The sequence below is a fragment of the Dendrobates tinctorius genome, unplaced genomic scaffold (assembly GCF_039654945.1).
Source record: "Dendrobates tinctorius isolate UK_male_01 unplaced genomic scaffold, ASM3965494v1 ptg000028l, whole genome shotgun sequence".
NCBI classification, from domain to species: Eukaryota; Metazoa; Chordata; class Amphibia; order Anura; family Dendrobatidae; genus Dendrobates; species Dendrobates tinctorius.
The window spans coordinates 49,350,111-49,494,289 of record NW_027361696.1 but is presented as its reverse complement, the minus strand read 5'-3'; the positions used below and the strand labels follow the sequence as shown (position 1 = coordinate 49,494,289).

General features: G+C 44.6%; 2 protein-coding genes across 4 annotated transcripts; one reads left to right on the top strand and one right to left on the bottom strand.

Moving 5' to 3' along the window:
* Positions 1–28,030: 28,030 nt before the first annotated feature.
* PHLDB3 (pleckstrin homology like domain family B member 3) lies at positions 28,031–105,258 on the top strand. 3 transcript variants are annotated; one of them, XM_073570649.1, is made up of 17 exons: positions 28,031–28,165; positions 30,920–30,985; positions 51,280–51,530; positions 58,822–58,953; positions 64,577–64,714; positions 64,967–65,095; positions 67,304–67,459; positions 67,576–67,686; positions 89,042–89,125; positions 89,464–89,511; positions 94,120–94,210; positions 94,645–94,834; positions 94,912–94,990; positions 99,790–99,918; positions 100,047–100,230; positions 100,334–100,419; positions 103,231–105,258. In XM_073570649.1, exons 2-17 carry the CDS (start codon positions 30,940–30,942, stop codon positions 103,363–103,365), a joined length of 1,989 nt encoding a protein of 662 aa, XP_073426750.1. In that variant the 5' UTR covers positions 28,031–28,165; positions 30,920–30,939; the 3' UTR covers positions 103,366–105,258. The 3 variants fall into 3 exon arrangements, with proteins under 3 accessions (XP_073426750.1, XP_073426752.1, XP_073426751.1); XM_073570651.1 differs by lacking the exon at positions 30,920–30,985 and having other exon boundaries at positions 28,032–28,165; XM_073570650.1 differs by lacking the exon at positions 89,464–89,511 and having other exon boundaries at positions 28,032–28,165.
* A 3,252-nt stretch (positions 105,259–108,510) lies between these two features.
* Positions 108,511–123,417, bottom strand: LYPD3 (LY6/PLAUR domain containing 3). The gene is made up of 5 exons (XM_073570653.1): positions 123,226–123,417; positions 116,597–116,734; positions 112,798–112,968; positions 109,441–109,587; positions 108,511–109,066 (listed from the first exon to the last, which is right to left on the bottom strand). The coding sequence occupies exons 1-5, from the start codon at positions 123,302–123,304 to the stop codon at positions 108,663–108,665; spliced, it is 939 nt and encodes a 312-aa protein (XP_073426754.1). The 5' UTR covers positions 123,305–123,417; the 3' UTR covers positions 108,511–108,662.
* Between the last annotated feature and the right edge of the window lie 20,762 nt (positions 123,418–144,179).

Sequence of the window (144,179 nt, the reverse complement as noted above, 5' to 3'; positions counted from 1 at the left end):
TACAGGGGCTCTGACACAAGCTGGCTCTGTTCTGCTGGCACTGTCACTGGCCACCACTATTACAGGGGCTCTGACACAAGCTGGCTCTGTTCTGCTGGCACTGTCACTGGCCACCACTATTATAGCGGCTCTGACACAGGCTGGCTCTGTTCTGCTGGCACTGTCACTGGCCACCACTACTATAGCGGCTCTGACACAGGCTGGCTCTGTTCTGCTGGCACTGTCACTGGCCACCACTATTACAGGGGCTCTGACACAAGCTGGCTCTGTTCTGCTGGCACTGTCACTGGCCACCACTATTATAGCGGCTCTGACACAGGCTAGCTCTGCTCTGCTGGCACTGTCACTGGCCACCACTATTATAGCGGCTCTGACACAGGCTGGCTCTGTTCTGCTGGCACTGTCACTGGCCACCACTATTATAGCGGCTCTGACACAGGCTGGCTCTGTTATGCTGGCACTGTCACTGGCCACCACTATTACAGGGGCTGTGACACAGGCTAGCTGTGTTCTTCTAGCACTGTCACTGGCCACCACTATTACAGGGGCTCTGACACAGGCTGGCTCTGTTCTGCTGGCACTGTCACTGGCCTCCACTATTATAGCGGCTCTGACACAGGCTGGCTCTGTTCTGCTGGCACTGTTACTGCCATAACTATTATAGGGGGCACTGACAGGCTAGCTCTGTTCTGCTGGCACTGTCACTGGCCACCACTATTACAGGGGCTCTGACACAGGCTGGCTGTGTTCTGCTGGCACTGTTACTGCCATAACTATTATAGGGGCTCTGACACAGGCTGGCTCTGTTCTGCTGGCACTGTTGTGGCACCCCTGAGGCTCAGTCGCCACAGAGGTACTGCACCTTCTCCTAAGGTGTAGCGCCCCACCATCCGGGTAAGGTGGGAGCTCCTTTCCACACTCCAACACTCGCACCCCACATAACAGGGTAGTTCTGCACAACCACATTGCGGCTCCTTGCTCAGAGGGTAGCAGAGAACATTTGGTGGTTCCCTGCTTGGAACACTGGACATGTTGGGAGGTGGGTGGAGTTAAGATACATAAAAGTGTGGGAAAGTGTAGGATGACAGGTTCAGTCTGACAGAAGGTCAGTCGGGTAGGAAGTCACTCAGACAGGAGTGAGGATCCCTGGAAGAAGGGATGAAGGAAGGAGTGCTGCAGCTGCCTCAGTGATCTGAGCCAGCTGGCACGGGAAAGGAAAGAAGGAGAAAGATGTAGAACTGAAACCTAAGCTTCCATAAGAAAGAAAGACAAGTACTGAACGAAGGAGTAGAGAGAACAGAGAGGATGTGGGTTAGAAGAGGAACCCTGCCTATAGGTTCTTAGCGCAAGGCCGAGGCCAGGTCCCCGAGGTTGTATGGACACTTTTGGTTCTGCAGCAGACACCGGTGGAGCAGTGGGCTGTAAATGCACTACTCCCATCTAAGACTTGGGGAACAATAGCAATTGGATAGAGAGCCGGGACTCAGGAGAAGGGAGTTCCCGAAGCAGGCTACAGCTGTCTGCCGTACAAGTAGAATTCTTGGGTACATCAGTCAGGAGGAACTCCAGTGTAACTCAGTACTAGGAGATCTTCACACTTTAAGGCGCTATAGAGGAGTCGTTCAGAATGGTACATGTTGGCGGAGTGTTGGAGGGGATAATCCTAACTTGCCCGGAGGTTGATTGAGTCTCTGACCCGGAGGACACGGCCTGGAGGCAGGCACCTGTGTGTGTGTACAACGGACTGTGAGTAAAGCTTTGGAACTACAAGCCCCGGTGTCCTCCATTCATTTGTGCGCTAACACATTCAGCACCGCTACAGATTGGGTACCATTCTCCACACCGCCTGCACCTCTCCTCTTCCATTGCATCCACGCTGCCCTGGGGCTACAGCTTCACCTGTGGGGAGCTACACCATCTAGGCTGCAACACACCACCAGCCCCAGAGGATCTGCATGCAGCGTCGGCCTAACATCCTACTTGCCAAACACCACAGGTGGCGTCACGAACTATTCCACCATTTACATTCCCCCTGTGATTTGGGCGCCCAGGGCCACGGACCGGGTCACCGCTGCTGTGACACATCCCCCTGACACCGGCCCGGTACCGAGTACCCCGCTGCCCTGGGTGTGAGGGGCGACCCACAATCAACATTGCCAAGACACTTCATCGTGATCATCGCACAATCAAGAAGTATGTAGCTGATTCCCAGCACACACGTGTGCGTGCTGATAAGGAAAAATTGAGGACTCTTTCCAACAGGCAATTGCGTCAGGTTAACAGAGCAGCTGCAAAAATGCCTTGTCATAGCAGCAGACAAGTTTTTGAAGCTGCTGGTGCCTCAAACGCCCCCCCGAACAACAAGATGCAGAGTCCTTCAGAGGTTTGCAGCTGTGCGTAAGCCATCCTGTCGACCACCTCTATCCACTGCACACAAGCAGAAACGGCTCCAGTGGGCCAAACGATACATGAAGACTGACTTCCAAACTGTTTTGTTCACCGATGAGTGCCGTGCAACGCTCGATGGTCCAGATGGATGGAGTGGAGGATGGCTGGTTGATGGACACCCCATGAAAACGCGGCTAAGGCGCCAACAAGGAGGAGGTGGAGAAATGTTGTGGGCTGGAATCAGGGGAGAGAGATTGTCGGCCCCTTTAGGATCCCTGAAGGGGTAAAGATGAACTCCATAATCTATGTGGAGTTTCTAAAACAGCACTTCCTGCCATGGTTCAAGAGGAAGAACCGTGCTTTCCGCAGCAAGATTATTTTCATGCATGATAATGCACCGTCTCATGCTGCAAATAACACATCTGCATCTCTGGCTGCTATGGGCATAAAAGAGGACAAACTTATGGTGTGGCCACCATCTTCCCCTGCCCTCAACCCCATTGAGAACCTCTGGAGCATCATCAAAAGGAATGTCTATGATGGCGGGAGGCAGTTTACATCTAAGCAACAGCTGTGGGAGGGTATTCTGTCCACATGCAAAACAATTGAAGCACAAACCATCCAAAAACTGACAAATTCAATGGACGAGAGAGTTCAGAAGCTTCTTTCGAACAAGGGGTCCTTGTGCAAATGTAACATCACCTAGAATAAAGTTTTGACTTGAAAAACTGCTTGATTTCATTTTGTAATAAGCTGATAATGCTTATAATTTCACAATTGACCATTTTTTTGTTAAAAATAAAAAGGTTGAAAACTCTGCTGTGCATAATAATTTGGAACATGCATTTTGAGTGTTTCTTATTTTTAAAAATATACTGTTTTCATAGGCAGTTTGTTCAAAAACATTGCAATTATACTAGAATATTAGATGACTGCAATTCATAAAGGTATTTAGAGAAAATATGAGGAAATATTTTTTGCATAATAATTTGGAACACAGTGTATATATATATATATATATACACTCACTGGCCACTTTATTAGGTACACCTGTCCAACTGTGTGTTAAGACTTAATTTCTAATCAGCCAATCACATGGCGGCAACTCAGTGCATTTAGGCATGTAGACATGGTCAAGACAATCTCTTGCAGTTCAAACCGAGCATCAGTATGGGGAAGAAAGGTGATTTGAGTGCCTTTGAACGTGGCATGATTGTTGGTGCCAGAAGGGCTGGTCTGAGAATTTCAGAAACTGCTGATCTACTGGGATTTTCACGCACAACCATCTCTAGGGTTTACAGAGAATGGTCCGAAAAAGAAAAAAAATCCAGTGAGCGGCAGTTCTGTGGCCGGAAATGCCATGTTGATGCCAGAGGTCAGAGGAGAATGGGCAGACTGGTTCGAGCTGATAGAAAGGCAACAGTGACTCAAATTGCCACCCGTTACAACCAAGGTAGGCAGAAGAGCATCTCTGAACGCACAGTGCGTCGAACTTTGAGGCAGATGGGCTACAGCAGCAGAAGACCACACTGGGTACCACTCCTCTCAGCTAAGAACAGGAAACTGAGGCTACAATTTGCACAAGCTCATCGAAATTGGACAGTAGAAGATTGGAAAAACGTTGCCTGGTCTGATGAGTCTCGATTTCTGCTGCGACATTCGGATGGTAGGGTCAGAATTTGGCGTAAACAACATGAAAGCATGGATCCATCCTGCCTTGTATCAACGGTTCAGGCTGGTGGTGGTGGTGTCATGGTGTGGGGAATTTTTTCTGGGCACTCTTTGGGCCCCTTGGTACCAATTGAGCATCGTTGCAACGCCACAGCCTACCTGAGTATTGTTGCTGACCATGTCCATCCCTTTATGACCACAATGTACCCAACATCTGATGGCTACTTTCAGCAGGATAATGCGCCATGTCATAAAGCTCGAATCATCTCAGATTGGTTTCTTGAACATGACAATGAGTTTACTGTACTCAAATGGCCTCCTCAGTCACCAGATCTCAATCCAATAGAGCATCTTTGGGATGTGGTGGAACGGGAGATTCGCATCAGGGATGTGCAGCCGTCAAATCTGCGCCAACTGTGTGATGCCATCATGTCAATATGGTCCAAAATCTCTGAGGAATGCTTCCAGCACCTTGTTGAATCTCTGCCACGAAGAATGGAGGCAGTTCTGAAGGCAAAAGGGGGTCCAACCCCTTACTAGCATGGTGTACCTAATAAAGTGGCCAGTGAGTGTATATATATATATATATATATCCTTCATCCTGGTATATATATATATATATATATAGATGTCCTCCATCCTGGTATATATGTCCCTTATTATGGGCCCCATACTGATATCTATATATCCCGCATCCAGGTAAATAAGTCCCCAATCCCGATATATATACATATGCCCCATACTGGAATATAAAGTATATCCCTCATCCTTGTTTATGTCCCTCATCCTGGGTGCCATCCTGATATATATACCCCCTATCCTGGTATATATGTCTCTTATCCTGGACCCCATCCTGATATATATGCCCCCATCCTGGATATATTAAAATTTAGGAAAAAATCACGGCACTTACTGGAACAGGTGTCCAATACCGGCGATGTATAATGTAGAAACTTGACACTGAAAATAGGGCTGAATAGTATAAAATCTTTAATTGCATGGCAGCCAAACAGAAAGAGTAATACAACGTAGATGTTTCATATGACCTTCATCAGTATACTCCGACTGCACAGGTAAAAAGAAGAAAAGGCGTGAGAGAGAGGACTCCGTGTCCAGTAGAAAAAAAGTCTGTGATAGCGTCACTGAACGCGGTGTCTATAAGAACAATGGTACAGTTGTGGCCAAAAGTATTGACACCCCTGCAATTCTGTCAGATAATACTCAGTTTCTTCCTGAAAATGATTGCAAACACGAATTCTTTGGTATTATTATCTTCATTTAATTTGTCTTAAACGAAAAAACACAAAAAGAATTGTCCTAAAGCCGAATTGGATATAATTCCACACCAAACATAAAAAAGAGGGTGGACAAAAGTATTGGCACTGTTCGAAAAATCATGTGATGCTTCTCTAATTTGTGTAATTAACAGCACCTGTAACTTATCTGTGGCACCTAACAGGTGTTGGCAATAACTAAATCACACTTACAGCCAGTTGACATGGATTAAAGTTGACTCAACCTCTGTCCTGTGTCCTTGTGTGTACCACATTGAGCATGGAGAAAAGAAAGAAGACCAAAGAACTATCTGAGGACTTGAGAAACCAAATTGTGAGGAAGCATGAGCAATCTCAAGGCTACAAGTCCATCTCCAAAGACCTGAATGTTCCTGTGTCTACCGTGCGCAGTGTCATCAAGAAGTTTAAAGCCCATGCAACTGTGGCTAACCTCCCTAGATGTGGACGGAAAAGAAAAATTGACAAGAGATTTCAATGCAAGATTGTGCGGATGTTGGATAAAGAACCTCGACTAACATCCAAACAAGTTCAAGCTGCCCTGCAGTCCGAGGGTACAGCTGTGTCAACCCGTACTATCCGTCGGCGTCTGAATGAAAAGGGACTGTATGGTAGGAGACCCAGGAAGACCCCACTTCTTACCCCGAGACATAAAAAAGCCAGGCTGGAGTTTGCCAAAACTTACCTGAAAAAGCCTAAAACGTTTTGGAAGAATGTTCTCTGGTAAGATGAGACAAAAGTAGAGCTTTTTGGGCAAAGGCATCAACATAGAGTTTACAGGAGAAAAAAAGAGGCATTCAAAGAAAAGAACACGGTCCCTACAGTCAAACATGGCGGAGGTTCCCTGATGTTTTGGGGTTGCTTTGCTGCCTCTGCCACTGGACTGCTTGACCGTGTGCATGGCATTATGAAGTCTGAAGACTACCAACAAATTTTGCAGCATAATGTAGGGCCCAGTGGGAGAAAGCTGGGTCTCCCTCAGAGGTCATGGGTCTTCCAGCAGGAAAATGACCCAAAACACACTTCAAAAAGCACTAGAAAATGGTTTGAGAGAAAGCACTGGACACTTCTAAGGTGGCCAGCAATGAGTCCAGACCTGAATCCCATAGAACACCTGCGGAGATATCTAAAAATGGCAATTTGGAGAAGGCTCCCTTCAAATATCAGGGACCTGGAGTAGTTTGCCAAAGAAGAATGGTCTAAAATTCCAGCCGAGCATTGTAAGAAACTCATTGATGGTTACCGGAAGCGGTTGGTCGCAGTTATTTTGACTAAAGGTTGTGCAACCAAGTATTAGGCTGAGGTTGCCAATACTTTTGTCTGGCCCATTTTTGGAGTTTTGTGTTAAATGATCAATGTTTTGCTTCTTTCTCTTTTGTGTTTTTTCATTTAAGACAAATTAAATGAAGATAATAATACCAAAGAATTTGTGTTTGCAATCATTTTCAGGAAGAGACTGAGTATTATCTGACAGAATTGCAGGGGTGTCAATACTTTCAGCCACAACTGTATATATGTTCCCAATTCTACCGCGGATCTTTAATGTATAGGAGAAAAATAAATCATTATACTCACCTCCCATCCTCTCCCCCGCCACGCGGCGTTTTCTTCTAGAGCCAGCAGCTGACTTCAGTGTGCTAGCCGACGTCAGCTGCTAGACTCTGATTGGCTGGTAGCGTCTATTGCAGCGCATGGACTTGACGTGTCTCTGCGCCGCAATACACTTCAGCTGACTATTCGGGGACTCGCAGTAGAAGTTTGTGCTTGCGTCAGAAAATATTCAGTATTGAGAGTCCTCAGTGGTTGATACCTTTTAATGGCCAACTGAAAAGATGGTAACACATTGCAAGCTTTCGAGACTACTCAGGTCTCTTCATCAGGCATTGACTAATACAAAATCTGAAGAATCACATATTTATGCACAACACAGCACAGAAAAAATGCAATAGATAAGACAAGTGACGTGAAGCAGAACTATCATTATGGGAGAGGGATAAACATAAATATTGGAACAGTTCATAGATAAGGAGTCTGGATGTTTTATTGTCCTCTGATTGCGGTCTGGTTCTGTGTTGTGATGCCCCACAAGGTCTTAGGAGCAAATTCCTTAATTGATGTAAAAATACATAAATCCATGGGACACATTCATTCCAGCACTGAGAGTGTCAAAGGACGTCATGAATTTGTACTCACAGACTCTTCTCTGTCTCTGAAATATGAAGTAAGTTACCTTTCAATACCAGGTCTAAGGGGTAAGTGACATGCCAGCTCTGGCTTGTCAAGGTAAGGAGACTTATTCTCCGTGCAATGCTCTTCTGGGAAAATAATATGCAAATTGCCTCTTCAGAGAGGAAGAGGACTTGAACTCTATAGCGCCACCTGTTGATAGTAGCGATCCTACAAGTCACAACTCTTTAACAAGTCTTGTAATATGACTTAGATAAAAGCCAAATCAGAATCTCAATTTGCAGACGTGTTTTGGGCTATTGGCCCTCGTCAGCGCAAAGTATGAGAACTGACTTGGCTAGGTGAGAGGCTCTGGACTGAGGTTTAAGGGGTAAGGTTTCTCCTTGTGGAGAATGACATACCAGCTATGGCTTGTCAAGGTAAGGAGGCTTATTCACCGTTCAATGCTCCTCTGGGAAAATAATATGCAAATTGCCTCTTCAGAGAGGAAGAGGATGTTGATTGCGACTTGTAGGATCGCTACTACCAACAGGTGGCGTTATAGAGTTCAAGTCCTCTTCCTCTCTGAAGAGGCAATTTGCATATTTCTTTCAATACCAGTAATTTCATGTCGATGGTGCTGTGATCAGGCATACAAAAATGTTTTGCCACAGGTAGATCCATTCTTTTTTCTCTTATTGTGTGACGATGAGCATTCATCCTTGTTCTCAGTTTTTGCCCTGTCTCCCCCACATACAGACCCCCAGTTGGACATTTATTACAAATAATTAAGTAGATCACATGATAACACAGGCCCCACTCTCATACATAAGAAAAAAGGACACAGGACACGAGTTCTAAGTTTGGCATAAAATGGCTGTGGCGTTTATTTTGAGTTACTCGACAACCAATTTTATTTCATCATAACCATTAAAAACCATTAAATATCTCCATCACTGAATAAAATTATTACTCTCATGACCCAATCCTCCCTAAAACAGGGAGATTATCTCACAAATAAACGACACGACAATACAGTGAAATACTTTTAACAGGGCGGGAGGGAGGGATCTTGAAATCTTCTTGAGGTAAACTGAGGTAACTGTCTCACACAGCTGATTATATAACAAGTTCTTCCTGCTCATACTCTGTCAGCCAATCAAAACAGGTTCAAAAAAAGAGCGGGAAGCCAAATCTGCCTGACAACAGGGAACCTGCTCATGAAATATCACAGCTTACTGAAACATTGTCTTTGTAAACCAGAGCTTAACAAACCAACTGAACACCATCAAATTAATAGTTATGGGAGCCGCGTTATCATGCGACCCCCCTTGTATTCACTAAGGGGAGGGCGTTCATGATAACACAGGCCCCACTCTCATACATAAGAAAAAAGGACACAGGACACCGAGTTCTACGTTTGGCATAAAATGGCTGTGGCGTTTATTTTGAGTTACTCAACAGCCAATTTTATTTCATCATAACCATTAAATATCTCCATCACTGAATAAAATTATTACTCTCATGACCCAATCCTCCCAAAAACAGGGAGATTATCCACACCCCATGCATATTAATGCATGGCCTCCCCCAAAACGCCACAGCCATTTTTCGATGATGTCCTGGAAATCCAAGTTAAATATATCCAGGCAAACATCTGAAAGGTGCACAAGGTCCCTTCTGTACATACCGGGGATCTTTTCTTCCAAGTCGACGTGTCTGTAAGAAAATCCATCAATCAAAACCATAAACCTCTGCATACTCCTGTTAACCCTTTTTCTTATGTTTTCAAAAACAACATATTGTATTCTGCCCATAACAATCTAGGGACAATTTCTGAAAATACAAAAAATGATTTTAAAAAATTCCATTTTTAATAAACTCAAATCTTTCCTCATGAAGGCTAATAAATCGAGAGGGTTAACTTTACTTAAATCGTTACCCCCTAAATGCAAAATTATTAAATCAGGATACGGATGACTCTTTGACAGCTGTTGCATAAATCCAACCAAATTCTTCATTAACATTCCTCTTCTGTGAAACCAAAAAATGTGGAGGGAAGAAGTATTAAATGAGAGATTCTCTGTATAGCACCGCATCGTCGCCCTTTTTTCGGCCCAATAAATATACAAGTGTCCGATGATCCACACAATTAGCGGAACTACAAAATGAATAAGATGTTAGCATTCACATAAATTTGGCCGAACATACAATTTGAACCTTTTCGATTCCCAACTTCCAATTTTCATTATATTATTGTCTTGAAAACACAACCTAGCCGCTTCTGTTGCTGCTCCAATACGAAAAGAGTGCAACGTGATTTTAACATTTTTTAAACCCAATTGGACCAGACATTTTTTTAAAATAAAATTAAATTGAAAAACAGTCACCGATGTACTATTGCGGTGAATGAAAAATGGACCTTCTAAACTTGGTCTCATGCTAAGCCATCTCTTCACATTCGAGACTGGACAAATGACTGAATCCGAGATTGCAGATAAACTAACTGAAGCTCCTCTTCCTAACTGATCCGTTTTTGACCTTTTTATAAATAAAACGACAGAGGATTCAAATACCTTTACATCCTCCATTAACAGGCCAGAAGGTGAATTTTTTGACTGAGAAACTATTTCCCCGACACGAAGAGCTGCAAAAAATGCTAATGTAAATGTTGCTGAAAACAAACAACTTTCGTCAAAATTGTCGCAAACCGATGGGAGAGACACGCAAATGTCTTTTAGCAAGCAAAATGATATGGGACGATGATCATCCTGTTTAAAATTAGCCCTTCTGAATCCTTTTAAAAATTGTTTCATTAAAAAATTGTCATTCAACGGTTTCTCGCCCAAAGTTTTAAGGAAAAATGAAACACCAGGAATGTGTTTTGCTAACGCTGAATAAAGCAGGAGTCACACATAGCGACTTACCAGCGATCCCGACAACGATATCAACGTGTCAGGATCGCTGGTAAGTCGCTATGTGATCGCTGGTGAGCTGTCACACAGACAGCTTCACCAGCGATTAGCACAGCGACGCCGAGCGCGCGGCGTCGCTGTGTTAGCGCTTGATGCCATGGATCCATGTCAAAAAAAAGAATTAAAATAAAAATTATTATTATTCTCACCTTCCAACGTCCCACGCAGCATTCCCGCCTCTCCACGCTCCAGTCCCAGTAATCCTTTGCGAGAATTACCGTGATGATGTCCGTTCTCGCGGGATCACAAAGTCTTGTGGTCATTCTTGCAAAGGATTACTGGGACCGGAGCGTGGAGAGAGGTGGGAATGCTGTGCGGGACGTCGGAAGGTGAGAATAAAACAATATTTTTTATTTTTTTAAATTATTTTACAGCTGATCGCTGGTCTCCCACCTGTCACACACAGCGATGCGTGCTGGCCAGCGGGAGATCAGCGACGAAAAAAAATGTCCAGAGGTTTCTTGCAGCGATCAACGATTCCGGCAGGGGGGGGCGGTCGCTGATTGTTGACACACACAGAGATCTCGCTGGTGAGATCGCTGTTGTGTCACAAAACTTGTGACTCAGCAGCGATCTCGCTAGCGAGATTGCCATGTGTGACGGGACCTTAAGACAGACTATTAAAAACCAAATGCTCCACAAATTTCAGTGCTGTTTCTTCTTTAAGGTACTGTCACACTTAGCGATGTACCAGCAATCCCGACCAGTGATATGACGTGGTCAGGATCGCTGGTACATCGCTAAGTGGTCGCTAGTGAGCTCCCACACAGGCAGATCTTACCAGCGACATCGCTGGGGACGGGGGTCGCTACTTACCTGTCACACAAGGCGATCCTGCGTCCTCCCGCCCGGCTCCACGCTCGTCACTCATCTCTCCACAGGAAGCGGCCGACGAGAAACAGTCCTGGACGTTTTTGCGCTATCAGCGATAACCAGCGGGGGAGCGGGTCGTAGGTAAGTATCAGACAGCGATGTTGCTAGCAATATCGCTATAACTTCACAAGTTATAACGATATTGCTAGCGATATCGCTTAGTGTGACAGTACCTTTAGCTTCGTTATATGAGTAACCGTTTGCTGTACAAAATCTTATCCATACATTCCAAGTGCCCGAATACTCAAGCCAAATTTTTCAGCCAAGGACTTTCCAATAAAATATTGAATTAGACCTGTACTATGTCCCATATATTCTCTGGGCAAATCGTTCCTTCTTTGTCGGCTCCGGGAACATGCTCTAAAAACTTTGACCACTGGCGGTGACAAATAAGTTTAGCACAATCATTAATTAACTAATTTGAAAATGACGCTTTTAACCAGATATTACAGTCCATACAGGCAAGAACTAACGGCCTAAGAATCTGGTTAGCCCAACTGTTTTTATCCGAAAATGTATTTAACATAAAAACCAAACCCTGGTTGTTAGAATGAAATAATATACGCTTATTGCAAAGGCTAGGTCCCCACAAAAGAATGGCTACATATATGGCGAATAGGTCTAAAATTGCTCCCTTCTTAATAATATTACTGTAAAGGGGGTTTTACACATAACGATATCGCTAGCGATATCGCTATAACGTCACCGATTTTGTGACGTTATAGCGATATCGCTATGTGTGATACTTACCTCCGACCTGCTCCACCACTGTCCATCGCTGATCGCGCGAGAACGTCCGGCTCCATTTCTCGTCGGGCGCTTCCTGCTTGCGCCGACAAGTGACGCGTGGAGGCGGGCAGGAGGACGTCAGGATCGCTGTGTGTGAAAGGTGAGTATCGTGCGCTGCGTCGCTGCTGCATCACTGTGAGGTCTGCCTGTGTGACAGCTCACTAGCGATCATTTAGCGATGCACCAGCGATCCTGACCGGGTCGTATCGCTGATCGGATCGCTGGTGCATCTCTAAATGTAAAGGGGCCTTAAGACCAAGAACTAGGCCATCTGTTTGCTGACCAGTGCGATTTAAAAGATAAACCAAAACCTTCTGATTCGTCCGTAAAAGAATACAAATCCAAATCTTCTGCAAATACAAACGGGGTCTGCCACATTGTCTTGCCATTAAATTTAGATAGGAATGACAACCAAGTTTTTAAATCCTCCTTAAGCTCACTACCTAATCTCAGGTGTGAATTGGGCGCAAGGTTACCTGCTGTGGCATCGTATAGCCTTCTCGAAAACCCTACCCATGGGTATGATTTTTAAGGCAAAGTTCAAGGAACCTAATAACGACTGCAAATTTTTCAATAAAACTTTTTCCTGCGACAAAAACAGATTAATCATATAGCAAATTTTGTCAATCTTTTCAGCAGGGAGAGAGCATGTCAGATTCAGAATATCCAAAAATTCCAAAGAAGTACAAGGAGACACGGTTTTATCTTCTGCAATAGGTATTCCAAAATGCTCACAAACTTTAACAAACTTATCCATCAAAGCAAAACAAACGTCAGAATCTCTGGGACCAATAAACAAGAAATCATCAAGATAATGCACTACTCTGCCGCCTTTTGATTTGGACTCCACTACCCATTGAAGAAAAGTTGAAAACGTCTCAAAATAATAACAAGATAATGAAAACCCCATAGGGAGACATTTATAAAAAAAAAAAAAAAAATTATCTTTAAAACAAAAACCAAGGGAATTAAAACCTCTCGGATCAGCTGGTAACAACCTGAACGCAGCTTTTATGTCAGATTTTGCTAGCAATGACTTGTGGCCAAAACTTTGCAGAAACTCCACTGCAACATCAAACGAAGTGTACTTCAATGAACAAATTTCCGTATCCACTTCATTGTTTAGGGAACTTCCTATGGGATACGATAAGTGATGAATCAATCTAAACTAACCCACCTCTTTTTTTTTTTTTTTTTTTTTTAGGAACTAAACCCAAGGGAGAGACCCTGAAATTATCAAATGGAGGAGAATCAAATGGGCCATCTACTCTACCTGCTTCAATCTCTTAATATTTTTTCCTTGACTATCATTGGATATTCTAACACTGATCACAAATTGTTCCATTGTATACAACCAGTACCTGAAAATGTTGGAAACCATTTTTTTGAGCATGTAACTACTCTCCGTGTCTGGGTACACTTCTAACCATGGGACCATATTTTGTAACTTCACTGGAGTCAGCGTTCTTTGAAAGTGCATCTTTATTGGGTCCTTGTTGACCATTTTGTGACTGACGTTTGAAGCATCTAAACATTGCATGTGTACCCCCGCAAAACGAGCACTCATGGCGAAAACGACAGTTTGCAGCCCACTTACAGCTTGATTCGTTGAATGCAAAACACACCCCTTTTTTTACTAGGTGTAGCCATATTCTGCTTATTTGATGGGAACTTCTGGGGCAACATCAAAGTTAGCCATAATCCCAGGTCTTTTTTTACCCCATGATAGGTTAGGGTGCATGGCTAATTTTTGACGAAATGCTTCGTCATATTGTAACCATGACATGCCCCCAAAGTTCCGATATGCATCCAAAATTGAATCTAAATGCTGAAACAGCCTCGAACATAACGAAGGGTGTTTTTCACCCAGTACAGCAGCATAGATAGCAAATGCTTGAAGCCAATTATTAAATAACCTCTGAATAACCACCCGTTTCTTTTCTTCCGGTTCATCTTTTCTTTCATATCTATGATATTGTTCATTAATTGACGGTAAAAGGGAGAAAATATCAATGTATTCCCCGTGTCAAATGTGTTCTTTTACTGACATTTTAATATGGAAACCAAGTGGGGACATCTCACATGACAAAGATTCTTTTAACAGGACTTCTAGCAGCCCTGTTTTTACAACTACTCTGATGCTGGCTGCATCCTCATGAGGGCGTAACACTGGGGCTGTTCCTGCAGACATACACTTAACACTTCTTTAACCAAACACTTTCAAATTAGCATACAATGGGGTAGATAAAGGGACATTAAAAATCTCGCCCCTCTGATCCTGTGTGTTGACCTGGTCCAAGGAAGCTTCGGCACTCAAGCCTGTCACGGCAGGCGAATGCTGCTGAGGAGATGATTCCTGGCATACTTTGGTATCCATTGCCATTGAGACTGCTCTCCATGATAAAGCAGCAGCCACAGCCTCACTGTCTTCATTTGCACAGACTGCTGCGGAACGCTGCCTGGCTTGTACTGGGGTTCCCTGGGCCGCTGCAGCACTTTTACGGCTGCCGCGGCTAGATGTCTACGGTAAGTTCAAATTCACCGCTGTTTCCCCGGGTGCTCCTCCCCGTCGCCTCACTGACATGCCGGCGTCTGTGTCTGATGACGTGGACCAGCTTCGCTGGAGTTCTTGCGTTGCCTCATAAGTAACTGCTGAAGTAGTGAATCCATCTCCATCCTGCTTATCTTGAAATCTTCTTGAGGTAAACTGAGGTAACTGTCTCACACAGCTGATTATATAACAAGTTCTTCCTGCTCATACTCTGTCAGCCAATCAAAACAGGTTAAAAAAAAAAGAGCGGGAAGCCAAATCTGCCTGACAACAGGGAACCTGCTCATGAAATATCACAGCTTACTGAAATATTAACTCTTTGTAAACCAGAGCTTAACAAACTAACTGAACACCATCAAATTAATAGTTATGGGAGCCGCGTTATCATGCGACCCCCCCTTGTATTCACTAAGGGGAGTGCGTTCATTAGATGTGATGCAGCTGAAAGTACCTGGGATCTTGTAGTCCTGATGTGAGTTGGGGATCTTTATCTTGTCCGTGGTCATTATAAATGGACAGGTTTTACATTTTTTCTGGATGCAAGGAAAGGTTCCTGCAGCTGTTGGATTACAGGGAGCTTCTGACAATGATGCTTCTTAGATTTGGGGGCTGCCTAAACTACAGTAGTGGGCGGTCTGGAAATATGGATTGTAATCGAGCATCTTTTTGTAGTAAAGGTTGTAATTTCCGTGCAGCTCCCCTTAGCACTTCCAGATTTGGGTTGTAGGTGACTACTAGAGGCACCCGGTTATTTTCTTCTTTAGCTTTGTAATGTAGCAGGTGATTCCTTGACATTCTGGTGGCTCTTGTAATTTGGTTTTGAATTGTTCTTGGATGGTAGCCCTGATTCAAAAAGGTCTTTTTGAGGCGACCAAGGTGTTCATTTTTATCCATGGGATTGGAGCATATATGATTGTATCTGATGGCTTGGCTGTAGATAATAGAGTTCTTTATGTGTTTTGGATGGAAACTGTCCCATTTATGGTATGTTGGACGGTCGATTGGCTTCTGATACAGGGATGTCTCTATTTTATTGTTCTTTAGCTTAATGATGGTGTCCAGAAAGTTAATCTCAGTGCTGGAGTAGTTGAGTGTTAAGTTGATGGTGGGATGAAATTGATTAAACTGTTCGTGGAACGTCTTTAGCTGTTGCTCAGACTCAGTCCAGATGATTAAAATATCATCAATGTAGTGGTAGTAGGCAAGAGGCCTGATGGGACATGAGGACAAAAAGTTGCTTTCAAGCTTGGCCATGAAAGATTTGCATATTGTGGAGCCATTTTACTTCCCATAGCTGTGCCAGTCTCCTGCAGATATATCTTGTTGTCTAATTCAAAGTAATTGTGGGTGAGGATGAATTTTACAAGTTTCACCACAACATCAGCATCAGTCCCTGTGTTTTCCATGAAGAGTTTGCAGGCATTTAATCCATCCTGGTGTGCTTGCGTCGGGAAACCCCTTTGCATCTGCGATCATTATGCCCCTACTGACCTGCTACTAGTGCTGCTCATTCAGCTGTGTGAACAGTTTATAGGGATTTCAATCAATTCACTGACAGTAAGCAGAGATCCGGCCAACAGTCATTTTTGGAGGGATGTGATGCTAACACAATACGGAGGACAGCTTTCAATGGAGAATTTCTATTAAGATGTAGTTAAAGGGTTTAGGGGAAAATATAATTTTTATGGCCGGACACCCAATACATAGTAAACCAGACCTTACAGTATGTATAATAATGTCATTACACCGTCTGGGAAAAAAAAGTATTTAGTCAGCCACCGATTGCGCAAGTTCTCCCACTTAAAAAGATGAGAGGCCTGTTATGATTGGGTCACCGAGGAGAAGGCCAAGCTAAGCCACAGAAAACCAGAAAGGTTGGTAACTAAGCGGATTGCAGACCCCTGATCCTATCCACACAACTAGCAGTAGCTGTGGAGCGTGCCTACGATGATCCTAGATGCCTCGGCACAGCCAGAGAGCTAACTAAGCCTAAAGCAAGAAAGGGGAAATCTAAACTGACCCAGAGCAGACCCCAAAGGAATAGATAGCCCCCAAACATATAATGTCGGTGAGACAAGATGAAAACACAACGCAGGTAGGAAAATAGACTGAGCAAACGATGAGGCCCACACTGACTAGACAGGACAGGAAAGGAAAGACACTGTCTGCAATCACGCAAAAAACCCTGCAAAAAAGTCCAACACGTCTGATGCAAAAAATACTGAAGTTGCACGACTTCGCCCACTATATCAGCACTCTGGTATATTCTGAAAGCAGAGCAAAAAGAGGCCAATCTAATAAGGGACAAAAACAAACTGGCACAAGTAGCAACATATGGATGGTGATTCAGCACAGCCTCAGCTGGAGCTGGCTGACCCACATAAAACTGAAACAGACAAAACCAGATCAAATGTAAACAGAATAGCAAATGAACACTTAGCTGAACATGCAGGGATTGAGCTGGAAACTAAGACCTCAGGAGGCAGGAAGAAAATCACCAGCAGGGATAGAGGGAGTCGGCTGTCTTAAATCCCAGTCTGAAACCCCAGATCTCCAATCTTCGTCCTCATTATCAGGTGGTAAGCCTCTGTTAATTAGATCAGCTCCATTACCTCCAGTAACCACCAGAGGGAGCCCAGAAAGAGAACTCGCAACCCCTCTGTCAATTTGACCAGCTCCACTACCTTCAGTAGTAACCAGAGGTAGGCCAGAAAGCGAATTCACAACAGAGGCCTGTAATTGACATCATAGGTAGACCACAACTATGACAGTCAAAATGAGAAAAGAAATCCAGAAAATCACCTTGTCTGATTTGGAAAGATTTATTTTTGAAATTATGGTGGAAAATAAGTATTTGGTCAACTAAAAACATGCAAAATTTCTGGCTCTCACAGACCTGTAACTTCTTCTTTAAGAGGCTCCTGTGTCCTCCACTCATTACATGTAGTAATGGCACCTGTTTTATCTTGTTGTTAGTATAAAAGACATCTGTCCACAACCTCAAACAGTCACACTCCAAACTCCACTATGGTGAAGACCAAAGAGCTGTCGAAAGACACCAGAAACAAAATTGTAGCCCTGCACCAGGCTGGGAAGACTGAACCTGCAATAGGAAAGTAGCTTGATGTGATGAAATCAATTGTGGTAGCAATAAGAAAATGGAAGACATACAAGACTACTCATAATCTCCCTCGATCTGGGGCTCCATGCAAGATCTCACTCCGTGGGGTCAAAATGATCACAAGAACGGTGAGTAAAAATCCCAGAACTACACGAGGGGACCTAGTGAATGACCTGCATAGAGCTGGGACCACCATGACAAAGGCTACCATTAGTAACACACTACGCTGCCAGGGACTCAGATCCTGCAGTGCCAGACGAGTCCCCCTGCTTAAGCCAGTACATGTCTAGGCCCGTCTGAAGTTTGCTAGAGAGCATTTATATTATCCAGAAGAGTATTGGGAGAATGTCTTATGGTCTGATCAAACCAAAGTAGAACTGTTTGGTAGAAACAAAACATCGTGTTAGGAGGAGACAGAATGCTGAGTTGCATCTAAGGAACACCATACCTACTGTGAAGCATGGGGGTGGCAACATCATGCTTTGGGGCTGTTTCTCTGCAAAGGGACCAGGACGACTGATCCGTGTACATGAAAACATGAATGGGGCCATGTATCGTGAGATTTTGAGTGCAAATCTCCTTCCATCAGCAAGGGCATTGAAGATGAAACATGGATGGGTCTTTCAGCATGATAATGATCCATTCCCAAGCACACCGCCAGGGCAACGAAGGAGTGGCTTCGTAAGAAGCATATGAAGGTCCTCCATAGAAAATCTTTGGAGGGATTTGAAAGTCCATGTTGCCCAGCGACAGGCCCAAAACATCACTGCTCTAGAGGAGATTTGCATGGAGGAATGGACCAACATACCACCAACAGTGTGTCCCAACCTTGTGAAGACTTATAGAAACGATTGACCTCTTCCATTGCCAACAAAGGATATATAACAAAATATTGAGATGAACTTTTGTTAATGACCAAATACTTATTTTCCACCATACTTTGCAAAATAAACCTTGCCAAACCAGACAAGGTGATTTACTGGATTTGTCTTCTCATTTTGACTCTCATAGTTTGTCACAGACGTGGTTTGTGGAACCACTGTGCCATGGACTGCGGAGAGCCTGGAGGGATGTGACTAAGCGATCACCTGACTGTTCACTAGAGCCTCTGATGGTGAGGATAGAGTTGGCTCCCGATGTACGCCAGGTGCCACTCCATGACAGACCAACAGTCGCGCAGAAGCTTGACCCAGAAGGACAGACTGGATGGAGCTGCAGGCAGGGTCTGCAACAGAGTGCAGCAGGCAGGATTTGCATTTAGAGTGCAGCAGGCAGGATTTGCATTTAGAGTGCAGCAGGCAGGATTTGCATCAGAGTGCAGCAGGCAGGATTTGCATCAGAGTGCAGCAGGCAGGATTTGCATCAGAGTGCAGCAGGCAGGATTTGCATCAGAGTGCAGCAGGCAGGATTTGCATCAGAGTGCAGCAGGCAGGATTTGCATCAGAGTGCAGCAGGCAGGATTTGCATCAGAGTGCAGCAGGCACTGGTATGCAACCTTATACAAATTAGACTGCAAAACAGGAAGGTTGCTCAGGCACCTCCCCAGTGGAGAGGCAGCAATATATGCATAATGTTCCACATCTATTGGCTGGGGAGGAAATAGCAAGTGCACACGCTGGCCCTTTATGAGGGTGGGAGTGCACGCATGTGTGCCCTAAGAACATGGCCAGAGAACTGGCTGGAAGCATGCAGCGCATGGGGAAGAGAAGAACTGACCGCAGCATGGGTGAGTGGAGAGACATGCTGGAGACCCTGCCTGTAAGAGCAGGACTTCGGCGTGATGCTAACATAGTTGTGGTTATAAGGTCAAGTACAGGCCTCTCTCATCTTTTTAAGTGGGAGAACTTGCACAACTGGTGGCTGACTAAATACTTTTTTCCTCACTGTATATGATTTAATTTCCATCTTCTCACTGTCACATGTCTGTGGCATGCAGGCAGTCCCATCAGTGAGGTCAGTGCTTATTAGCCTGGGTGAGTGCTGGTACTGCCCTCTTACACAACACATCCTACAGCATGTGCCCGGCCACTGCCCAACAGATGAGATAATCTATGAGCCTGTGCCCGAATCAAGGAGGAAGTTATTATCAACTAGTGTACAATAAAGAAGGTCCTGCATTTTATTATACCCTTATATTATACAATGGATGAGGGCAGTATTATAGTAGTTATATTCTTATACATAAGGGGCGGTGTTATAGTAGTTATATCCCTGTACATATGAGGCAGTATTATACAGTAGTAGTTATATTCTTGCACTTAAGGAGCAATATTATAGTAGTTATATTCCTATATATAAGGGGCAGTATTATAGTAGTTATATCCTTGTATGTAGGGTGCAGTATTATAGTAGTTATATCCTTGTATCTAGGGGGCAGTATTATAGTAGTTATATTCTTGTACATGGGGGTATTATATTATTTATATTGTTCTACAATGGAGCAGTATTATAGTAGAAAAAAAACAACAAAGATCAGCTCACCTCCTCTCCAGTCCTACCGCGCAGATCATGCAGTGCTGCATGTAGTATGAAGGTGAAGCAGAAGTCCAGCGTGGGTGATATCCATAAGAAATAACTTTTATTCCATTTTCATTAAAAGCACATAAGTCCAAAATCCATTTTTATATCCAGAGACACAAAAACGGGTAATTCTTACCAGTGACAGTTACAGGTTTAAAGTCCTTTTAAAATCATACATGTTTCAACGATCGTGCCGCCTTAATCATTGTGATGATATTAGTTATATTCTTGTACATATTAGCAGTATTATACTAGCTATTTTCTTGTATATAGGAGAAGTATTATAGCAGTTATATTCTTGTACATAGGGGGCAGTATTATAGTAGTTATATTCTTGTACACAGGGGCAGTATTATAGTAGCTATATTCTTGTACATAGTGGCAGTGTTAGGGTATGTGTGGATCGCCCTCCCCAGGGCTGGTGGGGTACTCGGAGCCGGGCCCGTTGGTTTCAATGGGAGTTGTCACAGTGGCAGTGAGTTGAAGACACCAGGGCATGTAGTTCTCAAGCTTTACTCACAGTCTGTTGTGCGTACAGGTGCCCGCATCCGTGCCGTGTCCTCCGGGTCAGGAGCTCAGCCAACTTCCAGGCAAATGAAGTACTCCTTTCCAACACTCCGCCAACATATGCCTTTTCTGAACGTCTCCCTTCTTGCGCCTATAGTGAAGTACTCACAGTACTGAGTTACACTGGAGTTCCTCCTGTCTGATGTTCTTATGAACTCTACTTGTACGGCAGACAGCTGTAGCCTGCTTCGGGGACTCCGTACTACCTAGTCTCGTCTCGTTCATGTTGCTGTTGTGCCCCCAAGTCTGGTGTGGGAATAAAGTGGTGACAACTTCTATTCCTCCGGTGTCTACTGCAGGACCATTAGTATCCATACAACCTCGGGGACCAGACCCCGACCTTGCACGGTGAACTTGGGAAGGGTTCTGATCTAACCCTAATCCTTAGTCCTCCTCTCCTTACGTTCCGTACTAATCCTTCTTTATTATGGAGAGAGTCAGGCTTTCCATCAATGTCCCTTTCCTGTGCCAGCGGACCTAGGTCACTGAGGTCGGCTGCAGCACTTCCTTCATTCATCCCACTCAGGGGATCTTCACTCTTCCACTGACACTGTCAGACTGACCACTTCCTAAACTCTTCCCCCTCATTTGGTGCCAACTAAACTCCACCCGCCTCACAGCACGCTTCGTGTTCCAAGCAGGGAGCCACCAAAGGGTGCTTTGCTACACTACTGTGTTGTGTGGGATGCAGGTGTTGAAGCGTGGTCAGGTGTCTCCACCTTACCTGGATGGTGGGGTGCCACACCTCAGGAGGAGGTGCAGTACCTCTGTGGCGACTGAACCCTCAGGGGCGCCACATGTGGACACGGTGTGGATTCTGCTGCAGATCCGCAGTGGATTTGGCCCTGCGGATCTGCAGCAGAACTGCAAGTGATGTACAGTACCATTTAAGGCTATGTAAAACAAAAAGCGCAGTGCATATGCTGCGGATTTTTCCGAGCAGATTTGCTGCGGATTTAAAACTGGAGCATGTCACTTCTTTTGTGCATATCCGCAGCAGTTTTACACCTGCTCCATAAGGCTTTGTGCACACGTAGATTTTGGTCCTGCGGATTTTTCCGCACAGATTTGGAAAAATCCGCAGGTAAATTCTCAGGTCAAAAGTCCTGCGGTTTAGCCCTGAGGTTTCACACCTCTACAATGGAGAAGGTGTGAAACCGCAGCGGAATCCGCACAAAGAATTGACATCGTGCGGATCTGAACCCGCAGCAAATCCGCAGCATGTGCACAGCGTTTTCCAGTTTACAATTGAAAACAATGGTACTGTACAACGCACGTAAATCTGCTGCGGACCCGCAGGGCCTGAAACGCTGCGGATCCACAGTAGAATTCGCACCGTGTGCACATAGCCTTATAGAAATCCGCAGGTGTAAAACTGCAGGGGAAATCCGCAAAAAAACTGCAGAAAACCTGCAGGTAAAACGGAGGTCATTTTACCTGCGGATTTAGCAAAATCTGCGTGGAAAATTCTACAACAGAATCTGCAATGTTTGCACATACCCTTATTTATATTATTCCATAATGAGTCTGAACACTTTCCTTATATATTTTGAATGTCAGTTTTATAGATACACACCCTCAGACAATGGCATGTTAAACATCTGGCTCTCTGATGTTATCTGCTATCAGCTGGTGTGCAGCACCTGAACAGGTAAATAAATAGATGATCCCATGACTTTGTTATGAAGAGACATAACAAGGATATCTGGAGTTCTCCTGGGGGATAGATGACTGCTAGAGATGTGTGATAGTGGCGTTCTTCATTTTCCCTATGAATAATACATGCACACTGACTTACCCAACATGACCAGGTCCAGCAATAGTATTCTATGGCAGCTGTATCACTGCTGATGGACAAGTTGTTCCATAAGTCGTAGAGTCCAGTTGTAGATCGAGGCTGACTGTCCAGCATTCCCAAGGCATCTGCGGGGTCATATGGCCAAAAAATAGGTGATTAAGTACCTTGCATTGGTCAGGCAGTGCACTGATGGGAGGCATACAGCTGCTCATTAGTTACTGACACTTTGACCATGGTCCTGTCTCGTCGGACAATACAGGAAATGTTGACTATACTGGCGGAGCACTTTAAAAAAGTTTCGCTGACATATGCTGCACCCATATCGCTCATGTAGAGCTAAAGTAAAGGTGCTATGGTTATACAGTATATGTTGCATGGAAGCAAAAAATTGGGGATCCCTTTAAATAAGAAGGAATTGCATTATTAGCAGTGGCCAAATGCAGAATTCTGGCCTAGACATTGATGTTCATACTGTGTCATGAGCAGCAGGGGGCGCCGTTTAATCCGTGTGCTTCCATTATGGGTGTACGTGCAGATGCCGCTCATCTGTGCTGCTATTTTTATGTTTGCTGGGAAAGATAAGAGCGGAGCAATACACGGGCGATAACACGGACGCGGGGCATGTTGGTGGAGATCAGTAGTCTGGGTGCTGGCATATGCGGCTGCGTAGATTTGCTGCATGTGCTGATTTATCCAGGGCTTATTATGAAGCTTTTGACATTTATAGAGCTGATGGATGCAGGTGCTACCTCTGGGATCTACAGCAGAATTCTTGTTCTGCGGTTCGTGGTGGTCTTTGCACTTTCCGTAACCACAGGCTTGGGTGACACGTATATGTTTCTCTCCTCACGTCATGTCACCCCCAAATTTATATCAGTCTCACAGCAAGGTCCCTATAAAGAGATGATCGGCAGGGGTGCAGAGAGTCGGCTCTTTGCACCCCTGCCGATCAGCTGCTTAAATGGGCAGCGACACATGCATGAGTTCGATGTTTCACTGTGGCTCGGACTTGCAAGTGCCGTCCTAGTGATGGTCCCATTTGCTTCAGTGCTGCTATAATATGTGTCAGCAGTATGAAAAGCATGGAGCATGTAGTTTATAGCCTGAAACCTTTAGGAGGTGGCAGCATTTTTGTGAGGTCCCGTTTTAATGACTGATTGGCAGTGTCAGACCCACATTCCACTACTCAGTATTTGGTCAGTATTTTACATCAGTATTTGTAAGCCAAAATCAGGAGTGGGTGAAAAAGGCAGAAGTGGTGACGTGTTTCTATAAGGGTGTGTGCAACGTTGCGGATTCTGCTGCGAAATTTTCTGCGCGTATTTTGCAAAATCCGCAGGTCAAAATACCTGCAGTTTATCTGTGGATTAGCCTCCGGTTTTACCCTGCGGTTTGACACCTGTACAATGGAGCAGGTGCGAAACCGCTGCGGATTCCGCACAAAGGCTATGTGCCACGTAGTTTTTAGGTTGTGCGGATTTTGTTGAAAAATCCGCAGGACAAAAGTCCTGGGGTTTATCTGCGGATTAGCCTGCGGTTTTGCCCTGCGGTTTCACACCTCATAATGGATAAGGTGTGAAACCACAGTGGAAACCGCACAAAGAATTGACATGTTGCGGATTTTAACCCGCAGCAAATCCGCAGCATGTGCACAGCCGTTTTTTTTTCCATAGGAAATAAAGGTACTGTACAACGCAGCAGAATCTGCTGCGGACCCGTAGGGCCAAATCCGCTGCGGATCCGCAGCAGAATCCGCAGCGTGTGCACATACCCGAAGTGACATGCTGCGGATTTGAAACCGCAGCAAATCTGCGCGGAAAAATCCGCAGCATGTGCACTGCGGTTTTTGTTTTCCATTGAAAATAAAGGTACTGTACACCGCAGCAAAAACTGCTGCAGATCTGCAGGGCCAAATCCGCTGCAGATCCGCAGCAGAATCCGCAACGTGTGCACACACCCTTATACTTTTCCTCTGAATGTTCCATTGTAACTATTGTAAAATACTGGCCAAATACTGAACGTGTGAACATGGCCTTACCGATATGATGGTGATGATGGCCTGTCCTAAAGCCTTTTTACACTCAGCTGAATGAGTGTTCCTAAAATCAGTTTATTACTGGGGTTCCTAATAATCCTGAGAACAGGCTCCAAAGTCCTAGGCCTTGGGACTGGCAAGTACAACTATGATCAGTCCCGAGGACAATGTTGGTTGACCATTGCTCAGTCCAAACAGGGCACCCTTTCACAAGATCGGAGGGAGTCCTAGTAGTGATACCTGTGGATAGGTGATATTTTGCTAAGATGAGACAAAAATTCCCAAACATAAAGGTGATATCTCAAGGTGTGCTGAGGCTTTGACCTCTTGGATCCCAAATGTTCATGAGACTGGAGATATGGAACCCTGAGATTAAAGGTCCCGTTACATTTAGCGATGCACCAGCGATCCCGACAACGATAAGACCCGGTCAGGATCACTGGTGCATCGCTAAATGGTCGCTAGTGAGCTGCCAAACAGGCAGATCTCACCAGTGATGCAGCAGCGGTCGGCGGTCGTTACTTACCTGTCAGACAGCAGCTCTGGGGACGACTTCCTCCCGCGTCCATGGAGTCGCTCGTCGGTGCCAGCAGGAAGCAGACGACGAGAAATGGACCAGGACGATCTTGCGCGATCAGCGATATCCAGTGGGGAGGCGGGTTGGAGGTAAGTGTCACATGTAGCGAGATCGCTGGCGATATCGCTGTTGCGTCACAAAATCGGTGACGCTTTACCGATATCGCTAGCGACCTCGCTATGTGTGAAGGGACCTTTAGTCTCTGGACTCGATCTTTGCCCCATTTATTGTCTATGGGACTGCATGCAAAAAATGAGCTCTGAATACAGTAGAGTAGCGTCTTAAGGCCCCGTCTCACATAGCGAGATCTCGTTTTGTGTAACACGCAGCAGCGACTGACCCCATTTTTTAATCGTTGGCGCCCCGCTGGCCAGCAAGCATCGCTGTGTTTGACACCGATGAGCGACCTCGTTGGCGACGCAGAACTCAGGGACGCAGGTGGGAATCACCGGAAAAGTTGCTGTGTGACAAAATACCAACGACCGCTGAGATCGTTATATGGATCGCTGGATCGTTGCTGCGTCACTTAAGAGATCTGCCTGTTTGGCAGCTTACTAGCGACCATTTAGCGACGCACTAGCGATCCTTACCAGGTCGTATCGTTGTTGGGATCACTGGTGCGTCGCTAAGTGAAACGGGACCCTAAGGCTGAGTTCACACGTCGAGTTTTTTTCATGTTTTCGCGGTGGTTTTAAACACGCGATTTTGCCGCGAAAATGCGAAAAATAAGCATCCCATGCAATCCTATGGGATTCCGAAATGCTGTGCTAATGCTGTGTTTTTTTCCGCGCCGGAATTGCTTTGCGGTAAAAAATGCAGCATGTTCATTAATTTAGCGGAATCCCGGCGATCCCGCACCATAGGATTGCATTTTTCCGCTTACTTCCCGCATGTGGCTGTGCACACCATGCGAAAAGTAGGCAGAACATTTGCGGATGGTACCCATGATCCGGAAGAGGGGAGACTCTCCTCGGGGCTGTGGGTACCATATCTCTGTAAAAAATAGAATTAAAATAAAAAATATTGTTATTCTCACCTTCCGGCGTCCCACGCAGCCTTCCTGCCTCTCTCCACGCTCCGGTCCCAGTAATCCTTTGCGAGAATGACCGCAATGATGTCGAGATCTCTCGGGAGCGCGACATCTCGCGGTCATTCGCGCAAAGGATTCCTGGGACCGGGAGCGTGGAGAGAGGCAGGAAGGCTGCGTGGGACGCCGGAAGGTGAGAATAACAATATTTTTTATTATTTTTTACATTTTATCTTTTACTACTGAGGCCGCACAGGCAGCCTCAGTAGTAAAACGTGGGTCACACTCGTCAAACACTATGTTTGACGAGTGTGACCAACCTGTCAATCAGTTCTCCAAGCGATGTTACAGATCGCTTGGAAAACGCTAGCATTCTGCAAGCTAATTACGCTTGCAAATCTCTAGTTTTTCCGCAGGAAAATCGCATTTTAAATTACCGCGATTTTCCCGCGGAAAAACTAGTGATTTGCAAGCAAGAATGGATTTCCGGAATTCTCGCGGTAACTTCCGCGAGAGTTCCGCTACGTGTGCACATAGCCTTACTGTCGGGATCACTGGGGTCCCAGCGGTCAGATCACCAGTGATCCGAAGGTTATTGTCTATCCCATATATATAGGAAATAACTTTTTTTTAGAGGCTGGATAGCCCCTTTAACTCTATGCCCATGCTGCAGATTTGAGGCTCTGTATATATAACACCTAAAGATTTAGGACAAATAAAATAAAGGAATAAAAAAATACTTGAAAATAAATAAATAAGAGCCTTAGGATAAATAAGTAAATGAATAAATAACTAAATAAAAGATTTAGGATAAATAAGTGTAATACATTTAGTATAAATAAATTAAATGTATTAATTAAATAAATTAAATGTATAAAAAAATGTAGGATAAATAAAATGAATAAACAAATAAATGAATTAAATAAATGAAATATTTAGGATAAATAAAATGAATAAACAAATAAATGAAATAAATAAATGTTTTAGGATAAAATAAATAAATGAAATAAATAACAGTTTTAGGACAAAATAAACAAGTGAAATAAAGAAATAAAAGCTTTAGGAAAAAATAAATGAAATGCATAGATAAGTTAATAAATGAAATAAATAAAAGTTTTAGGACACATAAACTAAATAAATAAACACAATTAATAAAAAAGAGATTTAGGATAAATAAGCAAATAAATGAAATAAATATAACATTAAATATATAAACAAATACATATAAAAAAAAGATTTAGTATATCGGATGGAAAATGGAAATATTCACATCCGGGGCGGAATGTGGCCAATGGCTGCACAATTATATAACGCTATAAGGGACAGAATTCTAAGTCGGATCCAGTTGCTTTCAAAATAAAGCAACAGGATCATTGCTATATCTAACCGGTCCCCCCCCCCCCCCCTAAAAAAAAAAATCCCATATACATCCTCACAGTCCTGGCAGAAACTAATTGTAACAAAAAATAAAAGAGGAGGCCATACTGTAAATCCTCTCCTATACAAAAAGCTTTGCTTTGTAAGAGATAAGGGGATTGTGAGAGAAGAAGTGAGAGGAGGAGGAGGAGGAGGTGAGAGCAGGGGGGTAACAGAGGAGGAGGAGGAGGTGAGAGCAGGGGGGTAACAGAGGAGGAGGAGGAGAAAGGATTAGGCCAATGAGAGGTGTGTCACACAGAGCTGGAGCCCAGTGGTGTGAATCATTAGCTGTGTCACAGTGTGTGTGCCAGTGCTGCACACAGGCAATGCTGGGGATCTGTCCTGCCTGTTGTTCTGGTGACCCTTGGACACTTTGCCTTTGGATCTCGCAGGAGTAAGGTAAGTCTTGTAGGCGCACATGAAGTTTAGGAAATTCACAAGATCTGGAGTTTCAAACAGTTTATCCTGAGGGGTATCACAGTGGGGGTCCAACCTGTGGCTCTCCAGCTGTTGTGAAACTACAAACTACAGCGCTCATTGGGGCCCATTATATGGACATTGGCCGCCATACGACCAGCAGCGATCGCCCTTATATCAGAATAGTTATGATGATGACTGTTCACCTTTAGTCCCGGAGTACGGAGGTGCAGCAGTAGGGACAGGGACAGATTTTTTTCATGTACGTGTTCTGTCCGCGTTTATCGTAGTCTATGGGGTTGTTCATACATCTCTGTTTTCGGTGCAAAAACAATTGTCTGCTAAATTGGACCCAGAACATAAAAATCATTTTGTTTTCTTGCGTATGCAAAAAAATAATCTGGACGTGACGATGATATGGTTGTTTGCGACCAATGATAATGTGTCCCTCAAAATCGTTCATGTTTCTCAGATGCGAAGGTTTTTCTGATGTAGCATTATAATGTACATATATACATTACAGCTTTCCCAGACTCCTGAATGTGGGACTGGTAAAGTTATAATAACGCCTTTTTCAAGGATAGGGACTAGTTAAATAGGGTGTAGGGAAAATGGGGGGAATAAGGTGCAGAAATGGGGCAGAAAGCAATGAAGACAGCCTCACTTTTTTCATAATTCCAGCTCTCATGATACTGCCATATAGTGCCAAAATAAAACTACTATTAGAAACTCGCATAATATCCCACATACTGCCAATATAATACTGCCATTAACAGCCCAAATAATAGCACTATTTAGTGCCAAGATAATACTGCTATCAGCAACCCACAAAATACCGTCACACAGTGGCATGATAATACTGCTATGAATAACACATACAATTAACATCCCATATAATACCACCTTTTATAGCCAGGATAATACTGTTATCATCAACTAACATAATACCACCGTTTAGTGCCTAGATCATAAGGCTATTAATAATGCACGTAATACCACCATATAGTGCCAAGATAAGGCTATTAATAATGCACGTAATACCACCATATAGTGCCAAGATAAGGCTATTAATAATGCACGTAATACCACCACATAGTGCCAAGATAAGGCTATTAATAATGCACGTAATACCACCATATAGTGCCAAGGTAAGGCTATTAACAATGCACATAATTCCGCCATATAGTGTCAAGATAAGGCTATTAACAATGCACATAATGCCACCATATATTGCCTAGATACTAAGGCTATTAACCAGTGCACATAATACCACCATATAGTGCCAAGATAATACTACTCATTTATTATTAACCCACATAATGCCACTATTTAGAGTCAAGATAATACTTCTATTTGCAACCCCCTTAAAAAATACCATCACACAGTGCTAAGATAATACTACTAGGCACATCCCACATAATACTGCCAGGATAATATTGACATTATCGACTTGACCATATAGTGCCTAGATAATAAGACTATTAACAACACACATAATACCACCACATAGTGCCAAGATAATGCTACTTTATTAACAAACAAACCACATAATACCATCATATACCGCTAGGAGAATACAGCTATTATCAGCTCACAAAATACCACCATATAGTGCTAAGATATAACTACATATTATTAATGCCTTTATTAAGTGCCAAGATAATACTGCTATAAGCAACCCACATAGTACTGTCATTGAGTGCCAAGTTAATACTATGAACAACCCACGCATCCCACATAATACCAATAAACTTCCATGATAATAATGCTGTTAACAACGCACATAATACCACCACATAGTGCCAAGACAATAATACTATTAACAACCCAAAAAATACCGCCAAATAATGGGAAATAAATCTGCTAAGAAGCCACATAATACCCCCACATTGTTCCAAATAGTATTTATTTTCCATTACTTCTAGACTGTCCACTGTGCTTGTAATCCCGCCATATCCTTCCCGCATCATGCTACAATTTGCTTCCCAAATATTACCTCCATTCATTGCTAAATACAAGCGCAACTGGAATTCTGATTTTCACGGTGGCCCTGTGCTGTTCCCCACTTTAAAACCGGCCCTTAAAGGGTTCCCCATAGTCAGTACTTCCTCTGCCATTGTTCTCGGTGATGTGTTTAGATGCATCCTCCATATGTTTACTGGTAAATTTGCGCCCCCATAGGGAGGGGGTCGGCCATGTTGACTTTAATCAAGATGCAGCCTGAATAAGGGCATTCATCACGACACACAAGGCACAGTGAACACGGCGACTGCTGGCTCTGCCTGCGTAATGGGCCCCGACTGAAATGTACCTTTGATCCGATGGTCCTGCGAATCTGGCATTCATTAGCCCGGGGACTGGGTTTCACTCAACGGGTCTAGGAAAGGAAATGAGACAACATGGCGGTGACTGGTAGAAATATAAAGCAGAACTCCGACCCCCTCTCCTCTCTTTATGGGGCCTCAGCGCATCTTTACTGCTCTAAGAGTGCGGGTTTAGTTGCTTGATTCATCTTTGCATGCAAAGAAATAAAGAAGCGGCGATGCAGTGTAAAGCATGGTGGACCAAAAAGCGCCCTCGGGCTCCAGTAGGATAAAGGGTTAAGGTCCCGTTACATTTAGCGATGCATCAGCGATCCCAACAACTCTAGCAATGTAAAATGTCTTCTGGGTCTTATTGTTTGGGGTTTTGTCGTCCCATTGTATAATGTTACGTCTAATTGTTGTTGTCTTGCAGTATGTGGAGGATAAGGACATATGGCGTCTCTTTTGAGACCGCAACATAAAAGACATCAGGTCACAGGTAAAGTGAGGCTTCACAGCTGTGCGCCTTGTCTGGAGGTGTCGGTGGTGTGAACAAGTGCTGTTCTGCCCTATCTCATTACTTGCACTTTCTCCATGACCCTTCCTCTCGTGGGTGAATATTTTTAAAACCCCAAATCAGCTTAAAATAACAAAAAAATCTTTATATGGCCCCAAATCTTTATTAAAAAATATCCTCCCGTTTCGAGTATACAGCTCTTATGCTCAACTATGTATCTCCATGGTGGCAGACTACAAATAGAATTTGTTTTCTTCCTTCCATCTATCTCTATATCAGCAGCTTTCCCAAAAAAAGGATATAACAACATTGTATTTGATAGGGAAAGACGACTTACTAGGTCTCATTTCTCAAAACTGCCTTAGTTTTCCATAGAAACCAATCAGAGATCAACTTTCATTTTTACCGAGCAGTTTGAGAAATGAAAGCTGAGCTCTGATTGGTTGCTAGGGGCAGGTAAGACAGACTTGATACCAGACTTCAAATGCGTCTGTGAATAATAATAATAATAATAAATCTTATTTCTTTAGCGCCGACATATTCCGCAGCACTTTACATTTTAGAGGGGACTTGTACAGACAATAGACATTACAGCATAACAATAATCACATAGATTATAACAAATACCAAGAGGAATGAGGGCCCTGCTCGCAAGCTTACAATCAATGAGGAAAGAGGTAGACACGAAAGGTGGGTGGTAACAGTTGCCCTGATTGTATGGACCAGCCATAATGTTAAGTGTGTAACAGTACAGACACAGAGGGCTAATAGATGCATAAAGCATGTGGGAACATGATGCAAGGAACCTGGTTATGGTAAAACTTTTGACTGTGCCACACAGGGATAGATTAGGTTAATATGTTGAGGCGATAGGCCAGTCTGAATAAATGCGTTTTCAGGGCACGCTTAAAATTGTGGGGATTGGGGACTAATCGTATTGACCTGGGAAGTGCATTCCAAAGAAATGGCGCAGCACATGTAAAGTCTTGGAGACTGGAGTGGGAGGTTCTGATTATTGTGGATGCTAACCTCAGATCATCAGCAGAACGGAGGGCGCGGGTAGGGTGGTATACTGAAACAAGGGAGGAGATGTAGGGTGGTGCTGAGCCATGGAGGGCTTTGTGGGTGAGGGTAATAAGTTTATACTGAATTCTGGAGTGGATGGGTAGCCAGTGTAATGACTGGCACAAGGTAGAGGCATCGGTGTAACGATTGGCAAGGAATATGATCCTGGCAGCAGCATTCAAGACAGTTTGGAGAGTGGAGAGATTGGTAAGAGGGAGACCGATTAGAAGAGAGTTGCAATAGTCGAGACGAGAATGAATAAGAGAAACAGTAAGAGTTTTTGCAGAGTCAAAAGTAAGAAAAGGTCGAATTCTAGAAATGTTTTTGAGGTGCAGATGACAAGAGCGAGCCAGAGATCGAATGTGGGGGGCAAAGGAAAGCTCGGAATCAAGTATGACCCCAAGACAGCAGGAATGTTGCTGGGGAGTAATAGTGGAACCACACACAGAAATAGCAATGTCGGGTATAGGTACATTAGTAGCGGGAGTAAACACAAGGAGTTCAGTCTTTGACAGGTTCAGTTTCAGATATAGTGAGGACATGATGTGAGACACAGCGTTTAGACAATCGCTGGTGTTTTCTAGAAAGGCTGGCGTGATGTCAGGAGAAGAAGCGTTTAATTGGGTGTCATCAGCATAGAGATGGTACTGGAAACCAAATCTACTGATTGTTTGACCAATAGGGGCAGTGTACAAAGAGAAGAGGAGGGGGCCTAGGACTGATCCTTGAGGAACCCCAACAGTAAGGCCTCTTTCACACTTCCGTTTTTTACAATCAGTCACAATCCGCCAGGTTTTGAAAAAAACGGATCCTCAATTTTCTTTTGAGGATCCTTTTTTTCCCCATTGACTTGCATTAATGGCGGATTGTGACGGATTGCTGTCCGTTGCATCCGGTTTTTTTGAGGATCCGCCAAAAGTTGCTGTCCGTCACCATCCTCAAAGATTTCAAAACGGAGCTTGCAACGTTTTTTTCGCTGGCGGATCCTCCAGACACTGATTTAACCCGAATTTCTTTCTGGGTGCCGGACAAAACAAGAAAAAAAAAAATATATTCTCCCTCTCTCTCTCTCTCTCTCTCTCTCTCTCTCTCTCTTTTTTCAGGATCCGTCTAAAAACGGATCCTGTGACATCCGTTCACATCAGTTGACAACGGATCCGCTTAAATGCCTTTTTGGTGGATTATAACTGATGCAAAAAAACTGAAGTGTGAAAGAGGCCTAAGGGGAAGATGAGAGGAGGAGGAGCCAGCAAAAGATACAGTAAAGGAGCGGTCAGAGAGATAGGAGGAGAACCAGGAGAGAACGGTGTCCTTGAGGCCAATGTAACGGAGCATAGTGAGGAGGAGATGATGATCCACAGTGTCGAATGCTGCAGGGAGATCCAAGAGAATTAGCATGGAGTAATGACCAATTGAATAAAACTGTCCAATCACAGCTCAGCTTTCATTTTTTTTCTGAGCAGTTTAAATAATGAAAACTGAGCTCTCTTTGGTTGCTACAGGCAAATAAGACAAACCTGATACAAGACTTCAGACATGTATGTGCGAAAAACTGTCCAATCAGAGCTCAGTTTTCATTACTTAAACCGCTCAGGAAACATTAAAGTTGAGCTCTGACTGGACAGTTTTTCAATCTGACACAACTGAAGTCTGGTATCAGGTTTGTCTTAGCTGCCCCTAACAACCAATCAGAGCTAAGCTTTCATTTCTTAATTTATCATGGAAAAATTAAAGCTGAGCTTTGGATGGACAGTTTTATTCACAGACTCATTTGATGTTTGGTATAAAGTTTGTCTTTCTTGCCCCTAGCAACCAATCAGAGCTCAGCTTTCATTTCTCAAACTGCTCTGTAAAAATGAAAGTTGATCTCTGATTGGTTTCTATGGGAAACTAAGACAGTTTTCAGAAATGAGGCCTAGTAAGTTGTGGTTTAAGAAATTAAAGCTGGGCTCTTATTGGTTGCTAGGGGCAGGTAAGACAAACTTTATACCATAGCAGATTAAGAAATTAAAACTAAGCTCTGATTGGGCAGTTTTTGAAGCTTGTTTTACCTGCCCCTTGCAACCAATCTTGTTACTAGACTTCATACTGTATGAGAGTAAAAACTGCCCAATCAGAGCTCAGCTTTTATTTCTTAAACCACTTTGAAAACAATCTCTGATTGGTTGCTATGGACAGCAAAGAAAGTTTTGAAAATTGAGGCCTAGTTTATATGAAGATATATTAAGCCAATGAATGTAACTATGCCGCCATCTTGAAAGTCACCATATTAAATAAGCCACTTGTGCTCCTGTACATTGAGGCAGTCAGGCGTTTTTCCAGGTTTCTTCCGCCGGTTACTGGCTGGCAGCTCCAGTGTCTTGTGTTATTGTCTTGCTGGGCTGTTTCCCCTCTTTTTTTTTTTAATCCTCGCAGTAAATCACAATGGAGGCTTTGAGCTCAGGCCACATGAATGGCCAAGTGTGAAATTGTGTGAAAAAAACAAAATAACGGGGTCTCAGCACCGCGCTGTTACCAGGACGTTAAACATTCCCATAAAAGTCACTTTTTTGTGCACTTGATGTTTTTTTTTTGCTAATCTTTTTATGTTGAACCATCTGGACTATCGTGTGAGGGGAGACGGATGGGAGCACCGTACCGGCCCACCGCTAAGCCCCCCCGGACTCACAATCTGCTTCGTTTTGCGTCACAAGTAAAGTTTGTCATTTTGGGTGGTGACATATGGCACAATGGCGGCCATTACACCTGGGGGGGGGCGCATAATTGTAAACAAGTCCGATACTTTTCTATACTTGTCACATCATAGGGTCAGCGTGGTCACGCAAAGTCCCCTGAGATTTGCATCAACCTTTCGCTCTAGCTCATACAGGGGTCTCTTGTGCTGTACCCCTCCTTCCCCTTCACTTCCACATCCATATGCACTAGTAGAGAATAATATATGGACAGGGCACTCCTTGCCTTGGTAACCGACCATCTCCTGCTGCAATGGCTGGTAAACTAGATGTCGAGTTGTACACCATAGAGTTAAAAATCCTCTCCGATCTTGAGAGCGGAAAGGATTTTTAATAAGAGTTCATGTTGCTTGTTTTCATTCTTCTTTATGAGCACTTGGTAATTTTAACCATATAATGAGCGGACCCGTGGAATTTTGGGTTCTGGTGCCCTACCTGAGATTAATTCAAAAGTTTGCTTCATGTACCAGAAATTTACCTGAACTTGAACCAGAACCCAAACCCCATTGAAAATAATGAGGACCCGAACTTTGGTGCTGGAAAATATCTCTCCGTCTTGCACTCTCTCTTTCGCTCTTGCTCTCACTTTCTCACGCTCTCTTGCTCTCTCGTTCTCTTGCTTTCTCGCTCTCGCTTACTTTCCTTCTCTCTTCTCTCTCTCTCTTTGGCTCTCTCTTGCTCTCTCTCTCTTAGTCTCACTCTTTCTCCCTCTCACTGTCTGTCTTGTTCTCTTTTGCTTTCTTGCTCTACTTTCTCATGCTCTCACTCTCTTATGCTTTTACTCTCTCTCTGTCTCTCTCGCTTTCTCGCTCTCTTGCTCTCACTCTCTCTCTTGCTTTCACTCTCTCTTGCTTGCTCTCATTCTCTCTTGCTCATGCTGTCTCTCGCTTTCTTGCTCTCTCTCATTTTCACACTCTATTGCTGTCACTCTCACGGGAGAAGTTCATGTTCGGCATTTACCCCCCATACAATAAGTGTCCAGTAAAAACCCCAAACTTTTAAGTTCCGGTCGGCTCATCTCTACATATAAGAACTTGAGACCACCCTTTTAAAGAAGACCAATCACTTTCCATAGATTTGTAGGCTCTGATTCATCAAGACCTATCTTAATGGAGCTATTGCTGGACTAAGAGGCATCACATTTTTTTAGAGATCATCCAACACAAGAAATGTCTGCCAATCAGGGACCAGACCCAGTTACGTTGTAATTTACTTTTTGGCATAAATCATGATGAATTGTTCAGCCATGCCCTCTCCCACCTAAGCTCTTCCCACTATTAAAAAAGCAAAGGGCAGGCGTAAAACGACAAAAGTTGTTATTACGAGTAAAAAAAATGCTGTGCCAAAAAACTCTCAAAAACTGCTTGATGAATTGAGGCCACATTTTTTTTTCTTTCGTTCCTGCGCCTCTGCTTTCCTGACCCCATCTTCGCTGTGTATAAATTTGACCTTTTTATCCTTTTTTTGTCCTATTCATCAATTGCCATTTTTTAAAAAGTTCCCAAATTTTTTTGTGCAAATCTCCTCCCATATCCCCCCCTAGGAATTTAATGTACATGCAAATTTTGCAACATTTTTTTTAGTAGAACTTTTTGCTCTAAATGAAAAATGGTCCCCAAAAGACTAAAAAAAGTTTTTATTTAAATAATAATAATATAATCATAAAAATATTTTTTATTTTGTGCAAACTTTATAAAACCAGTGTGCCATTTTGAAGAATTTGGGTAAAACTTCTGCAAATACCAAAAGACAAAAAAAGAAAAGGACTTCAAAAAACCCTCGAAATATAAATGATGACTGTAGCCCTTCATTTTCTGTATGCAAAGATAAAGTAAGGCAGGGAAATCAGGCGCGGCTCTTTCATTCCCTCCTATTCAAATCATTGTCAGGAATCGTCTCCCTCCCTGCATTTGTCATACAGATACGTGCTGAACCTGTTCCGAAACGCGTCGTCTCATGATCTAAAAATGTCTCCTCCTTTTCTTGGCACATGAACAGTTATCACGGAAGTGCAGACTGGTGGTTAAACTGTCACTTAAGAGGAGATGAGCCCCGCAGGCCATCACCAACACCACCCTGTGGATGAAAACATCTGTAATTTGCTGAAAATGTTCTTCTCTTTTATGTTTTTTGGGGATGGGCGGGCAGTGGTGGCAATTTCCTTCACCTTCAGGCCCACTTTATGTAACAGAACGGCGGTGTTTTGCATCATACATGGATAAATTATAGGGAAGGCAAAACAGGCAGCTGCCTAGGGGCCTCCAACACGTTGGGGCACCGATGCTTATCATTCCAGATTTTTCGGTTATCTTTGCAGGAAGAAGTAGGATTTTCTGATGCCGTCTTATACAATAGGATCTGGAACCATATAAACAGAAGCCATGGCACTGTTTTGGATGATAGCCCGTAGAATGTCTCTTTAAGCCACGCCATGGCACTGTTTTGGGTGACAGACCCCATATGTTAGTTTTGGGAGTAGAGTTGAAAAATTAAAGGAGAACTCTAGCCCCCCCTAAAAAAACAAAAACCTTCCATATTTTTTTTGCATCATTTTTTTTAAACCTAATAAAGGAAAATGTAATCTGTTAAACGTGCACAAACACACCCATGGGCGACTCCTATCACCTACCCCGCCAGGCTATAGGGACGGCCATCCCGGCTATCAATCATGTCAGCCACATGCCGTAAATGGAACATTCAGTGCAGGATTTTCCGCATATTTTACATCTGAGTACTACTACACCCAATATTTTTATTGATTGTGGCAGAAGGAAAATAAACGTATGCCTGCGTGTCAGTATGCACTGTGGTTCTGGTATTCTGTTCATGCACCAGGCAGCTCAGGATGAACAATGATATATCTCCCTTTTTACTATACACTCGGGATTGTGAGAGGACAAGAGAAATGTAAACATCTCCAGAAGCTCCACAGCAAGAGTTGTTCTTGTAAATTGGACAACAAGATTAGGAACTAAAAATGAGATAAGCTGCGGAATCAGGAAGTTCCAGATAAACAGGGCGGGAGGAGGGTGATACCGGCTATAGTGTAGATCTCCATGTTATAACGAACAGTTCTACAACTTTCTAATATAACTTCCCATTTTGCAAATTTTTCAAGATCTCTGCTTGCTTTCGGTGAATGGAACCAATGTTATTTATATTTAGAGGCTAAAAATAAGCTACACAGGCAGCGCTGAAACAAATCTGTCACGTCTAGATGAGCCTAAGTGGTGGACTAGTCTCCAGACTGATACTTTGTAGCAAATAGAGGATTTAAAGGGGTTTTTCACATCTTCGTAAAATGGGTATTGTTAGTTAGAACTGGTAATTACTAGGAATTTTGCAATTTACTGCTTGTTAAAATTTTTATCTGTTCTTGAGATATTAAAACTTTTCTTTCGACTACAGCTCGTTGCCTTAGAGATCCACCGCCGTTGCTAGGCAGAAGAGCGTGCACGATGCTTACAAGCTCTTCTCAGTTGAGCTTGTAAGGGCTGTTTTGAAGCTGGCCAGGATCCCTGAAGTGATTGACAACCTACTAATCCCAGTCAGCTTCAGTGCAATGCTGACAAACTAAAAACTTGTCGATTTCCTAGGCAACGAGCTGTAAACTAAAAAAGAAAAGTGTTAATATCTCAAGAACGGCAGAAAATTTTAAAAAGCAGTAAATTACAAATTTGCTTGAATTTACGAGCTCTAGCCGACTAAAGCCATATATGAAAATGGGAATAACCCCTTTAAGCAGCTAGTGCCTATAGCTCAGAGTGTCCAGACTGGACGCAATTGTTCTTATGCGGAAGACTTGCAGCTGATGATGGAAGTACATGTAGGTGGGAGGCAGGAGGCTGCTGGTAGTACATGAGTGAACAGATCTGGATGTAAACACTGTTTGCTGTGTGTGTGTTTGGCATCACAATGCCTTCCTGACTGCGTCCTGTGGTATGCGGTTCATGGTGACTCCGCGCTCTGTTTTTGATACATGGCAATTAGTTATTTCCATATGAATGAAGAATATTGCATGATTTCACCCCATGACATCATCAGCCCAGTATTGGTCAGGTCATCAGGGCTACTAGAAATATAGCTTGAACTATAACAGTCATTCCGATACATTCCTGAAATACTCTGTGCTGCTCCTTACACAATTTGAGTCTGTAATCTCTCACTTGTGTGTTTACACCTCAAGATGCTTCTATTCTCATATGACTGGACAGATCAGGGCTGTCAATAACATTTCCATGTTCACCTTCTTAAATACTCTGTGCTGCTGTGGACCCTCCTTTTTAGGCTATATATAGCAAGTCACCTCGTATGATAGCACGCTTGGCTCCCATCTTGGTTCTGATACATGCAGTCCTGTCCTTACAGATCACAACCTCCGATAAGATCAGCACTCTCCTCTCCTGAAATACTCTGTGCTGCTTAAGTCCCTTCTCTGAGTCCCTTCTATATGTTCCTTCTAACTCTCAGTCTACATCTACCACTTTCCACTAGTCACCATTCACCTCATTTCATCATAACACTTGCCTTTGTCACAAGATTAGCACCCCCTCTTCCTGAAATACTCTGCGCTCCTGGAGAGCATGTTCCATTCACTATACAGTATAACTTCTCGATTTACCAGAACTTCCTCCCCAGTGCTCATTATAACATCAACAGAGATGAATGGACAGATCACTGCTGTCAGTGAGATCACCACTGAAATACTCTGTGCTGCAGGTGCTTCCGCCTTTGCCTTCTAGCTCACATTTTTCGCTTGGTTGTCTCCATACAGACCCTTTTTCAGTAACAAGAAAGAGTGTAGGGAAAATAAAACGCCAACTCTTCAAGGTCAGTACCCGTATCTCCTGAAATACTCTGTACTGCTGGAAATGATGCATAGACAGGAAAAGTGAATGTAGGTGCAGTGTATCAGTATGTATGTCCCTAGGGAAGGTGATGCCTGGTTGGTTCCGTGTGCGGTGGCATTTATCACCTGTGTACTGTACACACTGCTGAATGCCAGGCTGTCATGTCACCTTGTTGCTACCCTTTCTTGGACGGCGTCCATGCATAATATTTGCACAAGCCTGCAATATTTGGGCAGCAGGAGGGGGGGATTGTAGTGTCAGTGTACTGCCTCATACAAAGAATCTAGATGGACAGGGTGCGTAGAGCAGGAGACAGGTTTCGCCATGAACTGCCAGGTCAGTGATACCCATCTGCTTTCCATGATGTCGGGGAGAGGAGGTCTGGACTGCTGGGTATTGCCCATGAATACTGCAACCAGATACTAGAGGGCTGGTCTGACCTTTGTGGATCTGGGTATTGCCCATGAATACTGCAACCAGATACTAGAGGGCTGGTCTGACCTTTGTGGATCTGGGTATTGCCCATGAATACTGCAACCAGATACTAGAGGGCTGGTCTGACCTTTGTGGATCTGGGTATTGCCCATGAATACTGCAACCAGATTCTAGAGGGCTGGTTCGACCATTGGGGGATCTGGGTAATGCTCATGAATACTGCAACCAGATACTAGAGGGCTGGTCTGACCTTTGTGGATCTGGGTATTGCCCATGAATACTGCAACCAGATACTAGAGGGCTGGTCTGACCATTGTGGATCTGGGTATTGCCCATGAATACTGCAACCAGATACTAGAGGGCTGGTTCGACCATTGGGGGATCTGGGTAATGCTCATGAATACTGCAACCAGATACCAGAGGGCTGGTCTGACCATTGTGGATCTGGGTATTGCCCATGAATACTGCAACCAGATACTAGAGGGCTGGTTCGACCCTTGGGGGATCTGGGTAATGCTCATGAATACTGCAACCAGATACCAGAGGGCTGGTCTGACCATTGTGGATCTGGGTATTGCCCATGAATACTGCAACCAGATACTAGAGGGCCGGTTTGACCATTGGGGGATCTGGGTAATGCTCATGAATACTGCAACCAGATACCAGAGGGCTGGTCTGACCATTGTGGATCTGGGTATTTCCCATGAATACTGCAACCAGATACTAGAGGGCTGGTCTGACCATTGTGGATCTGGGTATTGCCCATGAATACTGCAACCAAATACTAGAGGGCTGGTTCGACCATTGGGGGATCTGGGTAGTGCCCATGGAACCAGATACCAGAGGGCTGGTCTGACCATTGGGAGATCTGGGTAATGCCCATGAATACTGCAACCAGATACCAGAGGGCTGGTCTGATCATTGGGAGATCTGGGTAATGCCCATGACCAAGGCTGCCTCCAGATTTTTGTAACATTTTCTTATTCCTTCCCCTATAGAGACTTTAACTTAAGAGTGTTCTAAAATTACTGATCTCATAAAGGTAAACACTCATGACTTTGATGAGCATTGTCAACACCACATTTCAAACCTCTTTAAATGCTGCTGCCACAATTCACAGCAGCGTCTAAAGGGAATAAACTGCTGGGATCAGAGCCAGTTCTGATCTTAGCAGTTAGACTCGGTTCCGGCTGTATGTCAGAGTTGGAACCCAGGCTGTATGGAGCAGGTTCAGCTCCTGAGCCCACTCCATTCCTTCAGCATGTGGTGGACCCTAGCTCTTATTCTGGTGCTGGTCCTGACCATGACAACTAGGGGGGTCTTGGACATGAGAACCTCATACAGGTACAGCAGGAAAAATATTACTCCTATGTACATGTGACAACAGTCCTGATTATGCCAGGACAATGCTATCCCCCAAAAAAGAAGAGATGGGGCACATGCAAACTCTGCCTCAGAGTGGCTGTTTTGGGATCAGAGCTGAAATTACAAGTTTTGAGGCTTTTGAAAGAAGGCATGGTGATTGGTAAGAGGTTCATGTCCTAGCCGGTAGCGGCCGTTAGGTCATACATGCCAGTATATGGAGGCTTCCTGACTGACCCCTTAAGCTAAATTGTGAGCTAGGGGACAAGCACAGATCTCTGGTAGTTATACCTTGCCATCACCAGGAGTGGAAGATGAACCCATTGATCATTCTCTCTGTAAAAGCAAAGTCCAGTATGGCCACCATCAGGAAAATATGGTTGCTTTCTCCCAGAAACAGCACCACCACCGTCCACAGGTTGTGTCTAGTATTGAAATGAAACTGGTTGGCTGCAATTCCACTTGCAACCTGTCGATAGGGGTGGCACAGTTTTTGGAAGAAACCCTTTATCTTAGCACAGTATTTCTGCCATTCTGGAATCCATGATTGTCTATCCGATCTGGGACTAGGATAGCTAAAAAAACAGAAACGGGTGCAGCCCACAATGACGCATGGCACTGATGGGCTTGGCATGAAGTAATATATTTAATTTGATGTTAGGTGCTGTTCCCATACATGCCAAACCTGTAATATGTTGAGAGGACAAAATTTGTGTCACCCGAGGGTGGCATGGCTGACGCCCCAAATAATATACATGTAATAATAATAAGGCTTGGCACCAGCAGTATAAATAATATATGGTCATACTAGTCAGTAGCCATTATTTTCATTCCTTGCTGGGTTACCACATGTTTGCGGTGCCCATACCATGGTATTAATATATCTTGAATATATGTGGCTCACTTCTAATACAACACTTATGTAATTGGTGCATCCACTAATATGAGTGTGCTGTTCCTATTGGCATTTTTGGAGTTAACACCAGTGGCGTGATGCGGTAGCTAAGAGCACACAGTGCAAACAGGTAAAGCAAATATGCAGCATCAATGTCAAGGACACCAACAGGGATGTCCACTCTACTGTCAGCTGCGCAGGATACATTGTGAGTGAACCATATATGCATATGAGTGGAAATGAAAATGACAAGGGGTCCCGGGGCACACTCTGCAATTAGTAAATAAATAGATCTAAAAAGAGACAAAAATTATAGGATGAGAGAAACTTAATTACAGGATACTGTGCTTTATATGAGGAAGAGTCAAAGAAGACATGCAGGATAAAAGATGAATATTTTAAAATATTTATCAATCTCATTATCATTTGTCCTTCAATCTATTAATCTCTTCTGCACTTGAAATATATATTGCTTCATGTTATCTTTATAGGTTTAAAGATAAACTTTAATGGGGTGACACAAACCACCATGGCAGTCCCTTCTGAACTATTTAGCTATGTATCTCACATTTACGGTATTTATCAATCTATCTATTCATGCCTATCTCCGTATATTTTAGTTGCATTTCCCTTTAATGAAGATATTCGTAGTCATCTGTTTGGAATTCTGTCATATAATGACTGTGTGGGAATCCTGTAAAGTTTACATATAATTAAATAATATCTATTTTGAAAACGAGGTGGAAAATATTTCCTGTTTTTGAGAAACTAATGTTATCATATAAACAAACTGCGTGAATGTATTCTACGTAATGCAGAAGCCAATGCTTTTTATACTTGTAGCCAAAGCAGTGCATATACAAATGTTGCAAACCTAGGATTGGTGTAAGTTAGATGATATTCTTTTGTTTTCATAGGACTGCAGGAAATTCAAGTTCTGTATACTAGAGTGAAGCTCCAATAGAAATTTTAATTAATGTTTATTTCAATTTTTGTTTCTCGGAGGAAACTAAGATATGGGTTGCTGTGTGATAGAGGCCTCATACAGGTGAACTGGTGTTCATTAGTTATTTTCATTCACTTCAGAACTGTTTCTATGTTGCACATTATGACTGAATCATATGAATGAGAAAAAAAATGACAGGGGGTCCCAGAGCACACTCTGCAATTAGCAGATAAATGGATCTAAAAATAGAAAAAAATTATAGCATAACAGAAATTTAATTGCAGGATATCGTGCTTTATGTGAAGGAGAATAAAAAGGACACATGATAAAAGGATGAATATTGTAAAATATCTATTAATCTCATTATCTATCTATCTATCATCTCTTCGTGCATCTATTTATTTATTTTTCACATGAAATATTTATTGAATCATGTTATTGTTTATGGGTTTAAAGAAAAATTTTAATGGGGTGACATACAACCCCATGGCAATTCCCTTTTAATTAACTGTCTATCAATTGATCTATCCATATGTGTCTCAGTATATTTTTGATGAATTACTCTTTAATGAAGATAACTGTAGTCATCTGCTTGGAATTCTCTCGTAATCAATGTGCGGGAATCCTGTGTCATTTACATGTAATTAGACATTATCTATCAGGAAAAGAAGGGGGGAAATAATTCCTGTTTTTACCAAATTCATGTTATCATAGAATACATCCGAGCAGTATATTTATATGTAATGCAGCAGCTAGAGAAGCCGACATCTTTTATACATGTAGCCAAAGTGGTGTATGTACAGATGTTGCAGAGCTAGGTTTTGGTTAGTTAGATTATAGCCTGTTGTATACACAGGACGACAGGAAACCCAAGGTTTTTTTTATATTAGGCCATGTTCACACATTCTTGCTTCATTCACTGCAGAACTCTTACTTTGTTAGGCCGGTTTCACACTTGCGTTCCTTTGAGCTGAGCACGGCCAATTCTAAGCTCCGCCCCCTGCCGTGCCTCCTCCGGTCAGCTCCGAGCGCACGTTGCATTTTGGTGCGCTCGGCACACCGTCAAAAGGACGCATGCGCCGGCAAACGCATACCTGCGCACGGCCTGCGTACCCAATGGTAAAGATAGGGTACGCAGGTGTCATGCGCCCATAGGCGGAGCTGACCGGAGGAGGCACGGCAGGGGGCGGAGCTTAGCGGCTGCTGTGCGCAGCTCAAAGGAACGCAAGTGTGAAACGGCCTTAGTTAGACAAAACAATCATTGGTGACTACTAGACAGCTCCATATACAGGTGCTTCTCACAAAATTTGAATATCATCAAAAAGTTAATTTATTTTAGTTCTTCAATACAAAAAGTGAAACTCATATTATATAGGGTCATTACAAACAGAGTGATCTATTTCAAGTGTTTATTTGTTTATTTCTGTTAATGTTGATGCTTATGGCTTACAGCCATTGAAAACCCAAATGTTATTATCTCAGTAAATTAGAATACTGTATAAAACCAGCTTGAAAAATGATTGCTAAATCCAAAATGTTCAGTTAATGCACTCAATACTTGGTCGGGGCTCCTTTTGCATCAATTACTGCATCAATGCGGTGTGACATTGCGGCGATCAGCCTTTGGCACTGCTGAGGGGTTATGGGAGCCCAGGTTGCTTTGATAGCCGCCTTCAGCTTGTCTGCATTGTTGGGTCTGGTGTCTTTCATATTCCTCTTTACAATACCCCATGGATTCTATATGGGGATAAGGTCAGGCGAGTTTGCTGGCCAATAAAGCACAGTGATGCTGTTGTTTGTAAACCAGGTATTGGTAGTTTTGGCAGTTTGGATAGGTGCCAAATCCTGCTCTAGAATGAAAGTTCCATTTCCAAAATGCTTGTCTGCAGAGGGAAGCATGAAGTGCTCTAATATTTCCTGGTAGACGGCTGCGCTGAATTTGGTCTTCATAAAACACAGTGGACCTACACCAGCAGATGACATGGCTCCCAAACCATCAGTGATTGTGGACACCTCACACTAGACCTCAAGCAGCTTGGATTGTCTGCCTCTCCACTCTTCCTCCAGACTCTGAGACCTTGACTTCCAAATGAAATGCAAAATTTACTTTCATCTGAAAACAACACCTTGGACCACTGAGCAACAGTTCGTTTTCTCCTTGGCCCAGGTAAGACGCTTCTGGCGTTGGCTTTTGGTCATCAGTGGCTTGACACAAGGAATGCGACACTTGTCCTGGATAGTCTGTGTGTGGTGGCTCTTGAAGCAATGACTCCAGCAGCAGTCCACTCCTTGTGAATCTCCCCCCAAATTTTTGAATGGCCTTTTCTTAACAATCTTTTCAAGGCTGCGGTTATCGTGTGTACCTTTTTATACCACACTTTTTTCCCCTTTCACTCAACTTTTCCATTAATATGCTTGGATACAGCACTCTGTGAACAGCCAGCTTCTTTAGCAATGACATTTTGTGGCTTACCCTCCTTGTGGATTGTGTCAGTGACTGCCTCCTGCACATCTGTCAAGTCAGCAGTCTTCCCCATGATTGTGGAGTTACTGAAACAGACTAAGGGACCTTTTTAAATGCTTAGGAAGCCTTTGCAGGTGTGTTTTGTTAATTATTCTAATTTTCTGAGATAATGACGTTTGGGTTTTCATTGGCTGTAAGCCATAATCATCAACATTAACAGAAATAAACACTTGAAATAGATCACTCTGTTTGTAATGACTCTATATAATATGAGTTTCACTTTTTCTATTGAAAAACGGAAATAAATTAACTTTTCGATGATATTCTAATTTTGTGAGAAGCAGCTGTATCAGTTTCCAGGATTCCTGTGTCAGTGACTTTCAGTGAAGGGTTATATTACGGCTAACTGAGGTATTGAGTAGACTGCAATCATCAAGATACACCAACAATGAAGTCCTAAAGCGTTAAATGATAAATTCAGCACTGCTACATCTGTATGTGAGCACAAATGCATACGTGTCTCAGCTTGTATAGAATTAAATAATAGCATTGTTTGACCTGGAAAATTAATACTTGTTACACCCAACAAGGGAGCTAACCACGACTTCCACTCCCAAACTGGAGCACAGGAGAAGTTTATTACAATTCATCTCGTGACCGTTTGTAGGACCCGTATTGCGAGTTCTGCCATCTTGTCTATCATTGCAGACATCAACACCAACCTAGTGGTGGTCACTATCTCACCTTTTGCAGAAGTGTCTGTGCTAAATTTTTGATACTCAGAAATACAATGCAGGCTAGGCACCAAGGATGGATTGTTGGCAGCCATAATAGTAGTCCTCTGATTTGAAAGGAAGAAATTAACTTAAACGTGACTGATTATGTGAAGCCTAATGACAAACTCAGAACTACTACATCGTTATTGCGTGCAAGTGGAAAACAGACAAAATGCACAGGAAAACAGAAGTAAGATGCACTACCTTCAAGCGCAGGGGTGAACCTAGCCCCATCTCCATTCCTTTCTTAGATTAATACAGTAGTACTAAGGCACTAAATCCCCATCTCAATGAAGGTGGTGCTTCATTAAGCTCTTATTAACTGCTAACAAAGAGAGGTGTTTCCGGAGAGATCCACGGATCAGACATAATGTTTTCTTAATGCATCATTAGGAGCCTATTCAAGGACTTACCGATTCATTGCTCTGGAGAAATTAGACAGAGGGGTGAATAGTAGGAAGACTCTGTACTGTGTAATATAGGAAACTTCTTCTGGTTCAAATTGAAAGCTTGTAATATTTATTTTTCATATTGTGTTATCATTATGAGGTTTAAGAAAACTTTATTAGAGTGATACAAAACCCCTTGGCCGTCCCTTCTGAACTGTAAAGTAAAACCTAGTAGGCTTTGCTCACAAAATTTGTTACCCAGGCGATGCTCTTATCTTTCCTTGTTTTATCTATCTATCTATCTACCGTTGTGGCCAAAAGTATTGACACCCCTGCAATTCTGTCAGATAATACTCAGTGTCTTCCTGAAAATGATTGCAAACACAAATTCTTTGTTATTATTATCTTCATTTAATTTGTCTTAAATGAAAAAACACAAAAAGAATTGTCCTAAAGCCAAATTGGATATAATTCCACACCAAACATAAAAAAGAGGGTGGACAAAAGTATTGGCACTGTTCGAAAAATCATGTGATGCTTCTCTAATTTGTGTAATTAACAGCACCTGTAACTTACCTGTGGCACCTAACAGGTGTTGGCAATAACTAAATCACACTTGCAGCCAGTTGACATGGATTAAAGTTGACTCAGCCTCTGTCCTGTGTCCTTGTGTGTACCACATTGAGCATGGAGAAAAGAAAGAAGACCAAAGAACTGTCTGAGGACTTGAGAAACCAAATTGTGAGGAAGCATGAGCAATCTCAAGGCTACAAGTCCATCTCCAAAGACCTGAATGTTCCTGTGTCTACCGTGCGCAGTGTCATCAAGAAGTTTAAAGCCCATGGCACTGTGGCTAACCTCCCTAGATGTGGACGGAAAAGAAAAATTGACAAGAGATTTCAACGCAAGATTGTGCGGATGTTGGATAAAGAACCTCAACTAACATCCAAACAAGTTCAAGCTGCCCTGCAGTCCGAGGGTACAACAGTGGCAAGCCGTACTATCCGTCGGCGCCTGAGTCAAAAGGGACTGTATGGTAGGAGACCCAGGAAGACCCCACTTCTTACCCCGAGACATAAAAAAGCCAGGCTGGAGTTTGCCAAAACTTACCTGAAAAAGCCTAAAATGTTTTGGAAGAATGTTCTCTGGTTAGATGAGACAAAAGTAGAGGTTTTTGGGCAAAGGCATCAACATAGAGTTTACAGGAGAAAAAAAGAGGCATTCAAAGAAAAGAACACGGTCCCTACAGTCAAACGTGGCGGAGGTTCCCTGATGTTTTGGGGTTGCTTTGCTGCCTCTGGCACTGGACTGCTTGACTGTGTGTATGACATTATGAAGTCTGAAGACTACCAACAAATTTTGCAGCATAATGTAGGGCCCAGTGTGAGAAAGCTGGGTCTCCCTCAGAGGTCATGGGTCTTCCAGCAGGACAATGACCCAAAACACACTTCAAAAAGCACTAGAAAATGGTTTGAGAGAAAGCACTGGAGACTTCTAAGGTGTCCAGCAATGAGTCCTGTGGAGAGATCTAAAAATGGCAGTTTGGAGAAGGCACCCTTCAAATATCAAGGACCTGGAACAGTTTGACAAAGAAGAATGGTCTAAAATTCCAGCAGAGCATTGTAAGAAACTCATTGATGGTTACCGGAAGCGGTTGGTCGCAGTTATTTTGGCTAAAGGTTGTGCAACCAAGTATTAGGCTGAGGGTGCCAATACTTTTGTCTGGCCCATTTTTGGAGTTTTGTGTGAAATGATCAATGTTTTGCTTTTTGCTTCATTCTCTTTTGTGTTTTTTCATTTAAGACAAATTAAATGAAGATAATAATACCAAAGAATTTGTGTTTGCAATAATTTTCAGGATGAAACTGAGTATTATCTGACAGAATTGCAGGGGTGTCAATACTTTTGGTCACAACTGTATCTAGAAAATCAGAAAAAACAGGCAACAGTTTTTCACTTTAATTTTTGGAGTGCTGCCTGTTTTTTTCTGATTTTTTTTATTTTGGAGGTTTGGATATCACCTTAACAGGTTTTATTGCATCCGGCTTCTTTTGGTAGTGCTGCGAAATTTTAATTAATTATCTATCTATCTATCGATCTATCTATCCTGAGCTTGAAATATTTATTGTTTCAAAATAATATCAATATAGGTTTAAAGAAAAACATTGATTGAGGAGCCCCAAATCCCCATGGCGGTCCCTCGCACTTTCTTTAAGTATTAATGTACAGTATAGTTGAATTAGGGTCAGATTGTCCCATATATCTTTTATTAGAGTAGCGTAGCACTAATGATGGCACCTGCTAGTTTTGCTGTGATAGTGAGCTCACTATATAGCTTGCAGCAAATAAAGACAAAATGGTACTGTAAGGATTTGGCAGAGTTGATTTTCACCTGTTGGACTGTTACTCCAATGGTGTCTTGCTGCTGATTATCTTCTTGTGTTCCATTGAAATATCATGCCTGGTTGACAATGGACTTGCGACCTGAGCCTCGTTGTTACACAGTCAATATGTTTTTACAGTATTCTAAAATCTTTTTCCAGGCTCTAGGGCTCTTTACTCTCCAATCCTTTTGTCACTACTAGAAGGGGATGTAGCAGATAATTGTGGTTTCTATATAGCTCCTGTTCTGCAGCTGTTGCCCCACTTAGCGCAATGAGGTGCCAAGCGCGATGCCGTATATTGGTACTAAATATTTTATGTGCAGGCCTCAGCTAGAGGACCATTATGTCACTTATCACAAAACTGCGCCCCCCCTACTAGTTAAATATGACCCCGTTTTGTTTTAAGAAGAGATAATATTGGAAACCTGTATATAGTTCGTTCTCATTCTTTCTTTATTTCTTTCTTTCTCTCTTTCCACTCATACACTTATATGGACTTTTTAATGGAAAGTCCTGATTTTCCCAGCAGAATTTCCAGATATTTATGGTCACTGACAGCATTTAGGGAGTTTCCATGCTGATCCTCGTCATCGTCAGCCCAGCATTTACACCCACAGTTTAAGGCAGTGAAAGTCTGCAGATAATACATCTGCTGTCAAAGCACAAATGATGCCAAAAACGGACATAGTCTTAAAGTAATGGCTTCTCTTGGCTCTATGGCACAACATATCCTCTGTGACTTTGTTGCCTCAGGTTTGCAGCATTTTGAGAATGAAATGTCCAAGAAGTCTCTCGGAGACGAAGCTTAGCCCTTGTGGTGAGAAGCTGCAGTTTTACTAAAAAGTCAATAAACAGTGCGGTATATCATGAGAAAAGTACACTGAGGGAGAACATGGGAACTCACCCATAAATGGGGTAAGGGTGCGAAAGTACTTATGCCCTCACTTACCAAGGGATCATTTCCCATTTCTAGGGAGAATGTTAAAACTGCATTGTCACTGATAGGCAATGAAAGTACGGCAGACCTTCATGCGAGAACCTCATTTCAAACATCACACAATATTCCCTAGTAAATACTTGTTTTTGGAAGTGTGCACTCTGATTCTTGGCTTGCAGGGCATTGGAGCATGGATGCTACCCCGTTCTTCTGAGGCATAGCTTGAAATTTTTTTGCGCCAGTGCAAAATCTATAACAGTTCCCTAACTCTCATATCATTTATAGTCCCCTCATATTGGGTGAAGGTACCTTCTTGGCCCTATCAGGCTCTCAAGTCTTGGGGTGACTTGAAACTCTAGGTGCTCTTAAATTGGGTGTTTAGGATCTGGGATACCTTGAGAGGGTCATTCAGCTTTGAGACTTGGCAACTTACCCTTCTGGACTAGGTACTCGCTTTTACATTGCATTAATTTAAAGATGTACTGCACTTTGGGAACCATTTTTTATAGGAGGTACCTTCAGATTGTCTGGGGCCTCCAAAGGTCAACTGGATTGAGCCTTCCAGCAAGTCTGTAGGAGAAGTGAAGTATGACTTGGTGCTATACCTAATCATTGACCTTCTGCTTTGGGTGAAAACAGGGCCTCTTGTGCCCCCACTATTTCCGCCATATTAAATTAAATTATTGTCCAATGGTTGCCACATTTTTAGAACCTCGTACAGGCCTATTATCTAAGGGTGGTGGGGAACCGCACTGAATTTGCACTCACAGCTTGATTTTACGTCATTGCTGCCCATGGTAAGATAATGGATGTCATTTATATATTGGGTCTGACATTTCTGTTTGAAAATCTGCAAAGTAACTAATTTTTTGCAACTTGAAAGTTATGATGGTAGTGAATGAGGCATTGTTATATAGTCAATTATGATTGGGAACTTGGAGGGGCCTGAAGATGCGATCCGTAGCTTCCTTAGTTATATAGTCTGGAAGTTCTAAGGCCCACATCTTGAGTTTCCATCTGACACTTGTCTTCTCTTCACAGGGCTCACATCTTGGTTCCTCATGGTTGTTGGATGTCCTGGAACGCTGTTGGGGCAGCCTGAGCTACAAATCTGCCTGAAGTCAGGGAATCGGAAAACTAAGTCCATGTCTCCCGAAAGGAATGAAGAATGTGTATGGGAACCCCCTGTGGAGGAACTGGAAGGAGACTCTGTGTCCTCGGAGGAAGGAAGGGTGACGGACAGTACCACGGATGAAGAGGAGACCAGCAGTACGGAAAGTGCACACACTCAGGTGAGCACTGGGAATGGATAGTCTTTTTAGGACAGTTTTGGCTATTGCCACCTGGAGTAATAGTCACCGTTGCCAAAAATAGGCGGTGCAAAAATGTCCTTCTAAGGACACTTTCAAGAATTAAGATGTGATATCCCTTTAACAAAGGATGATGAAGGCATAGCACAATATTATAGGTTTTTCCTATGGGCCTGAGACAGGATGTTGCCCATAAGTTTGTGAATGACATCCCATAATACAGCAATGGACATACCAGAGTGTTATATGTACAGCTGATGTAGAAGGCAGCGATTTTAGATTTCCTCCAGGACAAGGGTAAGTTGATCTAATGCTGTAAATCTCTCTCTCTCTTTATATACAGGGGTTGGACAAAATAATGGAAACACCTGGAAACATCAACAAAAGTTAGTTTAATATGTTGTAGATCCACCTTTTGCGGCGATTACAGCCTCAATTCTCCGAGGTATGGATTCATACAAGGTGTGAATTGTTTCCAAAGGAATTGTAGCCCATTCTTCAGTTAAAATACCCTCCAGTTCTTTGAGCGACGATGGCGGCGGAAATGAACGTCTAACTTGAATCTCTAAAATCGACCATAAATGCTCAATAATGTTGAGGTCTGGGGATTGTGGGGGCCAGATAAGATGCTCAACTTCATTACAATGTTCCTCGTGCCATGCTTTAACGATTCTAGCTGTATGAGTTGGTGCATTATCATCCTGAAAGATGGTGTTCCCCTCCGGGAACAGTGCTTGAACCATAGGATGCACTTGGTCGCCCAAAATGTCTAATCGCGGCTGTTAATTCTTCCATGAAGGGATATCATTGGCCCGGCGGATCTCCACGAAATAGCACCCAAGATCATCACAGAACCTCCGCCATGTTTTACGGTTGGGAGAAGGCAGTCTGGATGGAATGCTTCTTTTGGCTGTCTCCAAACGTGCACTCGGTGGGAAATAGGGTAAACGATGATTCGTCTGAGAATATCACGTTTCCACTGCTCGAGGGACCAATTCTGGAGGTTTCTACACCACTCTAAACGCGTGGAAACATTTGTCATTGAGAGTAGCGGTTTTCGAATTGCAGCTCTTCCGTGGAATCCAGATTTGTGCAGCTCCTGATGAACATTTTTTGTGGAAACTGGGTTCTGTCGGTGTTCATTGAGCTCATCATTGATTTTCGGAGCCGTGGTCTTGCGATCCTCTCTCACAATTTGCTTTAGAGTCCGATGGTCTCTCTCAGTCAACTTTGACTTTCGGCCGGACCTGTGCTTTTCTGCGGACGTTTTTCCTTCTCTGTCAAACACAGTCATTACTTTGGAGACAGTACCTCTTGACACGCCAAGCATTCGGGTCACTTTCTGTTACACTAGCGCTTGCCATACGAGCACAAACAATTTGGCCTCTTTGAAAATCTGAGAGGTCTGCCATTGGTATCAGGTTCTCATCAATGTTCTTACAATTCTGCAAAACAAACAGTTCATTTACATACACATATCACATAACACAAATAATCAACTACAAAACGATACCATATGTCACGGTTTGCATGTTTATAACATGTTCGAAGATTATGATGCCAAAATGTTAGGTGTTTCCATTATTTTGTCCAACCCCTGTATATTGCATACCATAGACAGGTAATGGTATGTAATTATCATTGTAATAGCACAGGAAGCTGAGATATGAGATGCTGTTTGTAGGGACCATAAAGATGTGAAAGATCCATCCTATTGACTTTTATAGCATGTGGAAGTGTACAGGTGTGAACGGGAAGGCAGGAAAAACAGCAGTGATCAATGTCTAGGGAAACATCAAACAGCTCCCAATATCTCAGCTCCCCCGGACTTCATAAAGAGTGCAGAATCTTCGTGTAACACTAGCACTTGGCAAGAAGAGAAGGCAATAAAACCGCTCCCAGTGCTACAAACTGGGAACATAATTACAGGTGTTACCGAAAACCATCAATCAAATCAGCGTCATCCCCTAGACATCAGCTTCCACGGGGTGGTCACCCTGCTTTCTCAGGAACCTGAACGGCAACTGCCCGGATTACGAGTCAAGTTTTAAGCAAACGAGTCCCTTGTTACCCTCTGGTTATTACTGACGCTAGAGTAGCTTCAGAGGCATCTAAGAGGTGATCAGAGGTATCTCCTATCCCTTTTGTTAGAGGCAGGTGCTGGCTGTATAATACAGCATGTACATGTTCAAAACTAGGTAGAGTAGCCCCCTCAGATGCTGAGGTCCGTAGTATGTGTCCAAGTTTCCTCTATTTCAGGCTTATAGGACCCCCCTACAACTTAGATAAATGTCAGCTAGATTAATTTTTTTACCTTGACCGCCATTCCTAATATTCATGCACACCCAGTTATTTCGAGCGTACATAGATTCTTCATGAGGAGAATGGAGTAAACTGCTGCCAAATTCTTGGGAGAATAAAAGATCAGATGTTAAAATTTAACATTGGGAGAAGTCAGGGGTTCCACTTACACTTTCTCCCTTTACCCTGGAGAATCCTGCAAGGTAGTTGAATGCACCTACCGTACCGTAGAAAATATTTATATAGGACACACACACACACATATATATATATATATATATATATATATATATAGGTCACCCTCACACCCAGGGCAGCGAGGTACTCACAGCAGCAGTGACCCGGTCCGTGGCCCTGGGCGCCCAATATCCATGGCGGTGATGTTAATGGTGTTAAAGTTTATTTCAATAGTTTGTGACGCCACCCGTGGTGTTTGGCAAGGGAGATGGTAAGCCAACGCTGCATACAGATCCGCTGGGATTGATGGTGTGGTGCAGCAAAGATGGTATAGCTCCCCACAGGTGGAGCTGTAGTCCCAGGGCAGTGTAGGTGCAATGGATGAGGAGAGGCGCAGAATGGTAGAGATGCTGGTACCCAGATGTGGCGGTGCTGAAGGTGTTAACGGCGAATGAATGGAGGACACCAGGGCTTGCAGTTTCAAAGCTTTACTCACAGTTCGTGGTACCCACTGGTGCCTGCCTCCGTGTCGTGTCCTCCGGGGTAGAGACTCAATCAACCTCCCGGGCAAGTCAGGGTTCTCCTCTCCAACACTCCGCCAACATGTGCCTTTCCTGAACGACTCCTCTATTGCGCCTTTTAGTGTTAAGAACTCCAGTACCGTAGTTCTCTGGAATTCCTCCTGTCAGATGTTCCTAGAACCTTACTTGTATGACAGACAGCTGTAGCCTCTATCGGGGACTCCCTCTCAGAAGTCCTGGCTCTCTATCCAGTTGCTGTTGTGTCCCAAGTCTTTGATGGAAGTAGTGCATTTACAGCCAACTACTCCACCGGTGTCTGCTGCAGAACCATAAGTGTCCATACAACCTCGGGGACCGGGCCCCGGCCTTGCGCTGAGAACCTATAGGCAGGGTACTCTCTCAACCCACATCTCCTCTCTGTTCTCCGACTCCTTCGTTCCGCGCTGTTCCTTCTCTCTCTTATGGAAGCTGAGGTTGCAGGTCTACGTCCTTCTCTTTCTCTTTTCTTTCCCGTGCCAGCTGGCTCAAATCACTGAGGCAGCTGCAGCACTCTCTTTCTAAACTGAACTCAAAACTGAACTTCAGAACTGAACTTCTCTGGGACTCACCCCAGACTGACCTTCTGTCAGACTGACCTACTATTCTCTACTTTCCCCTTCTTTTATACTAACTCCACCCACCTCCCAGCACATCTCGTGTTACGAAGCAGGGTTCCACGAAGGGTGCTCAGCTACCCCCAGCCTGAAGCTGCTAGGCGGACCTACTGAACTATCCTGTGTGTGGGATGCAGGTGTTGGAGTGTGGAAAGGAGTTCCCAATTTACCTAGGCTGGTGGGGCACTACACCTTAGGAGAAGAAGGTGCAGTACCTCTGTGGCGACTGAGCCTCAGGGGCGCCACATATATAATATTGGCGATGGTTCTTTAGAATTTTAGGGCCTCCATCTTCTGGTTTCCTGTAATGGAGATGGTGAGAAAAGTGCACTTGGCTTTCTGCCCAGATCCCCTTTTCTGTCTCGAACACGGAGGGGGGAGGGAGGTGACGAGGACAACTTGCCATATCCTAGCATTGCGTGAGTCACGGGCCGAGGTGACAACGTACAGTCCCCAGCCGCAGGTGACAGCAGGCAGAACGCCAGGCACGGGCCGACCGCAATACACACGATGTACCAAAGTCCTGCACATTACATTACATGTGATCAGAATGTCCTTAACCGCGTATTTATTTCATTTTTTTTTCTTACGCACACATTTTTGTATATATGTTACGATAACATTTTTTTTTTCCTATCCATTTTTCTTGCAGATAGCTTTTTATAGCTAATATTTTTTTACACCCATGATTTTGTTTAAGGAACAATAAGAATTTGTAATTTTTTATTTCTGTAACTAGAAAATTTTTTTTTTTTTTTTTTTTTAAATCTTAATATGCCTCTTTCATCAAAAAGATGGAGAAAAGAACAGCCTGACTTTGTTGTCCACGGCAACCAATCATAGTCCAGCTTTTATTTTGTAAATAGCTCTGGGAAAATTAAAGGTGAGCTGTGATTGGTTGTTATGGATGACAAAGACAGGTTGTTCGTTTAGTCTTTTTTTTTTTTTTTTTTTAAATAAATATGCCCCATTATTTCTAGTCTAGGTCAGGTCAGGAGACATATTTTAGGGGCAAGTACTCCATCGTATAAGTACTGTGTGCATATATACTGTGTGTATGTATGTGTGTATATATATATATATATATATATATATATATATATATATTGGGAGTAGTGGAAGTGACCGCTAGTTTGTCGGCCTCCTATTCTACCCATTAGTCTTCTCATATCACTTGGTGTTCATGAATAAAACACATCTGTAAATGTCTCAGTAATGGCCTCCATGTTTTATGGCAGCCATTTTGTACAATTTACCATCAATTGAGCAGCTGTTGCCAAAAATTCTAGTCGTTATGTAATTGCCATTAGCAAATAACTCTGCTGTCTGACCCAGGGGTCACATCAGGTTTACATGCACTATATATATATAATGGGGGCTTTTTGCTAAGAGAGTAATTATTCCCACAAGGCATTTGCTATAACTAGGAGACAAGACCTACAAAAAGTCCCACACCGGTCATCTATAGACCTTCCGAAGGTCCATTCCTGCCATTGATACTATACTAAAGGATTTAGTAGCCCCAGGATAGGTTGTAAATGTAAGATCCCCATCGATGAGGAGCCCTCAGGCTTAGGCTGTATCTCACATACGCGCTACCGCCACATTCAATGTTGATGGGACTGACAGAGGTCGCCAAGTATGGTGCAATTATAAAAATGGTACTGAGTCAGGGGCATACCCAATGCCTGCCAACTCTCTCTCATCAAACAAGACAGTCCTGGATTTGGGGAGCTGTCTCGTTGTCCTGGGAGGCCGTTGACATGTGCTGCGTTTACCAGTATCTGTGTCCACAGATGAATATAATGGTGAAGCAGGGAGCAGTCCGCTCTTGGCTCCATCATTACCTTTGTTGTTTGAGACCACACACAGCACAGGCCGAAGTATTGCTCATGAGAACGTGGCAACATCGTTGTCTTTTTTATTTGTGTAGAGATGCATCATAGTAGGGGAAAATGTACTCGGTGCACATTATAATTCGTGGAGGGGGGTGATAATGTTTGTATGGAAGCATCAAACTGTGTTGGGGGCACTGTGTGGGCATCATTGTGTGTGAGAGGCATCTTTTGAGCATCATACTGTGTAGGGGTATTGGCAGGGTGTGTGGAGGAGTATCCGCAGGGCATCATAATGTTTGGGGGCATCATACTATGTGGGGGCTATTGTGGGGCCATTATTGTGTGTGTGTGTGTGTGTGTGTGTGGCATCTACTAGGTGAAGTGGCATTATTGGGGCATCCTACTGTGTGGGTGCACTGTGAGGCATCGCGTGTGAGCACGATGGTGGCATTATTATGTATGGGGGTAACCGTGAATGTATTAAACTATGTGGCGGTCATTGTGGGAGCAACATTCTGTGTGGGTAGCATCTTTGGGGAATCCTGTATAGTGGCATCGCGTGTGGGCACGATGGTGGCATTATTATGTGTGGGGGTCACTGTGAAGGCATTACACTATGTGGCGGTCATTGTGAGGGCATCATTCTGTGTGGGTGGCATCTTTGGGGCATCCTACTGTATAGTGGCATTGTGAGGGTGTCCTATTGTGTGGGTGCACTGTGAGGCATTGCGTGTGGGCACAATGGTGTCATCATTATGTACGGGGGTCACTCTGAAGGCATTACACTATGTGGCAGTCATTGTGGGAGCATCATTCTGTGTGGGTGGCATCTTTGGGGCATTCTACTGTATAGTGGCATTGTGAGGGTGTCCTATTCTATGGGTGCACTCTGAGGCATTGCGTGTGGGCACAATGGTGGCATCATTATATACGAGGGTCACTGTGAAGGCATTACACTAGGTGGCGGTCATTGTAGGAGCATCATTCTGTGTGGGTGGTATCTGTGGGGCATCCTATTGTGTGGAGGGTCATCACTATACATGGGGGTCATAAAACAGGTATTGAACTTTGTGTGAACACTAAGGGGCTTCACGATCGGCACTATTTCTGTGCGAACATGGGGCAGGTGAAAAAAATGTTGCCCACCTTGCAATGTGTGCCCCTCTTTCCTGCCCTTTAGAGGTATGGCGTATGGCATACACTGTGAACAGAGGGCACATACTGAAGCTACCATCCCTACCTTCCCCATACTATGTGCATCTAGATCAAAACATAACCCCACAACTGCAGCAAGAAAGACCTTCATGGTGTAAAATGGTGACATCAGGACATGTTATATGTGTTACATATGATTGCGGTTGTATCTACCGTATGGGGCCACAAAGAGTTAAATGACAAACTCATCTCTGCAACATCTGGATTTTATCGACATCCCCTACAATATACAGTGTCTCATAGATTATTTCTATTTTAGGGTTCTTTTTTTTCATTTAGTCACAATGTGGGCCGTATTTGTTCCTCGGGGGGTGGGGGGGACGTCTATGAGGTTTACACAGTGCACTCTGACTGTAAACACCGCAGTGAGAGTCATCTTTAGTGCAGCACTGTTTACAATGAATGACGAGACCCAGACGTCTCATTGATGGAGGTTTCCGGGAAAGAAGGATAAGATATTGCGTTATTGCGGCCGTGTAGACGTCCTACTATTACCCACCCAGCTTTCCCAGGAACCATTATGGCCGCTAGCTTTATAATCGGCTGATTTTTCTGTTTTCCGCTGCAGCATGAAGAATTAGCGGGAAATCCGGTTCAGAGACGACTGGAGGCCGAGCAGATTAAAGTGATGAACCGAATTTCACAGCTGGAGCAGGAGATCCGGGAGCTGCAGCTACAGAGGCGAGAGCTGAAAATCGAGGTAGCCTATAGAAATAGTGCACATCAATACTGCAGTGTAGGTCAGGGTGCGTACTAACCATAAGACCAACACCCAGCTTTTCCAAATTACCGAAATGGAAATTTGACATTTTGGTGTATGGTATGTAAGGCAATGTTTGCCACCCAGCTTTCCCAGGATCACATATAAGGGTGTGTGTACACACTGTGGATTCTGCTGCGGATCCGCAGCGGTTTTGGCCCTGCGGATCCACAGCAGTTTCTGCTGCGTTGTACAGTACCATTAAAATCAATGAAAAACAAAAAACGCTGTGCACATGCTGCGGATTTTTCTGCGCAGATTTGCTGCGGTTTCAAATCCACAGCATGTCAATTCTTTGTGCGGATTCCGCAGCGGTTTTACACCTGCTCCATTGTACATTTGTCAAACAGCAGGGCAAAACCGCAGTCTAATCCGCAGATAAACCGCAGGTCTTTTGACCTGCGGATTTTCCCAAATCCGCTGAAAAATCTGCAGCCCAATCCGCAACGTGTGCACACACCCTAACAGTGACATCCCATTATATTATATAACAGTTCAGAGTCAGTGTTTTTCTTGTATATTTGGTGTTATTCCTGATCTGCCAGCCATGTCCAATGATCCTTCTTTCCACAAGCTGCTCTGTGTCACTCCGGCATCTTGGCAAACCTGTATTTCCAGACACATTTACCCTAGGGGGAAAGAACCAAAACCAGAGGAGGCGAGGGATGGCACTGCTGTCTGGGAACATCACAGTCATCACGCTGGGGGACATATCATGTCACATAAACTCTACCGCTTGTTTTATTTATTTTTTTAAAAGCAGAGTCCAGTCAGGATTTTCTCATAATTTGATAATAAAGAGGATGCTGCCGTAAAGCTGAAAGTTGGCCGGCGGGTCAGACCCCTAAATCCTCCACTCGTACCTTTAAAGGGAGCAAATTTCAAACTTCTGAAACTTTCTGATGTACTTTGCGAATCTTGGGAGTAGGATGTAAATAAGACTGTTTTCATTCAGTGACAGCAAGTAGAGGTTTTAAAAATGCCGAAGATATGGTTTGGCTTTTATCCCAACTCATATGATAAGGCTCGTTAAATGGTCAATATTGACTTTTAGGATTGTTACTTTCAATAGGTGGAGCTAGAGTTCCTGTCCTCTTCCCCTCTAAAGAGACAATTAGAATATTAAAATAGCCGAAGAAACGAGTTACAAAGTACTTCAGAGTTTCACTTCACAGAGCAGCAGATTATGCTCATAGAAGTGAATGGAGAGTGTTGCCCGTAGAAGTGAACGGAGGGTGCTGCCCATAGAAGTGAACGGAGAACGCCGCCCATAGAAGTGATCGGAGCGTTGCCCGTAGAAGTGATCTCCGTGTGTTGCCAATAGAAATGAACGCAGGGTGCTGCCCATAGAGGTGAGCACAGGGCAGTGCCCATAATAGTGAATGGAGAGCCATGCTCATAGAAGTGAACAAAGAGGGCTGTTCATAGAAGTGAACGGAGATGGTTGCCCATATTAGTGAACAGAAATAGTTGCCCATAGAAGTGAATGGAGAGTGCAGTTCATGGGAGTGAATGGATAGTGCTGCCCATAGAAGTGAATGGATAGCACTGCCCATAGAAATGAATGGAGATCGCTGTCCATACAAGCAAATTAAGAGAGTTGCCCATAGAAGTAAATGGAGAGTGCTGCCCATAGAAGTGAATGGAGAATGGTGCCCATAGAAGTGAATGAAGATGTCTGCCCATAGAAGTGAATGAAGATGACTGCCCATAGAAGTGAACAGAAAGTGTTGCCCATATAAGTGAACGGGGAGGGCTGTCCATAGATGTGAACAGAGAGGGATGTCCATAGAAGTGAACGGATAGTGTTGTCCATAGAAGTGAATGGGCAGTGGTGCACATAGAAGTGAACGAAAAGCGCATCCCATAGGAGTGACGAATAGCGCTGCCCATAGAAGTGAAAGGAGAGTGCTGCTCATAGAAGAGAACACGGAGCGCTGCCCATAAACGTGAACGGAGAGCGCTGCCCATAAAAGTGAACGGCGAAGCTGCCCATAGTAGTGAACGGGGAGTGCTGCCCATAGAAGTGAACAGAAAAAGCTGTGCATGTGCAGTTACCTCTACATTCATCTGAAAGGAAGGAATTAATGTCTAGGCTACTTAAAATAGGTATTCCATAGAAATGAACAAAGAGAGGTGCCTATGAAAGAAAATGGAGAAAGTGGTCATGGATGTGCATAAAAAGAGCTGTCCGTAGAAGTGAACAGAGAGGGCTGGCTATAGAAGTGAAAGGAGAAAGCAGCCCATAACAGAAAATAGAGAGAGCTACCCATAACAGAAAATAGAGAGAGCTGCCCATACAAATGAACAAAGAATCTTGTCCATAGAAGTGAATGAAGGAAGATGCCCATAGATGAAAATTGGAAAGCTGCCCATAGAAGTGAATCGAGAGAGTAGCAACCTTTATATTCCCTGCAGCACGCGTTGGAGCCCCATTCTCTACAGGTCGTAGACTTCGGACCCACATCAATCAGACATTTAAGGCATATCCACAGGAATGGATGGGAATGCCCCTTAAAACAGGAATTTTTTACCAAGTCAGCCATACTGAGTTTTACGGTCACCATGTTATCCACCTGCGTACCAATATTCACTTTCTGGCTTCTTTTCTCTCTATATTTTGTGCACCATATTTCGCCCCCCCCCTCCCAACATTCCCTCTGCCTACTTAGTACATACATTTATCTTCTATGTTGGCATCCCCATGCACATGCACGCTCATCTCCTAAGAGCATGCATGTGCTTCCAGTGGTGGGTGGGGAGAATACTACGGTCAGATACCTCTGGTCATGGTGACTTATCTCTTGTGAAAACAGAAGGCTCAGGCTGAATTCATCACTTCCCGACATAACTGATAAGGGCGAGTTGTGAGTCCACATACGTATCAGTGAATTGGGCGGGTTTGATGTACTGGGGTCTATATGACAACCTTTATGGCCGCTATTACTGCTCGCATATTGTGAGTCACCCAACTTTTCTGGAAGCTGAATGGTAAATTGAACTAGTTATACCTCAAAATATATCATTGCCAGCCTCCGTGTGCTAATGGATGTTTACCAACCCCAAGCTTGTCCGTCTTGCTCGTCCTGTGGGTATATAATGGTGGTATATTTATACAGCAGGTTCACAATGAGTGGGTGTTTTGTGTCAGGGTAACAATAGCGCTGCTCATCACATCCATACACTGGCCCCTTTGTGTAATAGACACGATCTGCCCAGCACCCTGATACATTGTACATTTTGGGATTTGTTCATGGGGAAACCATCAGCGGGGAGCAGCTATCCTCAGACTCCGGGGAGGTGTGTAGTCTTCCAGATGGCCCAGGAGGTCCCTTCCAACTCTACGATTCTACGATTCTATGATTCATTTCTCAGATAGAGGCAGATGGGGGAATTATGAGTTTTACTTGTCTTTTTGTTATCAGTTTAAACTCTTTGTGGTTGGAGGGCGTTTGGAATGTAACAGATACTGCGTATCCAAGGCGGGATGTTACAATTCATAGAGGGTGTAATATTAATATTGTCATATTATTTAAAACTACATTTTGATATATCCTAGTAACAATGCAATACAGTACTGACATAATGGTGCACAAATAATACTGCCTTATAGTGCACATATACGGGTGGTAATGATCAAAAGGATATTCGCTGTCTGATCGGAACCTATAAAAGTACCGCACTGTTTTCAGTCAATACAGACCATAAAGTGACAAAATCAATATCACCATACTGTGCCAATATAGCAGTGCCACACAAAGTTCAAGCAATTCATCACATAAAAGAACAACATGAATACAGCCATACTGTGCCAATATAACAGTGCTGCACAAAGTTCAAACAATATACATCCCATAAGAGAACAATATGAATAATGCCATACTGTGCCAATATAACAGTGATGCACAAACTTCAACCAATACATCCCATAAAAGAAAAATATGAATACTGCAATACTGTGCCAATATAACAGTGCTGCACAAAGTTCAAGCAATACATCCCATAAAATAGCAGCATGAATACTGCAATACTGTGCCAGTATAACAGTGTCATACAAAGTTCAAGCGATACATCCCATAAAAGATCAATATGAATACTGCAATACTGTGCCAATATAACGGTGTTGCACAAAGTTCAAGTAATACATCCCATAAAATAAGAATATGAATACTGTAATACTCTGCCAATATAGCAGTGCCACAGAATGTTAAAGCAATACATCCCATAAGAGAACAATATGAATACTGTCATACTGTGCCAATATAACAGTGTTGCCCAAAGTTCAACCAATACATCCCATAAAAGCAAAATATGAATAGTGCAATACTGTGCCAATATAGCAGTGCCACACAAAGTTTAAGCAATGCATCACATAAAAGAACAACATGAATACGGCAATACTGTGCCAATATAATGGTGTTGCACAAAGTTAAAGCAATACATCCCATAAAATAGCAACATGAATACTGCAATACTGTGCCAATATCACCGTGCCGCACAATGTTCAAGCAATACATCCCATAAAAGAACAATATGAATACTGCAATACTGTGCCAATATAACCGTGCCGCACAATGTTCAAGCAATACATCCCATAAAAGAACAATATGAATACTGCAATACTGTGCCAATATAACCGTGCCGCACAACGTTCAAGCAATACATCCCATAAAATAGCAACATGACTACTGCGATACTGTGCCAATATAACCGTGCCGCACAATGTTCAAGCAATACATCCCATAAAAGAACAATATGAATACTGCAATACTGTGCCAATATAACCGTGCCGCACAACGTTCAAGCAATACATCCCATAAAATAGCAACATGACTACTGCGATACTGTGCCAATATAACAGTGCCGCACAATGTTAAAGCAATGCATCACATAAAAGACCAATATGAATACTGCAATACTGTGCCAATATAGCAGTGCCGCACAAGTTAAAGCAGTACATCCCATAAGCGAACAATAGGAATACTACCATACTGTGCCAATATAACAGTGATGCACAAAGTTCAGCTATATGTCATTGTGGTGTTCCTGATGAAGAAGTCTTGTACTTTGAAACGCATTGAATAATCCACAATTGAATGGCTACATGTTTTGGACCTTGAATCATTCAGCAGCACAGATTAAATCCACATATTACCCCTTTTAATATGACAGTGCAGCACAGCATTAATAAAACAGCCCATAAAAGTCCAAAATATATCGCCATGCTGTGTCAATATAAAAGTGCAGCAAGATGTTCAAACAATACGAAACCATAAAGGTACAAAATTTAAATATCACCATACACTGCACAAATTCACAGTGTTGTACAGTGGTTAATAAGAGGATGATACGCTGAGAATACTGTTTGGTAAGTAAATAATACCACTAAATAGTAACATGATAACGTGGCTACACTGTGATAAAACAATACCTCCATCAAGTGCCAAAATAATAACACTGTACAATGTTGAAATAATACAGCGGTCCTTGCCTTCTGTTTCCGCCCAGCCCTGATAACCACAACACTCTCTCCATTACATTGCCTCCATGGTTGTCCCTGCAGGTGGAGATGGAGCTGGCACTGCTGGAGGGGGAACTGAGAACAGAAAGAAAGCAAATGGAGAAAGATGAGGAGACCATCCAGCTCCTGCAAGAACAACTCCGAGAGACAGAGTGGAGGTGGCAGGAGGAGAGAGACAAGGTAGGTCCGCATCAGTGCGCTATTAGCATACCAAAGAGACCAAAATCAAAATCCTCATTTTATCCCCCTTTTCCCCAAAAATTCACTGACCTGACTGAGTGACGAGAACCAACCAAAACATTCACGTGTTGTCGTGCGTGGTAATAGAAAGGACCACGGTGTGGTGTGGCGGTGTGTGACCGGAATTGCTCTTGGTTGGTTTTGGTGATGACTCAGTGACTGTATGCCGAAGTTTCTACCTTTTACCCACAGGATAAACTGCAATTACAGAATGAGAAAAAGAAAGTGAGAGAAATGGAGCGGAAGATATCTGAGTGCCAAGCACAGCTTGAAAACCAACCCGAAAGTCTACATGAGCAGCTCCGGAAGCAGATTCAGGAGGTGAGCAGAAACGTCGGACAGGGAGGACGCCAAGAAGAGACACTTCTCGATTCATTATTGCATTTTTGCTTTTTTTGATGTTTTTCACTCGTTTTTGATTTGCGCCAAATTCTTCTTTTGATGAGATTTGTTTTTTTTCATGTTCGCCAATTTTTGTTTTTCCAGATATTTTCAGCTGATTTCTCCTCATTTGCGTCTTTTTAACAAGTGGCAAGATTTTTCACTCTGGTCCCAGCTTAGAATAATTTTTAAGTACATCTGAAATTTTCATGAAAATTCTTTGACATTTTAGCCTAACGCTGGAAATTTTAGGGGCTAAAAAGTGCAAAAAAAAGATCAAAGGCAAAAATAAAGAGCATTTTTGATTTTATGCAAAATTCCTGAACCATTTTGAAGAAATAGGCTCAAAAACATCAACAAATACCATAATAAAAAAAAAACAAAAACGTAAAGCCTCCTGTAAATAATGAATCAGACCCTATAAATATTTAGCAATTTAGTAGGGAGTTGGTGTATAAACTATGGGTCCGCTTCGTAATATGCAGTACTTTTCAGGTTACTTTTCGTCTTGTGATATTCATTGATGTTTTGGGAGCAAATTCTTCAAAATGGTGCATGTGGTTGACAAATTTTGCACAGAATCTAAAACATTCTTCATTTTTTGTCATTAAGTTTTTATGTGACCTTTTATATCATGTTCTTCTGGTGGACAGCCATTTTCAGGTCTCTCCAGAGATGCTCAATTGAGTTTAGGTCAGGGCTCTGGCTGGGCCAGTCAAGAATGGTCACAGAGTTGTTCTGAAGCCACTCCTTTGTTATTTTAGCTGTGTGCTTAGGGTCATTGTCTTGTTGGAAGGTGAACCTTTGGCCAAGTCTGAGGTCCAGAGCACCCTGCAAAAGGTTTTCATCGAGAGTATCTCCGTACTTGCCTGCATTCATGTTTCCTTCAATTGCAACCAGTCATCCTGTCCCTGCAGCTGAAAAACAGCCCCATAGCATGATGCTGCCGCCACCATGTTTCACTGTTGGGATTGTATTGGGCAGGTGATGAGCAGTGCCTGGTTTTCTCCACACATACCGCTTAGAATTATCATCAAAAAGTCCTATGTTTGTCTCTTCAGACCAGAGAATCTTATTTCTCTTAGTCTGGGAGTGCTTCATGTGTATTTTAGCAAACTATGCAGGCTTTCATATGTCTTTCACTGAGGAGAGGCTTCCGTCGGGCCACTCTGCCATAAAGGCCCGACTAATGGAGGGCTGCTGTGATAATTGCCTTTGTGGAACTTTCTTCCATCTCCCTAGTGCATCTGTGGAGCTCAGTCTCAGCCACTCTCACCAAGGCTCAGTTTGCTCAGTTTGGCTGGACGGCCAGTTCTAGGAAGACGTTTGGTGGTCCCAAACTTCTTCCATTTAAGGATTATGGAGGACACTGTGCTCTTATGAACCTTGAATATTGCATAAATTGTTTTGTAACCTTGGCCAGATCTGCGCCTTGCCACAATTCTGTCTCTGAGCTCCTTGGCCAGTTCCTTTGACCTCATGATTCTCATTTGGTCTGACATGCACTGTGAGCTGTGAGGTCTTAGAGGTGTACCTTTACAAATCAAGTCCTTTCAGTTTAATTAAACACAGCTGGACTCCAGTAAAGGAGTAGAACCATCTCAAGGAGGATCACAAGGAAATGGACAGCATGTGACTTAAATCTGAGTGTCTGAGCAAAGGGTCTGAATACTTATGACCATGTGATATTTGATTTTTTCTTTTTTAATAAATTTGCAAAAATGTCTACATTTCTGGGTTTTTTTCAGTCAAGATGGGGTGCAAAGTGTACATTAATGATAAAAAAAAATGAACATTTTTGAATTCACCAAATGGCTGCAAAGAAACAGTGAAAAACATTAAAAAAAACAGTAAAAAAAGGGTCTGAATACTTTCCGTACCCACTGTATTATTAGCAAATTATGGATTTTCTCAGGTGGTCTCTGCAGCAGGGACCTTTTAAGGAGATGGAAAATTATGAGGAGATGTTTCTATTTTCAGCTTTATGGTTTCTTCACCATAAATAAGGCTTCGTATAGGAGCGTCACCTATCGACATTGTTTTTTTTATGGGTGAAGGATCTGTGTGGGATGGGGTTGTCAATGTTTGGTTTTCCTGCTGCAGATGTTATTGCATGGGCGGGTTTATAGATGCACCTTTGTATCCTAGATGACAGAGGCGATGGAGAGCGCAGTCAAGTCCTTTGAAGACTTGGAGTTCCAGCAGTTGGAGAAGGAAAGCAGCCGAGAAGAGGAGAGAGAGGCGGCGTACCGGCAGATCTCACAGAACCTGTCCCATAAGCAGAATGAGCTGAACAAGCGGAAAGTAAGAACGAGATGCCGATGATCTCAACAGAAGGTCTAGATTGGCCTCCACCATTGCATTACATGACGCTTTGGGCATGGAGATTGCGGAATTTACCAGTACTTCTTGTCTTATAGGATAAAGTGATACGTTTGGAGGAGCAAGTGCGAAACGCAGAGGAGCAAGCGCAGGCTGAGAGGCTGAGAATTAGCGAGGAGAACACACGAGTCTTCCAGTCTTTAAATAAGGTATATAGACGACATGTAAAACTTGGACTGATCATACACCATGTTGCATTAGGGTTGACTACATTGGGCTGTGAAACTTCCACTCAGTTGAGACTTGGGTTGCCAGTTTTTCACCCAGAAATACTCAAAATGCATTGTGAACTTTTTAAATCTAAGAACAAAAAAAAATGTGGGTACGGTTGGGGGAGAAATTGACTTTCTGTAACCCAATCCTTCTTTTGCTCCTCTCTGTGGCCAGGGTGAACGTCTGGTTGCTGACTGTGTCTTGGCTGCTACAGTCTACAGCTGGTACCAGTTATACCTGACCTAATGCAGAACCAGGTGGGACCAGAAAGGAGGAGAAATTCTAGTTGAGATCCAAAGCCTAAAGGCTACACATTGGACCAAAGTCGGCCAAGCCCATTGATATTGGTGGGATCGACTGACAATCTGATGTTGGGGAGAGAAAGATCAGGTCTGTTGAATATTAGCAGCGGATCTCTTCAATATAAGCTGTCATCAGAGGAGTCTGGAGGAGGACGGTGGGGTCTGGAGGAGGACAAAAGGTTTTGGAGGGGACAGAGAAGGCTGAAGGGGACAGGAGTCTTGAGTAGAACGGACAAGTCTGGAAGACATTGGAGGAGGACAGATGGGTCTGGAGAACAGAGGAACACAGGGGTCTGGAGGAAGACTGAGGGGTCTGGAGGAGGAGAAAAGGTTTTGGATGGGACAGAGAAGGCTGAAGGGGATAGAGGAGTCTGGAGTAGAACGAAGGAGTCTGGAAGACATTGGAGGAAGACAGAGGGGTCTGGAGGAGGAGAAAAGGTTTTGGATGGGACAGAGAAGGCTGAAGGGGACAGAAGAATCTGGAGCAGGACAGGGGAGTCTGGAGTAGAACAGAGGAGACTGAAGAACATTGGAGCAGGACAGGAGTCTGGAGCAGGACAGAGGAGTCTGGAGCAGAAAGGAGGAGGACAGAGGAGTCTGGAGTGAAACGGAGGTGTCTGAAGAACATTGGAGGAGGACAGAGGAGTCTGGAATAGAACGGAGGGGTCTGGAATAGAACGGAGGGATCTGGAAAAGAATGGAGGGGTCTGGAGGACATTGGAGAAGGACAGAAGAGTCTTGAGGTGAACAGAGGGGTGTGGATGAGGACGGGGTGTGGATGAGGACAGAAGGGTCTGGAGGAGGACAAAAGGTTTTGGACCAGACAGAGAAGGCTGAAGGGGACAGAGGAGTCTGGAGCAGGACAGAAGAGTCTGGAGTAGAACGGAGGAGTCTGGAGGACATTGGATGAGGACAGTTGGGTTTGGAGAAGGACAGGGGTCTGAAGGAAGACAAAAGGTTTTGGAGGGGACAGAGGAGTCTGGAGTAGAACGGAGGAGTCTGAAGAACATTGGAGGAGAACAGAGGAGGATAGAAGGGTCTGGAGAAGTACAGAGGGGTCTGGAGTAGAACGGAAGAGTCTGGAGGACATTGAAGGAGGACAGGGGTGTGTGGATGAGGACAAGGGTGTGTGGATGAGGACAGAGGGGTCTGGAGGAGGACAAAAGTTTTTGGAGGGGACAGAGAAAACTGAAGGGGACAGAGGAGTCTGGAGTAGAATGGAGGAGTCTGAAGGACATTGGAGGTAGACAGAGGAGTTTGGAGGAGGACAGAGGGGTCTGGAGGAAGACAAAAGGTTTTGGAGGGGACAGAGGAGTCTCGAAGAATGCAGAGGTGACATGATCCTGGATGATGAAAACAGGGTTTTTGAGGTGACAGAAGAGTCTTGGGGAGTCAGAGGATTCTGAAGTACAGAGGAGATTGGAGGGGACAGAGGAGACTGGAGTGAGCAGGGGAGTCTGGCAGGGGTTCTCTCATATAGAACACAGGAGCACTCAGCAGTAGAGTTGCGCGAAACGGGTCGAAAAATTTCAAAAGTCGCCGACTTTTGGCAAAGTCGGGTTTCATGAAACGAAACCCGACCCTAGGATGAGGTCGGCCACGAGGTCGGCGACTTGCGCGCCAAAGTCGCGTTTCAAAAGTTTGTTTTGCGCTCTTTTTCAGCCAATCAGGATCCACGGACACTGTGGGCAACGTGATGACATAGGCACGGGTCACCACCATCTTTCAGAAGGGCATGCAAGTGATTGGCTTGCTTTGGTGGGAGTCACAGGGGGTATAAAAGGGCGTGCACACCGACCGCCATCTTACTTCTGCCGATCTTAGCATAGGGAGAGGTTGCTGCTGATTCTGTAGGGAGAGCGTTAGGCAGGGAAGAAGAAAAAAAAACTGCTTCTGCTGCTAGCGATTGTGCCTGTACAACACACCAGTTACTGTGTGTGCAGTGCAAGGGGAGGCTATATTGTGGTGTATCCGTGGTGTTGGTTGTTGGGCTGCCTTCTAAGGCTTCCTGACAGCTGCATTGCTGTTTACCCACTGCTCTGCAAACTGCTTTTTTAAAAGCAATCCCAATTTTTTTTTTTGTCCTGCTGAGGTACTGAGCGTGCATTTTTTCACACCATACAGCGGTGTACGCTCCTCACACAGTACCGTGTAACGGCTGTTATCACAGCCACAGTGAAGCTATCTGTGTCACTCTGTGAGAATAAGTCGAGGACATGTTCCGTTCTTACAGACCTGCACTCTAGGGAGATTCCTATTCTGCCCAATTCTACATACACCTTGTAGTTTGTGATACACTAGCCAATTTCTGCATGTGACATAGCGCTGTGATATTCAGTGGGCCTCACACAATCCAAAAGTGTCCAGTGTCCACTAGTGTGTGCAGAAATTCAAAATCTCACTTATCCTCTAGTCACTTTTGTCACAGCTGTGCCATCGAGCCTGTGACATAGCGCTCAGATATTCAGTGGGCCTCACACAATCCAAAAGTGTCCAGTATCCACTAGTGTGTGCAGAAATTCAAAATCTCACTTATCCTCTAGTCACTTTTGTCACAGCTGTGCCATCGAGCCTGTGACATAGCGCTCAGATATTCAGTGGGCCTCACACAATCCAAGAGTGTCCAGTGTCCACAAGTGTCTGCAGAAATTCAAAATCTCCCTTATCCTCTAGTCACTTTTGTCACAGCTGTGCCATCGAGCCTGTGACATAGCGCTCAGATATTCAGTGGGCCTCACACAATCCAAGAGTGTCCAGTGTCCACAAGTGTCTGCAGAAATTCAAAATCTCCCTTATCCTCTAGTCACTTTTGTCACAGCTGTGCCATCGAGCCTGTGACATAGCGCTGTGATATTCAGTGGGCCTCACACAATCCAAAAGTGTCCAGTGTCCACTAGTGTGTGCAGAAATTCAAAATCTCACTTATCCTCTAGTCACTTTTGTCACAGCTGTGCCATCGAGCCTGTGACATAGCGCTCAGATATTCAGTGGGCCTCACACAATCCAAAAGTGTCCAGTATCCACTAGTGTGTGCAGAAATTCAAAATCTCACTTATCCTCTAGTCACTTTTGTCACAGCTGTGCCATCGAGCCTGTGACATAGCGCTCAGATATTCAGTGGGCCTCACACAATCCAAAAGTGTCCAGTGTCCACTAGTGTGTGCAGAAATTCAAAATCTCACTTATCCTCTAGTCACTTTTGTCACAGCTGTGCCATCGAGCCTGTGACATAGCGCTCAGATATTCAGTGGGCCTCACACAATCCAAAAGTGTCCAGTATCCACTAGTGTGTGCAGAAATTCAAAATCTCACTTATCCTCTAGTCACTTTTGTCACAGCTGTGCCATCGAGCCTGTGACATAGCGCTCAGATATTCAGTGGGCCTCACACAATCCAAGAGTGTCCAGTGTCCACAAGTGTCTGCAGAAATTCAAAATCTCCCTTATCCTCTAGTCACTTTTGTCACAGCTGTGCCATCGAGCCTGTGACATAGCGCTCAGATATTCAGTGGGCCTCACACAATCCAAGAGTGTCCAGTGTCCACAAGTGTCTGCAGAAATTCAAAATCTCCCTTATCCTCTAGTCACTTTTGTCACAGCTGTGCCATCGAGCCTGTGACATAGCGCTGTGATATTCAGTGGGCCTCACACAATCCAAAAGTGTCCAGTGTCCACTAGTGTGTGCAGAAATTCAAAATCTCACTTATCCTCTAGTCACTTTTGTCACAGCTGTGCCATCGAGCCTGTGACATAGCGCTCAGATATTCAGTGGGCCTCACACAATCCAAAAGTGTCCAGTATCCACTAGTGTGTGCAGAAATTCAAAATCTCACTTATCCTCTAGTCACTTTTGTCACAGCTGTGCCATCGAGCCTGTGACATAGCGCTCAGATATTCAGTGGGCCTCACACAATCCAAAAGTGTCCAGTATCCATTACTGTGTGCAGAAATTCAAAATCTCACTTATCCTCTAGTCACTTTTGTCACAGCTGTGCCATCGAGCCTGTGACATAGCGCTCAGATATTCAGTGGGCCTCACACAATCCAAGAGTGTCCAGTGTCCACAAGTGTCTGCAGAAATTCAAAATCTCCCTTATCCTCTAGTCACTTTTGTCACAGCTGTGCCATCGAGCCTGTGACATAGCGCTCAGATATTCAGTGGGCCTCACACAATCCAAGAGTGTCCAGTATCCACTAGTGTGTGCAGAAATTCAAAATCTCCCTTATCCTCTAGTCACTTTTGTCACAGCTGTGCCATCGAGCCTGTAACATAGCGCTCAGATATTCAGTGGGCCTCACACAATCCAAAAGTGTCCAGTATCCACTAGTGTGTGCAGAAATTCAAAATCTCACTTATCCTCTAGTCACTTTTGTCACAGCTGTGCCATCGAGCTTGTGACATAGCGCTCAGATATTCAGTGGGCCTCACACAATCCAAGAGTGTCCAGTGTCCACAAGTGTCTGCAGAAATTCAAAATCTCCCTTATCCTCTAGTCACTTTTGTCACAGCTGTGCCATCGAGCCTGTGACATAGCGCTCAGATATTCAGTGGGCCTCACACAATCCAAAACTGTCCAGTGTCCACTAGTGTGTGCAGAAATTCAAAATCTCCCCTGTCCTATAGACACCTTGTACCTTGTTTTACATTACTATATAGTTTGTTGGATTTTGTCTACATTTCTACAAAAAATGAGGAAGTCTGGTGGAAGAGGCCGTGGAATTGGGCGGGGGTTGGCAGCTGGTATTGGTGTTGGTGGTGGATCTGATGGTAGTGGCAAGAGCAAAATAGGACCGAATGCAGGAGGTGTTGAGCCTGCGTCATCGTCTGGCTCCATAAGGCTTCGAAGGCTTAGTTTTCTAGGAGTTGGCAAACCGCTTTTAACGCCAGAGCATCAGGAAAAAGTTTTGTCTTACATTGCTGACTCAGCCTCCAGCTCTATCGCCTCCTCTTCTTCAGTTGTAAAAAGTAAAAGCACTGAGTCGTCATTGGAGGCTCATGTTCATGAACCACACCTTTCCTTGTGTCCTTCACCCCAACCAAGATTGAAGGATGACGCAGGCCATACTACTGATTACTCCATGGAGCTGTTTTCACATACCATGCCTGGATTATCAAGTGAAATGGTGAATTACCCAGGCCAAGATGAATCTGACATGGAGTGCACTGATGCACAGCCGCTGATAGATGAGTCTGCTGGTACATTCACTCAGAGCACTACATTGTCCTCGCAGTGTACAGAGCCAGATTCTGACCCTGATGAGACTCAGGTGCCCCTTCCCGCACACTATACCACCATACACGGTGACACAGAGGAAGGTGCACATGACATTGAAGAGGAGGTGATGGATGACCCAGTTGTTGACCCAGATTGGCATCCATTGGGGGAAGAGGGTGCTGCTTCCAATAGCTCAGATGAGGAGCATCCACAGCAGACATCGACATCGCAACAGCTGTTATCTGGCAGGCCCGGAGCACTCCAAAGACAGGTTCCAAAAATCAAAAGAGTTGCTGGACAGCTTGTCCAGAGGGTCAAAAGATCACAGCGTGCTAGGCCGCAAAATGTCTGCCAAAGTAGGAAGAGTGCAGTGTGGCACTTTTTTGAACAAAATCCTCATGATCAGGCCAAGGTTATCTGTAAGAAGTGCGCAAAGACCTTTAGCCGAGGGAAAAATCTGAAAAATTTGAATACTAGTTGCATGCTTAGACATTTAACCACCATGCACTTGCAAGCGTGGACACAACACCAAACCTCAAGTGCCACATGTGCAACTGATCACAACGAAGGTAGTCAGCAACGCTACATTGTTTCCCCCACTGTAAGCCCACCGGTTAGCACAGCAGCAAATGTAGAGGTGTCGTTGCAAGGCCACAGCAGTCAGGGAATCCCACTGTTATATCAACGAAAGACTGATTCTAGGCCATCAGAAAGAACAACAACTCCATCACCATCATCAACCCTCTCTCAGTCCGCCCTGTCCACCGCTACTTCCACCATATGCAGCTCTCAAGTCCAGCTCACCCTCCCAGACACTATGAGTAGGTCAAGAAAGTACTCAGTCTCTCATCCGCGTACACTGGGTTTGAACGCCCACATTGCCAAACTAATCTCGTTTGAGATGATGCCCTTTCGGTTGGTGGAAAGCGCAGCTTTCCGCGAACTCATGGCCTATGCAGTACCACGCTATGACCTACCCAGTCGCCACTTCTTCTCTCGCAAAGTCATCCCAGCCCTCCACCATCATGTGAAAGACCGCATTGTCCATGCACTCAAGCAGTCAGTGAGCGGAAAGGTGCACCTCACAACTGATGCATGGTCCAGTCGGCATGGCCAGGGCCGTTACGTGTCCATCACTGCGCACTGGGTTAATGTGGTGGATGCAGGGTCCACAGGGGACAGCGGTGGTGGGACAGTGCTGCCTAGCCCACGGTATAGGAAACAGTTGGCTGTAGGCGTTCGACCCTCCTCCTCCTCCAGAAGCGAAAGCTCGTCCACAGAGCGCAGTCGTACGAGCACTCCATCTGCAGCTGCCACTGTTGCACACGAGGTGTCCCCCTATCGAGCAGCTAGTGGAAAGCGTCAGCAGGCTGTGTTGCAGATGATGTGTTTGGGCAACAGACACACCGCCGAGGTGCTGGCCGAGTACTTGAAGCGACAAACTGAGTCATGGCTGGGCAGTGTACATCTTGAGGCAGGCAAGGTAGTTAGTGATAACGGCCGTAATTTTGTGGCAGCCATAGCCCTTTCAAAACTCAGCCATATACCTTGCTTGGCTCACACCTTGAACCTGGTGGTGCAGTGCTTCCTCAAAAATTATCCGGAGTTAACAGCCCTGCTCCAGAAGGTGCGAAGACTGTGCGCGCACATCCGCCGGTCGCCTGTACACTCCGTTCGTATGCAGAAGCTGCAGCGATTGCTCCACCTTCCCATCCACCGCCTCATTATCGACATTGCAACAAGGTGGAACTCCACCCTGCACATGGTGGAGCGGCTGTGCGAGCAGAGGCAGGCCATAATGCATTTGTGGGAGGATACACGGCCAGGCACTTTGAGAGCAGACATGGAGTTGACAGGTGTGCAGTGGTCGAAGCTGAAAGACCTCTGTAAAGTCCTTCAGTGTTTTGAGGAATGCACACGGCTGGTAAGCGCAGACGACGCCATCCTAAGCATGAGCATCCCACTTATGCGTCTGCTCATGCAAACTTTGACGCACCTTAAGGAGCAGGCTTCTGCAGCCAATGTTGATGAGGAGGGAATCCTTGATGACATTCAGCCATTGTCTGCTCAGGGACCTCTCCTGGACGAGGTGGAGGAAGAAGAGGAGGAGGAGGATGATGGGGATGATTACTTAGGGGAGGAGGATGCATCTCGTGGGGCAAGTGAAAATGTTGGCGTGGCAAGGTCTGGTACAGGGTTTGTGCGTGACTGGAGGGATGTGGATTTGCCAGAAAGTGCTCCTCCAACCAGCACTCACAGTGCATCATTGACACCGGGAACATTGGCCCACATGTCAGATTATAATAAATAAAAAATAATAAATCTTTAATTTTATATAGCGCTAACATATTCCGCAGCGCTTTACAGTTTGCACACATCATCATCACTGTCCTCGATGGGGCTCACAATCTAAATTCCCTATTAGTATGTCTTTAGAATGTGGGAGGAAACCGGAGTTCCCGGAGGAAACCCACGCAAACACGGGGAGAAGATACAAACTCCTTGCAGATGTTGTCCTTGGTGGGATTCGAACCCAGGACCCCAGCGCTGCAAGGCTGCAGTGCTAACCACTGAGCCACCGTGCCGCCCTGATTATGCCTTGCAGATCCTAAAAAGGGACCCCCGCATTGCCAAAATGATGAACGATGACGACTACTGGTTGGCCAGCATCCTGGATCCACGCTATAAAGGCAAATTATAAAACATCATGCCACAAGACAACCTTGACCTAATATTGGCTAATAAACAAGCAACTCTGGTAAATCGGTTGCTTGAGGCATTCCCAGCACACAGCAGCGGTGATGGTTCTCACACGAGCCGTACGGGCCAGGGGCAGCTTGGCAGAGGTGTTCGTGGTGCACACAGCAGAAGTGGCGTTGGAGACGGGTTTCATGACAATGTTGTGGACTGATTTTTCAAGTACCGCTCACACAACTGGTAATACTGCATCGATGGAAAATGACAGGAGACAGCAGTTGTCAACTATGGTTACAAACTACTTTTCCTCCCATATCGATGTTCTACCACACAGGTCATTCCCCTTTGACTATTGGGCCGCTAAACTGGACACCTGGCCTGAATTGGCACAATATGCCTTACAGGAGCTCGCTTGCCCAGCTGCAAGTGTGCTATCGGAAAGAGTCTTCATTGCAGCTGGATCAATCCTGACAGAAAAAAGGACCCGTCTGTCAACCCAAAATGTGGATGATCTAACCTTCATTAAAATGAACCACGCATGGGTTTCCAAGGATTTTGTCCCACCTTCCCCTGATGACACATAGGGTGACAGAAAAATGGCTTGCTTTGGTCCACCTCTTCCTGGGACTTGACCTATTTCACCTTTTGCATCAGCTGAATGTCCAACATCAGCATATGCCACTTTCTAAAACTCCCTAACTGTGCTGCCTCCCCCCCCCCATGGCCGGGGTCACCACCTAGCGCACGACACCGTGCGAGTGCCGTTGCCCTGGACAGGTGGGTAGGCCGACTCTTGGGCGCGGGCACTGGCACAGGGTCCCTCATAGTGCAATCAAGTGTCTCTGACGGTGGTGGTGCACACCCGCCGTCAGACACACCGCCGTACTATGAGGGGCCCAGTGACAGTACCGACGCCCACGAGTGGGCCCCCCTTGCTTGGGCAGGGCCCCAGCATTTGCAATCTTTACCTCTCCCTGCTCCTCCGCTGTGTAGTCTGGGCCGTCAAATCCATACTGTGCCTGACACCGTTTGAGCCTGCCTCCTGATGTATAGACATATATTTTGAATGTGTACACTATGCTATCCATACATGTTATCCGGGGATACGGTACCCTTTCTAACCTTTGTGCAATCATGTGCAATCCATACTGGGCCTAACACCGTCTGAGCCTGCCTCCTGATGTATAGACATATATTTTGAATGTGTACGCTATCCATACATGTTATCCGGGGATATGGTACCCTTTCTAACCTTTGTGCAATCATGTGCAATCCATACTGGGCCTAACACGGTCTGAGCCTGCCTCCTGATGTATAGACATATATTTTGAATGTGTACGCTATCCATACATGTTATCCGGGGATACGGTACCCTTTCTAACCTTTGTGCAATCATGTGCAATCCATACTGGGCCTAACACGGTCTGAGCCTGCCTCCTGATGTATAGACATATATTTTGAATGTGTACGCTATCCATACATGTTATCCGGGGATACGGTACCCTTTCTAACCTTTGTGCAATCACGTGCAATCCATACTGGGCCTAACACCGTCTGAGCCTGCCTCCTGATGTATAGACATATTTTGAATGTGTACGCTATCCATACATGTTATCTGGGGATACGGTACCCTTTCTCACCTTTGTGCAATCACGTGCAATCCATACTTGGCCTAACACCGTCTGAGCCTGCCTCCTGATGTATAGACATATATTTTGAATGTGTACGCTATCCATACATGTTATCTGGGGATACGGTACCCTTTCTCACATTTGTGCAATCACGTGCAATCCATACTGGGCGTGAGAACGGTTGGCGAGCTGTTAAGCAAGCTACAGCACCTGTGGTTTGCACACGTAAGTTTTTCATTTTTTCAGGAATGACGGTTAGGCCTAATTCCGGAACTGCGGTTGACCTGCACTTACTGGGAAATCATTGTTCGCGGGTAATAATTGTAATCAGTGATCCCCATCACTAACGTTGTTCAGCGGGTTATCTGCACCTGTAAGCGACAAACGCTGGCCTTTTCAGTGTAGCGCACATGCAGCCACGGACATGTAAGGGCATGACACACCAGTTATTGGCCAATCTCATGTGGCAGAGCCTCACGTGTCCCTCTAGTAAGCCGGACTCGGACCGCGGGGCATGACGGAGTCTCGTTCGTTAACGGAATTAAGCTTGCAATGTGTGCATCTGTTCTGTAGCTGGCATGGTTGAGGTTTCCCAGGTGGAGTCGAATTTAACCGTAGGCTCCACTCCTGGTGGTGCCCTTCTGGACATTCCTTTAAGGTTCAGCTTTGCAATCATACTGCCCACGTAAAACAAACACTTTGCCTTCATGAACGCTGTTTGGAGGGTCATGACTCGTGGGAATAACGCCGCCCAATCAGTTAACCTGCTAGAGAGATCGTTCGTTGCTCCCAAGCATGAAATCACACTCCCTAGGAGGAAGGTAATGCCACTGTGGCGACCGTACTCCTGGGGGCGACACAAGTGCACTGATGCCCAGCCACTGCTCGATGAATCTGCTGGTACATTGACCCAGACCACTACATTCCCCTCGCACGCTACACGGCCTGAATCTGACCCTGATGAAACTCAGGTTACCCTTCCCATATACAGTTCCATCTTACACGGTGACAAAGAGGAAGCTGCAGATGAAAGTGCAGGTTCGGCCCACCCGCCATCAGACACACCACCGTACTATCAGGGGCCCTGTGCCAGTGCCGTCGCCAACGAGTGGGCCCCCCCTGCTTTCTCAGGATCACAGCACTTGCAAAGTTGAAATACTGTGCAGTGAGATGGAAGATGGGGACGACGAGGAGTCCAGACAAGTACAGGGATTCCCTAGCGAGGAGACTTATTTGATTGTTTTCAATGTTGGGACAGCAATTTTTGGGGAGCACTATACTCTGGAGAATGATAGATGGGGCCCACCATACACTGGAACATTCCAAAGGTGGACATCAGACACTGGAGCAGCATTTACAGGGCCCATTATACACTAGAGCATTAGAAATGGGGCCCATTATGTTTGGAGTATTATTTGGGCCCATAAGACAGTGGAGCTTCATCCATGGGGACCAACATATACTGTAGCATTATGTGGAGCTCATCATATACTGTTTCAAACATTATATGGGACCAATGATTCTGTATGGAGAAATAGATGGGCCTCGTCATGAGATGTAAAAAGTGAGGTATTTTTCATTGTACTATACCACTATTTCTCTGCCGTATCGGAGCATGATGAGTTGTGGCATGTGTTAAAGGGGCGCTCTTTCGCCCAGGGCACATGAAAACCTGGAGCCAGCCCTCCCCCCCCACAACTTTAGCCAAATAACCCCCATTTTTCAGTGCGTAACTTGTATTATGAAGTTAATTAAGGTTGACAAGCTTAAGTAAGAAGAATTGATGCTTTTGGCATTCAAATGGGCACTGTAGGTGTTTTTCCTGTCCTCCTCTCACTGCCGACTTTTATTCCCCATTGACTTACATTGGGTTTCGTGTTTCGGGACGACCCCGACTTTTCCCTATAATCGGACGATCTTGCTCGACCCGACTTTTGGAAAAGTCGGGTTTCACGAAACGAAACTCGATCCTAAAAAACCAAAAGTCGCTCAACTCTACTCAGCAGGCTATATTTGTGCATGGGAGAGTATTGAGATAGCTGTCTGAAGAATGATCATTTGGCCAACATGTACCTAATGTGTTAGGCTGGTTTCACACTTGCGTTTTTTTGCGCTGTATTTTAGCGCTAAAAAACGCATGCGCTTTTTTTCCTATATTTTGCATGGGATGCGCTTATGTGCGCATACACATGCGTTTGTATGCGTTTTTACGCGCATGCGTTTTTTTGTGGTTTGCGCTCGGGGGCACAAAATGCATCCTGTTGCATTTTTTGGGCGTCCGACTTGCCTCAAAAAAACGCATGCGCGCGCAATGCATTTTCTTACAGCAAGACACCCATTGTAAGGCAGAAGGCACTTTATTTATATTTTTATTTAGTGCCTTCCGCCACTCCTAACAAGGACTCTCTAAGACTACTTTCACACTTGCTTTTTTTTGCAGAGCGTTTTTCCCCCAAAAAAACGCATGGAAAAAACGCATACAAACGCTGCGTTTTTTTCAAGCATTTTTATGCGCATGCATGAAAAAAACGCAGCGTGTTTATGCGTTTGTATGCGTTTTCAGTGCGTTTTTACCGCGTTTGCGTTTTTTTCCAACATTAGTTGGCCTCACCAAAAAAATCAAGATAGGGTTAGGATTTACAATAACCCATACCATGACTTTACTAACCCTAACCCTTAACCAAACCATACTAACCCTAACCAAACCATACTAAAACGCAGCGTTTGTATGGGTTTTTTCCATGCGTTTTTTTGCGGGAAAAACGCTCTGCAAAAAAAAGCAAGTGTGAAAGTAGTCTTAGAGAGTCCTTGTTAGGAGTGGCGGAAGGCACTAAATAAAAATATAAATAAAGTGCCTTCGCCAGTCGGAGTCCACCGTGCGGAGGATGGAAAACCGCAGCTAAGTGACGACAGAGCAATATGGCGGTAGTGTGCACGGGGTTAAACTACACCCAAAGTGCACAGCACAGACTCTGAGTCGTATAAACAAATAATAAATATAAGTATGCTGAACCTGTTAGGTGCACAGGAATTCAGCAGCACACAGACGGTAAATGGTCACCGGAGTAGTTAAAATATGACAGCACTACACTCGCAGAGACCTACCGTGGAGACAAGTGTGCACAGCGTTGCAACCGCAAACGCGCTAATAAGCTGCTACTGCAGCGCGGCGTGGATAGTGCCGCCTAGTGACACCGCTGGTAACGCAGGCGCGATGTCAGACGCTAAGCTGCTGATGTAGATGGAGCAAATGCGCGCTGGCGCTAGCGCTGCTACTGGCAGAACTCAAACACTCACACAGAGGTAGTATTAGAGGACTGGGGGTTTCAAATGAGTCATTCACCAGTCCAAGCATCCATCGACAAACACACAGCAGCAGTATGAATATACTAGCGCATGGCGGAACAGCCATGCGCGCTTTTTATAGCGAACGGGACCTTCCGGAAATCTCCAAGGCTCCAGGAAGAGCCAATGGGATTCAACACAGGACCTGAGCACCTGACTCCCGAACTCCAATGGTAGTTCGTCCCATGAGCATGCTCAGATGAGGGAACAAAGGACTTAGCCTCTGGAGAGAGTTGCCGCAGGGCAATCTCCTCTGCAATCTCCTCTACAGCAGGAAAAGCGCAGGAGACTGCAGCATGTGAGGATCTAGATTTCAGCAAGGGAGAGGCAGAAATCTGACTCCTAACATTACCCCCCCCTCCTAGGTCCCCCTCCTCCCTGAGCCCTCCGGACCATCAACCTGTGCCCTGTGGTGGCATAGGGCACAAACTCGTCCGAAGGAGAGCTTGGTGTCCTGGTAGGTGAGACGGTAAACTGGGACACCTGGACGGCATCAGTGGAGGCAAGGTCACCAGGTTTCAGAAGAGACATCTGGGAAATGGCAGGAGCGGCCGATGCAGCAGAGCGTCGCCGTGAGTCGGCGGCCGTCGCCACCCTCTGCCTAGGAAGGCTATCCTGAGCACATGAGGTGCATGCCTGAATAAATCTTTTGATGTCCCGAGCCCTGTGGGGCCACCAATACGCACCGGCCAATAGCTTCGTGGTTTGCATATAGTCCCGATGGTTGTGCGCATTGGACGTGTGTGCCCAGGCGAGAACCTGAGCCCTAAGATGAGGAGGGACAAAGGGCTCGACGACCGGTTCAGATTCCGAGCATTGCGGGGAGCTGGCTTCCTGAGAAGCAGCACATACATGGTAACAACCGCAAAAGGGCTCTTGGGTCGGACCTGTATCAAAACCGGTGCGAGACACCTCCATGGGCTCTGGGGGTAGAACCTCTGGCTCAGGCAGCTCAAGAGGTTCAAAAAATTTGGGAGCCGAGCTAGCTCTCCGCTTGGAGTGAGCACGATCCATACCGCGCTCCGAAAAACGGAGGTCAATACGCGAGGAGACAGAAATTAGCTCCTCCAGGCTGGTGGGGATCTCTCTAGTTGAGAGAGCATCCTTGACATGCTCCGCTAGCCCACGCCAAAAACGGGGATAAGGGCCTTGTCGGACCACTCCAGCTCGGACGCCAGTGTCCAAAAACGGACGGCATACTGGCTAACCGAGAGCGACCCCTGAGTCAGTGCGAGCAACTGCAGAGACGTGTCATGCGTGACCCGTGGGCCGAGGAAAACCTGCTTGATGGCCATTAACAGGTGCCCTGCGGTCCGTATCTCAGGATCACCGTGCTCCCACAAAGGCGTAGCCCATTCCAGAGCCTTGCCCGACAGTAAGGATATAACAAATGCCACCTTGGCCCGTTCTGTGGGGAATTGCGCAGCCAGCAGCTCCAGGTGGATTGAGCACTGGCTGATGAAACCCCTACAGGAGGCGCCATCCCCGGAGACCTTATCGGGTAACGGGAGGCGGGTGACTGTCGGTGCAAGGGTGGACACGGACATACGGCCTACCGCATCAGTTAGAGCCTGTACAGCAGCATCCGTAGCCTGTGCAGCGGCGAGAGCCTTCTCGAGGGTGAGTAACCGGTTCTCAAGCTGCCGTATGCACTGCATAAGTTGCTGCTGATCTGCCATCACTAGCCAGACCCTGGCGCTAGTATAATGTTAGGAGTGGCGGAAGGCACTAAATAAAAATATAAGTAAAGTGCCTTCGCCACTCGGGGTCCACCGTGCGGAGGATGGAACACCGCAGCTAAGTGATGACAGAGCAATCTGGCGGTTGTGTGCACGGGGTTAAACTACACCCAAAGTGCACAGCACAGACTCTGTTGAACTCACCGAGTCGTATAAACAAATAATAAATATAAGTATGCTGAACCTGTTAGGTGCACAGGAATTCAGCAGCACACAGACGGTAAATGGTCACCGGAGTGGTTAAAATATGACAGCACTACACCCGCAGAGACCTACTGTGGAGACAAGTGTGCACAGCGTTGCAACCGCAAACGCGCTAATAAGCTGCTACTGCAGCGCGGCGTGGATAGTGCCGCCTAGTGACACCGCTGATAACACAGGCGCGATGTCAGACGCTAAGCTGCTGAGATAGATGGAGCAAATGCGCGCTGGCACTAGCGCTGCTGGCAGAACTCAAACACTCACACAGACGTAGTATCAGAGGAATGGGGGTTTCAAATGAGTCATTCACCAGTCCAAGCATCCATTGACAAACACACAGCAGCAGTATGAATATACTAGCGCATGTCAGAACAGCCATGCGCCCTTTTTATAGCGAACGGGACCTTCCTGAATTCTCCAAGGCTCCAGGAAGAGCCAATGGGATTCGACACAGGACCTGAGCACCTGACTCCCGAACTCCAATGGGAGTTCGTCCCATGAGCATGCTCAGATGAGGGAACAAAGGACTTAGCCTCTGGAGAGAGTTGCCGCAGGGCAATCTCCTCTGCAATCTCCTCTACAGCAGGAAAAGCGCAGGAGACTGCAGCATGTGATGATCTAGATTTCAGCAAGGGAGAGGCAGAAATCTGACTCCTAACAGTCCTTAAATGCTCCATAACTAATTTGATTGGCCAAGTGTGCAGGTGGGCATATGAGAGCTGCTCGTCGATATAACAGGTTGATTGATGCTCTCTGGTACCTGAGGAGGTCCAAAGGCCCCTCTCCCATACGAGATTATTTAGTATGTGAGGATTGGGGACAGCTTAGACATGTAACTTCTGGGCCTCAGGACTGGTGTCCCTTTTTGTAGAAGGGTCTTTGGGAGTGTGATGGCTACTTTTGGCCTGTTATGCCCCTGGCTTAGCTGTCGAGGCTGATACACAGGCGATTCGTACACAGTCATAGAGATGCATCTATAAACATTTTATAAAATACTGGGCGCCCAGAAATCCTGAATATACTGTTCCTGAATCCCCACAATCCAGCAAAAGGTATAATTATCGAGCAAAAGTAGGAATACAAGAATTAGCCCCTCCTGATACTCCCCGTCTGGCTGGAGCCTCTTTCTAGGTGGGCTGCCATGGTCTCCTGACTGTAGGAATGAACGCGTACATAGATTTAGAACGCTTCATTAAAAGTGTCAGGATTCGGTGATCCCATTTCACCTTAATCCGACAAACAATGAATGAATGGGAGCGTGGCTTAGATCCAAGGCAGCTAGCGAAGGTGTCACACCCGAGAGCTGTCAGCCTCACAGCCGTCACCTCCAAGATGCCCAGATCTCAGGAAGACGTACTAGCAAATTGCTAGAACTGACGGCGGATTGTTCTGCCATATCACAGGATTAGGTGATAAATGTTTGATTGCTGAGGGACAGACCGCTTGGACTCACACAATCCTGACAAAGGGGGTCCCATAGTCCAATGTGTGAATAAAGCTGTAGTAGTGGCTTGGGACTGACGCAGGCAGCAGATAAAAGTGAACAACGCCATGGTACTTGTTACCTTTTCCCTATTCACAATAGAGACTTTGGCACCCCAGTTCTCCCCATGAATAGGTGATAAATATATTTTAGTGGGACAGCCCCTTTAGAAAGGGCCTGTTGACAGGTCAAAAATGTCTTATTTCTTCCCACTGCTCCCCTGAGTATTCTGTTTTTTATTTTTTCTAAATCTGCTGTACTGTTCCAGAGATATGAACCTGTTTATTGTTTAATGTTCATTTTTATGCTTTTTACTAAAGTTTTTTTACACTCACTGGGTTCTTTGGGGGCGTGTATTTAAACATCTCTGCAAAATTGAGTCACACCCCCAAGGAAAGACCATAAAGACCTAAACAGCTCTTCAACACTTTCAATTCTCTACTCCGTCCCACAGCACCTCCTCCCTCTCCTCTCATTTCTGCTGAAGACTTTGCCTCCTTCTTTAAGCAGAAGATTGTTAACGATCAGAGAAAGCTTTGGCCCGCAGCCCCAAATGCCCGTCTTAGCCGCTCAGCCCTGTTCTTCCAAAACCAGCTTCTCTACCATGACAGAAAATCAGCTCTCCACCCTCCTGTCAAGATCACACCTCACTACTTGCGCGCTTGACCCGCTCCCAACCCACCTCATCCCTAACTTTGCCACAGTCTTCATCTCAACTCTTACACACCTCTTCAACCTTTCACTTACAAATGGTGTCTCTCCCTCATCCTTCAAACATGCCTCAATCATACCCATCCTCAAAAAGCCCCCCTTCAACCCGTCCTCTGTGTCTAACTATCACCCGATATCTCTTCTCCCTTACACCTCAAAACTACTGGAACAGCATGTACATCTTGAACTGTCCTCCCACCTCTCCTCCTGTTCTCTTTTTGACCGGTTACAGTCTGACTTCCGACCGCATCACTCAACTGAAACTGCCCTAACTAAAGTCACTAGCGACCTACTAACCGCCAAGAGCAAGCGACACTACTCTGTCCTCCTCCTGGATCTTCTGCCTTCGACACCGTGGACCATACGCTCCTGCTACAGATTCTCTTATCACTTGGCATCACAGACTTGGCCCTATCCTGGATCTCATCATACCTAACAGACCGAACATTTAGTGTCTCCCACTCACACACCACCTCCTCACCTCGCCCCCTGTCTGTCGGTGTTCTTCAAGGCTCAGTTCTAGGACCCCTACTCTTCTCCATCTACACATTCGGCCTGGGACAGCTCATTGAATCCCACGGTTTGCAGTATCACCTCTACGCTGATGACACGCAGATCTACCAAAATCCCACAATATCTGTCTGCTATCTCACCCTTCTTTTCTGCTCGCTTTCTCAAACTGAATATGGACAAAACAGAATTCATCATCTTTCCCCCATGTCACTCTACCCCTCAACCAGACCTATCCATCAATGGCTGCTCGCTTTCCCCAGTCCAGCACGCTCGGTGCCTTGGGGTGATCCTCGACTCTGCCCTCCCTTTCAAACCACATATCCAAGCCCTTGCCTCCTCCTGCTGCCTCAAGCGCAAAAATATTTCCCGGATCCGCGCATTCCTCAACCATGAAACCACAAAAACACTAGTGCACTCCCTTATCATCTCCCGCCTCGACTACTGCAACCTCCTACTCTCTGGCCTCCCCTCTAGCACTCTGGCACCACTCCAGTCCATCCTACACTCTGATGCCCGACTAATCCACCTGTCTCCCCGCTATTCCCCAGCTTCCAGGCCCTTCACTGGCTTCCTATTGCCCTGAGGCTCCAGTTCAAAACCCTAACCATGACATACAAAGCCATCCACAACCTGTCTCCTCCATACATCTGTGACATGGTCTCCCGGTACCTACCCGCACGCAACCTTCGATCCTTTCAAGATCTCCTTCTCTACTCCCCCCTTATCTCTTCTTCCCACAACCGCATACAAGACTTCCCCCATACTCTGGAACTCTCTGCCGCAACACATCAGACTCTCACCATTAACGGAAACCTTCAAGAAAAACCTGAAGACCCACCTGTTCCGACAAGCCTGCAGCCTGCAATGATCCTCAGTCTACTGTACCACCGCACGATCAGCTCTACCCTCTCCTACTGTATCCTCACCCATCCCTGTAGACTGTGAGCCCTTGCGGGCAGGGTCCTCTCTCCTTCTGTACTTGTGTGTCCCTTGTCTTACACATGTTTATTGTACTTGTCTATATTTCCCCTTTCATATGTAAAGTGCCATGGAATAAATGGCACTATATAAATGTACTAACTGAAGAGCCCGGTGCTGCCCGGGCATAGTAACTAACTGTGGTTAGTTATAACAAATTATAATTATCCTCATCCCATAGTCCCGTGCCCATATACCCATCATACATATCCACCATCCCATAGGCCCGTGCCCATATACCCATCATACATATCCTCTATCCCATAGTCCCGTGCCCATATACCCATCATACATATCCTCCATCCCATAGTCCCGTGCCCATATACCTGTCATACATATCCTCCATCCTACAGTCCAGTGCCCATATACCCATCACACATCCTCCATACCATAGTCCCGTGCCCATATACCCATCATACATATCCTCCATCCCATAGTCCAGTGCCCTTATACCCATCACACATCCTCCATCCCATAGTCAACCATTATGACATCATAATGAGCGGCGGGGCTTGCAACCTATGATGACATCAGTGTCGCCATGGCAACCATTATGACATCATAATGAGGGGCGGGGCTTGATACGCACACACTGTTTCCCCATTATGCAAATAGGGGCATTATGACATCATAATGAGGGGCGGGGCTTGACACGCACACACTTTTCCCCCCATTATGTTGATAGGGGCAAAATTGTTTGGTGAATTGGAACGCGCGCGGTTAAAATTTCGCCTCACAACATAGCTTAGGACGCTCTCGGGGTCCAGACGTGTGACTGTGCCAAATTTTGTGGCTGTAGCTGCGACGGTGCGGATGCCTATCCCGGACATACACACATACATACACACATGCATACATACACATACACACACACACACTTTGAGCTTTATATATTAGATAATAATAATAAAAGACTAGCTCAAAATAAAAAGAACCATATCTCTGGAATTCTATGGCGGATTTAGGTGAAACAAAAAGCGGAATACTGAGGAGAGCACAAGGGGGAAATACGAGCAAACATTGGACACTTTTGAATTGGTGTCCCAATTCTTATCTTGAAAAGTTATGGGAACGACTGCCAGCATGTGCATTGATCTAGAATATGGTGCTCAGAAAAGAATGGAAAGTAGAGTAGCTGCCGAAAGATATATATGTCCGGAAGCCCCATAACCCTTTTAGGTTCTTATCATTAGAGCCACATTCTGATAAGTAGTAGTTTACTGGCTGCTGTCACGGGAATCAATAGGATTTTTAGTTTTTGGCACATGATAGTCACTGACGGCTTATTGCAGTATGGACATAATTATATGTAAGTAAAAATAAGGGATTGTTCACCACCTCCTCTAAATATAGATGTTCCCAGTAAATATGACAATAGCGGGTGTGACTGGTAATGGCTAATCATTACGGTAGAATGTATCTTGAAGTGTCAAAAGCGGCCAGTGTTTCCTCATGTTTTATCCCCGCCACTCCCATTTTCTTTTTTAACTGCACCATATGGTTCAGAGATATAGGCCTTTTATTTAGAACTAATTTTTATGTTCTTTACAAGGGGGGGGTGTGTGTGGCTCCCAAGATCCTCAGGGGCGTGTCTTTAGACAGCTCTGCATAATTACCCTGTGAGCAACGCCCTCTTGTTTAAGATCATAAAAATTAGCGCTAAATAAAAAAAGCTCATATATCTGGAACCATATGGCAGATTTACAAAACCCTGAAATTCTCAGGAGCAGTTCGAATAAAATAAGATCAAGGATTAGTAACTTCTAACCTGTTGACAGGTCCACTTTTAAGAGGTTCATCTTCTTTTGACTGCAACAAGGATCCCAAGAAAATCAACTCATCACAGTGTGTCCTATTTTGACAGTGATCACCTATATTTGCTAAGTGTTACGGTAATTTTCCCTGCAGCGCCTCCACAGCAGATTTGAAGTTTTACACCATAGATCAATGTTCTGCATGGACGTATTAAGTCCCCCAGAGTGATAGATGATCTTTGTAACCCCCTATAGGAACAAATTCAGAATGCCTTAACGGGGAAGTTTTCTTAATTAGATACCTTAAATGAGTTGTTCATCTCCGGGAATATTTTTTTTTTTTCATTATTTGCAATTGGTTTTTGTTAAAAAGTTTGCACCACTTTGGCTTTTCGACACATCTACATTCAACTTCGATATAGTCTGTGGTCATAAATAAGCTAAGAGGAGATCAGAAGAGATAGAAAAGTTACAAACTCTCCAGTCAGATCTTCAGAAGAGCTCACTGATGGGCTCTCAGTTAACTCATTCTGCAGCCAGCAACAGACAGTGCAAAACACTGGTTACAAAATACAAATGGTGCAAATTTTTTAATGACGCCCAATTGCAAAAATGATATTTAGTCAAAAATGCATACATTTACATAAGAAAAATATGAAGACTCCATGATCTCATTGAGTGAGTTATTTATTTATTTATTTTTTTTTTTTTTTTTTTTTTAGGAGAAGGATCGCTTGCTCGCCCTTAGCTCATTGAGTGGAAAAAACTCAGATCAACAGGACGGGAAGGAGGGTTCTTCCAAAAAGGTGAGTAATAAACCTCACATATGAGTGTCATGTCACACGTCATCCTGCTCTCTAGCCGATTTATTCTATTTCTGCCTTCTTTTTTTTTTTTTGCAGTTTTTTTACCCCGGCATCTAATTGCCCTTTGTTATTTGAAGCAGACCTGCAGAAACCCAAATCTCATCTATCTGATGTGTTTAATTATCTTTACCCCTCCCCCTCTAAATCCCCCCCATCACTCCCAATCCCTTCATTGCACCCACTCTGCCTCCTTTCATCTCATTGAACTTTTGCACTTTAAAACTTTTTTTTTGCCCTTTTCTCTGCTGTCTTGAGACACATTCTCTTGTTTTAAGTAGGAGCTCACTTCAAAGCATGAACCTCACACGTCCATGCGCAAAATAAAAGTGAGTACACGCCAAGGAATAGTTGTGTCGTGAGTAACGCTTTCCCCATTGCAAATAATCAAATTTAGATTGACGTGAAAAAAAAAAGTAAAACATGAACAATCCGATCTGTCGCGCAATTGTGCACAATCAAAGCGCGTCACTGCTCCCTGCTGGCAGATTGGGGAATTACAGCTTCAAATTTTTTTTTTTCCCTTTATTATTTTTTTTCTTTCATTCTGATGATTTCTGTGTAATTCTTTTAATGCTTTCAGTGATAATCCTGCTTATAGATTTGAAAGATGATTTGATCTCTCATTTTCGATGTTAAACAAAATTTCCAATAAAACATTTTAGATTTCCCAGATCTCCGTGTATCACATTGCATGCACTGATATACCATGGCTCTTCTGACAGCTTCATAGGCATATATAGGAAATCTACTGCCGATCAGTGCATCGTGGTCCGTGCATCGTGGTCCGTGCATCGTGGTCCGTACTCGGATGTCTGAATTCAGACTTTGTGTTGCCCAAACCTTAATTTTAGAGTTGACCAATCAGCTAATCGGTGTCATCTATTGAATGACAAATTGTGAGCTAATATATGGATCTGGAAAAATTGGATGAAAGCATTTGCTTATCTGCATTATTTTTCAGTAGAGAAGAAACCAATAAAAAAATAAATTAAATAAAAAAAAAAAATTTACATTTTGTTTTTTTATTTTTGTTGTTTCTCCTATTCTTTTATACTGAAAATAAATGAAGATGATAACCACAAACACCATAAGGAGTACAGAATCCAATTTATAATATGTATAAATTTATTTCACATAAATATCACAATCATAAGTACAAGACAGGATCAGGTAATGAAGGCTAGGTCTCTGATTAAATAATCACATAAAAATGCCAATGTGCTATTCATAATAGATATAACGCCATGGGAGTAAATTGTAAAAGTACTAGCCAGTGTGTATAAAATCCCCCAAAGTTGGAACAGGCCAAAGTACAATTAAATATACATCATAATTAAATGCCCCAAGTGCTTACCCATGACGATATATGGCAGAACCCAAGCCCCACGCCACCAAATAAATGAAGAGCAGCAAATGTTTTCACGTATACTGTACGTGTGTGTGATACTGCCTGCTGAGCCATGTGTCTAATCCTCTCCTGTGTGATACTGACTGCTGAGCTGTGTATCTAATCCTATCCTGTGTGATACTGACTGCTGAGCCGTGTATCTAATCCTCTCCTGTGTGATACTGACTGCTGAGCAGTGTATCGAATCCTATCCTGTGTGATACTGACTGCTGAGCCATGTGTCTAATCCTCTCCTGTGTGATACTGCCTGCTGAGCCGTGTATCTAATCCTATCCTGTGTGATACTGACTGCTGAGCCATGTGTCTAATCCTCTCCTGTGTGATACTGACTGCTGAGCTGTGTATCTAATCCTATCCTGTGTGATACTGCCTGCTGAACCGTGTGTCTAATCCTCTCCTGTGTGATACTGACTGCTGAGCCGTGTATCTAATCCTCTCCTGTGTGATACTGTCTGCTGAGCTGTGTATCTAATCCTATCCTGTGTGATACTGGGCTCACCCTGCAGTCTGTGTCAGAGTGTGGTCTGTGTTGGCACGGTAATAAATTGTGTTATTTCCAGCTTTACAGAAGGACGATAACGCCATAGAAATGATAAGAATAATAGGCCTCAGTTACCACAACTGTCTACAAAGAAAACTGTTGCTGATAGCAACCAATCACAGCTCATTTTTCATCTTTTTAACAGCACTGGGACAGCGTGGCGAGTTTTGAGTGGCGACTTTTGTGTTTCGACTTTTATGTGGCGAGGTTGGTGTATGTGTGGTGAAATGTGTGCTGAGGGTGGTATATGTGTTGAAGCACGTGGTAGTGTGTGGCGCATTTTGTGTGTTTGTTCATACCCCGTGTGTTGTGAGTATCCCATGTCAGGGCCCCACCTTAGCAACTGTACGGTATATACTCTTTGGCGCCATCGCTCTCAACGCGCGGGGTTAAAATTTCGCCTCACTACATAGCCTATGACGCTCTCGGGGTCCAGACGTGTGATTGTGCCAAATTTTGTGGCTGTAGCTGCGACGGTGCGGATGCCAATCCCGGACATACATACATACTGTAAGGTAGCACTGTCATTCGGGTAGGGGACTCTCGCTTGGCAGCCAAATAATCAGATCCGGCACAGGTTTTCCATAAAACAAGAACAGTCCATGCGGTTTATTCAGGCATCATAAACCGTGACCAGCAACATAAAGTTCATCTAAACAGCATAGCGTCCATGATGGAGCTTCACTCTGTTTATCCTTTAGTCATACGGGTTGTGCAATGTCCAGCACACAGGCACTCAGGAAGGCTTACACAGTTATATCCTCTCTCAGGGTTACCTCATGACTGCTTCATATTCCACACTTCAGATGTCCATTCCCTCCAGGGAACCATCAGGCACTTGCAGCCATTAAACACAGCCACGTGCTGTCAGGCAGGAAGCCCCATCTCCCAGCGGGACCTTCCAAACGGACCAACCGGGTCCCAGCATTCACTCATGTGACCTACCCTGGCCACCTTATATGGTCCGTAGCCACGCCCACTGAGTCACATGGCTATGACCTCATCACAGGTCCTTCACACTCACATAGTCTTTTACTACCAGCCTTTTCAGACACACCCTTGGGTGGATTTGTAGGTAGCTCTCCCTAACACATTGGCACGAAAGATCAACTCTGTTGATCAGCACATAATCAAGCCTCCATCCCGAGGCCACCCACCTTGAGATACATTACGATCAGTCAGCATCCTACTCCTATTAGGACACTGGAACACTGGAAATGCTTATACGCCTGTCCTGGGACACCCACACAGCGCCCCCTAGCGGACACAGTGGTGTGTATATATATATATATATATATATATATTAATATGTGTTATTTTCATGACTATGAAAATTGTAGATTCACTCTGCAGGCATCAAAACTATGAATTAACACGTGGAATTATATAATTAACAAAAAAAGTGTGAAACAACTGAAAATATGTCTCATATTCTAGGTTCTTCAAAGTAGCCACCTTTTGCTTTGATTTCTGCTTTGCACACTCTTGGCATTCTCTTAATGAGCTTCAAGAGGTAGTCACCGGAAATGGTCTTCCAACAGTCTTGAAGGAGTTCCCAGAGATGCTTAGCACTTGTTGGCTCTTTTGCCTTCACTCTGCCGTCCAGCTCACCCCAAACCATCTCGATTGGGTTCAGGTCTGGTGACTGTGGAGGCCAGGTCATCTGGCGTAGCACCCCATCACTCTCCTTCTTGGTCAAAAAGCCCTTACACAGCCTGGAGGTGTGTTTGGGGTCATTGTCCTGTTGAAAAATTAAATGATGGTCCAACTAAACGCAAACCAGATGGAATAGCATGCCGCTGCAAGATGCTGTGGTAGCCATGCTGGTTCAGTATGCCTTCAATTTTGAATAAATCCCCAACAGCGTCACCAGCAAAGCACCCCAACACCATCACACCTCCTCCTCCATGCTTCACGGTGGGAACCAGGCATGTAGAGTCCATCCGTTCACCTTTTCTGCGTCACACAAAGACACGGTGGTTGGAACCAAAGATCTCAAATTTGGACTCATCAAACCAAAGCACAGATTTCCACTGGTCTAATGTCCATTCCTTGTGTTCTTTAGCCCAAACAAGTCTCTTCTGCTTGTGGCCTGTCCTTAGCAGTGGTTTCCTAGCAGCTATTTTACCATGAAGGCCTGCTGCACAGTCTCCTCTTAACAGTTGTTGTAGAGATGTGTCTGCTGCTAGAACTCTGTGTGGCATTGACCTGGTCTCTAATCTGAGCTGCTGTTAACCTGCGATTTCTGAGGCTGGTGACTCAGATGAACTTATCCTCTGCAGCAGAGGTGACTCTTGGTCTTCCTTTCCTGGGGCGGTCCTCATGTGAGCCAGTTTCTTTGCAGCGCTTGATGGTTTTTGCCACTGCACTTGGGGACACTTTCAAAGTTTTCCCAATTTTTCGGACTGACTGACCTTCATTTCTTAAAGTAATGATGGCCACTCCTTTTTCTTTACTTAGCTGCTTTTTTCTTGCCATAATACAAATTCTAGCATTCTATTCAGCAGGACTATCAGCTGTGTGTCCACCAGACTTCTGCACAACACAACTGATGGTCCCAACCCCATTTATAAGGCAAGAAATCCCACTTATTAAATCTGACAGGGCACACCTGTGAAGTGAAAACCATTTCCGGTGACTACCTCTTGAAGCTCATCAAGAGAATGCAAAGAGTGTGCAAAGCAGAAATCAAAGCAAAAGGTGACTACTTTGAAGAACCTAGAATATGAGACATATTTTCAGTTGTTTCACACTTTTTTTGTTAATTATATAATTCCACATGTGTTAATTCATAGCTTTGATGCCTTCAGAGTGAATCCACAATTTTCATAGTCATGAAAATAAAGAAAACTCTTTGAATGAGAAGGTGTGTCCAAACTTTTGGTCTGTACTGTGTATATATATATATATATATATATATATATATATATATTTTGTGTATATGTATAATATAATGTTTTAATATTTACCTAAACTGTCCACTAGGGGCTCCAGAGAACCTCCAGCCTGCCTAGGAGGAGAGGAAATGCGCCGTTTGTTCGCCAATCTGACCGCCCGGTTTCACTTCACGGCAACAGTGAGTGGCGACATTTTTTTTCTGTTTTATGATTTTGTATATTATATACATATATACGGTATATTTATATATAATACAGTTACTGTATACTAAAAAATCATGAGTTTTTGTAATACATTTTCTATTTTGCTTCCTCACTGTTGTAAGACCTCCGCTTGCCGTCAGTGAATGGCAACCTGTTTTTTTATTTTTCTTTGTTCCAGTAGCTCGACGTCTGTCCTTCTCACAGCTGACTGTTTGTTACACTTGTACCCAGTCTAGACATCCATGCTTAGCACATCCCTGATATTTTGCTGCAGTGTGCCAGGGCAGATTGGATGTGATTGCGAGGTTCCGCTCTGGATTCTAGCAGCATCGGACAAGAGCACTGCCATGTACTGACAGCAAGCAGAGAGCTAGAAACAAGGTGTCACCTGTCCCCCTTGGTCTTGCAGCGTGCCTGGAGAGCGCCGGCCTGGCTCTACATCTCGCCGTCTCCTCCAGCAGTTCTGGAGGGAAGATCGCCTTAGCCATCAGCCCCAATCTTCAGATCGCCAGGAACCGCAACCTGCAAGGTGAAGACAGGAGGTCTTGTGGGGGGAGACTTCAGAGCAGCGCTCCTCTCAGGCTGCCCCTGACGTACAGGTAATTCCCGTTACTGCGGCTGGTGTGGTTGTAGAGAGCGCTGCTCTGTAGTGACTTGGCTTCTTCCTCCTCTATAGACCCATACCTAAAATAGCAGAGATGGAACGTCAGCTACTCGAGGCCATGGCGGAAAAAGAGCGCCTCCTGAAGGCCAGGGTGAGTAATGATCTGAAGTATACAAGAAGGGTCCATCTGGATTCAATAATGTCTGATACTTGTATAGTACAGGGGTCTTTGGGTCGCTCAGGTATCGGGGTCCTGAGAGTGACTACTGCAGGGTCTTATGCAGTCTATATCTTGTAGGCGCCTGAACATCCTGCAGATTGGTGGACGTCTGGGTCCCAAGACCCCCCACCGATCGTGCTGAGCTTCTGCATGAGTGTGCACACAGCAGCGTCAGCGGTCTCTACGTCGCTCTGTGTGCTCCCACAGCAGCTCCACACTTAGGAACAGTGTTTTGAGCGTCAGGACTCCCTGCAGGACGGTATAAGAGAATCTGTCCGCACTTTTCTGCGAAGACCCTGATTACAGTCCTGCGTCACCTACTGGGCTTCTTACCTACTGATTTATCTGCTGCAGCTCTGCTAGTCTTCTAAAAGATGAGCTCCTGTTATGTAGTCCTCGATAACTATGAGCTTTGCATACCCTGCCCTCACCACTGATTTCAGCTTTCCGCCTATGCACAGTGCACACAGAAAACTGTCAATCAGTGGTTTGGGGTGAGGTTATACTGGGCTCATCATCATAAAAACATCAACATTTTAGGAATAAACACTGGCTCATTGGTCTAACATTACTTCTAGTCTGCACATGGACATCAGCAGCAGTAGGACAACTCATGGATGTAGGGGGAGGAGGTGAGCTGTGACATCATCTGTTGGGAATGGTGGATCCTGTTTTATCTACTGAATATAGAGGTGTTATCAGTCATTGTACAGGAGGAGGAGGTGAGCTGTGACATCACATATTGTGATTGGTGGATCCTGTGTTATCTACTGTATATAGAGATGTTATCAGTCATTGTACAGGAGGAGGAGGTGAGCTGTGACATCACCTATTGTGAATGGTGGATCCTTTGTTATCTACTGTATACAGAGGTAATATCTGTCATTGTACAGGAGAAGGTGAGCTGTGACATCTGTTGTGAATAGTAGATCTGTTATCTACTGTATATAGTATTATCAGTCATTGTACAGGATCAGGAGGAGGAGGCGGTAAGCTGTGACATAATTATCTACTGTATATAGAGTTGTTATCAGTCATTGTACAGGATGAGGTGAGCTGTGACATCTCCTATTGTGAATGGTGGATCCTGTGTTATCTACTGTATTTAGAGGTAATATCTAACTTTATAGGAGGAGGTGAGCTGTGACATCTGCTGTTGTGATTGGTGGATCCTGTGTTGTCTTCTGTATTTAGAGGTAATGTCAGTAATTGTAAAGGAGGAGGAGGTGAGCTGTGAAAACTGTGAATGGTGGGTTCTGTGTTATCTACTCTGTATATATAGATGTTATCAATCATTGTACAGGAGGAGAAGGAGGTGAGCTGTGACATCATCTAATGTGAATGGTGACTCCTGTGTTATCTACTGTATATACAGGTGTAATCAGTCATTGTATAGGGGAGGAGGAGGTGAGCTGTGACAACACCTATTGTGAATGGTGAGTCCTATGTTATCTACTGTAAATAGAGCTGTTTTCAGTCATTGTACAGGAGGAGGTGAGCTGTAACATCACCTATTGTGAATGGTGGGTCCTGTGTTATCTACTGTATATAGAGGTGTTATCAGTCATTGTACAGGAGGAGGTGAGCTGTGACATCTACTATTATGAATGGTGGGTCCTGTGTTATCTACTGTATAGAGGTGTTATCAGTCATTGTACAGGAGGAGGAGGAGGTGAGCTGTGACATCTCCTATTGTGAATGGTGGATCCTGTGTTATCTACTGTATTTAGAGGTAATATCTGACTTTATAGGAGGAGGTGAGCTGTGACATCTGCTATTGTGATTGGTGGATCCTGTGTTATCTTCTGTATTTAGAGGTAATGTCAGTCATTGTAAAGGAGGAGGAGGTGAGCTGTGAAAATTGTGAATGGTGGGTTCTGTGTTATCTACTCTGTATATATAGATGTTATCAATCATTGTACAGGGGGAGAAGGAGGTGAGCTGTGACATCATCTAATGTGAATGGTGAATCCTGTGTTATCTACTGTATATACAGGTGTAATCAGTCATTGTATAGGGGGAGGAGGAGGTGCGCTGTGACAACACCATTGTGAATGGTGGGTCCTATGTTATCTACTGTAAATAGAGGTGTTTTCAGTCATTGTACAGGAGGAGGTGAGCTGTGACATCACCTATTGTGAATGGTGGGTCCTGTGTTATCTACTGTATAGAGGTGTTATCAGTCATTGTACAGTAGGAGGAGGAGGTGAGCTGTGACATCACCTATTGTGAATGGTGGGTCCTGTGTTATCTACTGTATAGAGGTGTTATCAGTCATTGTACAGGAGGAGGAGGAGGTGAGCTGTGACATCTATTGTGAATGGTGCATCCTGTGTTATATACTGTGTATAGAAGAGTTATCGGTCATTGTAATCCTGTCTGTGATGATAATAAAACTGCTGAAATGTTATCTGTGCGCAAGAGGAAATGTGATTCTATTCTTGTTTCCGGTTGTGAAAATGTCAAGATTTCTGTATGAAAAATTAAAAAAAAAAATTAAAATGAAGAATGACTGATTGCAGAAGCCCGTCCATTTCCTGATGATACGATCGCTGTGAGCATGTATCAGTGATAAGTAAGGCTTCACTCTGACAAATCCCTTCCCACCCTCCTGCACTTCTCCCCATCCATTGAGCCGTGCGCTGGGCTGAGCTTCTGCGCTGCCGGCTGACCTCGCCGTCACATGACCGTCACACAAGAGCTTCTGCTTTTTGGAGACGAGCCTGGGGCACAAGATCTGCGCTCAGTGAGTAAGACGGCAGGAGCGGCACCGGACACGGTATGGACTCTGCAGCCGGCTGGTGTGTGCGTATATGTGTGCACTCTATGAGCCCTTATATATTAATCTATAGGTGACATAGATCGTTTTCGGCAGACTCTCCCATTGTATCGGCCTCCCTGCTGCTCCCTGACAAGCTGGGTCCTAACCTGAGCTGGCAAACAAGTTTTTCATGTTTGCTCCGATCCTTTGCAAGCAGGGCAGGCGAGGAGCCGAAGAAACAAAGAGCATTTCCTGTAAAATATAGAGAAAAATCCAGTAAATATGCGTATTTGACTTGTCCTCACCCTGCACCCATCGCTTTCTGTAGTTACACCCGTATTTGATAAGCCCCTAAAATTTACGATTGGGCTTGCAAGATATACCTAGGATCCTGTGTATGGGGGGATTTTAGTTAAAGAGGATGTGACCTCAATGTCCGCTACATCTCTCCAGAAACAAAGGAAGGGGGATTGACAAGTGATTTACTGCTACTGGCCCTTTAAGAATTTTATGTTCATCTTTCCTGTCCACACTGATTTTACATTTATCCCCTATACAGCAGGTGGGTGATCAGATCCCCTTTAAAGGGGATCTGTCACCAGGTCATGAATGTCCAATTTTTGCTCTCACATTATTCACGCTGTTCCATTTTTTATAATCCACCTTAAAGTTCCAGAAATATTGGCTTTTTTTGTTTAGTGGTATTTTTATGTTTTTTTTATTACTAAGGCGGCATGGCTCACAGAGTAATTATGCAGATCAGCCTAAAGGCACGCCCCTGAGGATCCATTGAGCCGTACCTCCTTATAAAGAGCATAAAAATTAGCACTAAATGATAAGGATTACAAAAAAATAATTTCCAATTCTGGAGACAGGTTTAGGTCCCAGCGTATCAAACATTTATGGCATATCCCATGAATATGTCATCAATGTCAACTCCTTTAATAGAGTACTCCAGTCTACAAAAAAATAATCTGGATAGGGGATAATTTTTAGACTAGTGTTGGTTCCATCCTTACTGATCACCAGAATTGGGCGTTTCCTCGCACATGTGTTCTAGACTCGAATCGTATCAATACCGGACAAGTCTCCGTGCTTTTCTGCAGACCACTCTGTCCGAGAAAAAAAATCTGAAATGTGAACAGTCCCATAGACTATGAACTGTACAAGTGCTATCCAGGAAAAAAACGGACAGAACTCATAGGGGAAAAGCTGATGTGTGAATGAACCCGTAGGCCGCAAGCTGGATTGGGATAGTGGTATTATTAAAGGTCATATTAAAGGGAGTGTGACATCATGATCAAGTCTACCATTCCTACTATTTATATTATTTATATACAGTATTTGCATGTGTGCACATTTCCATATCTCACTCATCAGAAGGCCTCATTCAGGCGTCAGATTTCTCGGATAGACCATGTTCACATTATAGTTTATTGGCGCATTCACGTGTCTTTTTTTTTTTTTGCAAAATTAAAAAGAAAACCTCCAAAAATGGAGATTTGTCCATTGTTGATCTGATTTGCAGATCAAGTGATCAGGTCCTTTAAAGTAACTGATGTCATCTATGTATCGCCCTGGAGTGTGGTCCGTTTTTTTTTTTACTGATTAAAGGGAAGGGGAGAGTTGCAACATTTTTTTCATTTGCATATAAGAAAAAGAGTGTCCATGACAAAGAGGATCCTGTATTTCTAAGAATGATGCCATGTGTTATCCAGCTTGGATGCGCCATTGTTTTTATAGGGTGGAGCTGAGAATAGGTCCATTGTTTCCGCAAAGAGATGGAGGCCAAGTGTTACTTCATGCGCTTCGGTGGTTCACAATGCACGGACTGTCTAGGTGTAGACACCTGCGCTCTCGTCTTGTCCTCGCATGATTCACACCTTGCATTACTTTGATTCACCAGTAGGAGGCACTGCAAACTATCCCCAGATCTCACCAATAATCCATTCCCTTTGCTTTATCCCAGGAGGAGAAGAGAGTGGCCAAAGAAATGACAAAGCGTCTGGAAGCGGAGCAAAACCACGTGAAGGAAGAAGCTGCTGTCTCCAATCCCCCCTTAGTACCGACAGTCGTACCCGAGACCCCTGCAGAGCCAGTAAGTCCAAGCAGAATCAGGGAATCTCATCTTTTCTCTAAAATGTAACGTTGCAAATTTTCATATCCTAAGCTGCATTTAGAGTTCTACTGAAATCCTCTTTGTTCCTGTCTCCTTCTCTTTTGCAGCCCCCTCTCGACCTCCGATCGTATCTGGAAACATCAGGGCACAGCGTCGAAACCTGCGCGCAAGTGCGGGTCAGTGCCATGTGCTGCAAAGGGTACCTTGTGAAGATGGGTGGCCGGATAAAGACGTGGAAGAAGCGCTGGTTCGTGTTTGATAGGCAGAAGAGACGTCTGGCGTACTATGCAGGTACCCGCGGTGTTGTCGCCTTCTAGACAGATGGCGCCACAATGTATTATGGTGGATGTAGGTGGCGTGTACGGACGTAATGACCTGTGTGATGGTTCCGCAGACAAAGAAGAGCAGAAGCTGAAGGGGGTGATCTATTTCCAGGCTATAGAGGAGGTGTATTATGACCACTTACGCAGTGCCTTTAAAGTAAGTAATGTACCCCCTTTAGAAAGTGTCCACCACGGTGCCCCCTCCATATAATGTTAACCACAGTGTCCCCTCCATATAGTCTAAGCCACGGTGTCCCCTCCATATAGTGTTAGCCACAGTATCCCCTCAATATAGTGTCTGCCGCAGTGTCCCCTTCATATAGTGTCCGCCACAGTGTCCGCTCCATATAGTGTTAGCCACAGTGTCCACTCCATATAGTCTAAGCCATGGTATCCCCTCCATATAGTGTCCACCACTGTGTCCCCTCTATATAGTGTTAGCCACAGTGTTCCCTCCATATCTAAGCCACGGTATCCCCTCCATATAGTGTCCGCCATGGTGTCCGCTCCATATAGTGTTAGCCACAGTATCCCCTCCATATAGTGTCTGCCGCAGTGTCCCCATCATATAGTGTCCACCACGGTGTCCGCTCCATATAGTGTTAGCCACAGTGTCCACTCCATATAGTCTAAGCCATGGTATCCCCTCCATATAGTGTCCACCACTGTGTCCCCTCTATATAGTGTTAGCCACAGTGTTCCCTCCATATCTAAGCCACGGTATCCCCTCCATATAGTGTCCACCATGGTGTCCCCTCCATATAGTGTTAGCCACAGTGTCCCCTCCATGTAGTGTCCGCCACGGTGTCCCCTCCATATAGTGTTAGCCACAGTGTCCCCTCCATGTAGTCTAAGCCACGGTATCCCCTCCATATAGTGTTAGCCACAGTGTCCCCTCCATATAGTGTTAGCCACAGTGTCACCTCCATATAGTCTAAGCCACGGTATCCCCTCCATATAGTATCCGCCATGGTGTCCCCTCCATATAGTCTAAGCCACGGTATCCCCTCCATATAGTGTCCGCCACGGTGTCCCCTCCATATAGTGTTAGTCACAGTCTCACCTACATATAGTCTAAGCCACGGTATGCCCTCCATATAGTGTCTGCCACGGTGTCCCCTCCATATAGTCTAAGCCACGTGTCCCCTCCATATAGTGATCACCATAGTGTCCCCTCCATATAGTGTCCGCCACGGTGTCCCCTTCATATAGTGTAAGCCACAGTGTCAGCCACGGTGTACCCTCCATATAGCATCAGCCACAGTTTCCCCTCTATATAGTGTCAGCCATGGTGTCCCCTTCATATAGTGTCAGCCACGATGTCCGATCCAAATAGTGTCAGCCACAGTGTCCCCTCCATATAGTGTCAGCTACAGTGTCCCCTCCATATAGTGTCAGCTACAGTGTCCTCTTCATATAGTGTCAGCCATGGTGTCCCCTTCATATAATGTCAGCCACGATGTCCGATCCAAATAGTGTCAGCCACAGTGTCCCCTCCATATAGTGTCAGCTACAGTGTCCCCTCCATATAGTGTCAGCTACAGTGTCCTCTTCATATAGTGTCCGCCATGGTGTCCCCTTCATATAGTGTAAGCTACAGTGTCCCCTCCATATAGTGTCAGCCACGGTGTACCCTCCATATAGCGTCAGCCACAGTTTCCCCTCTATATAGTGTCAGCCATGGTGTCCCCTTCATATAGTGTCAGCCACGATGTCCGATCCAAATAGTGTTAGCCACAGTGTCCCCTCCATATAGTGTCAGCTACAGTGTCCCCTCCATATAGTGTCAGCTACAGTGTCCTCTTCATATAGTGTCAGCCATGGTGTCCCTTTCATATAGTGTCAGCCACGATGTCCGATCCAAATAGTGTCAGCCACAGTGTCCCCTCCATATAGTGTCAGTTACAGTGTCCCCTCCATATAGTGTCAGCTACAGTGTCCTCTTCATATAGTGTCAGCCATGGTGTCCCCTTCATATAGTGTCAGTCACGATGTCCCCTCCAAATAGTGTCAGCCACAGTGTCCCCTCCATACAGTGTAAGCTACAGTGTCACCTCCACATAGTGTCGGCCACAGTGCCACCTCCACATAGTGTCAGACACAGTGCCCCCTCCACATAGCGTCAGCCACAGTGTCACCTCCATATAGTGCCAGCAATGGTGCCCCTCCACATAGTGTCAGCCACAGTGTCACCTCCATATAGTTCCAGTCATATTTTCATAGTTCTTAAGGTTGAAGGTAGACATAAGCCCAACAAGTTTAATTTAATTACTGTAGTTGTTTCAAACGAGGACAAAAAACACATGAACCAGATTCTACTTTCCCCTCATTAGTAGTGTTCCCTTCATAGAGTACCAGTATCGCTGTCTCCTATGTAGAGTGCCAGTTAGAGTATTCCCTCCATAGAGTCTCCTTACAGTAGCACTCCATAGAGTTCCAGTAACAGTGTCTGATTCATAGAGTGCTAGTCATAGTGTCCCCTTCATAGAGTTTCAATTATAGTGTCTCCTCCATAGAATGCCAGTCATAGTGTCCTCTCTATAGAGTGCAAGTCATAATGTCCCTTTCGTAGAGTGCAAGTCATAATGTCCCTTTCGTAGAGTGTCAATCAAAGTGTCCCATTCATAGAGTGCCAATGATGGTGTCCTCTACTTGGTGTGCCACTAACGGTGTCCCCTTCATAGAGTGCCTATGATGTGTCCCTATAACACTACCAAAATGCCCAAATACAGTGCCAGCCAAAATGTTCTTCTTTCTTCCTGATAATTGCCAGGCACAATACCCCATAAGCGTGCACACTATGATTACCTCATGTCGCTTAATACAAGCCACCGCCGCAGTCACCAACCAATCTCCAAACGTTGTTTGTTGACCTGTTTCCTTTCCCAGTGGACAGACCCTCCCCTGTCTGTCTATCTTAATCAGCATTTTATTGATCAGGTACTTTTTTTTTTTTTAACTTAATCAGAGCCCACATCCCAAGTTGACATTTTGTTTGAAGACCTTTGAACGCCTGTTTTGTATGGTGGCCCCAACCCCAGAGGCCATGAGGATATGGATGGACGTGATGGTCACGGCAGCTGAGGAGAACTCGCGGTACTGAGAACTTTTTGGGACTTGAGCCAAAGGAGAAAAGGAAGACAAAGACATGAAGCACTGACTTTTAATAGAAAGAAGGAACTAGTGAAATAAATATTGCTGAAGCAACAGACTGAAACTGACTCCGGCATATGGCCGAGGTATGGGAGATTTTACTGTCCATTCCCTGGCCTTTTGTGTATATACGTCCATTCGTTCGTGGGCTCATTTTTTCCTGTGAACTTGTTTATGACTCATTCTGGATGTAAAATATTATGATACTGATAGCTTCCAGGGCCTGCTGGGCATTCGTGTATGTCGGCAGCCATTTTGAGAACAGAAAAAAAGAGTGCAAATCCCTAAGAATCTGAGGTTCAAAATGGCTGCCCTGAAACTTTAGTGATCTTCTTGAAGATGGCCAAGAAAATAATCCGAAGGATTTGGCAATTTGGAGATGTTTTCAACCTGGCCTTGTGATACTAAGTCCAGATTTCCAAGCCATGAAGGACCACGTGTACATACCTGTGCATTTCCCCAAAATTGGGGACATTTAAGGCCCCAAAACAGCCTCTCTCATGGATGATATTTTGCTTTGATTTGGACAGATTCACTCAAATTCAGAGCAGATTCATCTTGGTCCAAAGTAATTTAGTCCAGGAGTTGAGGATAGGGATGAAAAATAATAACCTGGTCATCTGCACTGACTCCTTTCCGGTCCTGAGGCCAATCTGAGACAACATGAAACATGTCATACCCCAATGTGACTGTATTGGACTTCGAATTGGCTTCAACTTGGGACTGGAACGCCGGAAGAACGTAAGATCAGCCCCGAGGACCATTAACCACTTCCCAGCCTAAATAAAAATTTTGCTGGATGCCTCACAAAACGATTCGCTCCACCTTACTAAAAACTTATAGATGGTTTTGGATTGTGAATGGACAGAACTGAAGAGGGTTCATGTATGTGTTTGTAAGAGGCCTGTCTTATAATGTAGCACTCTGGGGTCCCCCATATGACAGGACTCCATAGCAAAAAATGTTCCACATTGCATTTTTAATTCAATTTTGCTGCTAAAAACATTTACAAATACAGAAGGACAGTTGTCAATAGGCACTCAGATTGCCTTGTTGCCAATGGCAACTCTTCACAATTTCTGATTGGTTGTTAAAGCTGATCATGTCCGCCTGTCATGGAATTAAACTGAAAACTAGTCACCATTTAATATGCCCATAGCAACCAATCACAGCTCAGCTTTCATTTCATAAACTGCTTTATTAAAATAATAGCTGCATTGTGATTGGTTGCTATTTGCGACAATGGCATTTCTTTTAGAACGTTTTAGACAGGCGGGTAGCATGATGACAATATGTCAGCCTAATATTCCTCAGTCACTAAAAAGAAGATATTTGTGCACTCTATCAAGATCACAAAATGGCTGCCTTGCAAGACACTTTAAATTGCCAATATTACTCATATTGTCTCAGAAATGTCTCTTAGTTCTTGGTCACAAAATGGCTGCTTTTCTAGTAGGCCTCAGGACTTTTTTTGTGACCGATGTAAATTAATAAGATCACTGTATATATTTGCATGTTTATGAGACACATGCCGTGAGGATTTGCCCCCCCCCTCTTGGTAGAGGGCCCAGATAGCAGAGAATGGGTATCTATGGGCACCATATTGTGACCAGTCATGCCCACTTTCCCCTTTGTCTTATTTTATTGTTTTTTTTTATGTGTTTTTTGCGCACCATATTTTTGATACGTGCGCCATTGTGTAGGATTGTAGGCTTGTACAATATTCTGTATACTTAGGGGAACATCTGGTGAAAAGGTTGTTACTACTCTTGTTCCAAACGGTATGATTATTATATTTATTTTACTCCTTAATAAAAAAAAAAAGTTAAATTGTCTGAAGAAACACAGAGATGTCTTGTGTAATTGATACCAAGGCTGACTCCCAAGTCACCGGTATAGTGGGCATGCTCTCTGCTCACACATTTTCAGTTTTTCTAGACTCTTTTAGACTTTGCTGAACTCTCTTTTTGGAGTGGGTTGAGATCTGACAACTTCAAGTCTTTCTTGCTCCTAAAAACACTCAAACAAGATACTCGGGCAACATCCAAGCATGCTCGGATAAGACGTTATCTGAGCACGTTCGCTCATCACTACTAATAAACCCATATTATATATATATATATATATATATATATACAACTCTCCATTCTACACTCCTTTATTTATTACTAGATTTCCTGTCTATGCTGTGTTCTTCACTGTTGTCTTCCAGTTTGTCATATAATCTGACCTTAATTCTTGTCTGCCGCCTGCCCTGACCTTTCAGTAGTTATTATTATTATTATACATTTATATAGCGCCATTTATTCCATGGCGCTTTACAGGGAAAATGGGAAATATAGACAAGTACAATAAACATGTGCAAGACAAGGGACACGTGAGAACATAAGGAGAGAGGACCCTGCCCGCGAGGGCTCACAGTCTACAGGGATGGGTGAGGATACACTAGGAGAGGGTAGAGCTGATTGTGCGGTGGTTCAGTAGACCGAGGATCATTGCAGGCTGTAGGCTTGTCGGAACAGGTGGGTCTTCAGGTTCTTCTTGAAGGTATCCGTTGTTGGTGAGAGTCTGATGTGTTGCGGCAGAGAGTTCCAGATTATGGGGGAAGCACGGGAGAAGTCTTGTATGCGGTTGTGGGAAGAAAAGATGAGGGGGAGTAGAGAAGGAGATCTTGAGAGGATCGAAGGTTGCGTGCGGGTAGGTACCGGAAGACTATGTCACAGATTTATGGAGGAGACAGGTTGTGGATGGCTTTGTATGTCATGGTTAGGTTTTTGAACTGGAGCCTCTGGACAATAGGAAGCCAGTGAAGGGCCTCGCATAGGGGGGAGGCAGGGGAATAGCGGGGAGACAGGTGGATTAGTTGGGCAGCAGAGTGTAGGATAGACTGGAGTGGTGCCAGAGTGCTGGAGGGGAGGCCAGAGAGTAGGATGTTGCAGTAGTCAAGGCTGGAGATAAGGGCGTGCACAAGTGTTTTTGTGGCTGCATGGTTGAGGAATGCGCTGATTCGGGAAATATTTTTGAGTTTGAGGCGGTAGGAGGAGGCAAGTGCTTGGATATGGGGTTTGAAAGAGAGGGCAGAGTCGAGGATCACCCCAAGGCACCGAGCGTGCGGGATCGGGAAAGAGAGCAGCCATTGACATTGATGGATAGGTCTGTTGGAGGGGTAGAGTGAGATGGGGGAAAGATGATGAATTCTGTTTTGTCCATGTTCAGTTTGAGAAAGCGAGCAGAAAAGAAGGCTGAAATAGTAGATAGACATTGTGGGATTTTGGTCAGTAAGGAGGTGAGGTCAGTTCCAGAGAGGTAGATCTGCGTGTCATCGGCGTAGAGGTGGTACTGCAAGCCGTGGGATTCTATGAGCTGTCCCAGGCCGAAGGTGTAGATGGAGAAGAGTAGGGGTCCGAGGATTGAGCCTTGAGGAACACCGACAGACAGGGTGCGAGGTGAGGAGGTGGTATGTGAGAGGGAGACACTAAATGTTCGGTCTGTTAGGTATGATGAGATCCAGGATAGGGCCAAGTCTGTGATTTCAAGAGATGAGAGAATCTGCAGCAGGAGGGAATGGTCCACGGCGTCAAAGGCAGAAGACAGATCCAGGAGAAAGTAGTAGTCTTGATTAATAGAAAGCTGGCTGCCTTGACTTCAGCTTGTCCAACCATGCTCCGCTTATCTTGTCTCGGCCTTACATGATGGATTCTAGTTTTAGCTTGTTTTCAAGTTTCAAACCCTGTTTGTGACCTGTCCATGATTCTTGTCTGCCATCTTTCAGTAGCTTTGAATGATAGAATGTTGCCTGGCTTGACTTCAGCTTATCTGACCATACTCCACACATCTTATCTTGGCCTTACGTCTCAGATTCTACTGTCAGCTTGTCTTTAAGTTTCTGACCTGGCTTATAACCTGACCTTGATTTTTGTCTGACGCCTATCCTGATCTATTGATAGAAATCTGTTTTCCTTGACCTCAGCTTGTCTGACTATGCTCCTCTAATCTTGTCTTGGTCTTAAGGGGGTTTTACACTAAGCAATATCGCTAGCAATATCGCTAAAACGTCACTGGTTTTGTGACGTTATAGCGATATTGCTAGCGATATCGCTATGTGTGATACTTACCAACGACCGGCTCCCCCGCTGCTCATCGCTGATCGCGCGAGAATGTCCAGCTCCATTTCTCGTCGGGCGCTTCCTGCTGAGACTTCCTGCTGTGACGTCCAGCGACGCGTGGAGGCGGGCCGGAGGACGCAGGATCGCTGTGTGTGAATGGTAAGTATCATGCGCTGCGTCGCTGCTGCATCGCTGTGAGATCTTTCTGTATGAAAGCTCACTAGCGATCATTTAGCGATGCACCAGCGATCCTGACCGGGTCGGATCGCTGGTGCATCGCTAAATGTAAAAGGGCCTTTAGTTCTCAGATTCTACCATTTGTCAGCTTTTCTTCAAGTTATCGAGACATGTTTAAACCTAATCTTGACTCTTCTCCTTCGCCTGCCCTAATCTTTTGCTAGTCTTCATTGACAAAACACTGTCTGCGCTATTCTAAACTTGGCTGAAAATACTCCACAGATCTTGTCTAGATCTTACGTCTCGGATTCTAATATCTGTCATCTTTTCTTCAAGTTTCCTACCCAGTTTATAACCTGACCTTGATTCTCGTCTGCTGTCTTTCCTTACCTTTCACTACCCTTCATTAATAGGACTCTGCCTGCCCTTGACCTCATCTTGTCTGACTATGCTCCACAGATCGTGCCTTGTCGTTACGTCTCAGATGTTACTAAATAACAGCTGTTGGTAGCGGTGCCTATGTTGAAATTGTGTCCTTTTAAAGCCTTTGAAGTCCAGATCACTGTACGGGGTAAATGGGTGATTATCTGGAGGTCTTACGATTGACAACTCCTCCGTCAAAGTCCATTGTAACTGAAAGTGTCCACAACTCTCATGCAGGCCTTGACAACCCCTTTAAGATCCATTTTTTTCATACATAAGCATTGGAGTGTTAGACACTGTATTTTTGTATAGATATGAGTATAATCAGAGGGTGATAGAACAAAGGACAATCCAGTCAAGCATGAAGAGATATTAGAAGACAACAAGACTTAAGTTTCTTTTTTTAATACTTATCAGTAAGTTTCACACTTTGCCATATGAGTTTGATGCCTCAATGCAACTCCATCCTTTATCTAAAAATTCACAAAAAAATGCAAAATAAAAAATAAAGTCCATAGTAGAAGAACATGGAAGAAAACTATCAACAAAGGCAGACTAAAACGAAAATAAGCCAAGAAGAGTAGAACAATCCATAGGCCCTGTTATTAGCTTGGCTATCTTTAGTCTCATTACTGAAGCGTGAAGCTACAGTGATTTTCCGATCAGTTTTTGCTTCTACATTTGTCGAGGTTGGAACCATATGTGTAGGGGGTAACCATGGAGGTGGTAGAGCGGTGGTGGTCACTTCTTTATTATTTTCATTAAGGAGGACTAAAAAGGGCATGTCTCCATGTTGGGTCCTGTTGGAGAGGTCATCGTTGCAGAGTTTTCCCGAGCAGCAGGCTCCTTTTATCTCAAAAGATACGCTATCATAGGTCTGAGTCTGTTTGGCACAATAGTATCTTAAGGCGCAGCTCTTGACAGGTATGATGGTTACGTCATTTTCTAGGTAGGAATAGATAGTTTTAGGGCATGTATCTGAAGGAAACCCAACCTCCCTTGTAAAATTGACAAAGCCTAGACTGGTTTTCCGTACCCTCCCCTCAACTGCCTCATTAGGTCTCGGAGCTAAATATTGTGAGATACAATGCTACAAATATCCTGTGTATAAAAATTCTGGATGATCGTAGAAATCACTAGCTTTGGTTAATTTATTACTCATTTTAAGTGTAATTGCACTTTTAGTGAACTTTTGTCACACAGACAAGTCAAAAGTTTTGATCCGTAGATGTCCATGTACACAAAAAAGCTTGTTCTGCTCCATTCTAATATAATCAAAACTCATATGCTCCCTTCTAACATGGTGCCTAGATATTTACCCATAGATATTGTGACATTTCCATCAAAGCAATGACCATAGGTGTCGTGGCAGTCCATGATGGGAGCATTTGATGGCAAGCATTCTTCCTCGGTCTTTCCAATACAGCTGTAGCATTGCTCATTAATGGAAAGATGAGTTATGTTAGCTGTAAAAAACACAAATATAATATTAGAATCATTTATGAGCCAAAATATCTTTAGTAGCTTCTAGGCAGTCTTGCGTAGGCACTGTATGTGCAGTGACATGTAAAAGTTAGGGCACCCATGGTCAAAATTACTGTTATTGTGAACGGTGAAGTAAGTTGAATATGAAATGATCTCTAAAAGGGTTAAAGTTAAAGATGACACATTTCCATTATATCTTAGGCAAAAAAAAATATTGTTAATTTTTACAATTAAAATTCCAAAAAGCAAAAATTAGCCGATGCAATAGTTTGGGCACCCTTGAATATTTGTGTGCTTAGATACTTTGGACCAAGGTTTCAGACCTGAATTAGCCTGTTTAAGGTATGTGCACACGTTGCGGATTCGTGTGTGGATTTTTCCGCGCGGAATCTGCAGTTCAAAATGCTTGCGTTTTACCTGCAGACTTACTGCGGATTTTGACTGCGTTTTTACACCTGCAGATTCCTATAATGGAATCGGTGTAAAACACTGCGGAATCCGCTCAAGGAATTGACATGCTGCGGAAAATAAACCGCTGCGGAAGATAAACTGCTGCGTTTCCGCGCGAAATTTTCCGCAGCATGTGTACAGCGGTTTTTGTTTTCTAAAGGATAACATGGTACTGTACATCCCCTGGAAAACTGCTGCGGATCCGCAGGGCCAAATCAGCTGTGGATCCGCAGACGAATCTGCAACGTGTGCACATACCCTTAGGGTTATGGCTTGTTTACTATCATTGTTAGGAAAGACCAGGTGATGCAAATTTCCCAGCTTTATAAAAACTCAGCCTCCTCTAGCCTTGTGCCAAAAAACAGCAACCATGGGTTCCTCTAAGTAGCTGCCTAGCACTCTGAAAATGGTGGAGGTCCACAAAGCAGGAGAAGGTTATAAGAAGATAGCAAAGCGTTTTCAAGTTTCCCTTTCCTTAGTTCGAAATGTAATTAAAAGATAGCAGTTAACAGAAACAGTGGAGGTCAAAATAGGGTCTGGAAGACCAAGCAAAATTTCAGTGAGAGCTGTTTGTAGGATTGCTAGAGAGGCAAATCAGAACCCCTGCTTGACTGCAAAAGACCTTCATAGAGATTTAGCAGACTCAGTGCTTAAAGGAAATCTGTCACCTATTTTTAGCCCTATCAGCTGCCGGCACCGCCATCAGGGGCTTATCTACATAATTCTGTACTGCTGTAGATAAGCCCCCGATGTAACCTGAAAGATAAGAAAAACGAGTTAGATTATACTTGCCGGGGGGCGCGGTCGGGTGCCGTGGGTGTCGCGGTCCGGCACCTCCCATCTTCTAGAGATGACGTCCATCTCCTTACTTCTGCCGCGGCTCCTGCGCAGGCGTACTTTATCTGCCCTGTTGAGGGCAGAGTAAAGTACTGCAGTGCGCAGGCGCTGGGAAAGGTCAGAGCGCTCCGGCGCCTGCACACTGCAGTACTTTACTCTGCCCTCAACAGGGCAGATAAAGTATGCCTGCGTCGGAGCTGTGGCAGAAGTAAGAAGGAGGACAGCATCGCTAGAAGATGGGAGGCGCCAGCCCAGACTGCGACACCCATCGGACTGGATCGGATGCCCGGGTGAGTATAATCTAACTTGTTTTTCTTATCTTTCAGGTTACGTCGGGGGCTTATCTACAGCATTACAGAATGCTGTAAATAAGCCCCTGATGGCGGTGCTGGCAGCTGATAGGGCTAAAAATTGGTGATAGATTCCCTTTAACTGTTCACAATAACAGTAATTTTGACTTTTACATGACACTATAATTATTATTTGGCAGTAGTCATGGGAAGGAGTCCCCTGTGTGAATCACCTTGGTGCTACCACACCAATACTACCCCGTGTGCTAGTATAGAGAAGTTGTAGTCCTTATTTGACACCTAAAATGATTGTAATGACAACGGCATATGGATGCCCAAAAACCTAAAGTAGAGTCGTACTTTTGGTAAGTTTGTTGAGACGCATGGACAACCCCTTTGTTGGCTGAAGAGTGGTTGGAACATCCGAAGGAAGAGGACAAGCAGTCATATGGCCAGTGCATCACCAAAGAGTGGAGGAACCGGCATAAGAGCACAAGAGCATTGGGACCAGTGCTATTGAGAAAGTCAATATCTAGATTTGTGTATGTCAGATAAGACAACTGGATCCTCCAAAAACATTGACCTACAGCTGTGTCCCCTTTTTTTTGTAGAATATCTAGCTGTAAACATTGTTCAATTCTATAGGGTAATGTAGAGATTTAAGAAAATATGTCCTAACCATCTGGGATTGACGCTATTGAGGAAGTTTGCATCTACTTTTGCTTATGTCAGAAGAAAAATATATCTTCTTCTGTTATACAGTAAAAAGAAACACAAGATAAAACTATCAACCAAAACAAGCACATTTTATCCCTTTTTTTTGTAGTATCCGTAAACTTTGTGTGACTTAAACCTATGTTACAGATTTAGTTAATATGCCCCAAATGTCTGTATTCATTTTTAAGCATGTGTACGGTTTTACCTACTTGCACATCATACAAGCACCTAGCTAAATGTTTTCACCTACATATACACACATAGGCACGCTTTAACATATACATTCTCAAACACCAGTAGACTCAGGTGGACAGCACAAGCCTCTCTATCCCTGGGCCCTGCATAGTGCTGTCTTCATTTTTGCTATTGGCTGTCACCAGTGTCAGATAAAATCATCAGAATGGCCATGTAAAAGGTATCTCTATCAATTAGTTAGCTAACATGACTTTGGTTCTCCTTCATCTGATATTCTTTTCTGACTTTGGTTACATATGACTATGACTTTTCTTACCATGCTAATTGCTGTACCCCATGTTGATGACTGCAACCTAGATCCTCCGTACAACAAAATCCATTACTTTTCTTACTGTACCCATTGCTGTACCCTATGTTGATGACTGCAACCTAGATCTTCCATACAAGAAAATCCATATCCCTACATAGGGGTTAAAGGTTAGAAATGAAGGCACTCTCCTTTAGATTCTGCAACCTGGTGTAGCCGGATTGTGTCTGCACCCTGGCGTAGCCGGATTGTGTCTTGGAGTATCCACCATTGCATGATCCATTAGGTGGCAGGTAACAATGTAGACATGATGAAAAAGGCAATGTTCTAGTCTACGAAGACAAGGCTGTCCATATCAGTTAATACACATAACAACTGTGTATCAAAGTATTTACCGTCAGGTACTAGTTGATAGTTTTTCAGATCCATGTTACTATTACACAAGCTGCCGTTGCATTGGTTCAGCTGAATAAACACGGAGATGCCATAGAAAGAGATAGTTCTGTCCATTTTTGTTTCTGTACCATACCCACACCCTCTCTTCAGAACAATGTGATTATTGTGACCTATGGAATAAAACAAAAATATTAGGACACTAGTGAAAATGATGACCATGGCTGGCGTTTGAAAAGGGCAAAAAAAAGCTTGAGATTGTCAACTAGACTTTTAAATGTCACGTTGGGCCCAAGGGGCTGAAAAATGGGCTGGTTAGCCATTTCTATAGCGAGTAAAGATAGGTAAGAATGAGATGTCAAGGAGTTCCTGAAAGGGGCCCCATTTTTATCCTGCCTTTGGGGTCTTCAGGATGATGGGGAAGGAGACAGTAGGTTGGTGGGGTTGCAGTCGCTCCGGGGGTGTTGAGGTGGCAGCGGGGTCATTGCAGGTTGTACATGTTTTTGAAGAGATAGGTTTTCAGATTCTGCCTGAAGGATCCAAATGTAGTGGATAATCGAATATGTTGGGGCACAGAATTCCAGAGGATGGGGTATATTCGGGAGAAGTCTTGGAGGTGGTTGGGTGAGGAACGATTAAGTGTGGAGGAGAGCAAGAGGTCTTGGAAGGAGCGGAGAATACGTGAGAGAAGATATTGGGAAATTAGTTTGGAAATGTACAGAGGAGATAGGTTATCAAGGCTTTGTAGGTAATTGTTAGTAGTTTGAACTGTATAAGCTGGGGAATTGGGAGCCAACAAAGGAATTTGCAATGGGGAGAAGCGGAGGAGTATTGGGGAGAGAGATGAACTACTCGGGTAGCAGAGTTAGGCCGGGGTCACACTAACCGACGCAAAATACGGTCCGTAGTTTACAGGCGTAATCCGGATGAATGTCCCCTAAATAGTGCTCCGTATGTCATCCGTAAGCAAGGTGTGGTCGCGTATTTTGCGCATGTAAGCATCCGTATGTAATCCGTATGCCATCCGTATGCTGAGATTTTCTCGCCGGCTTGCAAAATGGACATATAATGGAGCCCTATGACAGGTTTTATAACACAAAAGAAAGAATAGATATAGACACATAGAATACATACATATATATATATATATATATATATATATATATATATATATATATATATATATATACACATGTCATTGAGACCCATATATATATATTTATATTTCACAGAGTTCTTCATAGCAGAATAGCCGCTAAGTCAATTGCCGGCTTTTGTCATATCATTCCCCAAGCCGACATGAAATGACACATGGTTTACATACAGTAAACCATTTCATTTCATGTTTTGTTTTGTATGTCTTTCATTAGTAATTAGATGAGGGTTGATGTGTAAAATTTGGGAGGTGCAGGTGTTAATTTAAGGGGTTAATTCGTTGTAAAAAAAATGTGTGGGCTCCCGCGGTAATTTGTCAATGCGGGAGCCCACACATTTTTTTACAGACGAGAAATATACGGCTGATGGGAGCTGCCCCATAGAGAATCATTTGTCCGTGTGTAATGCATGCTTTTAACGCCTCTCACTCATCCGTATTCCTCTCTAGTGTGACCCCGGCCTTAAGGACAGACTGGAGAAGTGAGAGAGGTTTAGCAGGTAGGCCACTGAGGACGGATGTTGCAGTAGTCGAGGTGGGAGTTGATGAGGGCATGCACAAGTATTTTGGTAGGTTCATGGTTGAGAAAAAAATGGATTCTGGAAATATTTTTGAACTGGAGGTGGCGAGAGCTTGGATATGCGGTTTGAAGGACAGGACAGAGTCAAGGGTTACTCTGAGGCAGTGGATTTCCATTTTCAATTGTGTATTCATCTTTAGGATGCAATCTAGTTTAATATAATGGTGGAGCTGGATGCTGTCAGCTCCCCACTCCACTATTCACTTGTGTCATCTGTGATGTCAGTACATTGCACCTACTGTGACGGGTGCAGATATCAAAGAGGAAGAACTGCTTTATTCATCATGGGACTGAAGCTAGGTATTCTTTTGTCTTTATTTTACCTATGTAGTGCAAGTGTGCCATACTGAGGTGAAGGAGAACTGGGTATATTTGTATGAGTGTACTCGGGATATTACAATTTGTGTGTGGGAACTTTGGGAGCATCTTTGCATTTGGATAAGGAGGGGCAGCATAATGTGTGCGGGACGGACTGTGGGGATAATACAGAATCCGCAACGTGTGCACACACCGTAAAAGTAGTATTAAATTGTGTGCAAACTTTAAGGGGCCTAATTAGGGGCATTTTTTGCACAGACACACAAGCAGGCATGGGCAAGTTAAGGCAAAGTGTCCTGGCTGTGAAACAAATTTGCTGCAGCACACACTGTAAAAGGTGCCTGTCATTCCAGCAGGTGGCGCACATGGTTCGTGAACCCCCTGTGCCACAGCGGCGGGCTTACCTAGGAAGGGGCATAGCTAAGCAGCTATCTGATGTTCAGTGGAGCTCCTGATAGTGGTGTCAGGCTTGAGCTGCAGGTAGCGGCCAGGTACCACTCCTAGGCAGTCCCCGGTACTGCGGCTGCTGACCCCACAGGTCAGGTTCGCTGATACGGACAGAATTTAGGCTCCGTTCAGACTACTCCTCAGGTATGATGGATACTGACACGGAGAACTAGGAGAGGTACACATTCAGATGCACAGGTCTCAGAAACTGGTACAGTTTCCGCCGAAGCAGCTTCAGAGTTCAGGGACTGGCCGCACAACGACCAAGGGTTCAGGTTTCAAGCACTGGCCACACATGGACTAGAGGAGCAGGTTCAGGCACCAGCCGCACAAGGACCGGGGAAGCAGGCTCAGGCTCTGGTCGAACAAGGACCAGGGATTTGGGTTCAGGAACCAACCACACAAGGACGGGGGGAGCAGGTTCAGGCACTGGTCGCACAAGGACCAGGAATATGGGTTCAGGCACTAGCCACACATGGACCAGGGGAGCAGGTTCAGGAACCATCCACACAAGGACCGGGGGAGCAGGTTCAGGCCCTGGCTGCACAAGAACCAGAGGTGTGGGTTCAGGCACTGGTCACACACAGACTGGGGGAGCAGGTTCAGGTATTGGCCACACAAGGAACAAGGGTTTGGGTTCAGACACTGGCTACACATGGACCTGGGGAGCATTTTCAGGCACCGGCTGCACAAGGACCGGGAGAGCAGGTTGGCTAGGGGCATCTTAACAGGTGCGTGTGCCTGGCTTTGAAGAGCAGGGGAGCGCACGCGTGCCCTAGGTGCACCACTCGAAGTCGGTGTACAGAGAGATGTGCCAGAGACAGGGAGGTACCAGCGCGGTTGTGGCGGTGAGTGTGTTGGCGTCCCTGCATGGAGGGTGGAAGGAGAGCCATGCAGGGTCGCCGGCAATAGCTACAGTTACAGTGTCACTCCTTTCTGGCCTTCAGAGTTGAGATATATGGCCATGGGGTCCTCAAATTTTTAAGTATGCAAAATACATTAGTATATATTTGCTAAATTTTCATTCTTGTCATATGGGTAAGGAGTAATTTAACAATTTTCGCTAAAACCACTCCCGACTTTGAAGATAGACCCCTCCACTCATATTCTCTACTCCTTGATGTCCCATTCTATTGCTCCCAAATGAAAAAACCTGGGATTTCTGGCTTGAAGATTTCAACCAGTATCATCAGGGCCAAGGCGATTTGTTGATTATTCCAGGAAAACACGAGGTCTCAACTTATTACGAGAGCGGGACAGTTGGTTGAGGACGCCTTAATACAACATGTGGAACTATACATACTCGTTTTTATGGCGCTGATGATCTCAAGACACACATTATGCCTGGAGGAGCAGGAAACATTCACAGCATTTTCAGGTAGGCAACCGCCCTCACCAAGGTCCGTGCAAGAGTAACATTCAATGGACTGGGACCTCACACCTGTACAGAGAATGATGAAGGAGAGGATGCGATGAACAAGTATATAAAACCAGTAGTATACACATATTACAGTCTTATTTAGTAAAGCTAGATGGAGATTCTTAATATTGTCTAAACATCACAAATGTGCATCCGTCATGACTAAGTGCCAATAACTTCACTAATGCACATAGAGTGGGTTAAATATGTATGCGGTATCCTCAAGACCCATCGGAGAGGTGGTTTTTGAGTTTTGACTTCCTCTAGAAAAATGTAATGATCTATAGTAGCCTTTACATCTTTACCAGGAGGCAAAACCACTTGTTGGTTGCAAACACAGAATGTCACAGTAGGCTTGATGTTTGCCGAATACTCTAAGGGCAGAATGCTTGAATATCACCATCAAAGTTAAAGAGGGCTGATGAAGATGACACTATGTGTTAAATTTAGAAATTGTTAGCCCTCAAGAAAATAAATAATAGCAGACAACTCATTTATATGATATAGGAGACAGGTATTTTGTGCAAATTATTTGTCTCCTCCACAAAAATTAGTAAAAACTTCAGGGCAAAGTTCAAAGAACCTCCTCAGCTGCATGCAGAGTAGAAAGATCTTTTGGCTTTGGCTAAAAAAACTTCCAAAAGTGTGTATATATATATATATATATATATATATATATATATGTATATATAAATCAAAAAGACGGGACACCGTTGAAACGTTGCCACTTGAGGATCAGTAAAGTATCCACTTTTTTTTCACATTTAATTTGAGTGCTGCCTATTTTTTTTACTTTTTTTACTTTTTTTATATATATATCTAAGCCCTAATTATTGCAATAAAAATGGTATAGAGAGGACTCTAGGGGGGAACAGTATTAGTAGGGGAACATAGATGATTTTGCATACATTGCTTGGCTTACAAGTCCAATCCTGTATTGTGCCCCATGATGGTTATGTCAACTCATAACTTAGAGTCTGGAGGATGGCACACATGTAAGGAACAGGCTTTGATGCCAGGAAAGCAGGACTGATATATTCTTTGCTAGTTGAGTGTCACCACACAAAGATCAGGCCAGCTGATCAAAATAAGAGCCGTGGATTCCTGGAGGTAAGAGATGGTTTTCAGGGCTTCCATCCAGCAGCCACCACTTATTGACAATTCACAGCTTCTCTCCCTACCATACTTAAGAAATCTTTTTCTTTTTTACTGTGCATAAGCCATATCTATTCATATTATGGGCCAAATTATTTTATGTCATTGCATCATTGAGTCCTAAAGGTGTTAAAGGCACTTAGTTGCTGATAATATAGCAAAGTCATAGGTCAGTGTGGTGTTAGCGCTTTACGAGCTTCCTCAACCCTTTTTGCCTTTCAGTGATCATAAAATGTCCATGTTTCCCATGAGTAGAGGACAGACAGACTGAGCAAACAGAAGGTGGAGCGCTATTCAGTTCAAAAGAATAGTTTATGTCATAGCTAGATACAAAGTGAGAGTGAGTCGCATTCACTACTTAATCAGATGTAAAGAGGGCCAAAGAGGAGCTTATATAGAGCTTCAGCTTGACCTTGCGCGGTACCACCAGCGGAACACTGTCGTGAACACGCCGCCAGGATCAGCTGAATGATTCACTGACCACCGCCATCTTTGTACAGGAGCAGTGCATGCGCAGTTTTAATGTGACCGCTGCTATCTGTCTGCACAAAGATGGCGGCGGTCTGATTTACTGCGCCTGCGCAAATTCCGATCAGGGGCAGTGAATCATTCGGCTGATCCCAGCTGTTAATAAAATGTTACTTTTACCTAATTTGCTTTCATTTTAACACAGGGGGAGGGGTGAGTTCACATAGGAAAGAGGACACACAGGGGGAGACCGCTCAAACGAGAGAACACATGAGGCAAGAAGACAGCACAGTGGTGGAGAGAGAGAGAGCAGACAAGGGAGAGCACATGGGATACACAGCTCAAAAAAGAGATGACATGAGAGGAGAAGACAGCAGATGGGGAAGAGAGAACGCGCACAGAGGTGAGATAAAGAGCACAGGGGGGAGACAGCTCAAACGGGATTGCAAAAGAGAGAACACTGCACAGGAAGGAGAGAGACAGCAGACAAGGGGGATAGCACATGGGGTAGACAGGTCAAAGAGAGCACAGACGGGAGAAAGCACATGGGGAAAGAGAGAGTGGATAGGTGGGTGAGCACATGGGGGGGAGAGATTCTCAACGTTGCAAAGCCTGCCCCCATTGTGACATTACCACCCTCCCGATGCGATAGCTTTGGGCCTCCATCTAGTGTATTAATATTGTAGTATTCAGTACTAACAGTAGGCATCACTGTTTGTTTCAGTTATAAGGTCTTCAACAAAGACCAAATTCTCACCAACACTGCTATCATTCACCAGGCTTGGTCACCATCAGTGTATGTATGATCCAGGCCACTAGCACCTCTCATCTTGCTCAGCAGCAATCTCTCTATATAAAAGTGAATGTGTGTGTGTGTATCACCAACCAATCACAAAGCATCTTTCATTTCACCAGAGCTGTTCAAAAGAAGCTGAGCTGTGATTGGTTGCTATGACCAACAGATTTCCCACTTGACAACACCTCAGCAGACACTGACATGGTGGGAGAAATATAGCATCCCTGGGAACATAAGCTCCCAGCCATTGTCTGCCCCCCTGAAAGGAGCAGAGAGCACATGACAGAAATGAATCCCCCCTCCCGTACCCATATACCCATCACACATCTTCCATCCCGTAGGCACATCTTCCCTCTTAAACTGATCATTGGTATGGAAGTCCGAGCAAATCAAGCCAGTGCTTTGGTTTTGACCCCAGGCCTCTCTTAAAGGGATCCCCGGTATGGAAGTTAGGACAGTTCCACTCAGCTCTGTGGTTCTGACCCCAGGGTCTCTTAAAGGGATCATTGGTATAGAATTTAGGGCAAAATCACTCAGCACTTTGGTACTGACCCCAGGCCCTTCTAAAAGGGATCTCCGGTATGGAAGTAAGGGCAAATCCATCCAGCGCTTTAATTCTGACCCCAGGCCTCTCTTAAAGGGATCCCCGGTATGGAAGTCAGGGCAATTGCCTTCAAATGCTCTGGTACTGACCTCAGGCTCTCTTAAAGGGATCTCCTGTATGGAAGTTAGGGCAAATCCCTCGGTGCTCTGATTCTGACCCCAGGGTTCTATTAAAGGGATCATTATTATGCAAATCAGGGCAAATCCACTCAGTGCTCTGGTTCTGATCCCAGGCTCTCTTAAAGGGATCCCTGAAATGGAAGTTAGGGGAAATCCTCTCAGCGCTCTGGTTCTGACCCAAGTCCCCTCTTAAAGGGATCCTCGGTACGGAAGTGAGGGAAAATCCACTCTGCACTTTGGTACTCACCCCAAGCCTCTCTTAAAGGGATCTCCGGTATGGAAGTTAGGGTAAATCCCTCAGCGCTCTGATTCTCGCCCCAGGCATCTATTAAAGGGATCATTGGTATAGAAGTCAGGGCAAATCCACTCAGCTCTCTGGTTCTGACGCCACTCGCCAGGCCTCTCTTAAAGGGATCCCCAGTATGGAAGTTAGGACCGTTCCACTCAGCGCTCTGGTTATGACTCCAGGCTGACGGGATGATGTGGGATATTAGTGGTAGTAGTCTGATGGCTCTGGCTGATGGGATGATGTGGGATATTAGGACTAGTAGTCCAGTGGCTCTGGCTGACGGGATGATGTGGGATATTATGGGTAGTAGTCCGGTAGCTCTGGCTGACGGTATGATGTGGGATATTAGTGGTAGTTGTCCAGTGGCTCTGGCAGATGGGATGATGTGGGATATTAGGGGTAGTAGTCCAGTGACTCTGGCTGACGGGATAATGTGGGATATTATGGGTAGTAGTCCAGTAGCTCTGGCTGACGGGATGATGTGGGATATTAGTGGTAGTAGTCTGATGGTTTTGGCTGATGGGACGATGTGGGATATTAGGGTTAGTAGACCGGTGGCTCTGACTGACGGGATGATGTGGGATATTATAGTGAATGTGGCTATGAGGAGTGGGTGGGACTCTACACTCAGCTTTATATATATAGATATAATCATTATAATTTGTTATAACTATCCGTAGTATTCTATATTATTTGATTTGAAGTTACAATAAAGCACTTGCAGTACTCACAAAATATATCTTCAAATGCTTTATCCCTGTCATGCAGGTAATTGCAAAAAGCAGCATCAATGCCACTTTGCGAGCTGAGGAGGACTTGAGGAAGTAACCCTGCATGCAAAACAGGAGGAGCCCTCATGCGAAACATCTATGACCAAAGAGGTCGCTCGTCGGCGTCAAAAACTGCGATGCGCGCTGGCCAGCGGGACACCAACGATGAAAAAATGGCCCAGGCCATTCGAGCACGATCAGCGAGATCGCAGCGGGGGCCCGGTCGCTGCTGCGTGTCACATGTAGCAAGATCGCTAGCGACATCACTGTTGCGTCACATAATCGGTGACGCTTCAGCGATCTCGCTAGCGATCTCGCTATGTGAGACGGGGCCTTTAGCCTGTAACTCCCAGTAAGCTCTGGCTGGAAAGTCACACATGGCTATACATCATGGTTTACTGGTTTCCAAGAGAAATTAGGAAATTTGATTTAATTGCATGGAATTCAGAGATATGTTCAAGAAATTACTGCCCACTGAAAGGACCTTCCTTTCTTCCTAGATGGGTATAATTGGATAGTGCATGCAAAAACAAGCAACTTACCAATTTCTTCCTACTGAATTAATCACAATACTATTTATTGTTTATAGCTCGTTGCCAAGTGGACCGGCCACTGCTGCTGTCTAGAAGCGGTGGCTGAATTTGTGCAGCACTTACAAGCTTCTTTCTATTGATCTTGTAAGCACTGCTCTGAAGATGTTTGGATTGCTGGAGATCACTATTATCTCCTGCCAGCTTTAGTGTTACTGCGCTCTCCCATGCTGCAAAGCCAAACAGTTCAGGTCAGCAGAGAGACAATGCTACTGGTCCGAACTGTCAATCAAGCAAGAGCACAGTTTCTCCGTGAGCTGAGAAGGTGGGAGGTTGGAGAATGGTGTGTTCCTGCTTAAGACAATGATACACACCCTTTAAGACCACTTTCACATTCCACTTTTTTTCCATGGAAAGTTCTAGAAAAAGTGGTTGTCTATGGATGGTCACTTGTTCAGTGGCTACCTACTCAACTAAGCATTATAGAGATAGCCATGGAGTTCACGACTTACGAAACAAAGCTAATTAATTAAACGCATAGTATACAGTGATATTTATTTTGGAACCAAAGATGATTCTTTCACAACCTGAAGAATTATTACATGCAAGAATCCTCTGAACAGAATCAGTAGAAACAGGGAAAAGGGAGTGACTAAACAACATATCGATCCCACGGAAAATATACAGTACTTGTCAGGTGGAAGAATTTTGGTAACACATACATGTGAAATATGTATTGTTACTTTATAGTTGGAAGAGCTTTGCTAACCATTTATAAGGCTGGTTTCACATTAGCGCTTTTTAAGCGCACGAACGGCCGGGGGTAGCTCCGCCCCCGAGCAGGCTCTCTGCCCGGCGTGCCCTCCCCTTGCTTGTAGCGCCACCTCCTAGCGCACAGCGGCGCCTGCGATCGGCACACCCTATCTTTAGCATAGGGTGCGCAGATCGTGCGCAGGCCATGCGCTAGTTGCGCTTTGACCTGCGCTGCGCACTTTTGACGGTGCGCCGTGCGCGCCAAAATCAAAAAAGTTTGATTTTGGCGCGCACGGCGCACCGTCAAAAGTGCGCAGCACAGGTCAAAGCGCAACTAGCGCACGGCCTGCGCACGATCTGCGCACCCTATGCTAAATATAGGGTGCGCCGATCGCAGGCGCCGCTGTGCGCTAGGAGGCGGCGCTACAAGCAAGGGGCGGGCACGCCGGGCAGAGAGCCGGCTCGGGGGCGGAGCTACCCCCGGCCGTGCGTGCGCTTAAAAAGCGCTAATGTGAAACCAGCCTAAGACAGAAGGGTGGCATAGAGTCTCTACATGGAAGGCCACCAAGTGTTGACTCAAATACCCCAGTAAAGTACCTGAAAAGGTGTTGTCTAACTAGCAACTCATTTAATTATCTGATGGCTTTGTATGATCCATCTCTAGAGCTCCATGGTCTCTAAATGTTGTCTACAACCCTATTACCAATTTATAATGCCTTGAGCACCCCCAAACTAGTGATAAACCAATCTTTTCACTATCTAAACATTCATTCTATGGTCACTTTCATAGGAATTCATCGTATGCATCTTTTTTGGGAATGAAGTCAGCAGAAGTTCTCAGAGAAACTCCATACAAAGGCATATAAACCTTATGTAGATGTTGGGGTTCGAACCTTGGTGGTCCAAGTTAACAAGTGTGTTCTATTCACATGTATCTGTGACACAGCTGATGACCATAACAATTTGGCTTCTCGTTTAAGGACAAACATTCCAATAATGTGATTGTGATGTCTCCAGAAGCATCTTACCTTTCAGACCAAGTGTGGAGACCAAGCAGATGACCATCAGAGTAGACTCTTTCCATAAAAGACCAGATCTCTTCTCCATCTTCAGATGTTTCTTCTCCTCGTGGTTCTGGAGAAAGTTATTCTGGTTCCATCCAGCCAGCTAATAAAACAATGTCGTCTTTCTTTTGTCTGTGTCTATGTTTATCAATTCAGTTTGGATCCAATCCATAAGTCAAAGTTGGGATCCTCCCATCAAACACAATCATCAGCTCCATAACCTGAATATTACAAGCCAAACTTTCCCTGGAGCATCTATTACTATTACAGTCATTCAAATTACATGCTCAGTCACTGTAATTAATCCGGCCAAAAGGCAACTGCTGCTAATCCTGTTTTTTAATCCTGTTTTAATGTTTGCATGGTGTCGGTGGCAGCATAATTGTTAGATTGTTATAAACCTTCTGTTTCATTCAAATTATACACTTCTAAAGAAGACAATATGATCTTCTACCCTAACTTGGACCGGAACATTGGCGAACAACACTGGAGCCTGCTATGGATGACTTAATTCAAAGTTTGCATATTAATTTTCACTGATGATCATTTGCAGGGCCGGATTATAGGCAGGGCAGGCGGGGCTTCAGCCCCGGGGCCCCCACCACAAGAGCTTCTAAGGGGGCCCCCACCACATTCCTGCTGGCTGCTGCAATGGCACTCCATCTTCTCCCCACCTAAAAGTGAGTGACCGTGGGGGCGCATTATGTGCTCTGCTACCAGCAGCATCTACAAGTAGCGTGAACGCTGATGCTGCTGGTAGCGTGCAAAGGCTTGTGATGAGATCACAGGAGGTAAGGTGTCAGGGCCCCCGATCATGTGACCCCTGTCTCCTCCCCTCCTGTGACCTCATCACAGGTCCTGTGCGCACAGCACAGAGCACTGAGAGCAGCCATGTATGTGGAGTGCGGCTCTGCGGGTGGAGGTCGGTGCTGGAGGCCCCATTATTCTCTATGTGGAGTGCGGCTCTGCGGGTGGAGGTCGGTGCTGGAGGCTCCATTATTCTCTATGTGGAGTGCGGGTGGAGGTCGGTGCTGGAGGCTCCATTATTCTCTATGTGGAGTGTGGCTCTGTGGGTGGAGGTCGGTGCTGGAGGCTCCATTATTCTCTATGTGGAGTGTGGCTCTGTGGGTGGAGGTCGGTGCTGGAGGCTCCATTATTCTCTATGTGGAGTGTGGCTGTGCGGGTGGAGGTCGGTGCTGGAGGCTCCATTATTCTCTATGTGGAGTGCGGCTCTGCGGGTGGAGGTCGGTGCTGGAGGCTCCATTATTCTCTATGTGGAGTGCGGCTCTGCGGGTGGAGGTCGGTGCTGGAGGCTCCATTATTCTCTATGTGGAGTGTGGCTCTGCGGGTGGAGGTCGGTGCTGGAGGCCCCATTATTCTCTATGTGGAGTGCGGCTCTGCGGGTGGAGGTCGGTGCTGGAGGCTCCATTATTCTCTATGTGGAGTGCGGCTCTGCGGGTGGAGGTCGGTGCTGGAGGCTCCATTATTCTCTATGTGGAGTGCGGCTCTGCGGGTGGAGGTCGGTGCTGGAGGCTCCATTATTCTCTATGTGGAGTGTGGCTCTGCGGGTGGAGGTCAGTGCTGGAGGCTCCATTATTCTCTATGTGGAGTGTGGCTCTGCGGGTGGAGGTCGGTGCTGGAGGCTCCATTATTCTCTATGTGGAGTGCGGGTGGAGGTCGGTGCTGGAGGCTCCATTATTCTCTATGTGGAGTGTGGCTCTGCGGGTGGAGGTCAGTGCTGGAGGCTCCATTATTCTCTATGTGGAGTGTGGCTCTGCGGGTGGAGGTCGGTGCTGGAGGCTCCATTATTCTCTATGTGGAGTGTGGCTCTGCGGGTGGAGGTCGGTGCTGAGGCTCCATTATTCTCTATGTGGAGTGTGGCTCTGTGGGTGGAGGTCGGTGCTGGAGGCTCCATTATTCTCTATGTGGAGTGCGGCTCTGCGGGTGGAGGTCGGTGCTGGAGGCTCCATTATTCTCTATGTGGAGTGCGGCTCTGCGGGTGGAGGTCGGTGCTGGAGGCTCCATTATTCTCTATGTGGAGTGCGGCTCTGCGGGTGGAGGTCGGTGCTGGAGGCTCCATTATTCTCTATGTGGAGTGCGGCTCTGCGGGTGGAGGTCGGTGCTGGAGGCTCCATTATTCTCTATGTGGAGTGCGGCTCTGCGGGTGGAGGTCGGTGCTGGAGGCTCCATTATTCTCTATGTGGAGTGCGGGTGGAGGTCGGTGCTGGAGGCCCCATTATTCTCTATGTGGAGTGCGGCTCTGCGGGTGGAGGTCGGTGCTGGAGGCTCCATTATTCTCTATGTGGAGTGCGGCTCTGTGGATGGAGGTCGGTGCTGGAGGCTCCATTATTCTCTATGTGGAGTGTGGCTCTGTGGATGGAGGTCGGTGCTGGAGGCTCCATTATTCTCTATGTGGAGTGCGGCTCTGTGGATGGAGGTCGGTGCTGGAGGCTCCATTATTCTCTATGTGGAGTGTGGCTCTGCGGGTGGAGGTCAGTGCTGGAGGCTCCATTATTCTCTATGTGGAGTGCGGGTGGAGGTCGGTGCTGGAGGCTCCATTATTCTCTATGTGGAGTGCGGCTCTGCGGGTGGAGGTCGGTGCTGGAGGCTCCATTATTCTCTATGTGGAGTGTGGCTCTGCGGGTGGAGGTCAGTGCTGGAGGCTCCATTATTCTCTATGTGGAGGTCGGTGCTGGAGGCTCCATTATTCTCTATGTGGAGGTCGGTGCTGGAGGCTCCATTATTCTCTATGTGGAGTGCGGCTCTGCGGGTGGAGGTCGGTGCTGGAGGCTCCATTATTCTCTATGTGGAGTGCGGCTCTGCGGGTGGAGGTCGGTGCTGGAGGCTCCATTATTCTCTATGTGGAGTGCGGCTCTGCGGGTGGAGGTCGGTCTCGGAGGCCCCATTATTCTCTATGTGGAGTGCGGGTGGAGGTCAGTGCTGGAGGCCCCATTATTCTCTATGTAGAGTGCGGCTCTGCGGGTGGAGGTCGGTGTCGGAGGCCCCATTATTCTCTATGTGGAGTGTGGCTCTGCGGGTGGAGGTCGGTGCTGGAGGCTCCATTATTCTCTATGTGGAGTGTGGCTCTGCGGGTGGAGGTCGGTGCTGGAGGCTCCATTATTCTCTATGTAGAGTGCGGCTCTGCGGGTGGAGGTCGGTGTCGGAGGCCCCATTATTCTCTATGTGGAGTGTGGCTCTGCGGGTGGAGGTCGGTGCTGGAGGCTCCATTATTCTCTATGTGGAGTGTGGCTCTGCGGGTGGAGGTCGGTGCTGGAGGCTCCATTATTCTCTATGTAGAGTGCGGCTCTGCGGGTGGAGGTCGGTGTCGGAGGCCCCATTATTCTCTATGTGGAGTGTGGCTCTGCGGGTGGAGGTCGGTGCTGGAGGCTCCATTATTCTCTATGTGGAGTGTGGCTCTGCGGGTGGAGGTCGGTGCTGGAGGCTCCATTATTCTCTATGTAGAGTGCGGCTCTGCGGGTGGAGGTCGGTGTCGGAGGCCCCATTATTCTCTATGTGGAGTGTGGCTCTGCGGGTGGAGGTCAGTGCTGGAGGCTCCATTATTCTCTATGTGGAGTGCGGCTCTGCGGGTGGAGGTCAGTGCTGGAGGCTCCATTATTCTCTATGTGGAGGTCGGTGCTGGAGGCTCCATTATTCTCTATGTGGAGTGCGGCTCTGCGGGTGGAGGTCGGTGCTGGAGGCCCCATTATTCCCTATGTGGAGTGGGGCTCTGCGGGTGGAGGTCGGTGCTGGAGGCCCCATTCTTCTCTATGTGGAGTGCGGCTCTGCGGGTGGAGGTCGGTGCTGGAGGCTCCATTATTCTCTATGTGGAGTGCGGCTCTGCGGGTGGAGGTCGGTGCTGGAGGCTCCATTATTCTCTATGTGGAGCGCGGCTCTGCGGGTGGAGGTCGGTGCTGGAGGCTCCATTATTCTCTATATGGAGTGCGGGTGGAGGTCGGTGCTGGAGGCTCCATTATTCTCTATGTGGAGTGTGGCTCTGCGGGTGGAGGTCGGTGCTGGAGGCCCCATTATTCTCTATGTGGAGTGCGGCTCTGCGGGTGGAGGTCGGTGCTGGAGGCTCCATTATTCTCTATGTGGAGTGCGGCTCTGCGGGTGGAGGTCGGTGCTGGAGGCTCCATTATTCTCTATGTGGAGTGCGGCTTTGCGGGTGGAGGTCGGTACCGGAGGCTCCATTATTCTCTATGTGGAGTGGGGCTCTGCGGGTGGAGGTCGGTGCTGGAGGCCCCATTATTCTCTATGTGGAGTGTGGCTCTGCGGGTGGAGGTCGGTGCTGGAGGCTCCATTATTCTCTATGTGGAGTGCGGCTCTGCGGGTGGAGGTCGGTGCTGGAGGCTCCATTATTCTCTATGTGGAGTGTGGGTCTGCGGGTGGAGGTTGGTGCTGGAGGTCCCATTATTCTCTATATGGAGTGCGGGTGGAGGTAGGTGCTGGAGGCTCCATTATTCTCTATGTGGAGTGCGGCTCTGCGGTTGCAGGTCGGTGCTGGAGGCTCCATTATTCTCTATGTGGAGTGCGGCTCTGCGGGTGGAGGTTGGTGCTGGAGGTTCCATTATTCTCTATATGGAGTGCGGGTGGAGGTAGGTGCTGGAGGCTCCATTATTCTCTATGTGGAGTGTGGCTCTGCGGGTGGAGGTCGGTGCTGGAGGCTCCATTATTCTCTATGTGGAGTGCGGCTCTGCGGGTGGAGGTTAGTGCTGGAGGCTCCATTATTCTCTATGTGGAGTGTGGCTCTGCATGTGGAGGTAGGTGCTGGAGATTCCCCATTACTGGGCAGAGGGGGCAGTAACCTTTTCAGAGCTGAGACTATCTTGGTGTTTTTTGTTGTCACTTTCTAAGAATCATAGCATTTTGTTCCTTGTACATGTGACCCAAGTATGGAAAACAGGAAGTAACAAAACACATATTGCAATGTCCCTTTCCTGTCCCCACATACAGTATAATTTTCCCACAGTATCACGTCCCCACATACAGTTTAATGTTCCCACAGTATCACCATCCCCCCACATACAGTATAATGTTCCCCACTACCGTCACCCCCACACAGTATAATATTCACACAGTATAATATTCCCACAGTACTGCCATCCCCCACACAGTATAATGTTCCCCCAGTACCGCCATCCCCCCCATACACAGTATAATGTTCCCCCAGTACCCAGTATCAGCCCTTGGTTTATGCAGGACTCTGCTGTCTGTGCTGGTTCTCATCGTCCTGGATGAGGTGAAGTTTGTGTGGGGTCAGGGAGGGTTTACAGGGTGGATATAGCAGAGACGTGTGTGTATGAGGTGTACGGAGCGGAGCCGTGTGTGTGTATGAGGTGTACGGAGCAGAGCCGCGAGTGTGTGAGGTGTACCGAGCGGAGCCGCGAGTGTGTGAGGTGTACTGAGCGGAGCCGCACGTGTACGGAGCTGAGCCCCACGTGTGTGTATGGAGCGGAGCTGCGTGTGTGCAAGGTGTGTGGAGCGGAACCGCATGTGTACGAGGTTTGCGGAGTGGAGCCATGTGTGTACTGAGTTGAGCAGTGTGTGTGTGCAAGGTGTACAGAACGGAGCCGTGTGTATGAGGCATAAAAAGCGGAACCGTGTGTGTATGATGTATGCGGTGCCATACGTGTACAAGGTGTATGGTGGGGAGCATTCATACCTCCCAGCGAGACAGTCCCGATTTTGAGAGAGATACTGCCCCGGCTGGGAGCTTACTTTTCGTGCGGACACAGGAGTACACAGCGGAGCCCCGAGGAGCACTTTAAAATTCGCATGTGACGTTCCACCGGAAGTGACGTGCTAGAAGCTGACCGGTAATTAGGTAATTTCTGGAGGAGATTGTGACGGAACCATGGAGGCACTTTAAGGAATGCTTCAGATCCATCACCATGTCCTCCTCCAACAGCGCGGACAGCAGGATCGCCTTGAACTTGGGGATGTCGGCCATGTGAGCGGATCGTTATATTTCCTGCATCGGGAGGCTCAGGTGGGCACTACAGTGGGAGCCGGGCTGCTATAGTATCTTTATAGAATCTTTCTATCTCTGTTTCTTTATCTCTCTAATCTTTTTTTTTTTTTTTTTTTTTTTCTCTCTCTCTCTCTCTCTCTCTCTCTCTCTCTCTCTCTCTCTCTCTCTCTCTGTTCTTTCTTTCCATTCTTACTTTCTCTCTCTCTGTTCTTTCTTTCTCTGTTTTCTTTTTTCTCTGTTCTTTCTTTCTGTCACACCTCCTCTCCTGTCACGCCTCCTGTCCTGTGGATCTCCTCTGCCTGCTCGCCGCATTCACGAGCATCGTGCGCCCGCCGCCTGCTGTGTACCCGCCAATCAACTCTGCAGCGCCACGGTGATTAACCCCCTTGCCTCCAGGCTCCAGCTAGCTATATATTGATCGGGGGAGCTGTATGCGCGAGAGGGGAGCTGTACATTTGGGCCTGTATACCTGGAGGAGGGAACTGTATAAAGACGAAACATTGGAGAACTGTATAACCTTGGGGGGGGGGGGGGGGACAGCTACCTGTATACCCTGGTAGGGGGCAAGAGCTGTATACCCGTTGGGGGGCAGTTGTATTCCCATGGGGGGGAAAGCTGCCTGTATACCCTTGTAGGGGGCAAGAGCTGTATACCCTTGCGTGGGGGGGGGGGGGGAAGCTGTACTCCGGAGATAATACAATAGAGAGCATATTGTTATACAGTAGTTAGCAACAATTGCTGCCGGTGAAAACTTTCCCTTTCTGCATTTTTATTATTCCTTGGCTGTCTTAACATTGGCTTCAATAAAAAAAAATGTGAGTAACTCTTTCTGTCTATAATTGGACTGCTTTGAGTTATCCTGGACTGTATCTCTATTGTAGTACTGTAAATCTGAATGTGGCAGAACAAGAGGATAAGATTAGATTGTACATCTGAGTGCTACAGTTCGCGCTCTACTGTTATGGCTAAAATGTTAATGATATGGGGGCCCCCACCAGATTTTCTGCCCTGGGGCCCCCTCCAACCTTAATCCGGTCCTGATCATTTGCCCTAACGGTCAGCCATCAGTCAATAGCCTTAGGAAAACACCTGGCAGATGCACTTTCCCACCAGTTTTATGTCTGTTTTACAGTGTATTCAAAGTTGCTGGAAGAAATAGATTTGCACAATGCAGATTGAAATAGTACAGTTTACTTAAAATAACACTTTATTAATTTATTCTGTCTTGTTGCTAATATACAGTATGTAATCCATGTGTTGCTTATATGTTCATTCCTATCTGAAAAGTCATGGAATCCTTCCTCTTTAGTAGGGTCATATGATCACACTTTGACCCCCCTGACTAGTCAACATCCCAGTTACCATAAGTTCAAGTATGATGAAATTCCATTGACTGTACTACTAAAGTTCTCCAAAGGAAAGGGACAGAAACTCCTATCACACATACTGATAATGATTAGACAGCTGCTTTTACATAACTTTGGCAACTTTGCCTTTTGCACCTTTGCAAATCCTTTTGTAGTGCTGCCAGTTTCCCATTTCCAGGTTTCATTGTTTAGCACACTTTATATCATGTGTTTACTTTATTGTTATGTCTAGATTGTTAAACCACATTATATTTACCTAGCTTTCCCTACCCATTACTGGTCACCCCAAGTCTTTTTGGGACCATTTATTTATATATCTTGCCTCAATAGGAACTGTATTAATATGTGGTATTAAGATATTTGACGTACATACTGTATTTATGTATATATGCTATCCAAGTGAGCCCACTTTCTGTACTGGCGGTGTTCTCTTTTTTATGTGATTTTAATATGGTCTTAATAAACTTTGTATATTTTTTTAAAAACATATACTTTGGCTTTGTTGTAAAGCTCCCCCCTTTCTTTGGATTTTCTATGTTACTTAAGCTTAACGGCCACAAAAATTAAGGATAATTATTTGGTGTATATATTCAACATCCCAGTTACCAGAAGTTCAAATTTGATGAAATTCCATGGCCTGTACTACTAAAGTTCTCTAAAGGAAGGGGACTGAAACTTCTATCACAGATACTGATGATGATTAGACAGCTCCTGTTACACCGTTATAATGTAGAAGACAGCTGCTCAGACTTTATACTTATAATCCATTTGTAGGAGAATATAGAGGGGAAGATAATGTCAGTGTTCCACCAACAGATTGTTGTAGCTCTAGATTCCAATGTTATGCTGGGCTGATGCTTCATTTCATTATAGATCACTCAATATGTGAAGTTATTTACAGATTGATGCTGTGTTTACATATCACGGGATTGATATAAGAGCATAGAGTAATAAAAAAAGGATGAAATCCTGGAATCAAAATGGAGGCTGAATAAAAGCAAAGAGGAGGCTGAAGGGCATAGAAGTAAGTGCACCATGTATAAAAAGTGCAGTGTGTGATAAAGAATTAGGTGATAGGGGGAGCGTTGTTGGGATGAAAAATTGTTTTTTGACCAAACTGCTTCTTTGAATGAAAAAGACAAAAGCTTAAACAAACTGTGCAAAAAACTTACAAGATATCAAAAGACTACGTTAACAAAAGGCATAAAAAGATACAGCATATGCCAAATATGCAAATACATCAAAATGTGCAGAAACAACTATGTGGTTGTATTAGTCTAGCCTGATGAAGAGACCTGAGTAGTCTCGAAAGCTTGCAATGTGTTATCATCTTTTCAGTAAAGGGGGTTTTACACTAAGCAATATCGCTAGCAATATCGCTAAATCGTCACTGGTTTTGTGACGTTATAGCGATATTGCTAGCGATATCGCTATGTGTGATACTTACCAGCGACCGGCTCCCCCGCTGCTCATCGCTGATCGCGCGAGAATGTCCAGCTCCATTTCTCGTCGGGCGCTTCCTGCTGAGACTTCCTGCTGTGACGTCCAGCGACGCGTGGAGGCGGGCGGGAGGACGCAGGATCGCTGTGTGTGAAAGGTAAGTATCGTGCGCTGCGTCGCTGCTGCATCGCTGTGAGATCTTTCTGTATGAAAGCTCACTAGCGATCATTTAGCGATGCACCAGCGATCCTGACCGGGTTGGATCGCTGGTGCATCGCTAAATGTAAAAGGCCCTTTAGCCATTAAAAGGTATCAACCACTGAGGACTCTCAGTTCTAAATATTCCAGAAACAACTAGGCATTATTCTCAGTCTTTGGGATTTAATCTGGTGGAGCCCAGATTTAATCTTACAATAGTAAGCTCAGCTTCAACACATGTCTGTCGTTCTTCTGGGCACCACTGTTCTTTGTCTGACACAAATTTTTACCGCTGGTGACACTATAATAATAATCTTTATTTTTATATAGCGCTAACATATTCCGCAGCGCTTTACAGTTTGCACACATCATCACTGTCCCCGATGGGGCTCACAATCTAAATTCCCTATCAGTATGTCTTTAGAATGTGGGAGGAAACCGGAGTGCCCGGAGGAAACCCACGCAAACACGGGGAGAACATACAAACTCCTTGCAGATGTTGTCCTTGGTGGGATACCAACTTCTCTTTGGTTAACCATTAGCCTGGATTATGAGTCGGGAAAGGTCATGAGCCAAATACTTTAGTATACTCTTACCCTGGCTAATCTTGATACAAAAAATTTAAGCCAACCCACCTAACAATTGCTATATGGTAAGATTTAAGAATAATCCATTCATGGATGCTCAAAGTGGTCAAGCTTTCAATCAGGAGAAGCCAATTAAACTTTCCCCATTCAGCAGTCTTCAGGAACCTCCAGTACACAAAAATAGTTGTTGAAATTCCCCCAAAATGGGCAAATTGAAGTCTAATATCCATGGGCAACTTAAGACAAACGAAAGCTGCAATACCTCTGTTGACCAATAGACTGTCTCTTTAAGTTACATAATTTAATTCTTTGTATAAGATTAAAAATGCTAATCATTATTTTGGGTTACGCACTCCATTAATCTGCTCAGCCTTGTCACCAAAAACACGTGACTATTTGCTAAAAATTTCCAAATCCTTTTATAATACCCTTTGTATTTGGAGGCAGCAGCTGTACACATTGTCCTGTGCGATTCCTTTGTTGTGCTTGTTGTTCCAGGCTGCTGTTTATAGAGAGCCTGACAAGATTGGACATGTTGGGATCTCAGGAAGTAAATAAGCCATTCAAAGTGAAATTACTCATGCTCTGGCTACACACAGACTTTGCACATCTAGACTTTACCATTTTAAAGTGAATTTCAGTTTTTTTTAAATTTGCTTCCAGCCTCCAACACAGATTAAATAAGTACAAAACGTATAGTCATCCATTTAATCCCAAGTATTCTAGTTTGACTTCCTTGGTTCTACTTGTTGGTCTTTAGTTTACCTGGCAGCATATCCTGTTGACCCTGCTTGACTGCTACAGCCAATCACTACCATCGTTAAGGCCTCAGATTCCTAATCCGCTGCTCATGTTGCAAATCAATTTTTATGGTTTTCCTTTCCCAAGAAACTTTTTGACACAAAGTCCAAGCCTTCTGATATCGTCTCCATATATGTAGGCAGGGCAATGGGCAATGATATCGTGGTGACCTATGGCGCAAATCAGTTCTTTGTTGAAAACCTTCAACCCTACTCTACATCAATCCCATAAATGTAGGCACTGCAATGGGCAATAATATTGGGGTGGCCTATGGCAAAAATCAGTTTTATAGAAAACCTCCAACCCTACTCTACATCGTTCCTATACATGTAGGCATGGCAATGGGCAATGATATTGGGGTGACCTATGGCACTAATCACCTCTTTTATGGAAATTAGTCCACAAGATATTGGAATAGTGGCACCAATGTGTGTAAATCAACCCCTTCATCCGGAGGTGGAGAGCCGAGTATTAGAGCCTGTAAGCCTGGATTAGCGGTGCCCTGCATGTATCAACATGGTATCTTCAAATTAAGAAAAAGTATGCGGCACTCACCATGGCAAGTTGAAGTGAAGTCCTTTATTGCATGACTTTCATATCAGATGGCAAAGTGCAAAGGTATGCTGAGGTGTGCGGGGAGAGGACAAGAAGGACGACAGCCATTTTGCATTACGACTTTTCAACGGGTCCAGGTGAGTAATTAGTTACAAGGTACTCCCTTTTCAGGGCTATCCATGTGATTAAACAAAATTAGTAAACATATGTGAATTGGAACTCAATTCTACAATAATGTGAACATGTGCTATATAAAAAGAACTAACATTAATTTGTAAAATTCTTATTACAGATAATGCAGCATCAGAGGAATACATTACAAGAATACAGATAAATCAATTTTATCATTCAGACCTATGGGACCTTGTGCTTGCGTTTTTAGGATTCATTTAGCTTCTTGCCTTAATAATACATTGTTCCTATTTCCACCTCGAATGGGATTTTTTTTACTATCTTAATACCCGCAAATCTCAAGGTCTCAGGGTCTGAATAATGAAAATTTTTCATATGATTTATTATTCTTAAGGAACCTTTTCCTGAAGAAATCGATGTATAAAGCTCACAAAATCTCATTTTTAAAGGTCTTATGGTTTTACCTATGTGGAAAAATTGGCATGGACAAAAAAGGACATATATTACAAATTGTGTTTTACATGTTATTAAATCAGTAACCACATGCAGAATTGAACCCATACGTAACGGGTTAACTGTCGTGCGTAGATGGCAACTTGGACAATTCCCGCATTTTGGACTACATATTGGTGTAGATTTTTTTTAACCAATTTTTATGTGGAGATATAAGTTGATTGGAGACTTAAATATAGGTAAAACCATAATTCAGACCCTGAGACTTTTGAGATTTGCGGATATTGAGATAGTAAAAAATCCCATTTGAGGTGGAAATAGGAACAATTTATTATTAAGGCAAGAAGCCAAATGGATCCTAAAAGCACAAGCACAAGGTCCCATAGGTCTGAATGATAAAAATGATTTACAGTGGGGGGAAATAAGTATTTGATCCCTTTCTGATTTTGTAAGTTTGCCCCCTGACAAAGACATAAACAGTCTATAATTTTAAGAGTAGGTTAATTTTAACATTGAAAGATAGAATATCAAAAATAAAATCCAGAAAATCACATTGTATAAATTATATAAACTTATTTGCATTTTGCAATAAGAAATAAGTATTTGATCCCCTACCAACCATTAAGAGTTCAGGGTTCTACTCACCAGTTAGACACTCCTAATCAACTCGTTTACCTGCATTAAAGACAGCTGTCTTACATAGTCACCTTTATAAAAGACTCCTGTCCACAGACTCAATTAATAAGTCAGACTCTAACCTCCACAACATGGGCAAGACCAAAGAGCTTTATAAGGATGTCAGGGACAAGATCATAGACCTGCACAAAGCTGGAATGGTCTACAAAACCATACGTAAGGCGCTGGGTGAGAAGGAGACAACTGTTGGTGCAAAAGTAAGAAAATGGAAGCGATCTGGGGCACCATGCAACATTTCACCTCGTAGGATATCTTTGATCATGAGGAAGGTGAGAGATCAGCCTAAAACTACACAGGGGCACTTGTTAATGATCTCAAGGCAGCTGAGACTACAGTCACCAAGAAAACCATTGGTAACACATTATGCTGTAAAGGTTTAATATCCTGCAGTGCCCGCAAGGTCCCCCTGCTCAAGAAGGCACATGTGCAGGCCTGTCTGAAGTTTGCAAATGAACACCTGGATGATTGTGTGAGTGATAGGGAGAAGGTGCTGTGGTCAGACAAGACAAAAATTGAGGTCTTTGACGTTAACTCAACTCACCATGTTTGGAAGAAGAGAAATGCTGCCTATGACCCAAAGAACACCGTCCCCACTGTCAAGCATAAAGGTGGAAACATTATGTTTTGGGGGTGTTTATCTGCTAAGGGCACAAGACTACTTCACCGCATCAATGGGAGAATGGATGGAGCCATGTACTATAAAATCCTGAGTGACAACCTCCTTCCCTCCGCCAGGACATTAAAAATTGGTCATGGCTGGGTCATCCAGCAAGACAATGACCCAAAACATACAGCCAAGGCAACAAAGGAGTGGCTCAAAAAGAAGTATATTAAGGTCATGGAGTGGCCTAGCCAGTTTCCAGACCTTAATCCAATTAAAAAATTGAGGGAGTTGAAGCTCCGAGTTGCCAAGCAACAGCCTCAAAATCTTAATGAGTTAGAGAAGATCTGCAAAGAGGAGTGAACCAAAATTCCTCCTGACGTGCGCAAACCTCATCAACTACAAAAAAGTCTGACTGCTGTGCTTGCCAACAAGGGTTTTGTTAAGTCTTGTTTGCTAGAGGGATCAAATACTTATTTCTCACTGCAAAATGCAAATAAATTTATATAATTAATATAATGTGATTTTCTGGATTTTATTTTTGATATTCTATCTCTCAATGTTAAAATTAACCTACCCTTTAAATTATAGACTGTTCATGTCTTTGTCAGTGCATGAACTTACAAAATCAGCAAGGGATCAAATACTATTATTGGGGTGACCTATAGCACATATCAGTTCTGTGTGGAAAATCTCCAACTCTACTCTATACGATGCCCCCAATACGTTAATTGTTATTGTGCCAATTAATTATTTTTCGAAGACATTTTTCCACCAAACCCCAAGCCTGCGCTATACACTATACTTTCGCCTTCCTTATTTGCACATCCATAAACCCAAGTACTTCGATAAGTTATGATGTTAACGTGGCTCATGGTACACATCAGTATTCTTTCTGGTCTCATTCCACCCAACCTCCAATTTGCCGCCACCTGTGACCAAACTTTCCAGTTGTCTCTCCTGTTTTCTCATCTCATGGCCACAGATACTTCGGTAAGTGATGGAACAGGAGTAAGAACATGGCACATGGTTGGCAGTACATCTAAAAAAAAGCTGTCCAAGTCCATGGCAATCCAACTTTTATTGGTTCCATGAGATAGAATTTATATAAAAAAACATAAACAGTGAAACTGGAACTACAGCAGATGTTATCTGCATCAATAAGTATTGGAGCTATTTCTCAAAGGGTGTAGTTGTGTTACCATCGGAATATGACTAAATGGTGCCCCAGGCAAGTAATGCATTTTCGACAGCACCTCAGATCTCAATTCCTAATGACTCTTGTCCTTCCATTATCAATTATTCTCATAAACATCGTTTCCACCATAACTTATAAAAGCATCAAGAAGCATATTTATACTAATAGGACGCATAAGGGTTAAAATAATACTACTGTGGGTAGATAAAAACTAGAATTTAAGTCTATGCATTACTCTGGAAGATAACAGTGGGGAAATGTACTAATATGATTATTGCTATATGTGCCCCCCATAGAGTAGGGCTGCTGTAATCTTGGATAGGGTGGGCTAAGATTGTGATGTGCGTCCTATGTTGCATTTATTTTTACTTTTATGAACTGGAGAAACTAAGATCTTTGTAATACCGTAGATTTATTACAATTATCTTTTAGCAAATTACACTGCGTGCAGAATTATTAGGTAAGTTGTATTTGAGAGGATTCTTTTTATTATTGAACAACAACTATGCTCTCAATCAACCCCAAAGACTCATAGATATCAAAGCTTAATATTTTTGGAAGTTGGAGTGGGTTTTTTTTAGATTTGGCTATCTTAGGAGGATATCTGTTTGTGCAGGTAACTATCAGGCTAAGTTCACACGTACCGGAACTCTCACGGAAATTACCGCGAGAATTCCGGAATTCCATTCCGCGGGAAAATCGCATTTTAAATTCCCACGATTTTCCCACGGAAAAACTAGCATTTTGCAAGCGTAATTAGCTTGCAAAATGCTAGCGTTTTCCAAGCGATCTGTAGCATTGCTTGGAGAACTGATTGACAGGTTGGTCACACTCGTCAAACACAGTGTTTGACAAGTGTGACCAACTTTTTACTACTGAGGCCGCCTATGCAGCATCAGTAGTAAAAGATAAAATGTAAAAAAAAATAAAAAATGGTATTATTCTTACCTTCCGACGTCCCGCGCAACCGTTCCCAGTAATCCTTTGCGAAAATGCCCGCGATGATGTATGTTCTCGCGGGATTGCGACGTCTCGCGGTAATTCGCGATCCCGCGAGAACGGACGCCATTGCGGGCATTTTCGCAAAGGATTACTGGGAACGAGAGCGTGGAGAGAGGCGGGAAGGCTGCGTGGGACGTCGGAAGCTAAGAATAACAATATTTTTTATTTTAAATTCTATTTTTTACAGGGATATGGTACCCAAAGCCCGGAGGACAGTCTCCTCTCCTCCGGACCGTGGGTACCATCCGCAATTGTTCTGCTTACTTTTCGCATGGGGTGCACAGCCACATGCGGAAAGTAAGCAGAACAATGCATTCCTATGGGTGCGGGATCGCCGCGATTCCGCAAAATTAATGAGCATGCTGCGGTTTTTGCTGCGAAGCGATTCCGCCGTGGTAAAAACCGCAGCATTAGCACAGCATTGCGGAATCCCATAGGAATGCATGGAATGCTTATTTTTCGCGTTTTTTTGCGGCAAAATCGCGAGGTTAAAACCACCGCGGAAACGCGAAAAAAATGCAACGTGTGAACTCAGCCTTACTGTGCAGAATTATTAGGCAACTTAATAAAAAACAAATATATACCAATCTCACTTGTTTATTTTCACCAGGTAAACCAAAATAACAACACAAAATTTAGAAATAAACATTTTTGACATTCAAAAACAAAAAAAAATCTGTGACCAATATAGCCACCTTTCTTTACGATGACACTCAAAAGCCTTCCATCCATAGATTCTGTCAGTTGCTTGATCTGTTTACGATCAACATTGTGTGCCGCAGCCACCACAGCCTCCCTGACACTGTTCCGAGAGGTGTACTGTTTTCCCTCCCTGTAGATCTCACATTTTATGAGGGACTACAGGTTCTCTATGGGGTTCAGATCAGGTGAACAAGGGGGCCATGTCATTATTTTTTCTTCTTTTAGACCTTTACTGGGCAACCACGGTGTGGAGTATTTGGATGCATGTGATAGAGCATTGTCCTGCATGAAAATCAGGTTTTTCTTAAACGATACCGACTTCTTCCTGTATCACTGCTTGAAGAAGGTGTCTTCCAGAAACTGGCACTAGGTCTGGGAGTTGAGCTTCACTCCATCCTCAACCTAAAAAGGTCCCACAAGTTCATCTTTGATGATACCAGCCCATACCAGTTCCCCACCTCCACCTTGCTAGAAAATATGGGAAGCAAGGTGTGCCACAGTCCGCGCTGCTGAGTCCACAAAATCACCTGGGATGCAAGATGTTGTAACAAAGTACTTCTTTATTCCATCCTACGCATTTCGGCGCCCTTCCTGGCACCTTCCTCAGGGATATCCTCCACCTTGCTGGCATCTGAGTCGTAGTGGAGCTCTCTGCCCTTTACTGATCCAGCCTTGGGCCCATCCATCTGGCCAATCAAGAGTCACTCTCATTTCATCAGTCCATAAAACCTTAGAAAAATCAGTCTTAAGGTATTTCTAGGCCCAGTCTTGACGTTTTATCTTATGTTTCTTGTTGAAAGGTGGTCGTTTTTCAGCCTTCCTTACCTTGGCCATGTCCCTGAGCATGGCACATCTTGAGCTTTTTGATACTCCAGTAACGTTGCAGCTCTGACATATGGAAAAACTGGTGGCAAATGGCATCTTGGCAGCTTGACGCTTGATTTTCCTCAATTCATGGGCGTTATTTTGTGCCTTTTTTTATCAACACGCTTCTTGCGACCCTGTTCACAGTGTAGTTTACTTATTGTTATTTCTTACTTATTCTTACCAACTGGAAACCATCACCAAGCAGGTTAGTTGCTGCTGACAGATCTTTGTATAGTTTACACATACAAATAAATCTAAAAAGATAACAGAAATAAGACCAAATGAAACCGGAAAAAGGTGATGGGCTGTGATTCCTCAGGAATGCTACCAGAAGTTGGTGACTGACTATTTATAACATTTTTAGCAGGTCATAACAGCCAGAGGAGCAGCAGATCATAGCAGCCAGAGATACAGTAGGTCATAACAGGCAGAAGAGCAGCAGGTCATAACAGCTTGAGAGGCAGTAGGTCATAACAGACAGAGGAGCAGCATGTCATAACAGCCAGAGATACAGTAGGCCATAACAGCCAGAGGAGCAGCAGGTCATAACAGCCAGAGGACTCTATTAAGTACTAAAGATGCTTGTCATGAAGTGGTTAATAATAATCTAGAGGCCGCTGTAGTCAGTAAAAGTGGCATTATTTGAAGGGACAAATGAACTCTATTTGTAATTATTCTAGAACTAGTAGCTTATACAATACAACCCAGCTCAGCTATGCTCACACGGTATCAGTTGATTATCTCAGGACTAATGGACTGGTATTTTTCTTCTTTGGAGTTCTACTTGTGTCTTAAAAGAATGATACTAGTAATAACTGTATTTGCGATTTTGTGTAGGCTCATTAAAAATGAGCGCTACATTAACCTTGTGGTTGAGATACATAGTTTATTCATTCACAAATATTATAGAAAATAATTTAAAGAGGACTAATTACCAGGTTAAAAGTGTCCAGTTTTACTCTCAGTTTATTTTTGTTGCTCCCCTGAGTATTCTGTTTTTTAATTTATTTTTTTTTATATCTGTCAGAAAGTTCCAGAGATATCTGCTTTTGTATTTTGTGCAACTTTTTATGGCCTTTAGGAGCATGACTCACAGGGTAATAATGCAGAACAGCCTAAAGACATGCCCCAGAGGATCATTTGGACCACAACACTTCGATAAAAATCATGAAAACGATCACTGATAAAAAAAGACCCATATCTCTAGAAATGTATAGTGCATTTAAAGAAAAAAATGCAATTCTCATGGGTGCAGCAAGATTAAAAGAGCAAAAATTGACCACTTTGGACCTAGTGACAGGACCTCTTGAAGAGGTGTCGATGTAGGTCTGAGCCCCTCTCCATATGTGTGCTGACCTCAGCCTCATAGGTGCTTTATTAGTAAGCTTTATTTTGGTGCTTTTTGAGTATCAATGTTTTATCTATGTATCAGTCAAACCCCAAAAATTCAATACATCATTGTGGTTGGTCCTGATGAAGAGTTACGATTACATCCAAACGCGTTGACAAAACCACACCCATACTGCATCTGGTCTTTTATTGTATATTGGATCTTCGGCAGGGCGGATTTACATCCACTTTTACCTCCAAGTTTGCAAGCTATCATTTGGTGGAGCCGTAGCAGCCATTTTCATACAAGCTAACCACCAGGTGAGCAAATACTGGTTTACCTTTTCCTTTGTAATCCTGATAAGACCCTATTGTGCTGTTATTCCACTTTTTATTTGCAGATGTAACTAGATAATGACACCACTCAGTAATTGCTTATTGGGTAATTCTGAAATGCATAAAAATACCGCCCTCAGGAGTTGTAGATGACAATCCAATTGGCATCTGTGATAGCGGCCATATCTATATATGGCACTCCCACCTTCAAAAGACTTTTTGTCGCAGTAGTTTGTGTCACAGCATTTCACCATAGAGGGTCATTGGTGGCTGTGTATGAGAAATTGCAGATGTAAAAGATACAGATTACATGTCTTTTCCACGTTTGAGTATGAGGTGCTGTTGCCATCTCCTGCGCAGTCATACAAATCATTAATACTGTTGGCAGTGGATTATTCAGGATACTCTCCAACCATGTGACAACAGAGATTCTTTATTCAGGAACAAACAGGAACAATATATGATAAGCTTAATAGATCAGGAATAAATCATTTGTGTGTCTCTATCTGTGCATCATCTACAGCAGGCTGCTTCTCTCATACACAGACAGGAAAAACAGGAAATACAGTCACATGCTCTCCCTGTGTGAGCTCTGGGAGATTTTTTTGCTCTAACTTTATGAACAACATACAAATCTAGCAACTGAACACTCAAAGACAGGAATGGAGTTGTTTCACCAAACATATTCCAACAAATACAGATAAGCAGCCAAACAAGGGAATTCCGTGAACCAGGAAACTTTTGGTGCCAGGTTCTCCCAGTTCAACCATAAAGTCTAAATAGTGGAAATGCATAATTTATGTGGTGCCTGAGAGGCGCCAGTTATATAATTGGCTCATGATGGGAGGACTATTCCAATATTTGCTTTGGATCCTAAAATATGCCTTTAGCAATACAAAGGGTTAATGGTGGGTCAGAATAGATCTGGATAGAGACTAAAGGTACTGTCACACTTAGCGATGCACCAGCGATCCCGACCAGTGATATGACGCGGTCAGGACCGCTGGTGCATCGCTAAGTGGTCGCTAGTGAGCTGCCACACAGGCAGATCTCACCAGCGACATCGCTGGGGTCGGGGGTCGTTACTTACCTGTCAGACGAGGCGATCCTGACGTCCTCCCGCCCGCGTCCACACGCCGTTCGTCTCCACAGCAGGAAGCCCCGCAGGAAGCTGATGACGAGAAACGGTCCAGGACGCTCTCGCACGATCAGCGATAACCAGCGGGGGAGCGGTCGTAGGTAAGTATCAGACATAGTGATATCGCTAGCAATATCACTATAACGTCACAAAAACCAGTGACGTTATAGCGATGTTGCTAGCGATATCGCTTAGTGTGACAGGCCCTTAAATTTTATGTGACTGAACATCAGAGATAAGCTCAGTCACAAAGAGCATGGATGTGAAGGGCACACATGCAAGTGTGGAAGCCACTGTGGGAACTTCATGCAGCATGGGAGGTCATCATACTGTTTGTGGGGGAGGACTGCAGAGGCATCATACTGTGAGCAGGGGACTGTGGGGGGCATCATAATGTGAGTGGGCACCATACAATGAATGCTAGAACTGTGGGCATTACAATGTGTGGAGGAAACTGTGCTCATTATTATGTGGGAACATTGGGAGCATCCTAGTGGGTGAGGGAATTGTGCTATGTCCTATGTGTTGTGTAGAATGTGAAGAGCCATCACAATGTGTTTGGGGACTTTGGATATCATCATCTGTGAAAGGGGTACTGGAGTCATTATAGTGTATGGGGGTGACTGTGGGGGTATCTTACTTTATGTGGGTGAATGTTAGGGGTCATCATACTGTGTGTGGGGGCTGTGGCATGTCATACCGTGTGTAGTGGAATGTATCGTGGGGGAGGCATTGTGGACATCTTACTGTTGGGGGGAGGACTATTTTTACACCAGCACATATATAGGACTGGACGAGTTAGGGAAGTGGCTTAGCGTAAAATAAAGACCGTTTTATATTATTCAAAGTTTGGTAGAGTTCTGTTTATATACTGTTCCACATAAATAAAAGGTCTGAACATTATATACAGAACTTACAAGACTTTAGCTCTTTCACCGTTGTCATGCAGGCAGGGCCGGTTTTAGGCAAAGTGGGGCCCTAGGCAAAGTTTAAAATGGGGCCCCAAATGCTAACATATTGCACATCACAGAAGCATTTCGATTGTAGTTACATGCACCGAGTTCAGGCCGCTAAACGAGTGTGATCGTCAAAATTGATGAAATCATTCAACACTTGATTCCCGGCCTCTTTCCACCATCTGAGAAAGAATGATGGGAACAGAATGATCACTAGTGGATCACTAAGGGTGTGTGCACACATTGCGGTTTTTGCTGCGGATCCACAGCGGATTTGGTTCTGCGGATCCGCAGCAGTTTCCATGCGGTTTACAATACCATGTAAACCTATCGAAAACCAAATCCGTCGTGCACATGCTGCGGAAAATTCTGCACAGATTTGCTGCGGTTTATTTTCCGCAGCATGTTACTTCTTTTTTGTGGAACCGCAGCTGCAGTGTACGCTCTGGGACATACAAATCAATCAATCTCTCATCCGCACTGACAAACTGCACTAGAACCTGCATCAAATCCGCTGTACACATGCAAGGAATCCTAAGGAAAAGTGCATGTGTTTTAGCCTGCGGTTTCTGCCAAGAGATATTGATTC

Bases quoted from the DNA above. Each gene is read 5' to 3' on its own strand.
- PHLDB3 (XM_073570649.1), top strand. From the start codon at position 30,940: ATGGCGTCTCTTTTGAGACCGCAACATAAAAGACATCAGGTCACAG. The intron at 67,460-67,575 runs GTAAGAACGAGA...CTTGTCTTATAG, and splicing joins ATGAGCTGAACAAGCGGAAA to GATAAAGTGATACGTTTGGA. The intron at 100,231-100,333 runs GTACCCGCGGTG...ATGGTTCCGCAG, and splicing joins ACGTCTGGCGTACTATGCAG to ACAAAGAAGAGCAGAAGCTG.
- LYPD3 (XM_073570653.1), bottom strand. From the start codon at position 123,304: ATGGAGAAGAGATCTGGTCTTTTATGGAAAGAGTCTACTCTGATGGTC. The intron at 109,588-112,797 runs GTAAATACTTTG...TGTTTTTTACAG, and splicing joins CTATCAACTAGTACCTGACG to CTAACATAACTCATCTTTCC. The intron at 109,067-109,440 runs GTAAATATCTAG...ATTCCTACCTAG, and splicing joins AAATGTCACAATATCTATGG to AAAATGACGTAACCATCATA.